This window comes from Adiantum capillus-veneris, chromosome 24, assembly GCF_014529385.1.
Source record: "Adiantum capillus-veneris isolate H3 chromosome 24, ASM1452938v2, whole genome shotgun sequence".
NCBI lineage: Eukaryota > Viridiplantae > Streptophyta > Polypodiopsida > Polypodiales > Pteridaceae > Adiantum > Adiantum capillus-veneris.
Window position 1 is genome coordinate 90,929,388 of NC_140954.1, and position 144,179 is coordinate 91,073,566.

The 144,179-nt window shown below is 42.3% G+C and overlaps 1 protein-coding gene across 2 annotated transcripts; it reads left to right on the top strand.

The window, feature by feature from the left end:
* Positions 1–18,357: 18,357 nt before the first annotated feature.
* Positions 18,358–91,240, top strand: LOC147426753 (uncharacterized). Of its 2 annotated transcripts, none has more exons than XM_086498121.1 (5): positions 18,358–19,311; positions 88,614–88,735; positions 88,852–89,170; positions 89,328–90,410; positions 90,486–91,240. In XM_086498121.1, exons 1-5 carry the CDS (start codon positions 18,485–18,487, stop codon positions 90,493–90,495), a joined length of 2,361 nt encoding a protein of 786 aa, XP_086354247.1. In that variant the 5' UTR covers positions 18,358–18,484; the 3' UTR covers positions 90,496–91,240. The 2 variants fall into 2 exon arrangements, with proteins under 2 accessions (XP_086354247.1, XP_086354246.1); XM_086498120.1 differs by having other exon boundaries at positions 88,614–88,731; positions 88,827–89,170; positions 90,486–91,238.
* The last annotated feature ends 52,939 nt before the right edge of the window (positions 91,241–144,179 follow it).

Here is a 144,179-nt window from a genome sequence, read left to right on the forward strand (position 1 = left end):
TTTGCAAATACATTCCTCATGATGCTGCATCTTATCTCGGTTTTCTTGTAGAGATGAGTTAGCTTTCGTTGCATCTCTTATTGGCTTAGCATATAAGATTCATTACATCAACAAAAATTCAAGGAGGGTTGTCTGGACAGAGGGGTTGGCTAGGGTGCTGCAGATTGGAGGGCTGCCGGGGCTTGAGAAGGAGAGTTGACCGCATGGGGTGGTGACGACGACATCGATTGGACTGAACATATGGAATCTGGTTGTATACAAAAAAGGGCTAAATTTCTTGCAGGCTTCATGCCGCCACCTCAATTGCATCATTAACAGAAGTACTAGTACCTCTGTCGTAAGCACTAGCTTCTACATCTTTTGGAGGGATTGCACCTTGATAACCTTCAAGTGGTATCTTTTGGAGGGATTGCACCTTGATAGCCTTCAAGTGGTATCTTTTGACTAGAGATATTAGTTTCTAATGGATGGTTGTTGTGCCCCTTGCACGCAGAAAGTGGTTACTGGAGGCCCAAAATCGATGAATCTTTAGAGTTGTTTTTTGCTCATTATTGCTCAAAGCACGGGACTCACAGAAGCTCATAAGCAGATGCTCAATGCAGAAAACAAATCTATTGCTCTTGAAAGTGAGAACTTTGTTAAAGGCATCAATAGAGATTTTATGGTTGTTGATGACGAGCTTAAGTATACCGTCTCTATGGCAAGAAGACATAATTGCTAACCGAAGCAGATTACAACACGCTCACACACACACACACACACACACACATACAGACACATACAAAATGTAATACTGATCAGAGGACATAGAACATAAAGTTACATCTACGTCATAAACGCTACGAGAGGCAGGGCACGGCTTTCGTTTCTTATAATTTTTTGGAGAGACCACAGTGCCAGCTCTCCACCATACTTTTGTATGGCACCTCTATATGACATGCACTATATACTTTGCACTAACGTTTCATTGCAAGACGATATGTTTAACTATTCACATTGCTTTTTTGTAGCTTGAGTCAAATATCGGCCTTTAGATTGGACAATCAAAAAGTAGCAGTACAACATTGCAAGTCAGTAAAGCACCTCATTTATTGTTGCGGCTCATTCATGCTTTATCTATTTGCTTGTTTTAGAATTTTTCACATTACTTCCTTTGCTTCGCTTTATTTAGATCTCATTTTCAAAACTATACACTCGATGTCGATCAACATATACACATGTTAGTTACACACACAACTCTTTGTATACGGTTGCTAGCCAATGCATGTGATGTATTATAGTAGTGAATACACAAGTAGTGAATGCATGTGGTGTATCACAATGGTAAATTCACCTTGTGCATATTTACTTTAGCTTTAAATAATTGATACCATACTAGGTGTCTAAATAATTGGTGCCATACTATATATGTCCTCGTTAGATCAAATGTACCTTGGGTGCATCCACTATAGATGAAGCACATGTGCACGTCTACATCAACAACTCTACTCCGATAATTAATAATCACATATCAGATGTCCAATACTATAACAACCTTGCCTTGAATAAGTTGTACAATCAAACTGGCATTACAAAAGTTGAAATAAAGACAAACGGGGGAAACACAAATGTCCTTCAGTAGTGGCTCCTAGACCCTAAGTTCAATGAACTAGATGCGATCGCAATTGGCGTGTGTTGCATGATCACTGAAAACATTGACTTGACAATCGGTGCGGCATTCATTGTCGATACCATAACACAGAACACAAAAGGTGAAGTTACATGTATCATTGTCCTAATTCATTGTACCAAGAATAACTAAAAAGAAGAAAGGCAAAACACACTCGACATTGATCTTCAAAAATGTGAGTTGATGTTCTACGCTACCAACCGTTTGATGAAAAAATTCTTTTTGAAATACTTATCGTTTGCAAGAAATTACATGTGGCACATATACTAGAAAAAACATTCATCGGTAGACAACCTCGTTCTGATATAATCTCAATTGTAACCATCCCTATAATCTCTAATAATTGATGCACTTAACTTTGTCTCCTCCCATAAACATTATAGTATTTTTCAAATGTATATCCCTTTCACGCAGTGCCTCCCTTGCCAAATTAGTCATGCTCTTGTTCCCTCAGTGCTAGATACTAAATGTCAATTTGCATATGTCATGTTATATTTTATAGATGTTATATAGCAAGGTCCACCAAGCAAGACTAGTTTAGGCGTTTAGAAGCTATTGTAAGATGATGCTTTTCAGCGTTCCTTTTAGTGATGCTTGATGCTTGTAATAAAAAGAGTATAATCGAACACCAAGCAAGTTTTTTCAGGAAAAGTAAATGTCGAGCAAATCTACCAAAGGAAATTTTGGCAAGCAAGTAGATTACAAGAAATGTTTCAGTAAAATAACTCTCAAATGTGGACAAAGTTGCAAGTATGCAAAAGAGCTGAAACAAGAGTATACCATGCACATGCACTACACTTTATCATCATTTCTCAATTAGGAGTATATACATGCTCGTTGAAAATATTTCAAGTGACTAGAGCAAGGTGTCATCTTTTTCAATGCCCAACTTGTATGGCTAGGTGGTTGGGTGCACTAAGACTTTGTTCAGATTGGAGAGCAATAAACTTGATTCCAGGTGAAAGAAGTGTTGGGATAAAGGCACTGTGCCTTTTGCCCAGGCCGGACATTCAGTGTCCGACTGCCCGCCCACCGTGTGTACATGCCCTTATTCATTATATACATATGAATAAGGAGCACCTCACTCTCACTTCCAGAGGTTGCTCCACCCACACCGTCTTGTGCTACTCCCCTTCCCCACACGCACGCATCCGTGCACACGTGCACTCCCTCTCTTTATTATTGCCAGCCATGCTAACTAAACTTATGTATATGCTACTTTGTGCTTTGGTACCCTCAAAAACCTTAGTTGCTACTCTTCTTTACCTTTGAAATTAGCTCTCAAGCAGCCACACCAGTGGTTTAGAGACTATTGATTGCAAAGAGTAGTGGAGCGGGTCTAACATTGCTGGGTTGATGATGGTTCCTATTGAGCTTGCTAGTAGCTCAATAATCAAGCCCCGAAAGACTCCATTATTAAGTCTATAGTTCCCAATAGTGTACCTCAAACTAAGTCCTTTTCAACCAAGTTAATAGATTCTTGCCCCACTTACCCTCTTGCAATGCATAGGTACAACCTTTCATGAACAACTTAAGGACCTCTCTTCTTAAGCAAGAAAAGAGAAACCAATAGCTCTGACATCAATGTAATGGAATATGGCTATAACATTGACTGTAGCAAAAATTGGAATTATAATAGTGAGCATTTCGTTTAAGAGAATTCTTAAGAGCATAAGAAGAGTAATTAATCAAAGGTAGCAAAATGAACATTACATCTAATTATCTTGGCATGAACACTACTTGTAAAAGAGAGAGAGAGAGAGAGTGAGAGAGATTTGAAAACATTTGAGGATCGGATTTACTTGGAGCCGGTCTTCCCTCCAAAAGTCTTTTGTATTATAGATTCTCCCATGTAGAGAGACTTGGTACAATACAAGATTGGTGCTCCTTGAGACCTCATTGGTGCAATGAAGATGGAAATATTCATGCACCAAGATTATGCCATTTACTATCTTACCAAAGCATTAACTTATCCCCAACCTCAGTCCCATGACCTCTCGAAGGTGGAGAGAGCTAGCAGGGAATGAGGGTAGGGAAGAGGAAGAAGTAACATACGAGAAAGAAGTAGACTCCTCACTTGTATTACTCTTGTAGCTTAGCATAGCATAGTAGCATAGTAATGGAGATGAAGAATATGGCTAGCTAGCATTGAAGCATGGCTCTTGGTTGAATTTGCGTTCCATATCCAAGACTGTTGGTGTAGGCTCGCAACTTCTTAAGCTTGGAGAAGGAGATGAATTCTTGCACTTTCACAAAGTGAGAATGAGAGAAAGTGAGTGTGTGTGAGAGGGAGTATACCCCCCAAGAACCCCCCTTGCTTGCTTTGGTCGACCCCTCCTTGTAGCTCAAGCTTGAAGCTCATTGGACCCTTCTAAGGCTAGCCAATCACATGCACAATGCATTTCAAGCAATAGAGGTAGTCTTTGGACAAGTGTCCTCCTTACCCCTTTGAGAGAGAGGGCTTGTAAAATGCTTAAACAATTAATTAAATAAACTAAATTCTCATTGGATCCCTTTAGAGGTCAACCAATAGGCTTTAGGCACTACATGAGGGCAACATGTGTAGGTGTTTGACATGTGTCCTTGTTGCCTCTTGGGCTTGCCTTGAGTGTGTGTGTGTGTGTGTGTGTGTTCTCTCTCATGTCCCTAGCTTTAGGGCTCACCCCCCTTCTTGTAGGGATCATGGTTGACTTGCACACCTCAAGCACCTTAGTCAGTTCAAGCACAACAAGCACCTCAAGCACATGCCTAGCTTGTCTAAGGTCTAAAGTACCTAAAGGTCCTAGGTCTAAGGACTTTTAACACTAACTTTGGAGGTCTTTAATGAAGCTAACCCTAAGGTCTTTTAATGCTCCGTTTTAACTGGCATTTCTCTTTGCTAGACCATCTCCCATTTGGACCCATTGCCTTCAGTCCCGTGCTGAGATAAATCTAGAAAGCACATGTATATATTCTAACTCTTATTCTCGTTTATTCTCCCACATTAAATGATCAGTTCAATATGAAAAAATCATTTGGGTTAGTTAGAAGTAAGATTTTATGACACATCAATATCGATAACAACAAAAGCAAATGTGTAGCAGAAGGAGGAGGAGACAAAGGAAAGAACAATGACAAAATCATCTACCAATAGTGAGGAGTATAAAAGGCACCAAATCTATGTGATTTTGCTTTATCTATTTCAGAAGCCATTTTCACGGTAACATTTGAGTTTAGTAGCCCTTGTGTTTGACTACCTTGTTTTTTTCTTTTGAGGGTTGGGGGGGGTATTTCTTCCTAAGTGGATTATCCTTGTGTAGGATTCTCAAAAGTTTCATAGTTCATAGACATGGTCTAAAGCCCAAGGAGAGGGTTGCTAGGGATGGGCTATGGCCTATGGTTCTTTATATGAAGTCTTACTTGGAACATGCACCCTTAATATTTATGAGAATATTCATTACTTATATCATGCGCTAGAGTTCAAAGCATCCGTTAAGAGAAGGTGGAAGCAAAGTTTTCCACTTTGCAGGTTTATGTCACTGTGTGTCTCTACCCAAGACACCTACACTTCTCCTATATAAGGACCTTAGTGTACTCTCTTTTTCAATAATGCAAGTTATGGTTTTCTATATACATTTTTAATGGCTCACTCTCTTATCCCCCCTAATCACAATGATCTCCTCTTATAAACCTTCGTTTATAGACACTCCATGGCCAAATCTTAATCCAAAAAGGCGCACCTAAATTGGTTACATGTCCCTTCATGCTACAATATTGTGATGTACACACAAGTAGACCCAAACTAAGTGTGCCTCTCCTCCTAGTTGGGTGGGAAACTCTTTATATTTAGAGCAAGTGGTTACAAGGTGTTCACACCAAGGCGTGTCCAACCACACACAGTGCTTCCCCCCTTAGGGAGACAAAAAGACCGACATCTTTTTTAGACTTTGGGTTAGACACGACCCTACTAAATAGATTGCATCAACCCCAATGCCTCATGTTGGGAAGTGAGCTTACAATGTGTTAACTGCTACTAGGTTTTGTGAGGACTCGACTAGATAAAAGCAACAGCCCGTCGACATAGACAACACACTAGGTCGCTATTCCAATGCAAGTGGCTACACGAGGAAGAGCTATACTAGATGGATTATGAGGTTGAAGATGCAACTTTATTTTTGTGATGTCAATCCATCCCGAAGGAGCTTAGTGGGTGAATGGTTTGCTGCAGTCAAAACTCAACTTAGAAAAAAGATAACCTAGAGAAAGCTTGAACTTTGAACTCCTAAAATCATGGATGCTACCATCGTGGCGAGTCTTACTTGCATGAAGAGAATAAATGTATGAAGGTTATTTTTTGCCAAGGTGACACCTCTATCACGAAGACTTTCATTAAAGCCAACATCACACCAATGTAGATGCTAGCGGTGTCAAAATGTGCGTTCCTGAAATTCTTCTTCCACTTCTTCAACTTCAACTAGAGCTTCATTCACCTGTGATATTGTCTCCCCGCCTTTCAAATTTACCGGCTCCTTGGTTGCTCTTCGTCGAAGAATCTAATACTTACTTTTAGATTCAACAAAAATTAACTATGAAAGGAGAGAGTTTTCCTTAAGAGAGAGATAGCAAGGAAAACATAGGTTGTGCCGGGCTGATTTCTTTACACAAATACACATTAAAAACATTTTAACCATGTACATAGCTCAAAGAGAATAACCAATTATGATTGACAACTCAATGAGGATCGAATTTGCTTGCAGTCGGTCCCCCCTCCCAAAGGACTTGTACTATAATCCTCTCAAAAGAGAGATTTGTTACAATACATGTTTGTGCTCTTGTGAAGCCTTACTTGAATCAATAAGGTGTTGTCTTCAAGATTCCATGGTATAACTCTCCTTTCCAAACCCTAAACACCCCGTTGGGAGAAAGGAAATGTGCATGGGCAAACTCTTAGCATAGCTTAATAATAGAATAGTGGAGATGAAGAAACTTTCATTGGCTTGAATTTGCATCCATAGCCAAGAGCTTGAGCATAGAGTTTGTCTCTGGAGCTCCCATGAGAGAGAGAGAGAGAGAGAGAGAGAGAGAGAGAGAGAGAGAGAGAGAGAGAGAGAGAGAGAGAGAGATTGATTGAATTATTGTCCACGGAGGTCAGATATGACCCATGGGACCAAAAACAAGCATTATAGTGGTTTCGTCTAAGCACAAGATGACGATACATATCAGTTAAGGATTGAGGGTCCATTGGGAGGGTAAAAAGAAAGGAAAATGGGGAAAACAAAAACCTAGGGAGGGTCAGTTGTGGAGAGAGCTAATTTGGGGTTTTGAAACTCTTGGATGATGGCTTTACCACCTCGGTAGATTGCCCATTTACCTTGTTTGTGGGCTTCATGTACCTTCTTGAGCTCACTTGCTTTGGTTTTGAGTTGGTTTGTGGTTACGTTAGCACTTAATTAATTTCACTTGTTCTCTTTTTATTTTCCTTGGACTTAAGTGGCCAATTTAAGCTGGAAAATATTTTTAGTTAGAAAAATCAATATTCATATCATTACGTCTCCCTTGAAATCATAGTCGTCCTTGACTATGAGGTAGGGAAAATAAATTCATAGCTACTCTTGTTGCTTTGGGTAGAGGATCCCTTTTTACCCGTCGACACTCTTCCATGGTGGTGAGACTGATTCCACTTGGTGCTTGGAAGTCTTAGTTTTTGCAAGCATGTCTTTACTTAGCCCTAATCATCTTTGATAGTAGATTGGCAAGGTCTACTAGGTGCTTGAGAGACTAAGCCGTCGCAAGCTTGATTCATGGTATGCATATACTTAAAACTTATGAGCATTTAAAAGAAATCTTAGAGTCAAAACAAGACAAAATTCTTTATAAAATATACTTTGTTCATACCTGATTCTTACCTTTGACAGGAGTCACTGGTAAAGTATTTACAAGGTTTACATTATCATTTAGCTGGATCTCTTGCATCCACCTCGCATCTTCAAAAGAATAAGTCTTAAATTTGACAAGACATTGTCGGATAGTCTTACCGCTTCTTAAAACCTTATCTTCATGTCGTAGGATGCTCTTTGATGCAAAACCTCTTCTTGACCCTCAAACTTAGGTGGTTCTTCAATCACTAGTTTCTTGGGAGGCTCGCCCTTATAAGGTTTCAAGAGGCTCACATGAAAAGCATTATGAATGAGCCTGATACTTGGTAACTTAAGCTTATAAGTTGTTTCATTGGTAGGCATAAGAATTTGAAATGGGCCATAATATCTTTTTGCTAACTTAACATAATATTTTTGGTGACCCATTGGGCGTCCTTGTGTTCCCTTGCTCGTAGTGTGACTTAAGCGTGCTTTTGAAACTTGAGCTATACCCAATCATTTTCTTTGAATGTCAAAGCTCGTCTATGTTTATCAGCAGTAGCCTTTTGCTTCTATTGCGTGATAGATATATCTTCTTTGATATTTCTTTACGATCTTTGCTAAACTCATCAGCAACAAATATGTTCCCAAGTGTCTTGACTATCAATGAGAGCTTGGGTCTTCCTTCAATTACCTTGAAGGATGCCTTTCCTGTAGAGGTATGGACAATGTTATTGTACGTATACTCTTCTAAGGGTAAATACTTTGATCTCTCTGATCTACTTCCGTAACATAGGCTTTAAGTAGATCAATGATACTTGAATTTGCTATCTCACTTTAGTTGTCCATTTGTGAGTGATAGGCCGACGAGAAATTCAACTTAGTACCCAAATTCTCAAAGAGACCCTTCCAAAAATTATTAGTCGTTCTTGGATCTCTATCAGATATTATAGATGTTGGTAAGCCATGGTACTTAAAGACCTATGAGATAAAGTTGGTTGCCATATGGTGTGCTCTAATAGTCTTTTTGATCGATATAAAATGCGCTTTCGTGCTAAACCGATCTATGATTGTCCATATTCATGTGTTCCCATGTATGGACTTGGGTGATCCAAAGATGAAATCCATGGATATACTTTCGCATGGGGAACCAGGTATAGGCAATGGCTGAAGCAAGCGAGCATGCTTCCCTCTATCATACTTTGTCTTTTGACATACAATGCATTTGACAACATAGTCCGATATGTATGCCTTCATTGTTGGCCAATAAAAGTACATCTCTACTCCCTTGAGAGTAGCTTGAATCCCTCTATGTTGCACATAAGGTGGAACATGAGATTCACACATAACCTTTTCATGTAAATTTTGTGTAGTGCATAATTTGTTGCCATAGAGAAAATAACCATCTTGCACATTGTATGGTTCGTCTTTCTTCCCTAGTGCAATATATGACATTACATCTTTGAAGTCTGGATCCGTCGTGTACTCATCTATCATAGAGGATAGATCATTGTGAGTAGCTATTGATACAACATTCACTCTTGGCCTTCGTGAAGTGCATCGGCCACTTGGTTGTGCTTACAAGCTATGTGAGCAATATGAAAATTAGATTGTGAGAGAGTGTTAGTCCACTTATCACTTAATTTAGTTTGCGTCAAAATTTATTTAATGCTTTGATGATCTGTGTGCAAAATAAATGGAGTGCCTAGGAGATAATGCTTCCAAGCATGTAGGACACGTAAGACAGCTAAAAGCTCTTTTTCATATATACCTAGATTCTTTCTTGGTCATCCAATCTCTTAATTTCGTATGCTATGGCATGCCCTTCTTGAAGCAAAACAATTCTAAGGCATCCACAAGCATCACACTAGACCTCAAAAGGCTTTGAAAGGTCTGGTAATATTAGAATGGGTTGAGAGATAAGCTTGCCTTTAAATTTTCAAAAGCTTCATGATCTTTTGCAGCCCATACAAATTTAACATTATTTTTAGTCAAATCATACAATGGGCCTTCTATGAACGAGGTTTTTCTTTGAAGCGTCTATAGTATATACACATTCCTATAATGCTTCTTAATTCATGTAGATTCATTGGTATAGGCCATTCTTTTATTACCTCTAATTTTGCAGGGTCCATTCGGATCCCTGCTTGAGAGAAATATGACCTAAATACTGAATTTCTTTTAAGAAAAAAATCACATTTCTTTTTTATTAATGTAAAGCTTATTGTCTGTCAAAACTTGAAATATTACATGTAGATGTTGCTAATGCTCCTCAATTAATGTTGTCCATTCCTTTTTCCACAAGCTCGTTCACTTGCCTCATAGTCTCCTCTTGCTGAGCCTATGAAGCTCAATAAGGAGGCTTATCATGAAGTGAGCTACCTGGTAGAATCTCTATGAAATGTCCATCTTGTCCCTTTTGGGAGGTAGCTCTCTGGGAATGTCATCCATAAATACATCTTGAAACTCATTAAAAAAAACTAGAAATTTCTAACTCTTCTTTTGTTTCATCTTTAATTTCATTAGGAACACATGCATCTTTCTTAGACTCTTTGACAAAAACCATGTAACAAGAAAGAGAGCTTTTCATTACTTTGTCTAAAGTTTGAGACTGTATAAGAGGTATAACATTGCCTACACTATTAACATCCAGTGAAACATCCTTGCCTCGATAGGAAAAGAGAACTTTTCTCTCTGGAAACTTCATAGTGGCAACCATGTGATCAAACCATGGTGCCCCTAGGATAACATCTTCATGTTGGAGTGGAGAGATGAATAAATCTTCTTTATCAACATCGCATTGCACATTGAGCCTTAGCTTCCCAATCAACGTATTGACTGAGACCTCTTGCCCTTTTAAAACTCCCATCTTCTTGTACCACATCTGCCATCTCAAATTCATGAGCTACCTCATCAAACATAAAGTTGTGGGTAGAGCCAAGGTGAAGCTATATGAAAGAATCATGCTCTCTTACTTTCCCCAAATATAAGAGAGTGGTGCTTCTTTGCGATGGCCTTCCTCTTTTAGAGCTTCCACCAAGATGGATCTAGGAGGGTCATTACGTTTACTTCTCTTAGGACATGCCCGGGAAACATGACCTTGCTCTCCACACTTGAAATACTTGTTATCTTTACAATAATGTTCAACCTCTTTAGGAGAAAGTTTATTTTTACCTTTATAGCCCTTTTCTTTTGCCTTTTCTTTGTTGTTGTTGTTGATGTTAGCCTTGGGAGAAGGGAGAATTCTGCGTCGCATTGTTCTTCCCCTTTGGCTCACTTGATTCTTTGGCTTCCATTAGATATGAGCCTTTCTTGGTCCCTTGTTGGAAATGAATCCTTGAAGAGACCATAGTATGTTTGTAAGAGTTTTCAGTCTTTGTGAGTTGGCATACTCACTCATCGCCTCAGACAGGCCATCACAAAATTGTTGCTTTTGTTTTGCAAATTCTATCTTTTTGTAGATTGTGGATTTGAGATGTAACTCTCAAAACTTATCCACATACTTTTGGACATATTCATGTGGGGCCATCTTCAAGCTTCACCATTTTGTGAGGACTTTGTCCTTAGCATCACTTGGAAGGAATTGCTTTGTAATAGCAATCCTCAAAGCTTTTCAAGTCTTTGGAGTGCCACCTTGACTACATACGCTTTCCCACCATTGATGGGATGAATTTTGGAAATGCATAGAAATATTTTGGAGCTTTGAAGATTCCGAGAAAATTTCATCGCTGCGTCAACTTGTTGGATAAAGGCCAGTACTTTGTCAATTGGTCCAAAGGTTCCATCATAGGTAAGAAAGTTGATGTTCTTTCCTCCCTCTTTGAATTCCTTCAACTTATGTGACCTCTTCCATGCTGCATAGATCCTCCATTTACCCCTTCTCTTCTCTCTCTCTTAGGTGGCACGTCGCTATCCTCCATGTTAGAAGATGGTGATGATGATGAAGAGGAAGAAGGCAAAGATGGTAAGCGCTTTCTTCGCTTCCTCTTACTTGGATTTCTTTCTCCCTTCTTTGGTTTAGCATGTGAAGGAGTGCTTGATGACTTCCTCTTCTTTTTGGGATGAGTAGTTGATCATTGTGCCCGCCATCTTCTTGGAGCAGCATCACTTCAAAGGTAGGTGGAGTGTCACTTTCATACCTCTTCCTTGAAAGTTCAAGGTTTTCTTCTTCTTTTTGAACAGTTTGTGTTGGAGGTCCTTCCAGTATTCATTACCCAAAAATATTCCTCTTTGGGGATCTCACTAGGAGGCCTTTCTGGAATTCTCTCTTCTTGGGTACTTGAGAGAACTTGACCTTGGAGAGCTTGCATTTGTTGGCTTTGAACCTCCACTTGCCAAATAGGGTTTTTCGTTGCTTCTTGTAGCTTGTCAACAAGGTACTTGACAACTGCAACCATCGCCAAAAGCTATACCATGAGCCAAATGTAAGTTGTCAATATTAATTACATTTTCTTAGTTATGTTGGGCCATGATTAAATTTTCTTATATGTGTATGCTAACTCTTTCCTTGGCACTTCCAAAACTTTGGCTACCACTTCTCTTATCCCTTGAAAATTAGCACTCAAGTAACTACACCCGTGGTTTAGAATATTGTTAATTGCAAAGAGTACTAGAGTGGGTTTAACAGTGTGAGGTTGACACTGACTTCTATCAAGCTTGCTAATAGCTCAATAATGATTAAGTCGTAGGCAAGTCTTGGAAGACTTCATCATTAAGACCATAGTTTCCAATGGTGTCCCCCATATCCTGTAAACAGGTATACCCAATTGCAATGAACAACTCCAACCTTTCATCAATTACTCAAGGACCTCTCTTCTTAAGAAAAGAGAAACCTCAACTTTGATACCAATGTCAAAGAATCTAATACTTACTTTTAGATTCAATGAAAATTAACTATTAAAGGAGAGGTTTTTTCTTAAGAGAGAGATAGCCAGGAGAACATAGGTTGTTTTGGGCTAATTTCTTTACAAAAATACACATTAAAAACACTTTAACCATGCACATAGTTCAAAGAGAATAACCAATTAAGATTGACAAGTCCATGAGGATTGGATTTGCTTGGAACCGGTCCCCCCTCCAAAGGGACTTGTATTATAATCCTCTTTCATAAAATCTAATATCTAACTAACCCAAATGATTTTCTCATATTTAACCAATCATTTAATGTGGGAGAATAAACAAGAACAAGAGTAAGAATATAGACATCTGCTTATGGATCTATCTCAGCACGTGACCAAAGTCAATGGGTCCCAAATGAGAGATGGTATGTCAAAGAGCAATGCTAGCTAATGAAGCTTGAAGGACATGAGGGTTAGCTTCATTAAATACCTCCAAAGGTTAGTGTTATAGGTCCTTAGACCTAGGATCTTAGGCAAACTAGGACTGAGCTTCAGGTGCGAACCTGGACCAAGCTTGAGGTGCTTGTCGTGCTTGCTGATTAAGGTGCTTGAGGTGCTTGTCATGTGTAACATTTAATGGCCTAAAAAATTGTGTGTAGCGGAAATTAGCATGAACATAGTGGGCATTTCATTAGAATAGATTCCTAATGAGAATTACAAGAGTGCTTGGGTGGAGAGAGCAACAAAAAGCATAACATCTAGTTAGATAGCATCAACAATACTTTCAAAAGAGAGAGAAATTAAGCTATTGACAACAGTTGAGGACCGGATTTGCATGGAGCCGTTCCCCCCTCCAAAAGGCTTTGTATTATGGTTTCTCCCATCAAGAGAGACATTGTACAATACAATTCTTTGTGTTCCTTCAAGACTAGCTAGTGCAATGAAGATGAAAGCTTCATGCACTAAGCAAAACACTTAGTAAACACAACTTTAATTATCCCCGTTCTCAGACCCAAGACCTCACACACCTTCAAAGATGGTGAGAGCTAGCAGGGTATGAGAGTAGATTGAGAGAAAGGAGTATCTTACGAGAAAGATGTACATCTCCTCACATAATCACTCATATTAGCATAGATTTAGCTTAGTAATTAGCTTGGTAGAGGAGATGAGCATGCATTGAAGCTTGGCTCTTGGTTGGATTTTCATCCACAAGCCAAGAGTGTGTCGATGTAGGCTTCTATCTCACAAGCTTGGAGTAGGTGATGAGCTCTCCATTAAAGCTTGGGAAGAGATAGTCTTCTCTTTCTTCACACATGAGATTGTGTGAGTGTGTGTGTGATAATGCCTTGCAAAAATCAGCCCCCTCTCTCTCTTGGGCGAGCCCTCTTGCTATTTGCTCTTGCTCAGCCCTCATTGGACCTCCCCAAGTCAAGCCTATCACAATTAAGCAGCATAAGTGATAGCCTTCTGACATGTGTCCCCCTTTCCCCTTTTGTGAGAGCTTTAGGTTAATTAATAATTCAATTAAACTCTCATTGGACCCCTTTGCCTCCTGGCCAATAGGAATCAGCCAAGCCATTGGGCTCCTGAATGCTCATTGGACCCCTTGGGAGACTGTCCAATAGTCTTCTAGGAGACTTAATTCTCATTGGTTCTTTTATTAAGTGTTTTTTAAATTAATTAAACTAGAATTACTCTAGCCTAATTCTCATTGGTCCACCTCCAAGGCCATCCAATAGGAATTGGGCACACCTTGTGGGCATCTGGGCTAGGGAGCTGACATGTGTCCCTAATTCCCTTTGTGTAAAGGGAGCCTGTGTGTGTGTGTGTGTGTGACTTTCTCTCTCATCCCCTAGAAGAAGGGATCGCCCCCTCCCATGTAGGGATATGCAAAGACTTTTTAGTTACACACAAAGCATCCAATTTCCCCTAGGGTTGACCTTTGGACACAACCTTTGAATTTTGGAACCTTAGCATTTTGGAAGTCTTAATGGGCTGAACCTTAGGGTCTTTTTAGCCCATTGTTGCACATGGCTCTTTTGCAGATGCCCCCCCCCTTTGGATCCCTATTTTCCCTCCTTTGGATCCCTATTGTGGCCGGTCTGCTAGCTTAACCAATATTCTAGCTTTTTCTCCCCTGTCACTTCCCCACATTAAATGATCAGTTTAATCTGAGAAAATCATTTAGGAGAATTAGATATTGATTATTATGACATCATGCTTGATGATTAAAGTGCTTTATGACTAAGGTGCTCAAGGGGTGAGGTGTTCCAAAGTCAACATGATTCCTACAAGAAGGGGGTGAGCCGTAAAGCTAGGGGCATCAGAGATAACACAAACACACTCACTCAAGGCAAGGCCAAAACCTAAGAGGCAGAAAGGACACATGTCAAGCACCTACACATGCTGCCCTCATGTAGTGCATAAAGCCTATTGGTTGACCTCTAAAGGGGCCTATGAGAATTTAGTTTATTTAATTGATTGCAATTTTCAAGCCCTCTCTTTCAAAGGAAAAGGAGGACACTTGTCTAAATGCTACCATGGTTGCTTGATATGTCTAATGCATGTGATTGGCTAGTCTAGAGAAGGTCCAATCAACTTCAAGCTTGAGCTAGGAAGAGGGGTCGATCCAAGCAAGGAGGGGGGTAGCTTGACCATATAGTCTCTCTCTCACACTCACACACACACACACACACTCATTCTCATGGTGTTTTGAGCAAGAACTCGATCTCCTTCTCCAAGCTTGAGAAGTTGAGAGCCTACATCAACAAGTCTTGGCTATGGAATGCAAATACAACCAAGAGCCATGATCCAAAGTGCAAGCTTGCCATCTTCTTCATCTCCATTACTATGCTACTATGCTATGCTAAGATACAAGAGTAATACAAGTGAGGAGGATTATTTCTTTCTTATAAGTTACGTCTTCTTCCTCTTCCCTACCCTCATTCCCTTCTAGCTCTCTCCACCTTCGAAGGTGTTTGAGGTCTTGGGACTGAGGCCAAGGACAAGTTAATGCTTTCATTTAGCTAAGTTATGGGCATAATTGTGGTGTATGAAGCTCTCTATCTTCATTGCACCATCAAGCTCTCAAGGAACACAAAGCTTGTATTGTACCAAGTCTCTCTTTATGGGAGAAGCTATAATACAAAAGCCTTTTGGAGGGGGAACCAGCTCCACATAAACCGGTCCTCAACTGTTGTCAAGTTCTCTTATTCTCTCTTTCTGCAAAGTATTGTTCATGCCAAGTTAATTAAGTATAATGGTTATGTTTCTACCTCTAATCAAGTTCACCCTCTATTTTCTCAAAGTATTCTCATAAAAATGCTCATTGCAGTTTTCTTAATTCCATTATTCTCAATTTTCATAGTCCATTTCCATTACATCCTCTAGAGAGCTTTGTTACAATACATGTGTGTGCTCTTACAAAGCCTTGCTTGAATCAAGAAGATGGTGTCTTCAAGATTCCATGGTATAACCCTCCTTTCCAAACCCCAAACACCCCAAACGAGGAGAAAGGAACTGTGGGGAAAGAGGAAGATGAAGGTGGAGAGATGTATTTTTCAAGCAAGAGAATTGATATTCCATGTACACTTGCTCATGGACAAGCTCTTAGCATAGCTTAGTAATAGAATAGTAGAGATGAAGAAGAAGAAACTTTCTTTGGCTTGAATTTGCATCCATAGCCAAGAGTTTGAGCATAGAGTCTTTCTCTAGAGCTCCCATGAGAGAGGAAAAGAGTTTGATTTGCCAACTTGGGAACTTGAGAGTGTGTGTGAGAGGAGCAAGAGCCTCAAAAATGAAGCAAGACCTCTCTTTTATAGCTATGCAAGTACGCAACTAGACTCGAATTAAAATGTTTCACCCGTGATCAATGAGGTGGGAACACCTCCTAATGAAACTCAAGCATGTTCCAACACTTGTCCCTCTTGCCTTGCATGCTAGAGTCCCCCCCCCCCCCCCGCGCCTCTTTCTTCTTGGGACTCATCTTGGCAAGTGGAGACACCACACAAAATCACACACACTTGTTTAAGTTCACGTAAAGCAAGCATGTGCTACCTTGGACATGTGGCCTAGTCAAGCTTAGTAAACAAAGACTAAATTCAACTTACTAAATGAGGAATGACTGATCTAACCTTAGTCTTTAGCTTTTCCCTTTCATTTAATAAAAACCATAAACTTACCTTTTAATTAATTAGCTCGAGTGCAAGACCTTTGTACAAACCTTATAGGCTTATGAAGGTGACCTAGGGCTACATCCTACCTGCTAATTTAAGACCTCCTAAATTAGGATAAACTTTGGTAAAAATAAAACTCACCCTTTGGGCTTTAGAATTTCCACCTCTTGTGCAAAACCTTAGCACAATGCTTTAGAGGTGCCGCCAAGCTACTCCCCAAACTTGCTAAATTTAGACATTTTGTGGCAAGTTAAAATTTCACTCTTAAGACTTCCCATACTTCATATTTTGGAGTCTAAAGAATTATTCTAATGACTTGAGCTTAGCACAATCACTTTCTACTTTTATAAGTCTTTGCCTACATCATCATGGATGGAAGCAAGAAATTTGGATCCTTGCAGGTTCTTTTTCTATCACTTCCCCATAAGAGGACGTCTTGGGAAGCTCTTCATGAGTATGGCTAGCTGACTGGTGTTGCAAGAAGATCATCACTAGGTCGTCCCTATCTAGGTGGGGTGTTGTGTAAGTTGTCTTTGCAGCAGTACTAGGGTAGGATGATAGAAATAAAAGGAGTGAGAAAGGACCCGTGGCAGCAAGAAAACACTTCAATGGTTGTAGCCATGGCCATAAATTACAAAGGAATCTTGATGCCAAGAAAGCAGAAATAGCAAGACCAACATCGGGCCATAAAAAGGGGAGAAACAACGACAACTATTATGACAAAGTCCAACAAAGGACCAACAACGGGCCATAAAAAGGGGAGAAGCAACGACAACTACTATGACAAAGACCAACAAAGGCATCAATGTAGCCAAGAATGGCATAGACACTCACGAGCTTGGTGGCAATTGCACTTCTTGAGCAATAGGCCAATATGAGTCTCTACTAGTAGACCAATACCACACAAGATAGGAGTGTATAAGAATTGACTGCAATTGGCCTTCCACCCTATTTATGAGGAGATGGTTGATGAAGAAATTGGCCAAGAAATGGCTGGCGAGAACATTATGCTCTACTGCAGAATCACGTGTGGCCATGAAGGGGTCCGCATTGAGAACAATTGGCTAGTTTGCCTTTAGGAAAATCGTGCTTGGTTGTTGAAGAGCTCAATGGTGACCTCCAAGAAGCGCTCAAAGGGATGGGTCACAAAGCATTCCAAAAAGCCCAAGTGCATCTATCCCCTTCTCTCCCCCCAACTCTCACCGAATATTGAAGGCAAAAGTGCCCATAAGCTTAAAATCAAGATCAAGCAAAACAAGGAAAGGTGGCTAATTGCCTGCCTCCTTTACTAATGTGATGTGCACACAAGTAGACCCAAACTAAGTGTGTCCAGTTGGGCACCTAATCGGTTACAAGGGTGTTCACACCAAGGCCCGTCCGACCACACACCACAATATGTTGTGCTAATTAGGCTGAATTCAGACGGAGCGGCGGCAGCTGTAGAAATGCGCAAGCAACCAATCATGCAGGGGCAGCTGGCCTGGAGCGTTCACATGGCGCGGCGGAAGAGCAGAACACTGTTGCCACGTCGCGATAGAGATCATGGAGTTTTTCTTCCGGACCCCCCCTCCCCCAATACCAACTTCCACCCTCCACGTTGGCGATTAGCGTATGCGTGGCAGCTTTTCTAAAGCCATCTGCAGTTTTTTTAATGATTTATAGGGCCTTTATAAAATGTTTTTTTGAGTTTTACCTTAGATTGCCGCCGGGCCAGTCTGAACACAAGGTTGGAGGTAGAGCACCTTCCACACGTCTTTCGGCTGGAAGTTGCACTTTTAGCGTACTACTTCCGCCGCCCCCGTCTGAACCCCCCCTTAGATTGTCGAGAACAACCATTCAGTGGTAGCCATGTAGGAGAGTGCATGTCCACGGTGGAGGAACCATTCGCTGCAGGCTTTTGAGCTTACAGATTATACATAGTTCATTAGTGGTGCTTTAGCTGAGGTTTTAGGGAGATTTTTACTGAAGATGCAGAATGGCAACGCTACCCATGCAGCGTTGCGAACTCTCCGAAGAAAATTTTCGTCTACTGTGGCCACAGGTTTGTCCCGCCATAGCCCGAGCTCTTGTACGGAAGACGCATTTGCTCGTGGCAAGGGGCTGCGCCCAATTTTGCGCATACCCATCCATAAGCAGTTTTGCAAGAGAGGACCACTGGGGTTGCACTTTGAATCATTAAGCAGCGGCATGCAAGCATTAGTGGCTGTTGATATTCCTTTAACAAATAGTTCTGAAGCTAATGTGCCTGCAGAGGAAGGTTGTACTTCAGTCAGCCTAGAAGAGAAGAATATGAACCAGATGCCTCAACATTCTGAGTCAGAGCCCAACAAAGGAACTCTTGATTTGGGACAAAGCTGTAATTCAAATTCTGTACAGCTTCCGGTCGACAAGGTGCATGAAAGGCTAAACCATCTTGAGAGCATGGTGGAACAGCATAGTCGGTCCCTCGTGCTTCTATCTTCACAGTTGGAATCACAGAGGCAGTCTTTGAACTCGGTTCTGGAAGAGTTGAAGCACCTCAAAATGGACCGTAGATGCAAAGTTCAACAGTCTTCTGTTACTCCCGACAACGATTCTACCTCAGACATTATTGATGTCTCTGCAAGCGGCTTTATAGACCTGGTTACACATCCATGGCCTGAATGGACTCATTTTATAAAGCATCTAAAAACCCTGCCCTTCTTCAAGGAGTTGGTCCAAGTACCTGAAGTGGTAGGAGTTTCTACTACTGATGACTCAACAAGTATCAAGCGGGTGCTTGCCAAGTTCTCCAAAGCTTATGACTATATTTTCAGGTAAGAAGTCCCTAACACACACACACACACACACACACACACACACACACACACACAGAGAGAGAGAGAGAGAGAGAGAGAGAGAGAGAGAGAGAGAGAGAGAGAGATGAGGAAATGAAATGTTATATATGTCTTCAAAAGGCCAAAATGACTGATGAGACCAAAAAGTTACAACGCGGTCAATCTGATACAATGTTTGAGTACCAAAAATGGAAAAGGGACTGAAAAAAGGGGTACAATAGAATCCTAACTGCTAGATGTGAACTAAGCATCTAGTTGGAACTGTGTAGGATATGAGAGAGAGAGAGAGAGAGAGAGAGAGAGAGAGAGAGAGAGAGAGAGTGTTACGATTGTGACTATGTTACATTATTACATCTACTTCTAGTTGCAGATACGTAAAGTGCCATGCCAAGGAGGACCTCTACGCTTGGATGGTCACGACCTTTCGCTCAAGAGAATGCCTCTTCGTCAAAAGCCATACTCCTTCGACGATTGGTCACACCCCTTCGCTCTACGGTTGTGACTCTTCGTCCAATGGTTGTAGCCCTTCGCCGAAAGGATGCGTCTTTACATCTAAAGTCATGTCTCTCCACCATGAGATGCGTCTTTTTATTTGTGTCTCTACGTCTCCTATATAAGGAGCCTATCGTACTCAGTTTTCAAGCATTCATTCAAGCAATCAAATATTCATTCAGTCTTTTGAGTTTTAGTTTGATCTTAAGTATGAAGTTTTAAGCCTTAATTATAGAATTAGCACCACTAATTCTCACAGTGGTATCAAAGCAAATTTTTTTCCGGGACCCGAAGGTTGTGAGCTCCTCACCCTCGCCGCTAACCTCTTCCCCCCTTCTTCCCGGAGTTGCATGGAAGCAGAAGAAAGATGGTACGTACACAGCTACACGTATGAGGTAACTTAAACCTTCTTTCTCAATGCTGTATACAGAAAACAAAACTCAGATGTGTGTGCATAGCGTATCCTGAGAACCTCGTGCACCTTTGCTCGGGTGACACGCTTTCAAACCTGCCCTCGCACCCCTTCCCGCGAACAAGCACACGACAGGAAACATACATGTGTGTGTTGAGAATTATTGCAGGAGCTCTCGAGCCGCATCTCTTCATTGGCACCTTTCTATCGGGTCGTGTATCTTCATAGTCGGATGATACCTCTCCACAGTGACTCTTCACCTGTTGCCCTGCCCCTTTCTTAAGGTACCCCTCTATCGTGCCTCTTCATTGCTTCCCTACCTCTTCACCTTGTTAAAGTTTAGGCATCTCAAGTGAACTACCCAATGTGATCCCATTATTTAGTTTGGCTTTTAGGTATTTATTTTACTTATTTGTCAAAGTCTTGGGTAGGGCAATTTACTAGGATTGCTAAGTAAGCAACCCCTTGCCTCCATTGTATACACATTCAGTTATTCATTGCCAAGGTTGATTGGTTCAGGAGACTCTCTCTCTCTCTCTCTCTCTCTCTCTCTCTCTCTCTCTCTCTCTCGTGCTCACTCCCCTTGGTCTCTACGCTTCCGCATCGTCGACTTTCACACACCTATCAGTTGGCACTCCTTCGGGGGCTAGACTTTTCCTCACATGACGAGGTGCACACCCCTTCGCTTAAAAAGCTACTTGCTGGCTTCTAAAACCATCCACGTTGAAATTTTGAAATCACTGAGCTGAAGCGCTGGTTGGTTGAATCGTTGGAAACTCTTCGATGGAGTTTTTTTTAATGTAAGCTGAAGTAGCGCAAGGCATTTTCAGCTCATATAACTTAATTTTAATAGTGGCCGGCCAGTCGGTCAACCCTGTATTTTTTAAAGACTATGTGAAAGCTCCTTTTCACGTGAACCTTTCAATTAAACTTACATAAAAAAAAGCGGCAAAAAAAGCTAGCGATGCGCCATTTTATTTGAAGGTTCTTCTCCAGCTTCTCCTCTCAGAGCTTCTCCTCTTAGTGCTGACTTGGTGTGCAGACTTTGCGGGCATTATCCTTCGCCGATGAGAACAGTTGGATAACCTGTCAGAAAAATAAAAAAAAATTCCGAACAAAATCTTGCCGGAAAATTTCACTCCACATGTAGTGATTGTGATTTTGGATTCTCCTGCTCAGAGCCGGACATGATAATTGTTCCCAATTCCCCAACTCCTGAGCGCAAATCTATTCCAGAAGGACTTTTTGCTCTTGGAGGACCTGTCACAGAACCTGTTCTCGAACCAGAACATGCACCATGCCGACTTCTCAGGACGGAGAAGATCAATTTGAAGACGTCCTTACTCTTATCAAGGAACAGATAGTAACACTTTCCACAAGCCTCGCATCACTTCACACTCGCTTGGATCAGATTAAGACGCAAAACACTTCTCGGAGTCGTCTTACTGCTTCTTGGACGACTGATGCTGCTTCTTCCACACCTATGAAGCTTCAGTGGTTGAACAAAACGAACCTGATCCAACTGATGAGGTAGACAATCGTGAACTTCAATTACTTCATAAAATTTTTAATGCTGCATAGATGAAGAATTGGATGTTAAACTGCCCGAGCCCTATAATGGTCGCCACGACAAGCGCGTGCTGGACCAATGGCTATTCAAAATGGAGGTCTACTTGTTCAACACGGACTTAGAAGAGAGTAAAAAAGTTTCACTTCCTAGTTCTCTGCTCAAGGACACATCATTTCTTTGGTGGCAACAACGGGTTGCTTATGGTAACACACCTTCTTGGGATAAATTCCGGCGGGCTATTCGCAAGGCGTTCGAACCTGCCAATGCGGATTTTCATACCCGGTCCTCTCTTCGCCGCCTGAGCCAAACAGGTTCCTTGGTCGCGTACATCAAAGAGTTTCAGAGATTAACTATGGAGATAGAGGATCTCACAATTTCATTGACGGGCTTGAACCAACCCTAAAGGACGATGTGCACAAATACAACCCTACCACCTTGGATGTTGCAATAGTCTATGTGGAGCGTCTTGGCGATAAATGGAACCATACGTGGAATGGTGCCAAATCTTCAAACAGCGCTTGCTTTTCACAACACGATCGCAGAGAAAGCTATAGCCAAAGTCAATAGCAACAATCTCAGTTCAGACAGCAAGCAACGGAGCCTTATTCAACTTCAAGGTTCTATTCTCAAGATCGACAATCTCAAAGCTGATCTCCTTCAAATGCTCCACTTGATCGTGGTAAAGGACGTGATTTTTCTCAAGATCGGTGTTCCAATACTCGGCAAGGCTCTTCTCAAAAACTTATTGGACTTCAAAGAAGGATGGATTATGTACAATTTGCGGTGGTGACCATAGATGGTATCAATGTCTAAAAAGACCAAATCCGTCTAATCTAAAAAATAAATTCTAACGCAGAAACATCATCCAATTCTGAACAACCAGCTTTTGCTCAAGATAAAGGAAACTCTGTGGTCAATACAGTTCATGTCTCAGCGGATACGACTATCCTTATGAAGCATGCTCAATGTGATTCTTCAATTTTGGAGCCTCTTTCATAGCAAGTTTTGAGCCTTCTTGGAATGCTCAATGGTCGCTCCATCAATGTTTTGGTGGACAGTGGATGCTCGAATAATTTCGTCAGCACTCAGATAGTTCGACAGCTTTGCTTACCAACTCAGAAGACATCTCATTTATATGATGTAGAATTAGCAGATGGATCAATTTTAACTTGTGATGAGACAATTCGACAGTTTTAGTTCGATATTCAAAATTCTGCGGATCAATTGGATTTCAAAGTCATGCCTTTATCTTACTATGACTTGATTCTTGGTCAGCATTGGTTATTTCATTATTATCCATCAATTAGCTTTCGAGGACATACTACTAATTTGTTCAAAGATGGACGTGAACTGGTTTTACACGGGCTTTATCATGGGGAACGAGTGATTCACGCCTCACATGTACAAGTCAAATAGCATGATACAATGGAGTATGAAACGAATATGATATATGATGCAGATGCATAAATTATAATTGATGAATTTTTGAATTCATTAACTTTTCCTGAATCAATTGATGAAGACAAAGATGATTTTAAGAAAGAAGTTTTTCCAAGTGATGCTTCGTTACCAGACAAAGATAAGAATATGGTTGCAAATTCGGAGTCAGAAGATGATTATGCTTTCTTTGATTCTTTGCTGGATGATGATATGCCAACTGCAAGTCATGAAGTGGCAGTTTGTGAAGACGATTCTGAAGAATCTTAGGATTCATTATTGGAAGATGATTACAGTCTCAATTCAAAATCCTCTCCAGTGATTAGTAACATTGAAGTTATCCCCTTCGAAGAATGTTTTGAGAAGATTTCCTTTTCACCAACTATTTTGTAGTTAGTGGAAGATTTTGAACCAGAAGTCCTACATCACATGATGACTTTTGAAGATCAACCTCTTGTTGCAGTCAACCAGATTATGCCTGATTCCTCTAAAAAGTCTTTGAATAAATGCAATGACATTGGATTTAGCAGTCAAAGCAAAAAAGTTTCGAAAGAAGCAAAGGTTTAAGACAAAGGTTTCAGATAACTCAAAGACTAAAGATTTTCAAAGATTCAATGCTTTTCCAGAGTTCTATCAATATTAGAAGTCATTCCTTTAATTGGGGCTCTCATTTTAAATGGGAGGGAATGTCACGATTGTGACTATGTTACAGTATTACATCTACTCCTAGTTGCAGATACGCAAAGTGCCATGCCAAGAAGGACCCCTACGCTTGGATGGTCACGACCTTTCGCTCAAGAGACATGCCTCATCGCCAAAAGCCACACTCCTTCGACGACTGGTCACACCCCTTTACATGGGCTTTATCATGGGGAACGAGTGATTCAAGCCTCACATGTACAAGTCAAATAGCATGATAGAATGGAGTATGAAACGAATATGATCTATGATGCAAATGCATAAATTATGATCGATGAATTTTTGAGTTCATTAACTTTTTTTGAATCAATTGATGACGACAAAGATGATTTTAAGAAAGAAGTTTTTTCAAGTGATGCTTGTTACCAGATAAAGATAAGAATATGGTTGCAAATTCGGAGTCAGAAGATGATTATGCTTTCTTTGATTCTTTGCTGGATGATGATATGCCAACTGCAAGTCATAAAGTGGCAGTTTCTGAAGACGATTATGAAGAATCTTGGGATTCATTATTGGAAGATGATTACAGTCTCAATTCAAAATCCTCTCCAGTGATTAGTAACATTGAAGTTATCCCCTCCGAAGAATGTTTTGAGAAGATTTCCTTTTCACCAACTGTTTCGCAGTTAGTGGAAGATTTTGAACCAGAAGTCTTACATCACATGAAGAATTTTGAAGATCAACCTCTTGTTGCAGTCAACCTGATTATGCCAGATTCCTTCAAAAAGTCTTTGAATTATGCAATGACATGGGATTTAGCAGTGTGTTAGGTGCAGCGGATTGAATGTTGTACTTTCTCAAGATCAGTGATCTTTATTGCTCAAGGTTCCTTTTAGTTCTTAGGGAAAGAGAGAGCTTTCCGTCTTGTAGAGTGCTGTGGTCACGAACAAAGTGAGTGGATTGTACATGCAAGTGAATGAGACTGAGAGAAGGAGAGAGAAGAGATACGACACCAAGGGGTTGTAAAACCCTCCTCCGAAGGCCCCACTCTCGTCGGCGAGAGTGGTCTATTTGATTGTGCAAATGCGTACAGATGCTAATGCAATGGACTATGCCGATGACGATGAAGACGGCGGCAACTTAGGCTGAATCTGGGATCTTTCTTGTGGCTGAAGTTGGACTGTTCTTGTCGGGCTGAATCCTGGATAAAAACGCTGAAGGGGATCTGGGTTTTTGCTGCGGGTTCAGGGCTGAAATTCTGAGAATAAAACGCTGTCCTTTCACTGCACTTAGGTTGTGTTGTGGGTGTCGACAGGATGCTGAAAACGCTGCCACACAGCAGGTTTGTAAGGGCTGCAATTCGCTGTAAAGGCTGCTCCAGAAAACGCTGCAAAAACTTGGACTTGCTGGCGTTAGTGGCTGCAAAAACGCTGGCCTGAACTGTGACAAAAAAACACTGATCTGGTCTCTTTGATGGCGATCCTAGCAATGATGGAAACGCTAGGCAGCACCAAGTATGGCGATGGCTATCTGGTAAACACCGGCGAGGAGAAGATGCTCTATGCTGAATCGCTATGCTTGATGCTCTGGCCTCGCCAAGGGGATGTGGAGGTTCTTGTTGAGAGGGAGGGAACACCTGCTGCTTGGGGAAGCCTGTTGTGCTCTCTGCTCATCTGCCAATTTGTGCTAACTTGGGTTTGCTTATAAATTAACTTACCCAATTTGCCCTACTGACTACCCAACAAAAGTAACTTAATAAATAAGTGAAAAATGTCAAAATTACGGAATGATGGGATAAAGTCATCTGAAAAATCCCCAAACTGCCTTTGATGGAAATGCTTATGCTTGTGCTTATGCAACCAGAGGATATGCATCTACAATGAGTGACTGGGCATGCACGGTCTACGAATGGACTCACAAAAGTGCCAGATCACTCCTAATCTAACTTGACTGGACTTGGACGGAAACCCTGTTATGGTGTAGCTTGTCCACGGACTCATAGGGTTGGGATGTGTCATGTGACACAGTGAAAGCAAAAAGGTTTCGAAAGAAGCAAAGGTTTCAGATAACTCAAAGACTCATGATTTTCAAAGATTCAATGCTTTTCTAGAGTTCTATCACTATCAGAAGTCATTCCTTTAATTGAGGGTCTCATTTTAAATGGGAGGGAATGTCACGATTGTGACTACGTTACAGTATTACATCTACTCCTAGTTGCAGATTTGCAAAGTGCCATGCCAAGGAGGACCCCTACGCTTGGATGGTCACGAACTTTCGCTCAAGAGACATGCCTCTTCGCCAAAAGCCACACTCCTTCGACGAGTGGTCACACCCCCTTACACGGGCTTTATCACGGGGAACGAGTGATTCAAGCCTCACATGTACAAGTCAAATAGCATGATACAATGGAGTATGAAACGAATATGATCTATGATGCAGATGCATAAATTATAATTCATGAATTTTTGAATTCATTAACTTTTCCTGAATCAATTGATGAAGACAAAGATGATTTTAAGAAAGAAGTTTTTCCAAGTGATGCTTCGTTACCACACAAAGATAAGAATATGGTTGCAAATTCGGAGTCAGAAGATGATTATGCTTTCTTTGATTCTTTGCTGGATGATGATATGCCAACTGCAAGTCATGAAGTGACAGTTTCTGAAGACGATTTTGAAGAATCTTGGGATTCATTATTGGAAGATGATTACAGTCTCAATTCAAAATCCTCTCCAGTGATTAGTAACATTGAAGTTATCCCCTTCGAAGAATGTTTTGAGAAGATTTCCTTTTCACCAACTATTTCGCAGTTAGTGGAAGATTTTGAACCAAAAGTCTTACATCACATGAAGAATTTTGAAGATCAACCTCTTGTTGCAGTCAACCTGATTATGCCAGATTCGTCTAAAAACTCTTTGAATAATGCAATGACATGGGATTTAGTAGTCAAAGCAAAAAGGTTTCGAAAGAAGCAAAGGTTTAAGACAAAGGATAACTCAAAGACTGAAGATATTCAAAGATTCAATGCTTTTCCAGAGTTCTATCAATATTAGAAGTCATTCCTTTAATTGAGGCTCTCATTTTAAATGGGAGGGAATATCAAGATTGTGACTATGTTACAGTATTACATGTACTCCTAGTTGCAGATACGCAAAGTGCCATGCCAAGGAGGAGCTCTACGCTTGGATGGTCATGACCTTTCGCTCAAGAGACATGCCTCTTCGTCAAAAGCCACACTCCTTCGACGACTGGTCACACCCATTTACACGGGCTTTATCATGGGGAACGAGTAATTCAAGCCTCGCATGTACAAGTCAAATAGCATGATACAATCGAGTATGAAACGAATATGATCTATGATGCAGATGCATAAATTATAATTGATGAATTTTTGAATTCATTAACTTTTCCTGAATCAATTGATGAAGACAAAGATGATTTTAAGAAAGAAGTTTTTGCAAGTGATGCTTCGTTACCAGACAAAGATAAGAATATGGTTGCAAATTCGGAGTCCGAAGATGATTATGCTTTCTTTGATTCTTTGCTGGATGATGATATGCCAACTGCAAGTCATGAAGTGGCAGTTTGTGAAGACGATTCTGAAGAATCTTGGGATTCATTATTAGAAGATGATTACAGTCTCAATTCAAAATCCTCTCCAGTGATTAGTAACATTGAAGTTATCCCCTCCGAGCAATGTTTTGAGAAGATTTCCTTTTCACCAACTATTTCGCAGTTAGTGGAAGATTTTGAACCAGAAGTCTTACATCACATGAAGAATTTTGAAGATCAACCTCTTATTGCAGTCAACCTCAGTATGCTAGATTTCTCTAAAAAGTCTTTGAATAATGCAATGACATGGGATTTAGTAGTCAAAGCAAAAAGGTTTCGAAAGAAGCAAAGGTTTAAAACAAAGGTTTGAGATAACTCAAAGATTGAAAATTTTCAAGGATTCAATGCTTTTCCAGGGTTCTATCAATATTAGAAGTCATTCCTTTAATTGAGGCTCTCATTTTAAATGGGAGGGAATGTCACGATTGTGACGATGTTACAATATTTCATCTACTCCTAGTTGCAGATACGCAAAGTGCCATGCCAAGGAGGACCCCTACACTTGGATGGTCACGATCTTTCGCTCACGAAACATGCCTTTTCTCCAAAAGCCACACTCCTTCCACGACTGGCCACACCCCTTTACACGGGCTTTATCATGGGGAACGAGTGATTCAAGCCTCACAGGTACAAGTCAAATAGCATGATACAATGGAGTATGAAACGAATATGATCTATGATGCAGATGCATAAATTATAATTGATGAATTTTTGAATTCATTAACTTTTCCTGAATCAATTGAAGATGATTTTAAGAAAGAAGTTTTTCCAAGTGATGCTTTGTTACCAGACAAAGATAAGAATATGGTTGCAAATTCGGAGTGAGAAATGATTATGCTTTCTTTGATTCTTTGCTGGATAATGATATGCCAACTGCAAGTCATGAAGTGGCAGTTTGTGAAGAGGATTCTGAAGAATCTTAGGATTCATTATTGGAAGATGATTACAGTCTCAATTCAAAATCCTCTCCAGTGAGTAGTAACATTGAAGTTATCCCCTTCGAAGAATGTTTTGAGAAGATTTCCTTTTCACCAACTATTTCGTAGTTAGTGGAAGATTTTGAACCAGAAGTCTTACATCACATGAAGAATTTTGAAGATCAACCTCTTGTTGCAGTCAACCAGATTATGCCTGATTCCTCTAAAAAGTCTTTGAATAATGCAATGACATGGGATTTAACACTCAAAGCAAGAAGGTTTCGAAAGAAGCAAAGGTTTAAGACAAAGGTTTCAGATAACTCAAAGACTAAAGATTTTCAAAGATTCAATGCTTTTCCAGAGTTCTATCAATATTAGAAGTCATTCCTTTAATTGGGGCTCTCATTTTAAATGGGAGGGAATGTCACGATTGTGACTATGTTACAGTATTACATGTACTCCTAGTTGCAGATACGCAAAGTGCCATGCCAAGGAGGACCCCTACGCTTGGATGGTCACGACCTTTCGCTCAAGAGACATGCCTCATCGCCAAAAGCCACACTCCTTTGACGAGTGGTCACACCCCTTTACACGGGCTTTATCATGGGGAACGAGTGATTCAAGCCTCACAGGTACAAGTCAAATAGCATGATACAATGGAGTATGAAACGAATATGATCTATGATGCAGATGCATAAATTATAATTGATCAATTTTTGAATTCATTAACTTTTCCTGAATCAATTGATCAAGACAAAGATGATTTTAAGAAAGAAGTTTTTCCAAGTGATGCTTCGTTACTAGACAAAGATAAGAATATGGTTGCAAATTCGGAGTCAGAAGATGATTATGCTTTCTTTGATTCTTTGCTGGATGATGATATGCCAACTGCAAGTCATGAAGTGGCAGTTTGTGAAGACGATTATGAAGAATCTTGGGATTCATTATTGGAAGATGATTACAGTCTCAATTCAAAATCCTCTCCAGTGATTAGTAACATTGAAGTTATCCCCTCCGAAGAATGTTTTGAGAAGATTTCCTTTTCACCAACTATTTCGTAGTTAGTGGAAGATTTTGAACCAGAAGTCTTACATCACATGAAGAATTTTGAAGATCAACCTCTTATTGCAGTCAACTTGATTATGTCAGATTCCTCTAAAAAGTCTTTGAATAAATGCAATGACATTGGATTTAGCAGTCAAAGCAAAAAAGTTTCGAAAGAAGTGAAGGTTTAAAACAAAGGTTTTAGATAACTCAAAGACTGAAGATTTTTAAAGATTCAATGCTTTTCCAGAGTTCTATCAATATGAGAAGTCATTTCTTTAATTGAGGCTCTCATTTTAAATGGGTGGGAATGTCACGATTGTTACTATGTTACAGTATTACATCTACTCCTAGTTGCAGATACGCAAAGTGCCATGCCAAGGAGGACCCCCACGCTTGGATGGTCACGACCTTTCGCTCAAGAGACATGCCTCATCGCCAAAAGCCACACTCCTTCCACGACTGGTCACACCCCTTTGCTCTACGGTTGCGACTCTTCGTCCAATGGTTGCAGCCCTTCGCTGAAAGGATGTGTCTTTACATCTAAAGTCATGTTTCTTCACCATGAGACGTGGCTTTTCATTTGTGTCTTTTCGTCTCTTATATAAGGAGCGTATTGTACGCAGGTTTCAAGCGTTCATTCAGGAATCGAACACACATTAAGTCTCTCGAGTCTCATTTTGATCTTAAGTGTGAAGTTTTAAGTCTTAATTACAAGATTAGCACCATTAATCTTGAGAGAGAGAGAGAGAGAGAGAGAGAGAGAGAGAGAGAGAGAGAGAGAGAGAGAGAGAGAGAGAGAGAGAGAGAGAGATCTTGGACCCGATTACAAGAGTTTGAGCGCTGAACTGAAGACTTTTATGTGGATGCGTTTGATCAATAGCAGTGGTTTTTGAATTTCCAGTCACCGTATCTGTCACAAAGTGATGATGTGGCATTGTTGCACCGGACTGGAGTAGTGTAATGCCGACATGGAGCATGCGCGCTCAATCAGCATATAGCTGCTCACAAATTGTGGTGCAAATCATGAGATACTGACGTGGCAGCATACCAACAAGACTGATATGGCGGGCCCCAGCTCGGATGGAGTAAGTGTTGACCTATAGGTTGCTCTGCTACTACCAAGTGTCCAATTTGCCCCTTTGGTTTAATTCCCTAGTTCCCACTAACTTGTAAGTGACTTGCCGAGTGGCCCGAATTCTCTTATGGCGCGCACAGGCTTCCATACTCGTCAGAATTCAGTGCTAACTAGCCCGACCGGTCCCAGATTAACCGACCTAGACTCCTGATGTGAGACACTTGTTTGGCTGCAGCCGTTTCACATTGGCCATGCAATGTCCGCTTGCACCTTTTCAAGGGTTCTGGGAAAAACAAGTAAAAATAAAATAAATAAAAATATGTAGTACATATATAAAGAATGCAACAGGAAAAATACACCTCCTGGTGGCATACCCGACCCTTGAAATACTGCAAGCGACCTCGCTTGCATGCCAATAATACATTTTGATATCTCTTGATATCACATATATTCTATGATGGAAATCCAAGATATACATGCTTTTGAAAATGTAACGTTGGACGATTAGACAATTTCACCAACCTGGCTACCACACATATATCAAGCATAGAAGTCTTCTGGTGTACTCTCAAGCATAAACTTCTCTAGCCAAATTCTGTATAGAAAGAGTAGATACAATTGCTAAACTAATCCTTTAAGCATCATGAAGCATACTCTCACCTAGCTCCAAAGAGCTACATCAAGTCACTGTGGGCTCCATCTGAAAGGCTTCAAGATATAGTTGCAATAGCTGAGGTGAATCAACCAGTTCAGACTCTTCCATCCATTTAGCATCCAATGATGGATAGTTCTTGAACTTCACCAAATAGTGTCTTGCAACCTTTCCTCTAACCTTCCTTTCTTTATGTGGCAATATCTGTTCAAAAACAAGAATCTCATCCAATTCTTCCACTTCAGACTGTTCCTCATTAAGCATATTTTGTGGCACATCACCAACAAAGGGCCTTAGAAGGCTGACATGAAAATCATTATGTATTATCCATCCTTCTGGTAGCTTCAACCTGTAAGCTACATCGCTGATCTTTTTTGAAATCTGAAAAGGATCATAATATCGCATACTGAGCTTAGAAAACAAACATTTCTTGCCTTTCCTTTTCCTTAACCTGGCCTATTCAAAGCGCAAAAGTACCCAGTCACCAAGTGAAAATACAAGTTCACGATGGTGATGATCAACAGTTTTCTTTTGATTAGCCCGAGTCTTCTCAAGAGCAATCTTTATCTTCCTGTATGTTTCATCCATATCTTGTACATATTTGTTTGCCTCAAATATCTTGTCCTTAGTTTGCAAAATGGGTGGGACTTTCTTCCCTCCTTTTATTGTTTCAAATGGTGTCTTGCTTGATGACATGCACAATGTTATTTGTGAGGGTGCGCGTGCGAAAGCGTGAGAGAGGAGACAGAGAGATAGAGAACACAAATGCTAGATGTGGTGAAGGGAGCCGATCAACCCCCCACTGACTACCAGAACTGAAGACCCGTACAATGATCATATGATAATAAAATGTGTACTTCCTTGGCCCCATATATATGAGCGCCCAAGGTGGGCACCAAACTCACGTGGACGGCCGGCCCTAAACTTGGGGGGCTGAACAAGGTACAACCTCTATGGGTGGCCAGCTCGGAGACACTAGCCATACAAGGAAGTGCCCTAGGCCTGTGTGAAGCAGCAAAGTGGTGTAAATCTAACACCCCCTCTCAACACCTGATGCTGAACAAACCGCGTGAAGCCGAAGATGTGAGGCAAATGATGAAGATGCTTGCTGCAATCTGGGGTGTCCCAACCTCCAAGAGATCTCCATGGTAAAGTGCTATCACGAGCAAGTGGCTAAGCTTTGAAAACTCCAGGAAGGCCAGATGAAGCAACTGCGTCGTAAACGTTCTTCGAAACAAGGAAAGCCAGACTAAGCAGTCTGCACATAGTTTCTGATAAAGAGTAGATGGAAGGATTGTCGTTGGCTTGTTGTCTTCTCAGACGCGAGATAGATGACGTCACAAGTTTGTGACATGGCATGCCGCATGGTGTATGTGTCCGAGGGCTTGTCACGTCACTAGTTTTTGACATACCCCTCTCTTGAAAGAATTGTAATCGCCCTCGATTACGCCTGCAAAATAGATAGAGGCCATAACTGTCTTAGTAGACACTGACTGTTAGTACTGACGCACTAAACACGACACATCTAGCACTTGTACAAGACGACAGTTGTCACAAACTGCTGACATGTCAAAGCCTTGAAGAATGGAGGCATCGTACAGATGCCGGCCGAGGGGCCTAAACCCTAAGAAGAACAAGTAACAGAAGAAGAAGTCCTACCAACTTATGGGGACCCCGTTCGATGGGGCCCCAAGTGATGTAAAGGATTCAAATAAAGCTGGACCCTCACACACACACACACACACACACACACACACACACACACACACACACAAAAGACTTGCACAAACTGAGGACGTGGCAGATTTTCAAAAATTACGTTGGCAGTGCTGACGTGGCAGGTTGTACGGATTTTCGTGTTTTGCGCTCATTGATGATGTGGCAGTTGTACGGAATTTTTGCAAATCGCGCTGGAAGCTTTTTGGCATTGCTCTTGGGACCAAAAGCTTTTGAGTTTAGGCTTTTCATGTAAACTGCTTCTGGGGCCTAGGGCCTTTAAATATGTGCCAAGGGCTCATTCTCTGGGATGCTTCCTGGAGAAGATGCAGAGTCTGGAGTATCAGCTACAATGTTGATGCAATATAAAGAAATACTGAAAGGGGCGCCAAGGTTTGGGGCCAATACTCTCTGGGGTGGAATTCCGCCACTCCGTGTCGCGTGTCATCTCTCTTCTCAGTTCAGTTGTTATTGAAGTGCTAAAAGTTTGCTCAGTTTGTTCTTTTCTATTGGCATGTGGTGCCCGTCTTGTGACAGTGGTATCAAAGCATCAGGCGTGTGCTTTTCTGAAAGCACATCGGTCCTACAAAGGAGCAGATAGAGCTATTGGAATTTTTACTTGAAGTATCTTCGGGTCCCGACCCCGGACTTATTAGTCACTCCCACCCTTACTTCATCGCGCATTGGGCGCGCTCCCGTCTTCATCGCTTTGTCTTATAGGGCATAAACCATAAAGAAGCCAATACATAGAATTCATGGCTTCAACATAATATTTGCAGTTTTTGCTCAACGAGCTTCATGACATTCTTTCGCGGCATCCTTAGTAGTATCTTCCGATGCTGCAAAGTTTTCAACAATTTTTGAACTACATGTTACCCCCTCTGATGCCCCAGGTGGTACCTCCTCCTCCGGCATCAGAAAGTACAAGAGATTCCAATCGGCAACCTTCTCAGCCGTTTGTTCCGATCGGGGGAGTCTTCAGGAATATTGTCACGTGACACATCCAACCTATGTGTCCGTGGACAAGCTACACCATAATAGGGTTTTCGTCTAGTCCAGTCAGTCTAGATTAGAAGTGATCTGGCACTTTTTGTGAGTCTATTCGTAGACTGTGCATGCCCAGTCACTTAGTATAGATGCATATCCTCTGGTTGCACACAACATGATCATAAGCATTCCCATCAGAATCCATCAGAATCAGTTAGGGGAATTTTCCAGTGATTTTAGCCTATTTTTGACATTTTTCACTTATTAATTTAAGTGACTTTCCAACAAAAGTAGGTAGGGCAAATTGGGTAAGAAAATATATAAGCAAACCAAAGCTAGCATTCTTTGGCAGATGAGCAAGGAGCACAACAGGCCCCAAGCAGCAGGTACTCCCCTCTCTCAGCAAGAACCCCTCAAGCACTTGGCGTTTTGGTTCCACCCTCATTGCGGCATTTCAGCCCTAGCGTTTGTAGCATCGCTATCCTCCCTTGCAAGCTGGCGTTTTTAGCATTCCCCTCATCGCCAACATCCCCCTAGCCCTAGCGTTTTCACTAACGCCAGCAAGGCTGCAAGCACTTGCGTTTTCAGCCCTCTTTGCAGAAGATGTACTAGCGTTTTCAGCATTAAGGACAGCAGCAAATTCAGCTCTAGACACTTGCAGAAGAACACCATTTTCAGCCTCCCAAAACGCAGCCAAATCAGCCCCAGATTTTCAGCCATAGCGTTTTTATGGACAGCAGATAGAAGATCGCAGATTTCAGCCTTAAGTCATCGTCGTCGTCGTCCCCGTCGTCGTCACCGACAGAGTCCCAAGTTGCATCAGTTTCCATGCATCGTCATTGTACCACTTTGTGCAATCAATAGTAGACCACTCTCGTCGACGAGAGTGGGGCCTTCGGAGGAGGGTTTTAGAACGTCTCTGGTGTCGTATCTCTCTTCTCTCTTTCTCTCAGTCTCATACACTTGCACGCACAATATCCATTCACTTTGTTCGTGATCACAACACTCTCCATAAAGAACGGATGGCTCTCCCTTCCATAAGAATTAAAAGGAACCTTGAGCAAATATGGATCACTCATCTTGAGAAAATACAACATTCATTCTGCTGCACCTCACAAATGTGGTGCAGTGCAACCGCCTTTGCCACTGCCATTGCCTCCACAGTCCCACCACCATTGCCACAAGGCTACAATGGTTGGAGCCCATATGGATACCCTTATTATCCATACCCAGGATGTATCCATATTATCCATACCCAGGATATGCGCCTAACCAACCCAAAGATTTCAAAGATGGCGGCACGACAATCAATTTTTTCACTTTTTCCGGGGTGAAAGATCGCAAGAAAGCATTGTAGTTTGTACAACAATTCGACAACATCTATGCTTTGGGGAACTATACAGAAGAATCCAAGAGTTCTCGAGCAGCGGGATTTCTTAAAGATAATGCTATGTAATGGTGGAGTTCAATCGCAACACAACCGCATGCTCCAAGGACCTGGCAAGCTGTCAAGACAGTTTTTGCACGTAGTTACATGAATTCGATCTTTGAAGTCCGGATTTTGGCAGAGTGGGGCAACTTGAAAATGCTTGCCACCGAAACCATGGACGACTATAACCAAAGGTTTCTCGACGTGTACCTTCAGGTGTCCTTTAAGTTCATTTCCTTGGAGGACGAGTGCGAGTGCTACACCATCGGACTACCATCACCATCGCAGTAATATTGTCTCTCCAAGCAAGTCTCTACCATGCAAGAGCTTATGGACCATGCCGCGGTCGGCTACAAGCTCATGGAAAGAAAGTTGGAGTTTACCACAGAAGAACCTCTGGCTGTAACAGACTTGGACACTCCAAGTCGAGAATCTACCGTGACACCATAATAAATCACTTCAAAACAGTTCACAGTTCACAATTGATTCGACACTGGCGCGGCTGAGTTCCGTGCCTAGAGATGTTGGCCCCAACGATTGGTGTCCCTTTCGGTATTTCTTTTTGTATTAATCTATTGCAAAGTACAAGCGAGTGGGAGGCTCTCACTCTCAGACTTTGCGTCCAGATTCTCTGCAGAGTGGGAGGCCTGCGCACTTATTTAAAGAGTTTACAAGGGATGCCAAAAGTAGAGCCCAAAAGCTTTAAAAATCAAAAGCTGTAAATTTTTAAAAGCTGGCCTCTCACAAGGCTTAATAAATTAAAGCAAAGGCTCTCTCTCTACTGCCTTGCGTGAAATAAAGCAGTTGTTTTGGGTAGCTTTCAGCCTTCCATTTTGCGTAGCCAAAAGCTGTCCCAAGTCTGCCATCCGTACACCTTGCCACGTGGCTGCCTGCCCGCGAATGGCGTTGTGTTTTCCGGAGCTATCCGTACAGCAGGCCATGTCAGCATTTCGGTACAGCAGGCTAGGTCAGCATACAAGGACCATTCCAGGCCAAAGGGAATGTGTGTGTGTACTGGGCAGCCACGTCACCAGTTTGTGACATACCCCCCTCTTGAAAGCATTGTAATCGCCCTCGATTACGCCTGCAAAACAGATAGAGGCCATAAACTGTTTTAGACACGGACTGTTAGTACCGAGGCACTAGGAACACACATCTAGCACAAGTACCAATCGACAGTCACATCACAGGACATTGCTAGACATCACATGACAAATCACATTCAACATTCATTCGGATCTTAGACCATGATTTATCGGCAATGCAATTAGCAATCGCATCTAGATCCACTCAGGACCTCATAGATGCCCGATTGTCTAATCCCTATTGCAACCATGTCTATCGAGATCATTCAGACCAAAATGCTGCAGTCATTTCGTGCACTTAAACAAGTCAAGAACAAATCATTTTCTTCTGGAATTCCATTTCATAAAGTCATACAGCAAAATACTGTTAGCTCTCAGTATCCCTGAAGCTCAAAGAGACATCAATGACTCTAGCATTCAAAGATTGAGGCATCTATTGACAAAGAAGCGAAGTAACGCCCCTCTTGTGCAAACCCATTGCACTAGATATCCGGCCAAGCTGAATTCGGGGTTCCATTTGGAATAGACTATGCTAAACCAAAACCTTCAAGGTAAAGTTTCACAATTTGAGGAGTATCTGCTAGGTCCTCCTCCTCCATCCGCTTCGCATCCAATGCAAGATAGTTCTTGAATTTAACTAAGAACCGCCTTCTCACTTTACCCTTAATCTTTCTGTCCTTATGTGCCAAAATCTGTTCTGGAACAAGAATCTCCTCGTTTTCTTCCACTTTGGGTTGCTCATCAGGCTCCCCATCTTTGGACACATCACCTTTAAAAGGTTTCAAGGGACTCACATGAAATGCATTGTGAATCCTCCAAGTGTCAGGTAGCTTTGCCGGAAGGAGACATCATTGATCTTTTTGGAGATTTGGAAAGGTCGGTAGTATCGCATACTAAGCTTTGGAAAAAGCCTCTCCTTTCCCTTTTTCTTTCTTAGGCGTGCCTTCTTAAAATGTAAGAGCACCCAATCCTTCTCCTTCAATTTCAAATCGCGACGATGGCGATTTGCTGCCTTTTTCTGTCTTTCTTGAGATTTTTGCAAAGCCTCGCAGACCTTGGCAAAAGCCGTGTCCAAGTCGCGCGTGTACTCATCGGCTTCAAAAATCTTATCTTTCGTGCGTAGGAAGGGTGGAACCTCCGCAGCACCTTCAATAATCTCAAATGGCGCCTTCCCCGTCGAAGAGTGTATCGTGTTATTGTAGGCAAATTCCTCCAAAGGTAGATACTTTTCCCATTGAGTCTTCTGATCCGAGATGTAAGACTTCATTAAATCTAAAACCACTGAATTAGCAATTTCAGATAGCCGGTCAGTTTGCGGGTGGAAAGATGACAAGAACTGCAACCGCGTGCCAATGTTCTCCCAAATTGCCTTCCAAAACAAACTCGTGAATCTAGGGTTCTGTCAGAGACAATCGTCTCGGGCATGCCATGTAATCTAAAGATCTGGGCCACAAACAGTCTCGCTAAGTGATCCGGCTTGACTGTTTTCTTCACTGGAATGAAATGAGCCTGTTTGCTAAATCTGTCAATAACAGTCCAGATACCATCGTGACCACTCTGTGTTCTCGAGAGATAAAAAATGAAATCCATTGCAATACTTTCCCAGGGGCGGGTGGGTATGGGTAAAGGCTGTAACAATCCCTGTGCTTTATGCCTGTCAAACTTGACCTTCTGGCATACTAAGCAACTGCGCACAAACTCTTCCACATCCTTCTTGAGTCTCGGCCAAAAGAAGTATCTCTCTACCCCTTTCAAGGTGGTAGCAATGCCGTGGTGACCCGTAAAAGGTGGACAGTGGCATTTGTCATAACCTTTTCCCTCAACGGCTATGTAACGCACAACTTGTTTTTCGTCATCAAGTAGCCATCCCGAATGGAATACCCCGCTACTGTCTTCCCATTCCGTATCCGTGTGAAAATGTTTGCAAAATCTGTATCCGTGGCATACTGACCGACCATATCTTCGAAGCTCCTATGATGTATCGCGGAAATAGCCAGAACCAACGGCTTCCGAGACAAAGCATGCCCCGCCAAATTTTTCTGTCCTTGCACATAGACAATCTGGAAGTGAAACGGTGACAAGATGTTCGCCCATCGCATTTGCTTTTCCGATAGCTGCTTCTGTGACAAGAAGTAGCGTAAACTCTGATGGTCTGTAAAGACTGTAAAATCTGCTCCGAGTAGGTAATGTCGGCACTGAGTAAGAGCATGGATAACTGCCAAAAGCTCTTTCTCATTAACCTGTGTTGTCAATTCCGGCCTTGAGAACAATCGGCTCTTGTAGGCAATGACATGGCCTTCTTGCATTAAGACCGCACCCAGACTACTACCAGAAGCATCACAATATACTTCAAATGACTTCTGCAAGTTAGGCAAAGTCAAAACTGGTCCTGTAGTCAATTTCTCTTTCAATGTCTGAAAGGTAGCCACCTCTGTGGGTCCCCACGAGAAAGGGACTCCTTTTTGTGTCAAGATATGCAAAGGGAAGCAACCTCTGCAAACTTTCGAATGAACCGCCTGTAGTACAAACACAATCTCAAGAAGCTTCTAACTTCATGGACATTCTTCAAATCGGGCCAATCACGGATAGTCTCTATCTTGGTCGGATCCATTTGCACTCCCGCTGCTGAGACGATGTGTCCCAAAAACTGTATCTCTGGTAGGAAAAGTTCACTCTTCTTTGCATTAATCACCAACTTGTGATCTGGTCATGCCTGAAAGACTTGAAGCAGATGTACTCTATGTTCTGCCTGATCCTTGGAGAAAACAATGATGTCGTCAAAGAAAGTGCCAACAAATAGTTTGTACTCGAAAAATCTTGTCCATCATCCGGTTAAATGTCGCAAGAAGCATTGGTTAGGCCAAAAGGCATCACCAAAAACTCAAATAACCCAAAAGTCGTTTGAAAGGCTGTCTTGTAGACATCTCTCGGTGCAATCCGGATCTGATGATATCCACTTTTCAAGTGGATCCTGCTAAAGCACGAGGATCCCTGAAGTTGGTCAAGTATATCATCAATTCTAGGAATCGGAAATCTGTTCTTGATGGTGATTTTGTTGAGAGCTCTATAATCGATGCACATTCTCCAAGGTCCGTCTTTCTTCAAAACCAACAACATTGGAGAGCAGTACGGTGAAGTACTAGGCTTGACAAGACCCTTTTCCAAGAGGTCTTTCACTTGGTTCATAATTTCTTCGTTCTGGGCTTGGCTCACGGTAAGGTGGCTAGTTCGGTGGTGTGCTTCCAGGTATCAGATCAATGGTGTGATCTTCAGGACAAGCGGGTGGTGGCAACTCGCTTGGCAGGCCCTCTAAGAAGCAATCGGCATGAGTGTGGAGAAAATCTTGGCGTTCTTTATCAAGTTCAGACATATTTGTCCTATTCTCATCATTCATCTCTCTCAAAAAGATTGAGTAAACAAACAGACTGGATTTCATTAATTTTGAAATGGCCGAAGTCGATACAATAGGGACAGATTCGCCCTTAAGTTTTACATCTAGTACAATGGTTCTGCTTCATAGAGAGTATGAACGCGACATACGAATTGCTTGGAGCCGATACAATAGGGACCGATACAATAGGGAGAGATCTTGCAGGAGTTTCACGACGACCTGCAAGATCTCTCTATGAGGATCTTTATTTTGGGTGGTGAGATAGTTGAGGTGGGTGAAACGTACAAGTACCTTGGCATCGACGTAGACTCGGCTTTTTCCATTGAACGCATCGTTAAAGAGCGAGCGAACAAGGGGAGGAAAAGTCTCTTCGCATGTCAGCACCTACTGGCGAACCGAGCCATCCCTATTTGGTCTCGACTGACTGTTTTTAAGGCATGCGTGTATCCAGTGATTTGTTACGGCGCGGAAATTATGGGGGCCCACGACCAGCGTGTCCTTCACTCTCTGCAGCTCCTCGTCGCCATCGGGATGCGAATGTTACTCGGAAAGGGAGCAGGGTCAACTGTGTAGGGACGGCAACTCTCCATCATGAGTTCAACATACCACCCGTACTTGCCTTTTGTGGGGGACAATGAGCAAGGTCTTTCGACAAGTACCACTCAGTTTCATCTACTTGGATAGGCTCCTTGGTAAACAAGAAGCCTAAGAACCAACCGTTCAAGAAGTGGACTTGGACGACAAGAATCAAGAACTGGATGAATAAGTATATCCCAGCGGGTGACTTTAGCTTAGTCCGCTACCACGCATGGGACAAGTGGGACGGGAGGCATTCGTGCCTGGCGTTGGAGCCCTATAAGGAGGCCGGCTATGAACAAACACGTGGATACCTGCTGCAGCTCAATAGGAGCACTATAGTGAATAGAAAGGAGGAGAGAATGCTGGCTCTTGTGAGAGTAGGGGGGCTTAAACTGGTGGATATTTACATGCGCGGACACAGCATTTGCACGCTGTGCTCCCAGTTAGAGGGTCGTTCGCTTTTGCATTTGTTGATGAGTTGTCCGGCGGTAGATGAATCTAAGGGGAGATGGCTAAACCGATTCAACTCCACCTTCAACGCACTCGACCCTTCGTTGGACCCTGAAGAAAGGACCGTTATCCTCCTTGGTGGGGAGGCTCGCGAGAAGCGGCTGCCCTTCTGGGTACGCCGTGATCTGCACTCGAGGGACGGAACCGCAGGGCACGTGCATGTGGCAAAGTTCCTCGGTGAAGTTGTACCTCGGTATTTGGGTGCTCTACATAGGCGGATGGGGAGATAATACTCCCCTTCCTATGCTGTTATTTCGAATCCGATCCCTTCTGGGGGAAATGACGTAATTCTCCCCAAGCGAAGCGAGATGAGCTACAAGAATACCCAAGTGCCATCCCCCCCGCCCCCCCTCCCCGGGGGTCAACTTCACTTAAAAAGGGGTTGGGAGATGCAAAAGGGAGACATCACCAACCTCAGCGGACGCCACCTGTGAGCCGACGCCCTTCCAAGTGGGTATGGCATTTCCTAGGGGAAAACCGTCGGGTTTCAAAGGCAGTTTAGTGAGGTGAGCGATAAGTTACCTAGAGGAGGCAACTCCAAAGGGAAGACCGAAGCAAGTCCCGCAGTACCTGGGCCTTTGAACAGAGGTACTTGGTCGCTGTCACGCCCTAATCCAAGTGGCGAGTGGGTCTCTCAAGGGAGTAGTCATGGCCCTAAGAGTGTAGATAATTCTGAACTCTCGTAGTCCAGAGGAAACTAGTGACAAAAGCGTCTCCCTTCGGTTTCTGGGTGCATAGTCCTGGTCGTTCTTCTTGTATTCTTTTTTGGTGTATGAGGGGAGCGGCCGGGCGTGCCCTACCTGACTCCGAAAACAAAACAAAACAAAGCACTTCCCCTCCTTGATGAAGAGAGCTCTCTCGTGAGGAGCGAGTTTGGGTCGTGCATCTTTTCTTTCTTTTTTGGGTTGCTCTTCCTCTTTCTACTTTCATTTTTCGAAGTCTGTTCCGTGGACCACTGAGTTCGAGCATTTCCCTTGAAGTAAGAGACAGTCCTCGGAATCTTGGAGTGCTTTGAGTAACGCCCTCGTGAGAAAGCTATGTTAAACTGCTGTATAAAAGACAAAGCTTTCGAAGCATCTCTATAACTAGAAAACATGTCAAATTAATTGACTGTCCACCTTCCTTAAACTCTCTGACTTTCTTGCTTTTATCTTCCAGAAAGTCATACTGGTTGGTTTTATAAAAATTCTTCTTCTTTGCGTAAAAGCTGCTGTCATTAGACTCCGAACTATTTGAAGACGAGTCCTCTGTAGAACTGTTAACCACGGGGCGAGATTTAGGCTTCTTTGCCTTTTTCTTGCCCTTTTCGAAGCTTTGCTTTTTGCTTCGCTTTTTGCATTTTCTGTCTTCTTAGCTCGAGTCAGAGGAGCTAGAAGAATTGTAAGAAGAAGAAGAAGAAGAAGAAGAAGAAGAAGAAGAACTGGGTACTCCTTCAAATCGAACACGCTTCTTCTGCCTTCTTGCGGATTCAAATATAGACTGACGACCCAAATAACCCGGGAAGTGTCACAAAACGGGAGCGTACACGAGCACTTAGAAAATCTGAAAATTATAATACTTTGCAAACATGAGAGAAGGGAGAAGATCGACACAGTATTGGGGACCAGAAGATGGGCTGGTCCCCCCCCCCCCCCTTAAGAGTATTCTTTTATTCAGGGATAATTCTTATACAAGCACGAGAACCCGAGGAAACCCCTCCGTTCTGTAATCTTAGACCCGAAGGTCGTGCTTTCCCGTAAAGGGCTTGGGCACAAGGCCGTTCCTTCCCGTAAGGGACTTAGGCGCGAGGCCGTACTTTCCCGTAAGGGACTTAGGCGTAAAGCCATACTTTCCCGTAAGGGACTTAGGCGCGAGGCCGTACTTTCCCGTAAGGGACTTAGGCGTAAAGCCATACTTTCCCGTAAGATGGGAGGTTCCTGCAAAACAAACCACACAAAGCAACAATTCTCAATGCGTATCAACACTGTATACTTGTCGCTCCTTACTCGGAAAAGCGACCTCCGTACTCAGTCGTCACACGAACACTTGCAGTTTCTGTCGCTAGTCTCTGCTCCAGAATCCCAGCGCTAGCACTTTCTGATACTTCCGGCATGTTGGAAACTGAACGCTTGCTGCCCTTTTATAGGCTCTGGTACCCGGCGGGAATAGCAGCCGAAAAAGTAGAGCCCCGGCGCCCTAGAGAGAGGAGAGAGAGAGATCGTTGGTGCTGGCATTGTTTAGAGAGAGGAGAGAGAGAGATCGTTGGTGCTGGCATTGTTTAGAGAGAGGAGAGAGAGAGATCGCAGATTTCAGCCTGCGTAGCCTATTAGCGCTGGCTTTTTAGAGGGACTTGCTTTATTTTATTAATAAAGGGCTGGTCACTTAAAAGTGACCGGCCACTTAATAAAATAAAGTGTGAACCTGTTCAAACATTAAAAACTCACTCAGTTAGTGAAAACCATGCTACACGAACACATTCCAGGCGTCCCCGGGTGCAGAACACGGCACAGATGCAATGCAGACACAGACTCCTCGCGGGAAAGCATCTGCCTTCCCGCGAATGTTCCTGCTTTTCATAAAAAGCTTCATTGAACCCATCTTTATTCTTGTGCTTGCGTTCTTACGCGTATTTTTTTACTCAGTTCGGATTTCCTCCTTAGCCTACGGGATGCCCCCTTAGTGATGCACCCGTCACCCATCATGTGACGCATCAGGGGTACTCGTAACCCGGCCCTTTCCACCAAACTTACGGAAACTCCTTCGCGATGTTTACCGTCACCCATCAAATGACACATCAGAGTTTGTCCGTTCTTGATGGCAGTTCCTATAGCTACAATCTTTTAACAGTTCTTAGTGCACATAATAAAATATCCTAAAAAGAGATTAATCATTAAAAAAAATAAGAACATAGTCCAATTAGCAACATCCCTCTGGCTTCTAAACAGTTGACCTCAACTGTAGTGCTTGGACGTATACCTCCAGTATCTCGGGATAAGCTGCTAATTCCTCCTGCGTCATCCACTGAGCATCTAGATTCGAATAGTTCTTAAACTTGACCAAATACTTCTGTGTTATCTTTCCGGATTTGAGAGACCGCTCGTGATGATTTACTATCTGCTCTTGTTGGAGTATTTCTTCTGTTTCCTCAACCTCAAGAGGTTCCTAAGCACTAGGCTGGCTTGGAGGTGGTCCCACATACGGCCGGAGTAAACTGACATGGAAAGCATTATGGATCCTCCAATTAGGCGGTAGCTCTAATCGGAGAGTGACATCATTCACTCGCTCAGTGATCTTAAATGGCCCATAATAACGGGTAGAAAGTTTTCCACTTTCCCCTTATGAGATGCTTGTTTCTTAAGTCTTGCCTTCTCAAACTTGAGTAAGACTAACTGTCCGACTGTTAAGTCGAGATTCCTCCTGTGCTTGTCTGCAGCTTTCTTATGCTTTTCCTGAGAGCGTAGAATAGCTCTCCTAACTTGCCCGTAGGCGGTGTCCAAATCCCGGACAAATTCATCTGCTGCAAAGATCTTATCCTTAGTTAAAAGGATCTGTGGAAGCAAAGGCTTACCATAGAGAATCTCAAATGGTGCTTTCCCTGTCGATGAGTGTATGGTATTGTTATACGCATACTCGACAAGAGGCAAATATTTCTCCCAATCAGATTGCCGGTCTGACACATAAGCTTTTAACATATCCAATACTGTGGAATTGGCTACCTCACTTTGCCCGTCCGTTTGAGGATGGTAGGCAGATGAAAAATTCAGCGTTGTACCAAGATTATCCATCAAGGCACGCCAAAAATTTCCTGTCATGCAAGGATCTCGATCGCTCACAATAGACTTAGGCATTCCGTGATGCTCACAGATCTGTGCTAGAAAGACCCTAGCCATATGATCTGCTTTGATCGTTTTCTTGACTGCTATAAAGTGTGCTTGCTTGCTAAACCTGTCCACAACGGTCTAGATCGCGTCATTTCCAGTCTGAGTTCTAGGGAGGTCCATGATAAAGTCCATGGCAATACTTTCCCAAGGTTCATTAGGCACAAGCAATGGTTGTAGCAACCCAGGCGTCTTATGCCGATCATACTTTACTTTTTGGCAAACCAAGCATTCCCTGACGTACTTATCAATGTCTGCTTTAAGGTTAGGCCAAAAGAAGTATCTTTCCATTGCTAAGGTCGTAGGGAGAATACCCTGATGACCCGCATAAGGCGAAGCGTGTGCTTCATCCACGATCTTCTTTCTTAATGGTTCCGCCACACATATGGCTTGATGGTGGTAGAGATAACCGTCCCGAATGGAATAGGGAAACTCATTCTCTCCACGATGTAGCTTTCCCCAAATGGTGGAGATATCTGGATCATTCGGATACAAATCCGGTAGTGCTTCTAATTCTTGGTGATACACCGAAGTGATAGCGTTCACCCTTGGCCGCCTAGACAATGCGTCCGCGACCACATTCTTACTCCCAGCCGTGTGAAGGATCTGGAAGTGGAACATAGACAAAAAGTTTGCCCATCTCATCTGCTTTTCAGATAGTTTCCTTTGCGTAAGAAAATACCGCAAACTCTGGTGATCAGTCTTGATCACAAAATCCGCTCCTAGAAGATAGTGCTTCTAGTTGGATAAGGCGTGAATCACAGCCGTGAGTTCCTTTTCGTAGATTGATGCATGCAACTCTGCATCCTTAAGCCGTCTGCTTTAGTAGGCCACTGCATGGCCTTCTTGGTTTAACACTGCTCCGATGCAATCGCCTGAAGCATCGCAGTGAACCTCAAATGGTTTCCTTAAGTCAGACACTATCAAAATAGGTCCATGGCTTAGCAAGTACTTGAGCCGATCAAAAGCTCCTTGTTGTCTCGATCCCCATTTGAAAGGAATCTTCTTCTTTGTCAAATCATGAAGTGGTCCTGCTACATGAGCAAATCCTCGGACAAACCTTCGATAATATGAACATAATCCCAGAAAGCTACGTACATCATGTACCGTAGTGGGAATAGGCCAATCTTCTACCACTCGGATCTTGGCAGGATCCATACTCACTTGATTGTGGGAGACTATATGGCCGAGATAGTGTATCTCTGAGAGAAAGAACTCGCTCTTCTTTGCATTCACATGCAACTCATGCTTTCGCAATTCTTGAAACACTAAGTCCAAGTGCTTCCGATGTTCCTCTTCTGTCTTAGAGAAGATGAGTATGTCGTCAAAGAATACTCCCGTAAGAGCTCGATAGGGGCTGAAAATGCGGTCCATCATGCGATTGAACGTCGCAGGAGCATTGGTCAAGCCGAAAGGCATTACCAAAAATTCATATAGTCCAAAGGTTGTGTGGAAAGCAGTCTTATGGATATCCTCAGGGGCGATCCGTATCTGATGATACCCACTCTTTAAGTCTATGCGACTAAAGACACTTGCATCCTGCAACTTATCAAGTATATCATCAATCCGAGGGATTGGAAAGCGATTCTTGATCGTGATCTTGTTTAAAGACCTGTAGTCTATGCACATTCGAAACGTGCCATCTTTCTTCTGCACCAGTAAAAGTGGAGAGCACTAGGGTAAAGCACTTGGCTGTACTAACCCTTTCTCTAGAAGCTCGTTGACTTGCTTCAAAATTTCCTCTTGCTGAGCAAGACTCACCCGATAAGGGGGTTGATTGGGAGGCGAGCTACCCGGTATGAGATCTATGCGGTGATCTTCCGGGCGTACCGGAGGGAGTTCATCAGGAAGTGTTTCCGTGAAACAATCTTTGTACTTTTCAATAAATTGAAGACGCTTAATTTCCAGACTAGAGAGAGAGTCCCAACTAGTTTTATCCTTTTCACGTGCAAAAATCAAGTAAGCAGAAACACACTTCTTCATTTCTTTCTTAATGGAGATATGGCTTACAATTGGGAACTGCCAATCTCCTGCATCAGCTTGAATCTTTATTTTCTTACCCCCATGATCAAAAGTGAGGGTCTTTTCCACATAATCGGGAATAGGTGTCATGTGGAAGTGCCATGGCATACCCAAGATGATATCACATCCCTCGATGGGTGCCATCAAAAATGATTCGCGGTCCTTGTACTCGCCAATCCGAAGATTGAGCTGTCCTTGCACGGGAGTTGCATTGGTTGTCAACCCCTCGAATGCCGATCCGGATGTAACCGATGTGCCAAGCTGAGCCGGTGTGAGGCACAATCGTTCCGCAGTATCCAGGGAGATGAAGTTATCCGTGGATCCTGGATCATAAAGAATCAGTACTCGTTGGTTGTTCAAAGACCCCCAGCCCTTCAGAAGTTGACGCTTTCCTTTCTCAGATTCTGTGTTTCCTTGAACATCTGGGATTGAGTTCGAGCTTGGCGGTGCGGGTTCCTTCCTTGCTTTCTCTTGCCTCGTAGAGGCTTGTTCTTGCCGTTGCTGCTTTAGCGGGCAATCCGGTTTCATATGTCCTTTCTCGCCACAGTAGAAGCATCTTCCTTCCTCTCTGAAAGTTTGAAGTTGAGTAGGAGAAAGATACTTAGTTCGCTTGCCATTGCCCTCTGGCTTCTTAGAGTGGTTATCGTCCCTAGATGGAGGATGTTTTCTTCCTTGGCCCCCTTGGTCATCGTAGACCCCTCTTTGTCTTGCACGGTAAGTGCTATGCTCCATTTTTCTGGGCGTCCCAGTTGAGTGCAAATCCTCAGCAATGATTGCTGATTCCATCATCCTCTGAAGAGTGTCATGCGGATACACTTTCATACTCTTTCGAAGCTGCGGTTGGAGACCCGCTTCGAACTTTCTTTTCTTTTCCTCGTCAGCAATCTTCATGAAGGGAGTGACCTTCAGAAGAACCGACCAATACTTGTCCACATAAGTCGTTACTCTTTCATGTTCCTTCTGGGCAAGCCAGTCCCATTCCTTCCGTATGTCCTGCTGGAAGTCAGGTGGAAGAAATTGTTCATAAAATTCAGATTTGAAGCTCTCCCAAGTTCCGGCCTGAGAACCTTCCAGAATCTTGGCTAACCACCAATTACTTGCCGTTTCCTTGAGGTGCATCCCCACATGGCGTAATTTGGATCTTTCTGTGAAGTGCCCATTGGTAAGGCGACCTCAAACTGTCTGATGAAGGACAGTGCTTTGGAGATGTCTCTCCGTCCGTTGTAGGTTTCGAACTTGATGTCCTTGTCGCCCGATTTGAAGACTCTCATGCGATGTTGAGACTTGCGACCATGCTTCTTGAATCGAGGCTTATCTTTAGGTTGATGTAGGGTAGTGGCAGTAGTAGCGGCTTCCTTCTTCTGACGAGATGATCGAGAAGTAGAAGTATAATCAGGAGAGTAAGATGGAGATGAGATAGAGATGTCCTTGCTCTCGTCTAGCAAAGAGAGCGCTTTTTCCTGGCCTTTCCTTGAAGTAGGCCGTTCATTCCGATCCGAAGATCCTTTGTGCACCTCGGCACGTTCTTCTTCTCTTGCCTCCTATGGTCTCACGCCAACAGTGTTGTCTGGATGCTTGGCTGCATCAGTTCCATTCGTTTTCTTCATTCCGTCCAAAAGCTTGTTGTCTGGATGCTTGGTTGCATCAGTTCCATTCGTTTTCTTCATTCCATCCAAAAGCTTTTGGACGTCTGGCAACAGTAAGATTTGTTGCAACTCCGCAAGCTGAGCTTGCACTTGTTGAAGCTCCTCTTCAACGCTTCTCCCTTGGCTCGACATGGTTCTTCCCGTTCTTCCCGGAATTGTCCTTCTTTGCAGAGAAAGAGAGGAGTCCGAGCTTTGATACCACTGTCACAAAACGGGAGCGTACATGAGCACTTAGAAAATCTGAAAATTATAATACTTTGCAAACATGAGAGAAGGGAGAAGATCGACACAGTATTGGGGACTAGAAGATGGCTGGTCCCCCCCCCCGTTAAGAGTATTCTTTTATTCAGGGAGAATTCTTATACAAGCACGAGAACCCGAGGAAACCCCTCCGTTCTGTAATCTTAGACCCGAAGGTCGTGCTTTCCCGTAAAGGGCTTGGGCACAAGGCCGTTCCTTCCCGTAAGGGACTTAGGCGCGAGGCCGTACTTTCCCGTAAGGGACTTAGGCGTAAAGCCGTACTTTCCCGTAAGATGGGAGGTTCCTGCAAAACAAACCACACAAAGCAACAATTCTCAATGCGTATCAACACTGTATACCTGTCGATCCTTACTCGGAAAAGCGACCTCCGTACTCAGTCGTCACACGAACACTTGCAGTTTCCGTCGCCAGTCTCTGCTCCAGAATCCTAGCGCTAGCACTTTCTGATACTTCCGGCATGTTGGAAACTGAACGCTTGCTGCCCTTTTATAGGCTCTGGTATCCGGCGGGAATAGCAGCCGAAAAAGCAGAGCCCCGGCGCCCTAGAGAGAGGAGAGAGAGAGATCGTTGGTGCTGGCGTTTTTTAGAGAGAGGAGAGAGAGAGATCGCAGATTTCAGCCTGCGTAGCCTATTAGCACTGGCTTTTTAGAGGGACTTGCTTTATTTTATTAATAAAGGGCTGGTCACTTAAAAGTGACCGGTCACTTAATAACATAAAGTGTGAACCTGTTCAAACATTAAAAACACACTCAGTTAGTGAAAACCATGCTACACGAACACATTCCAGGCGTCCCCGGGTGCAGAACACGGCACAGATGCAATGCAGACACAGACTCCTCGCGGGAAAGCATCTGCCTTCCCGCGAATGTTCCTGCTTTTCATAAAAAGCTTCATTGAACCCATCTTTATTCTTGTGCTTGCGTTCTTACGCGTATTTTCTTACTCAGTTCGGATTTCCTCCTTAGCCTACGGGATGCCCCCTTAGTGATGCACCCGTCACCCATCATGTGACGCATCAGGGGCACTCGTAACCCGGCCCTTTCCACCAAACTTACGGAAACTCCTTCGCGATGTTTACCGTCACCCATCAAATGACACATCAGAGTTTGTCCGTTCTTGATGGCAGTTCCTATAGCTACAATCTTATAACAGTTCTTAGTGCACATTGTCACCAGCGTGTGACTACTATCTATCCTTTTTGTTGATTTCTTTCTTATTATCTATTTACTTTCACTTTTTGGAAACACCCCTCGGGAAATCTAATTGCCCTGCATTGCATAGCTAGTGTGGAACTGTCCAGAGGGAGTCCAGGCCTGAGGGCAAGACAGCACTAAGGTTGGACAAGGACTATGGTTAGCCAAGTGGGGTCATTGACTAGCCAAAGTGGAATCCTTTGCTACAGAGGCTACATTTCAGTTCTGGATGTGGCCACAGTGTACAAAGAGGGTCGGATGACCCAGAAAGATACAATGGCAGCATCTCCTAAAATTTAGGGAACTGCTATTTTGGGATGTGAAAATGTGTTGACGTCATTACCTCCGGAATGACAAAGGGAACATTTTCTTACTCTGCCGTGAAGTCAACTGGGCAACCGGTTGGGAGATTTTTAGGCGGCAACCCGGAAACGGGAAAATGCTTGTAAATGTGCCAAGTGGCACATTCTAGTGCAGTTTCTAATGCAAGAGAGAGTTGGCGCTGAATTTTAAGCTGGGAGAGGCTCATTTGCAGCTTTTGTCACAGGTTAAGAGCTATGGAGTGCTTGCTTTCCCTCTTATGCACAGTGCGGTGCCAGGAGTGATGCCCTGCACGCTACGCACTGCCCTCTCTCTCCCCTTTGGCAGTATGTTATGCCCCTCTAGTGGGCTCTTCATTTGACCAATGTACAGTTGTGTGGGTTCATGCGCGATTGCCGAGGCAAGAGCCTCTTGCACAGGTACTGGATTAGCTAGCGGCTAATCCCCCCGCAGGTACAGGTGAATTCGGAGAGGTTTCACGCCAGAAATCTCGTCCGATTCAAAGGGCAAGTAGCCCTACAGGTGCGGGAGCTTGAGGACTTGCTAAGGATGCGACCGGCACGCGAAATGGAGCCCGAGACAGTAAATTACAGCCTGCTGTGTATTTTTGCAGGTTTAGGGTTTTGGCCCTAAACGGTCCCTAATACCCCCAGGAGGTTCGGGGACGCAAGGGGACCGCTGTACAGGTGATCTGGCGCATTTTCAGGGCTGAAAACAGAGAATTCAGCGTGCTGCAGATTCTCGCCAGGTTTTGCAAAGTGCCCGTAAGCGTCGGGAAGGTCGGCCAATGCGTGGGAATACTGACTGTGAAGGGTTGTAGTACAGTTATGTTGCCGAAATCGGGCTGGAACAGTGGAAATTCAGCCGAGTTTGTGCGGGGCAGCTTGTAGGGATCCATAGCGTTTATTCCCTCTTTTGAACAATAAAGAAATACCGAATGGGGCGCCTAAGTTAGGGGCCAATCTGGCGTCGGTCTTCTCATACAGGTGCATTCTAGCATCTGTATCCCATTCCCCTCTCTTGTGTCACTATAGCGCAGGTAAAATAGACGACTAATAATGGGTGAAAGCTAAATCAAGGTTTGAAGTAAAGTCTACCGCCCTTTTTGGATTCAACAGGCCGGTTTCATGGTTCCATCGACGGGATTAAATCACTTTTTCCCATAGAAGTGAGCCTTGGTCAGTTTTGGTCTTGAAGACACAGGGGATCATAGACCAGACACAGGGAATTGCAATTATGGCTGACAGACCAGATGATGTGACTGAAGAGGTTTCCTCTTCACAGGGTCAACAGACACATGAAGTGGGTGAGTCCTCAAGACCACCACAGACAGATGACGATATATTCAGGACCCAGGTGGCTACTGCTGTGGCTATGTTCACACAAGTAATGCAGAACCCGAGGTTTTTAGCCTTTCTGCAACCTCCTGTTCCGTCTCAGCAAGTTGGGTCACTGGATCATATTCAAAAGCCTGTTAAGGCTCGAGCACAGGTGATTCATACCGCACAGTCAATAGAAACACCTGTACACTTGACGGAGAACATGCAGTCTCCACAACCTATGCCTAAAGTGCAAGAACAGGTGGCTGAGATGCCAGTCTTTCAAGCTGTACCAGTTCAGCCCGCCACCTTTCAGCAGCCTATAGCTGGTTCTAATGGGCAGGGAAGCAACCTACAGGCTATGCAACAAGTCTTCCCACCACCTTCAGTACACCCTGGCTATTTTGGAGGTGGATCCGTATTCCAGAGCATGGCTGGTCATGCACCTGGAAATCAGTTTTATGCGCCAGGAACAGTGTTTGGGGGTGCTCAAACGATGATGCCTAACCCCATGTACAGTGTCATGGGTATGCAACCAGGGTTTCAGAGCACACAGGGCCAATTTGGGATGCCACAAGCAAATTTTGGTATGGCTGGAATTACAAATCAGCAGCCAAATATGGCATTTTCAGGTCAAGTTAATAGCGGCCAAGGAACACAGATGAACCCTAATAGTGTTCCCATGTTTCAGTCACTTCCATATGACAATTTAACGCGCTGGAGAGGCCAACTCCGTACAAAGAAGGTGGCAAAGGTGTGTCTTTCACGACCTTTACAGGATTTGATGACAGGAAGAAGGCTCTCTCATTCCTCCAGCAGTTTGACAAGGCCTATGCAGGGGGAAACTTTACAGAGGCTTCAAAGGTCCGCAAGGCAGCCACTTTCTTGACAGGGAATGCGAGACAATGGTGGACAACTTTATTGCTTCAAGGGCAAGCTCCGTCCACATGGATTTACTTCAAGCAGATTTTTGCAGCAGCATGGTTATCTGATGACTTTGAAGCAGATGTCATGACAGAATGGCACCAGCTTAATGCTGCTACTTGTAGAAATCTGGATGATTACAATCGGAAGTTTTGGAAAGCTCTACTTCCAGTAACTTCCTATAGGTTTGTGCCATTGACAGAACAGATTGAAAAATACTGTTGTGGCCTACCTAAAGGATTGAGAAAGTACTGTACGAAGACAAAAGTCACTATTTTGACGCAGCTCATCGAGGTAGCAAACACTGGCAATGGTTTGCTCAAGGGAGAAGATTGTGAATTTAACACTGGCGTCAAGGCAGGATCAGGCAAGAAAAATTCAGCCAAGCAGCACGTTCCCAATGAGGCTCCTAAAGGGACTCAGGAGTCAGCCAACGCAGGGAAAGATAAAGCTACGGCTGAATCAGAAAAAGGACCAGCAAGGAAATGGAAAAGACGTTTTCCTCGCAAGTTAGAAGAGCAAAAGAAGGTCCTGAGGACAGAGAACAAATGCTTTATATGTGAGCAGCCTGGCCACATTGCTTACAACTGTCCTACAAAGAAAAGGCCAGCTGATTCTGAAGACAAGGAGGACAAGAAAGGAAAGAAGCCCATGGCCGGTCTAGTGCCAGATATGGTGGGCGACAAGCCAAATTCAGATGCAAGTGAGCTTTGCAGAGCATGGGGAAAGGTCAGGGATCAAACAGTGCTTATCTTCTTTGATCCAGGTGCCAAAGCCAACTTTATTTCCCCAGAATTGGCTTCAAAGTTGGGAATCAGACCTGAAGAGATGGGGTATACAGCAGAGGTAGGTTTGGCATGTCCTGGCCATACAGAGGCTGTGACACCCATCATTGGAAAGTTGCGTCTACATATCCAGTCCTATGTAGATGCTGAAGAATTTTACATCATGCCACTGGACGGATGTGATGTGTTGTTAGGTATTCCTTGGTTGTTTCGTGTACAGGGAATCATGGATGCCTACAACAAAAAGATCACTGTACAGAGCAGGGGAAAGACTCACATTCTGGATGTAAAGCTTAAAGGGGAGTCTATTCCTACTGTATCAGCTTCTGCTATTACTTCTGTAATGAAAAAACATCTTTCTGCGTACTTGGTTTTTGCACGTGAAGTGTCAGATTGTGATGAATCAAATTTATCTGTGCTAGATAAAGAAAGGTCAATGTTTTTACAACAGTATAGTGACTGTTTTTCCGATTCATTACCGTCTCAATTACCGCCAGAGAGACCCGAGGACCATGCGATAGATTTGGTGCCAGGCAGTAGTCCACCAAATAAGCCTCCGTACAGGGTTAGTGCGGCTCAGCAGAAAGAGATAATGGGCCAAGTACAGGAGTTGTTAGAAAAGGGGCTGATTCAGCCCAGTTCATCTCCATTCTGTTCTCCAGTGTTGTTGGTGCAAAAAAAGGATTGCTCATGGCGTATGTGCATTGACTACCGTGCACTGAACAAGAATACCATCAAGAATAGGTTTCCTATACCTAGAATTGATGATATTATGGACAAATTAGGAGCAGCAGCTATGTTTAGCAGGATAGATCTAAAGAGTGGGTACCATCAGATCCGCATTAGATCAGAGGATGTGCACAAGACTGCTTTTAGAACAACGTTTGGCCTTTACGAATTTTTAGTGATGCCCTTTGGTCTCACAAATGCTCCTGCTACGTTCAATAGGATGATGGACAGAATTTTCCGTCCACACCAGCAGTTTGTTGGTACATTCTTTGATGACATGATAGTCTACTCAAAGAATGAAGAGGAGCATAGGCATCACTTGGCCATTGTGTTCAAAGAGCTACGCAGTCATAGGTTGCTCATCAATGCAAAGAAAAGTGAGTTTTTTTTGGAAGAGATTCACTTTCTGGGACACATTGTCTCAAAGGATGGTGTCTGAATGGATCCTGCAAAAGTTGAAGCGATCAAGTCATGGCCAAATTTGAAGACGGTGCATGATGTCTGAAGCATTTTGGGACTATGCTCCTATTACAGAAGGTTTATCCGAAATTTCGCTGAGATTGCTTCACCTTTACATGCTCTTCAAAAGAAGGCAGTCACCTTTAGATGGACACAAAAAGAGATTTCAGCTTTTAATCTCTTAAAGGAAAAGATGACTTCGGATCCAGTCATTGTGTTGCCAGATCTTAGGAAGTCATTTGTGGTCCAGTGTGACGCCTGCGGTAGTAGCATTGGTGCAGTGCTAATGCAAGATGGCAGGGTAGTAGCCTATGAGAGCAGAATTTTGCAAGGGCCAGAGATGACCATGCAGGTCTATGAGAAAGAGTTACTGGCTGTGATTCATGCGCTCTTAAGTTGGAAACACTACCTGCTAGGTGCAGATTTCGTTGTCCAAACGGATCATCAGACCTTGCGATACTTCTTGACACAAACAAAGTTATTTGAGAAGCATATGCGATGGGCAAATATCTTGTCCATGTTCCATTTTCAGATTGTGCATGTGGAAGGCAAGAAGAACGTTGTGGCTGATGCCTTGTCGAGGAAGCCACAAATTTCAGCTGTGTCGATTCCTTATCATCATGCACTTGATGATATGAGAGAATAGTATGAAAATGATGAAGATTTTGCAAGGGTCTTTGAGCAGCTAATGCAAGGACAACGTCATGAACACTATCTTCTTAAAGACGGGTTCATGATGATGCATGGCAGATTGTGTCACAAAGCCATTGCGACGCAAAGTTATGGAAGAGAGTCATGTCCCACCGTATGCAGGGCATTGTGGTATTGATGCTACAGTTAAAGCGGTTGAGACATTCTTCTACTGGCCTACATTGAGAAGAGATGTGGATGCCTTTGTGCGAGAATGCCTAATATGCCAAAAGGTCAAGTTTGACAGGCAAAAGGCACCAGGGTTATTGCAACCACTACCTATTCCAGATAAACCATGGGAAAGTATTGCTATGGATTTTATCTTTGATCTTCCGAGAACGCAGACAGGAAACGATGGTATTTGGACCATTATTTGCAGATTCAGCAAACAGGCTCATTTTATTCCTGTCAGGAAGAAGATAAAGCCAGATCAGATGGCACACTTGTTTATGAGCAATATTTTCAAGTATCATGGCATGCCACAGTCGATTGTTAGCCACCGTGATCCACGCATGACAAGTTTGTTCTGGAGAGGTTTGTTTGAGAATATGGGCACCACGCTCAAATTCTCTTCGTCATTTCATCCTCAAACAGATGGGCAGTCAGAAGAGGCAAATTCTACTGTCCTAGATCTGCTGAAGTGTTATGTGTCAGAGCATAAAGGAAAGTGGGAGCAGTATTTGCCATTGGTGGAGTATGCATACAATAGTACAGTGCATTCATCAACTGGCAAGGCACCCTTTGAGATAGTTGAAGGTGGCAAGAAAGTTCCTCCCATACTGCATACAAAGGACAAGATATTTGAAGCAGATAAGTATGTTCAGGACATGGATGAAATGTACAAGAAGGTCAAAGTGGCCTTGGAAAAGACTCGGGCAAAGCAAAAGAAAGCAGCTGATCGTCACCGTCGTGAAGTGGTATATTCACTTGGTGATTGGGTGCTTTTACGCTTTGAAAAGGCAAGGTTAAAGAAGATGAAGGGCAAGGAAAGACTGTTTCCAAAGCTCAGCATGCGTTACTATGGGCCTTTTCAAGTGTGCGACATAATCAGTGATGTTGCATATAGGCTGAAATTGCCTGACAGTAGGAAGATTCACAATGCGTTTCATGTGAGTCTTCTCAGACCCTATGTGGGTGATGTGCCAGAAGATATGCCAGCTGAAGATCAGCCGGAAGTCGAGGAACTTGACGAGATCTTGGTCCCTGAACAGATTTTGGCACACAAAGAAAGGAAAGTGAAAGGCAAGGTTGCTAGGCGTTACTTGGTAAAGTTCAGAAACTATCCACCAATGGATGCTAAGTGGATGGAAGAAGGTGAACTTGCAGAGTCACCAACTGTGCTATCCCTTTACCTTGAAGCCTTCGGTTTGCAACCTACCTTGACCCCATGAGTTTCAAAGCTAAATGGATTGTCAGTGTGACAATGGCTTCTGAAACAAATGATGTACATGGTATTTAAAGTGAGCTCAAATCAAATACCTGTTACATGAATGTTAGAGTTGTACAGATTGTCAGTTTGGCAATTGCTCTTATGGAATGTCCAAAAGTTTGGTTAGTGCTATAGAAGTGAGTATTTCTTGTCAGTTTGTCAAGGATACAGTGATTGCTTCTATTGAAGAGTACATGTGTAACTGCATTCTTAAACTGTCGGTTTGGGTATGCTCGAAAGTGTTACGGGATCCAACGTGTACTATAAGACAGTGGCAAAATGTGCAGCTACCATTTTGTCATTGGAAAGTTAGTGACTCAAAGCAATGGCAGAGTGCGCAACTACCACTATGTCATTGGGACAGGGTTCACACGCAGGCAATACATGAGTCGACGAGGTGTTGAGTACACCAGGGTTGACAATGATCATGTATGTGTCGTATATGTGTCGACAAGTGTTGAATACATCAGTGTTGACAGTAAGCATGTACGACATAGATGCAAACGAGGATGTTTGAGATTTCAAGAGGGGGGTATGTCACCAGCGTGTGACTACTATCTATCCTTTTTGTTGATTTCTTTCTTATTATCTATTTACTTTCACTTTTTGGAAACACCCCTCGGGAAATCTAACTGCCCTGCATTGCATAGCTAGTGTGGAACTGTCCAGAGGGAGTCCAGGCCTGAGGGCAAGACAACACTAAGGTTGGACAAGGACTATGGTTAGCCAAGTGGAGTCATTGACTAGCCAAAGTGGAATCCTTTGCTACAGAGGCTACATTTCAGTTCTGGATGTGGCCACAGTGTACAAAGACGGTCGGATGACCTAGAAAGATACAATGGCAGCATCTCCTAAAATTTAGGGAACTGCTATTTTGGGACGTGAAAATGTGTTGACGTCATTACCTCCAGAATGACAAAGGGAACATTTTCTTACTCTGCCGTGAAGTCAACTGGGCAACCGGTTGGGAGATTTTTAGGCGGCAACCCCGGAACGGGAAAATGCTTGTAAATGTGCCAAGTGGCACATTCTGGTGCAGTTTCTAATGCAAGAGAAAGTTGGCGCTGAATTTTAAGCTAGGAGAGGCTCATTTGCAGCTTTTGTCGCAGGTTAAGAGCTATGGAGTGCTTGCTTTCCCTCTTATGCACAGTGCGGTGCCAGGAGTGATGCCCTGCACGCTACGCACTGCCCTCTCTGTCCCCTTTGGCAGTATGTTATGCCCCTCTAGTGGGCTCTTCATTTGACCAATGTACAGTTGTGTGGGTTCATGCGCGATTGCCGAGGCAAGAGCCTCTTGCACAGGTACTGGATTAGCTAGCGGCTAATCCCCCCGGCAGGTACAGGTGAATTTGGAGAGGTTTCACGCCAGAAATCTCGTCCGATTCAAAGGGCAAGTAGCCCTACAGGTGCGGGAGCTCGAGGACTTGCTAAGGATGCGACCGGCACGCGAAATGGAGCCCGAGACAAAAAATTACAGCCTGCTGTGTATTTTTGCAGGTTTAGGGTTTTGGCCCTAAACGGTCCCTAATACCCCCAGGAGGTTCGGGGACGCAAGGGGACCGCTGTACAGGTGATCTGGCGCATTTTCAGGGCTGAAAACAGAGAATTCAGCGTGCTGCAGATTCTCGCCAGGTTTTGCAAAGTGCCCGTATGTGTCGGGAAGGTCGGCCAATGCGTGGGAATACTGACTGTGAAGGGTTCTAGTACAGTTATGCTGCCGAAATCGGGCTGGAACAGTGGAAATTCAGCCGAGTTTGTGCGGGGCAGCTTGTAGGGATCCATAGCGTTTATTCCCTCTTTTGAACAATAAAGAAATACCGAAAGGGGCGCCTAAGTTAGGGGCCAATCTGGTGTCGGTCTTCTCATACAGGTGCATTCTAGCATCTGTATCCCATTCCCCTCTCTTGTGTCACTATAGCGCAGGTAAAATAGACGACTAATAATGGGTGAAAGCTAAATCAAGGTTTGAAGTAAAGTCTACCGCCCTTTTTGGATTGAACAGGCCGGTTTCACACATTATAAAATATCCTAAAAAGAGATTAATCATTAAAAAAAATAAGGACATAGTCCAATTAGCAACAGGAAGTCAGTGCCTTTCTTTTGCTTTTTGTCGTGCTGTTAAGCTTTGTTCTGCGCGTCAAAAAGCTGAGCAATTCGTGCATCAACCACCACTTCTAATTCTTGCTCTGGGTACATCCTGGGAGTAGGAGGTTTCTTGAGAGCCGGTTTGAGGGGTGGCTCTGTGGTCTGTCGCCACTGTGAGTGCACCTCGTCGAAGGAGGTCTGGCTCATAAATTTTGCAAACTTCGGGTCCTTTGCAAAATTTTACATCACCTTTGTTGCATCGCCGATCAAACGTCGACGCTCCATCTCTTCGATCTCCGTCTGAGTAGACCTAGGCGGGCCATACTCGTCACGTGAATCTTCGTTGTGATCTCTTCCCGCATCTCCGGATGCAGAGGAAGTCGACTGATCTCTGTCTGAAGCCATAAGGGCCGCGTAAAAATGATCGGATTTCTCGTAGAAGAGAAATCGGCCATGCTCTGATACCACTGTAACAGACTTGGACACTCCAAGTCGAGAGTCTACCGCGACACCACAATAAATCACTTCAAAACAGTTTACAGTTCACAATTGATTCGACACTGGTGCGCTGGAGTTCCGTGCCTAGAGATGTTGGCCCCAAAAACTGGCGCCCCTTTCGGTATTTCTTTTGTATTAATCCGTTGCAAAGTACAAGCGAGTGGGAGGCTCTCACTCTCAAACTCTACGTCCAGATGCTCTGCAGGGTGGGAGGCCTGCCCACTTATTTAAAGAGTTTACAAGGGATGCCAAAAGCAGAGCCCAAAAGCTTGAAAATCAAAAGCTGTAAATTTTTAAAAGCTGGCCTCTCACAGGGCTTAATAAATTAAACCAAAGGCTCTCTCTCTACTACCTTGCGTGAAATAAAGCAGTTGTTTTGCGTAGCTTTCAGCCTTCCATTTTGCGTAGCCAAAAGCTGTCCCAAGTCTACCGTCCGTACTCCCTGCGACGTAGCTGCCTGTCCGCGAATGGCGTTGCGTTTTCCGGAGCTATCCGTACAACAGGTCACGTCAACAGTTCAGTACAGCAGGCCATGTCAGCATACAGGGACCATTCCAGGCCAAAGGCAATGTGCGTGTGTGTGTACTTGGGCAGCCACGTCACCAGTTTGTGACATCGGCCACTAACCAAAACTCCTGGCAACAACGAACAAATTCTCGGGAATCCTGTGAAACCAATCTCAACGGCCTCGTTTGACACAACGTCAACGAGACGCCTTGTTACAAGAAGGCCGATGCTTCGAATGTTTCCAAAGAGGGCATACGTTCAATACATGTCCTGAGCGAGCCTCGTCGTCCTCAGTGCAACTTTCTGCTCCGCTCCCACGTCAGACAGATCCCCGGGGCCACCTCCGGCCAAGAAGGCTAGACGTGCTATTGGACTAGTACCCGATTTTTATGGTGTACACCTCGAGAGTTTTAATGAATTATGCAGAGTTTATGGAAAAGTCAACGGCTTGAAAGCCCTTATTTCTTTGACCCCGGAGCTATGGAGAACTTTATCCATCCAGAATTCGTGAAGCAGATGCACTTTGATTATGATGCAGAGGGTGGAGAAATTGAAGCTGAGCTAACCACAGGGCAAACTCAGAAAGTGGTACCGCTCATTGGTGCACTTCCAGTGACTATACAAGATTATCATGGAAAAGCCGATTTCCACATTATGAAGTTGGGCAATTGCGACGTTCTCTTGGGCATGCCCTGGCACAACAAGAATGATGCAACTCTCCAAGTTCGGAACCGAACCATCACCGTGATGCAGAAGGGCAAGCCAAGCTAGTTGTCCTCAAAGTTGAGTTGTCCGAACAAAGCCCTGAATGACCTCTCTAGTTGTTTTCTAGTTAGATACTTTTAAACATTGTTTGAGAAGTATTGTTTGAAATTTGTTTGAAATGGATGCTATCTGTTTTAAACCTGTCTTGGTGCCGATTTGAATTGTTTGACTCTGGTCTTAAATACTGGTTTCAATGATTGGTGATTTTACTCGCGTGTGGAGAAGTGAGAAATACTGTTTTGGTATTGTTTGAACCTCGGAACGACGTAGGCCGATGCCTAGGGAGCGTTTTGTTGTATGCTAGAAAACCTTTGAATGACGCAGGCCGATGCCTGGGGAGCATTTGGTTGTCTGCTTGAATCTCCAAGCTAGACTGCGGTTTGGGGAGCGTTTGGTTGTACAGTCCTCTGAGCTCATGGCCCAGACCTTTTTAGGTCATTTGTAGGGGGAGTGACGAGGTAGTCGTTGAGTAGCTTCATACCGCAGACCGTTTGTCTCGGGAGAGTTCGCAACGGCGCTGTTTGTTGTGTCTTGTAACATGCATATGTAAGCATTTGTGTTGCATTGTGATGTGCCAACTATTGAATATTTCTAATTGGATGAGAGAGATTGCTTGGGTATGTAATTTTAGTGCATCAAGACACCCGTGGAAGATCAATGCGGTCTGGGTGTGATGGCTAATTTTACTATGCCAGCATATCAACAGTTCCGATCTGGACGAAAGGAGAAGCCAACTCCTTGATCAAAAGAGCCGAAAGGAGAAGTCAACTCCTTCATCAAAAGAGCCGAAAGGAGAAGCTAACTCCTTAACGGAAAGAGCAAAGTGATTGTCCCTCGGAATGACCCTTGGAAATTTTTGAGCTAACTTGAGTTGTTTTGCAGATATGCTGTAATCGCGGACGATTACTTTCTTTCAAGAAGGGGAGATGTCACAAATTGCTGACGTGTCAAAGCCTTGAAGAATGGAGCCAACTTACAGATGCCGGTCGAGGGGCCTAAATCCTAAGAAGAACAAGTAACAAAAGAAGAAGTCCTACCAACTTTTGGGGACCCTGTCCGATGGGGCCCCAAGTGACGTAAAGGATCCAAATAAAGCTGGACCCTCACACACACACACACACACACACACACACACACAAAAGACTTGCGCAAACTGACGACGTGGTAGATTTCTGAAAATTACGTTGACAATGCTGACGTGGCAGGCTGTACGGATTTCCACATTTTGCGCTGACTGATGACGTGAAAGTTGTATGGAATCCCACAAATCGTGCTGGTAGCTTTTGGGCATTGCTTTTGGGACGAAAAGCTATTGAGTTTTGAAGGCTTTTCATGTAAACTGCTTTTGGGACCTAGGGCCTTTAAATATGTGCTAAGGGCTCATTCTCTGGGATGCTTCTTGGAGAAGGTGCAGAGTCTGGAGTATCGGCTTGTACAGTGTTGATGCAATATAAAGAAATACCGAAAGGGGCGCCAAGGTTTGGGGCCAATACTCTGTGGGGTGGAATTTCGCCACTCCGTGTCGCGTGTCGTCTCTCTATCTCTCAGTTAAGTTGTTATTGAAGTGCTAAAAGTTTGCTCAGTCTATTCTTTTCTATTGGCACGTGGTGCCCGTCTTGTGACAACAGTCACATCACCGAACATCACTTGACATCACAAGACATCACATGACAAATCACATACAAATTCATTCCCAATCTCAGACCATGACCAATCGGCAGCGTATTTAGTAATCGCATCTAGATCCATTCGGATCTCACGGATGCCCGATTAACTAATCCTTATTGCAATCATGTCTATAGAGATTTATGAGACCGAAATGCTGCAGTCATTTCGTCTTTCAGTTCCTGCACTCAAACAAGTCAAGTACAAATTAATCATTTTCATTTTCGGGAATTCTAGTTATAAAGTCATACAACAGAATACTACTCAGCCCTTTAGTAACCCTGAAACCCAAAGGGGACATCAGTGGCTATTCAAAATGAGCGTAATCCGTTGACAAAGGAGTGGAGTGACTCCCCTCTTGTGCAAACCCGCTGCACTAGATTTACCCTTGCTGAAGTCGGGGTTCTATCGGAGTAGACTATGCTAAACCGACTGCTTCAAGGTAAAGTTTCAAAATCTAAGGAGTATCTGCTAAGTCCTCCTCCTCCATCCACTTCGCATCCAATGCAGGATAGTTCTTGAACTTAATCAAGAACCACCTAATCACTTTACCTTTTATCTTTCTGTCCTTGTGTGCCAAAATCTGTTTTGGAAAGTATCTCCTCGCTTTCCTCCACTTCCGGTTGCTCATCAGGCTCCCCATTTTCGGGCCTATCGCCTTTAAAAGGCTTCAATAGACTCACATGAAAAGCATTGTGAATCTTCCAAGTATCGGGCAGCTTCAGTCTAAAGGAAACATCATTTATCTTTTCTTTTATCTGGAAAGGGCGATTATACCTCATGCTAAGCTTTGGGAAAAGCCGCTCCTTTCCCTTTTTCTTTCTTAGGCGTGCCTTCTCAAAACGTAAGAGCACCCAATCGTCTTCCTTTAATTTCAAATCGCGATGGTGTCGATCTGCTGCCTTCTTGTGTCGTTCCTGAGATTCCGCTAAAGCCTCCCAGACCTTGGCAAATGCAGTGTCTAAGTCCCCCGTGTACGGTCGGCTTTAAAATTTTTATCTTTCGTGCTAAGGAAGGGTGGAACCTTCGGAGCACCTTCAATGATCTCAAATGGCGCCTTCCCCGTCAAAGAGTGGATTGTGTTATTATAGGCAAATTCCACCAAGGGCAAAATTTTTCCCCATTGAGTTTTCTGATCAGAAATGTAAGACTTCAATAAGTCCAGTACAACTGAATTTGCAATCTTAGATTGCCGATCTGTCTGCGGGTGGAAAGATGACGAGAACTGCAACCGTGTGCGAATATTCTCCGAAATAGCCCTCCAAAACAAACTCGTGAATCGGGGATCTCTATCGAAGATTATTGTCTCAGGCATGCCATGTAGTCAGAAAATTTGTGCAATGAACAGTCTCGCTAAATGATCTGGCTTGACTGTTTTCTTCACTACAATAAAGTGAGCTTGCTTGCTAAATTTGTCGATGACAGTCCAAATGCCATCATACCCACTTTGTGTCTTCGAGAGATAAAAAATGAAATCCATTGCAATACTTTCCCAGGGGCGAGTGGGAATGGGTAAAGGCTGTAATAATCCATGTGCCTAATGCCTGTCAAACTTGACCTTTTGGCATACCCATCTGCGTACATAGTCATCCACATCTTTCTTGAGTCTCGGCCAAAAGAAGTAACGCTCCACACCTTTCAAGGTGGTGTCGATGCCGCGGTGACCCGTAAAAGGTGGACAGTGGTACTCAGTCAAAACCTTTTCCTCAATGGTTGTGTAACGCACAACATCGTTTTCTTCATCACATGGCCATCCCGTATGGAATATCCCGCTACTACCTCCCTATTCTGTATTTGAGTGAATACATCTGAAAAATCCGGATCTGTGGTGCACTGATCAACCATGTCCTCGAAGCTTCTATGATGAATCGCGGAAATAGCCAAGACTAGCGGCTTCCGAGACAAAGCATCTGCCACCAAGTTCTTCTGTCCCTGAACATTGACAATCTGGAAGTGAAACTGTGACAAGATGTTAGCCCACCGCATCTGCTTTTCCGAAAGCTGCTTCTGTGACAAGAAGTAGCGTAAACTCTGATGATCAGTAAAGACTGTGAAGTCGGCTCCAAGTAGGTAATGTCGCCACTGAGTAAGCATGGATCACTGCCAAAATCTCTTTCTCATAAATCAATGCTGTCAATTCCGGCCTTGAAAACAATCGGCTTTCGTAGGCAAAGACATGGCCTTCTTGCATTAAGTCCGCTCCCAGACTACTACCACAAGCATTACAATATACATCAAATGACTTTTGCAAATCCGGCAAAGTCAATACTGGTCCAGTAGTCTGTTTCTCTTTCAGTGTCTGAAAGGCAGTCGCCTCTGTGGGTCCCCACGAGAAAGGGACTCCTTTCTGTGTCAGAATGTGCAAAGGGGAAGCTACCTCTGCAAACTTTTGAATGAACTGCCGGTAGTAAGAACACAAACCCAAGAAGCTTCGAACTTCATGAACATTCTTCAAATCGGACCAATCACGTATAGTCTTGTCACGTGCACATCTAACCCTGTGTGTACGTGGACAAGCTACTTCATGACTGTGCATGTCCAGACACTTAGAGTAGATGCATATCCTCTAGTTGCAAACAACATGATCATCAGATTATTATCAGAACCCATCAGGAGCATTTTTACAGTGCATAGACCTATTTTCCCCATTTTAGCCAATTTTCACTTATTATTTTTAAGTGACTTTTGTTGGGAACTAGGTAGGGCAATTTTGATAAGCAAGTACATAAGAAACCTAGCACTAGCACTTTTTGGCAGAAGAGGCAGCAGGACCTGACATCCAACAGTGCATCTTCTCAGCAAGACCCCCCAGCAGTTTACCTAGCGTTTTCTGCAAGGAGACCCCAGATCCAGCCTAGCGTTTTTATATGAAGACAGCCAGCGTTTTGCATTACAAATCAGCCCCGATAGTAGCAGAATAGCAGAAGCCTAGCGTTTTTGCAGCAGACCCCAATTCAGCCCTAGCGTTTTGCAGATTCATCGCGACAAGATTATCAGCGTTTTCAGTTTTCAGCATAGACACACCGCAGTAGAAGTCCCAAACCTCGCAGATCTCACCTTCTCTCAGTAGATCCTCGCCGCACGGTCAGATCCATCGAAGTTTGCAGTTTCAGCCCATCTGCGTTTTCAGCGCGTCGTCGTCACCGACATAGAGTCGGAATTCAACAAACAAAGATTTGCAGATTTTAGCCATTATCGTTTTCAGATTTCATCCCGTCTCGTCATCCTCCTCATCGTCGTCGACATCATCGGCAAGTCCAAAGCATTGTAGAGATTTGTGCAATCAATAGTAGACCGCTCTCGCCATAGAGAGTGGGGCCTTCGGAGGAGGGTTTGACAACCTTCTGGTGTCGTATTCTTCTCGTATTCTTCTCTCTCTATCTCTCAGTCTCATGCACTTTCATTCACAATGTTCATCACTTTGTTTGTGTCCATTGCACTCTCTCACTAAAGGAATGGAAGGGTCTTCCTTCCGTAAGTAAAAGGAACAGTGAGCACAGTTCGGAGCACTCATCTTGAGCAAAGTTCAACATTCACTTCCGCTGCACCTTACATTGGTATTAGAGCTTTGGCAGTGTTCTGTATCACTTAAGGAAAGAACCACAAGAGCCACATAAATTTTTTTGCTTTTTGCGGTCGCATGTAACCCAAGTCCACTTGGGCATGACGATTCCTAATCGTGTTATTGAAGAGTTGACAGGAAACCCAAGAAAGAAGGTCTTGTCGAGCCTCCCCTTGTTTCTCTTTTCACTCATTGAGAGCGGACCGTGCACTTAGCGGCCGGCCAATCGACGTGAGGTGGGAAAAAGCAACCTTGGTGTGAGCGCAAGGCCGCCAAGGGGTGCGCCCGTGGAAAAGACAAGAGCTCGGGTGAAGACATGATCCTTCTCTAACACAGATTGTAAGCGAAAGAAGAACCTCAAGAACTCAAGAACCTCAAGACCCTCAAGCACCCAAGCACCAAGAACCACAAGAACCCAAGTTCCTCGTGAACTTAAGAACCCACGACTTCAGTGTATGGTCATTACCCGAAGCGGAATGGATACTTCGCATGGAGGTGATGAGCATGGCAGTGGCGAAGAAGAATTTTCTCCACCAAGAGGTTTTTCTGACCCTTCCCCTTTTCCATCTACGCCAAGGATTGTACCAAATCCTATGGAGGCTTTGGTCAAATCGATGATGGACATGATGCTACAACAAGAAGCGCGATGCCAAGAAAGACAGGACTCCATGGAACGGGTCAGCCAAGAAAGACAGGTATCCTTGGATCGCGAGCGTGAGCAAGCGCGCTTAGCGGTCGAGGAACAAAAAGAAAGAAAAGCAGAGAGAAAGGCAGCTATCGAGCGTGAGCGTGAGTAAGCGCGCTTGGCGGCCGAAGCAAGAAAAGAGGCGGCCGAAGAAAGACAGGCAGCTATTAAGCGTGAGCGTGAGCGTGAGCAAGCGCGCTTGGCTGTCGAAGAAAGACGAGCGACCTTGGAGGCAGAGTGTGAGGTATAGAGAGACCTATGCATGTAAGAGTTGGTCCCACAGGTTCTCATCTCGAAACCCGAGCCGGCCAAAGACGTTGGTAGTTCATCACGTGGCGCAAGCCGAGATTCGGACTCCAACAACCCCGTCAGAGAGAAGATCACGTTCAGTAAGTATGATGGTAAGATGGATGCTATGATTATTCATTCTTGGTTGCATCAATTTAATGCTTATTTTGCCACAACTAAGAAGACAGGAAATAGCAAGGTTTTGACGGCAGCTATGTACCTTGCCGATGATGCCATTAATTGGTACCACGCATGGCAAGAAGCATAGTTGACCGTGCACCTAGAGGAAGCCGAGGAAGGCACGCCCCTTTCCTTCAATTGGGCCGACTTCCAAGACAAGCTCAAGGCGCACCACAGTACCTAGCACGGTTGAAAGACGATTGACGCAGTCTCAAGCAAAATGGTATGCCAGTTATGTTTTTCTCTAATCGTGTTTTGCAGCTCGGCACCCAATTACGCAAATCGGATGATGAGCGCAAGGAGGCTTTCATTTTTGGGTTGGACGACTATATTAGGTTTGATGTTGAAGTCCTCGACCCAATCGATCTCAACAAGAAGGCGGTAGCGATTGCTCTCGCATAAGAGATGGAGCACAACAAGGGAAAGCCCAAGGAAAACAAGACTTCCACAAGTACCTCTCAAACTTCTCAGAACCCTCAGAACGGTAAGAATGGTAATCACGGTAATCTTCTAACCAATCTTCCAATAGTCTCTCAGAAAAGAACTCTCCAAATGAACCTAAGGGTAAAGCTAACACAATTGCTAAACCTAAGCTCACTCCAGATAAAGAAGCAGAACAAGGAGGATACATCACGTCGGAAGAACAAAGCATTTATTCTAAAGAAGGTCACATAAAAAGAACATGTCCTAAGCTTGAATCTAATCACTCTAAAGAACCCACAGAACCCACTTCCTGTCAATGCAATAAATGAGAACACGAGTGTGGCCCAAGTCTCTCATGATCCTCCCATTGATGAGTCTCTCATTAAGTGTTACGGTCATGTGAAGGGTCAGCGTTTTGTCGTATTGTTTGACCCAGGCAGTATGCATGATTTGATTAGTGACTCTCTTGTCGAAAGAGCTCGCTTGGAGGTTCGCAAGACATCTCCTTTCGAGGTGTCAGGCTTCTCTCTCGGTATGGACTCTCTCATTACGTACGACTTCCTTGATGTTTTGTTTACTGTTCAACAAGCGTCCTTTCGCAGAAAATTTGTAGTCTCTCCTCGTTCAGGATGTGATATGCTTTTGGGCAGTCGATGGTTTTGTGAGCATAACCCTCTCATTGATTGGGCGGAAAATACGTTCACTTTCAATGCCAAGAGTGACTCTTCCATTGTCATTCGTGGAGAGCAATTTGTTTATTCTTCATCTCTCATTTCTAATGTGCAGGCGAAGATTGAAAAGAATCCGGAGAAGGAGGACGCCCTTTCAACAACGTTTCCACAAAGATTCCATTAAGATTCCTCAAAGATTCTAAAGATTCCACATGAAGATGGTGATGAAGTAATGAAGATGAAGATGGATGCTGCAACATGAAGATACGAGTTCATGGACGTCATCGAATATCCCGTTATTATTATTTTGAGCCATTACGGTCACTTTTGTAATGTTTACGGGAACCTCATATTTTAAATCGGCACTTGTATTTTGGCAACAGATGCTTGTATAATGAGTAAAGCCAACTCAGTTTTTTGTAATTAAGCTCTGTAGAAGCCTAGGGACAATTTAGGTCATTTGACCGGACATTAGGTTTGAAGGCTTTGTATATAAGCTGAAACCTAAGGCTTTGTAAAGAACACATTACGTTATCTCAATTAATATACAGTCGTGGGTTCTGCAGCACACAGTAGTGAGCTTCACGCACACACACCGTCGCGCACACTAATCACATTGTAGATATGAGAGTAGGAGCGTGTTAGCATCGAGGAGCTCTCCGCGTCGACGCAAGCAATGCAAGCCGAGGACCACATCGCGAGCCCGCCTGCTACGAGCTATATTTGGTTGTAAGTACCTCAAACGACATCCGTTCTGAATGATCGAGTAGTCGTTAGAATCAGGGCGAGAAGCTCTTCGTGTTGATGTCTTTGTAGATCAGTTTCGGACACTTTCAAAATTGCTGTTTTGAGTCTATCGCGAGAGCGATTAGAGATCTTACAGTTATGGTTTTCAGGGTTTAGGTGTTTGGCCATATAGGATATATCCTTGTGAGTCTTGCCTTCCGATTTCGAGCCATTCTGATATGATTTGAGACTGTTTCGAGCTTGTAGTGTTTCGTAGGATGCGTTGTCTGTTTCTTTGCTTTATGGTAGTGTTGTGGTACGATTAGTGACTGTAGAGTGTTGTTCGTGTCTAGCTCAGGGTTGACAACCCAGAGATTGCCTCCATGTCCTAGTCGGGTCAGCTACGTCCTCGGATTGACAGTTTGTTGGTCTGTGTTCTCGCTGTGCTCCATCGTCCTTCGCGGCGTACCCGCTAACATTGGCGCTGTTGTCGGGGACGAAGCGCCTAAACTAGCGTAGACCACATTACTCGTGTTTGACAGTATAGCGTTTCTCTAGAGTTTTCTAGAGTATTGTCACCATTTGCCTTCTTAGTGGGAAGTCAGAGAGCGGATCTCTTGACTGAGGGATAGCCAGGGAGCCTGCGTCTCGCCGAGGTGGTCCACCATGAGGTTGAGGTATGGTTATATTATTTTGTTGTGTGTTTGGATTAGGTTTTATGGTTTGTGTGTTTGGTTGTGACTTATGGTTGTGAAGAACTTAAAAAAAAAAAGAACGCAAAGAAAAACGCAAAAGGTAAGCAGGAGGCTGTTTGCTTGCTAGGAAGAAAAAACAACCATTCAACCATCCAAAGTAGGACTTTAGGTAGTGTAGGACATCTGATGTTGATCTAGAGCAATTTTTACATGAAAATTTGCTTGAAAACTCAAAAGACGAAATTGTGCTGATTATGGTAAAAGTGCTCTAAAATGGTCGTTTGAAAGCCGATTTGAGTGCTTGTTTTTGCATTGGAGACCTTAAGGTAGGGATAAAACACAGATTTGGTCCAATCCAAAAAAAAAGAAAAACCTCAAAAAAAAAAACCCAAAAAACAAAAATCTGAAACCAAATCTGCAATTAAAAAAAAAAAAAAAGTTTGACCTCAAGACCTTGTTTTGCATATGCTCTAGAGCTTGTATGTGAAATTTCAATGCATTTGCATTAGTGCTTGTGCATCTAAGTGGGAATTTGCTTTTTCTGAGTGTAAGGAAGTGAATTGTGAAATGCTTGAATCCAAAGGAAAAGAAGTCCAAATTGAATGAAACTTTGGGGATAGGCTTCTAAGGGCATTGGGAACCAAACTGTCCAAAAACAGAGAAAAAAATCACTTCCTAGTGGCTCTCTGCCGAGTCTATCGCGATAGACTGATGAATTGGAGATAGAATCACAATTAGGCAAAACCTCTCATACCACAGGTAAAACACATCAATACAAGGCTGCTCCCAAAAATTGAGTGTACTTGGACACCTGCTTGACCACTAAACCTCAAGTCTGGTGTTTAGAGTCAGACTTTAGAGACAAATTGGGTAAAGGGACTTGACCAAATTTCCAAACCTTGTGAAACTTGGTATACATGATCTACAGAGGGTAGGGAACACATATGTGAAGAGAAAATTTGAAAAAAGTGTCATTTTGGCATACTTGGTGAGTCTATCGCGATAGACTAAGAACCCAGTGATAGAAACCAAATTTTTCAAAAACCTCTGTGGCATAGCTTGAAAAGGTGCTATCAAGGACACATAAAAATTTTGAAGTCATTTGGACATCAGAAAGTGGGTCTAAGACCATTTGAGAGGATCAACTTTTAGAAAACACCAGATCTGGTCTAACGGACAAAGTAAAAGTCCAAACCACTTGAAAATTGGTAGGAGGACTAAGGAGAGGTGTTGGAACACAGTGGTATAGTCAAAGTTCAAGTTTGACCTATAAAAGGGGTACTTGCTGAGTCTATCGCGATAGACTCAAAGCAGGGCCAAAGAAATTGCAATTTTCAAAACCCTCTAGAGCATAGCTTGTTTAGCCTCTCAGGAGGTTACACACAAAATTTGGTGGATTTTGGACATTGGGAAGTCATCCTAAGTCTATTTTCTAGTGATCAGATAGACTAAGAATTCTAGAGTTGGAGTTAGAGACCTAAGAAAAAGTCCAAAACAAGTGAAAATTGGTGAGCAAGGTGTACAGAGCATAGGGAACACAGTGGTGAAGAGAAATCTGGAAAATTTTTAAAATTGAAGAATCTGCTAAGTCTATCGCGATAGACTAGGGCTTTTTCACAAAAATTGAAATTTTTGAAAACTGACCTTAGAGCCTTGTTCTACATGTTGTTGTGAGCCTATGGTTAAATTTTGAGTAAATTTGGAGCATTGGAAGTGCATTTAAGTGGATTACTTCACAAGATCAGAAAAGAGACTGTTGTTTGATGCAAGTTACAAAGGAAAAGTATTCCAAATTGGTTGAAACTTGGTGAGTAGTATCTCAAGAGAAGGGGGAACTCAAATATGTGAAAATAGTTGAAAAACTGTATCCCAGTAACACTCTGGTGAGTCTATCGCGATAGACTTAGGAATTCACTGTAGAAAATTCAAAATTCAAATCTGACTTCATATTTGGGTTCAGAAGGTCCATTATACCCTGTACACAAAGTTTGAGTGCATTTGGACATCTGCAAGGGGTACTTGGTGAGTCTATCGCGATAGACAACTGAGGAAAAAATTTTGAGAAATTTTTTGAAACCAAGTATACCACTGGGTTTATCATTGCCTAAGGAGTGCACACACCAGTTTTGGGCTCAAAATGACCACTTGCAAAAACATTAGATAGTGCAACTTTCCAAATTACATCTCACTGTTTTGGTCATAACTTTCACATACGGACTCCGATTCCAAAACTTTTTTTATCAAAACGTAGCTTGAGAGCAGCACTACAGATCTTAGAGCAAATTGACCAAAATGGTTGCCAATGGCATACATTTTGGTCAGTTTTGAAAAAAACGCTGTTTAAGGCCTCAAAATGCATCCGGAATTTAGGGATGTCTAAAACCGACAATTTGAGAGAATTGTGAGAAAACGCTCATGGTTTTGGACATAGTTTTGGATTTTCCCTGACCAAAACACTTGAACACACTGAGAGAGGTATTACTACAGCAAGCTAGAGCTATTAAGCCTAGAAGTCATGTCTACATCAGATTCAGACTCAGCTTATACAAGCATATGGATTGTAGGGATAGATAAGCACCCGCCCAGAATAGATCTTCCAAACCTACAATACATAAAGACCAATTTTGTGGAGAGAGTTTGGACATATAACCATGAAAGTGAAGGAATTCAACCTTTACAGTTGCTTAGAGCCTTACCCAGATGAGCTGACAGAGTACAAGCTCTTATATGTCTATACATACGAGGTCGACCGACAATGGACATCTTTATTTGTTGACAAGTATGGACGAGAATATAGAGCTGTAGAAAGCACAAATCCGCGAACCAAATTAGAGATGAGTGGATATTTGGTCAATGAAGGACCTCAGATACATCCACCAAACACAGGAACCTCTAAGAGAATTCCAAAGAGGGGACCACCACCTGGATTTCCTCCTAGAGCGATAACGAGAGATGAAACGATACCAGAGAGGAGTATGGTTCCATACTTTGCACCCCAAAGTATAAGACCATCTCAGCTAAGAAAATGGGTAAATAGAAAGTACAATGGCATAGGAGACCCATACGCCCATGTCTCGGCTTTCAAGCAAGTCCTACGAGCAGAACGAGTAGAGGACTTCCACACGCAGTATGAGGGTTTTGGACTTACATTGGAGGACAATGCACAAGCATGGTTTGAACTATTGAACAGGAGAGAGTTCACAACCATTGAGCAAATGTTGGATGAATTTGTTCAAGAATTCACCAAGAGAGGCATAAAACATAACACCCTTCCTAAGATTCAAGAATTTAAACAAGGGGAAACAGAAACATTGCGACATGCAATACTGCGTTTCAAGCAATATGTTGCTAGATGTCCTACCCAAGAGTTACCCATGTCAGAACGTCAGATCCTATGCTTCTTCAGAGGGCTTGGGAATGAGAATCTCCAAAAGGACCTATAAGTGAAAAGATACCAAACCTTAGAGGAGGTGACCAAAGCGGCAGTTGACCTAGTTGACAATTTCGAATTCTATGAAGATGGTCAGAAGAAGCTGAATGATGCGAGTGAGAAAAAGAAAACCGCTGATCTTGAGGATCAAAGAGGGAATCTAGGACAAAACCAAGTAAATGTTGAGGAGCAAATCATAGAGAATGTGATGCAACGCATCAACCACTCTGACAGAGTACCAGCCTATAGAATTCCTCAACAACGAAGGTGCATGACATGTGGAGGGGACCAACCGACGCAACATTGTCCTGACTATAGACCTAAGACTCCACCAGGGTTTGAGCATGTTATGTCTCAACCGCCTAGATATCATCCTTTAGTGGAACAAGTGTTCTTAAGTGAAAGACCCATAGCTGCCAGAAATGCATATGTGAGTCATGAGCTTCAAATAGAAAGAAATATGGTAGATCAGAGGCCACTTCAAGGTCAATATCAAGTATGGCCACAACAACCAATACGTCCATTTGACAGATGTGGTAGTAGTGATCACTTGATTAAGGATTGTCCACACCATGATATCATGATAAATGTATATTGTAATGAGTGTGCAGTCACACATATGATTTTGGATTGTCCTAAGCATCCAAGAAAGAAAGGTAAAATGCAACCACATGTTACCTTTCCTTCTACCAGCAAATCAGAGAAAGAACGAGCCGCAGCAAAAGGAGAGACGACAACAACAACAGAGCAAGAAACAATTGCAAAAGAACAGGTGCTTAAACAACAAGAAGATGAAAGTAAGCAAGTTGCTCCAGTAAACGTTGTCACAAGAGCACAAGCAAAAGTGCAAGAGCAGAAGCCTACAGATGGAGAGACTAGTAAGAGTTCCAAAAGCCGTAGAAACTCTAGACGAGCAAGAAGGACTAGAATGAAAGCGAGACTAGAAAGGGAAAAAGGAGAAGAAAAGGCTGTTACAGCTGAGTTGGAAACAACTCAAGAGCAACAGACACAGCAAAGGGAATTTGAAATCCTTAAACCAGCTGAAGCACCCAAGAGTGCTAGTTCAGGAGGATCTGTCCTAGTGGACAAAGTGAATGAGCCTTTAGACGCGATTTTACAGGCTTATGAGGCTAGATTGGCAAATAGACAGACCTTAGAACAAAGATGGATGGCCCATCCTTATCCCGAACTAGAGAATCAGAGGCTAGAAATGTGTAAGCAGCTCATTAAAACTGCTCAAGCATTGCTAGAACCACCTCCACCAGAATTGAAGGATAGGATAGTCACCCCAGTGCACAAAGATGAGAGCATTAAAGTAGACGAACTGCCTAGAGAAGAAGTGGATCATAGGGAAGAACCACTGCCAAGGTCGCAAGACTCGAGGGTAGTCCAAAATACAACAGATGAATCAATGAGGGATTTCCCACCCTATGTTCCTATAGTTGAGGAGCAGTGGCCAGAGGAGTTATGGAAGGCTGTCCGAGATGCCCAAAAAAGAGAAGAGGATGCTGAACCAGCACCATTTCTTGAAATCACATTAAATAGACCACAAATGAGTGTTGATGTGAGGTCATATTATGGTGACGTACGATCGGTAGCCTCCGAAGACAGTAGACCTGCATTGTTAAGAACTTTGCCACAGTACATGGGAGATTTTGAGGCAAAGTCTGAGATTGTGAGAGTTCCATCACAGAGGCTAGGGGGGACAAAAGAACTGGACACAAAAATTTTGATTGACTTGCTATCCACGCCAGTGAAGTGCACAATTACGTTGGCAGAACTTTTGAAAATCAGGCCAAGTATGTCGACAGATATAAGAAAATGCTTGGAATAAATTGGGATCAAAAGCCCGTTAAGGTTCCTGGAAAAAGAGCTAGATGAGATCGAGAAGCCTAGATCAAATGTAAGACCGGTACCTCTGAACAAAGTAGGAGAGTACTGTGAAGGAGAAGATGGTAATGCCACTTTTCCTGTCGAGTACAATGGGATTGAAACGAGACCTATACTTGACAGCGGAGCAGGAATTGCCATAGCAACAAAACGAATATGGGAGAAATGGGGTAGGCCCGCCTTTAGAACAACCAGAATAAAATTAAAGTTAGCGGATGGGCAGGTGGAAAGACCCATGGGATTGCTAGAAGCGATAGTGGTGTCTTCTTGTGGTATAGAGTATGCGCATACTTTTGCCATAGTTGACTTTGGAAAGAAAAATAACTATGAAATCATCCTTGGAAGACCATTCATGAGACAACTCAAGATGGTACAAGATTGGGGTTATGATTATCTATACTTGAGACATGCTGAAACCACAACATGTGTAAATATGAGAAATCATAGTTACCAAGATGTAACTAGAACGCCCGTGGAAGATTTTGATTCTGCAACACAAAGTGGATCAACAGACCATCCGTGGATGGGCAAAAAGAAAGAAATCTGGATGTGCGGAGCATCGGAGTGTAGTGACTTTGGGAGAAATGAGAATGCCTTAGAGAGGGTCTTAGAAGATGATGCTTACATAAGAGAACCTTTTCCGGAAGAGGCGTTAGAACCGCTAGAGTGGACTCAGATATTGGCTACTTTGGATGTCTGTGTTAATGAGACCACACCAACAAAATTTTGCGATGAGAATGGGTATGACATAGTCCCCTACTACATGCTAAGGGTTATGGGTGAGACAGATGATGAATCTGAGTATGAGTTCGAAAGAGGGTTATCAGCTATGGGGATAACACAAAACCAGATACCTAGCCCGAATACTGGTCATATAGAAATAGGTGCTCTTTGCGATCAGTGTGCGATAACACACTTGATTACAAACTGTCCAACTCGAATGCATAGTACAAAGAAGGAGCCGCAAGTCAACGAAGCAAAGTTGCAGGAAGAAGGGCTAAGATCCAAAGAAGATGCCTCAGGTCCAGCGCCTACAAACGAGCAATATGAAGACTTGGAATCAATCAAAGAAGAGGTGCAGCAAGTGACAGGAAGTTCAGACACTATTGGTGACATTTCAACAGCTGAAGTCGAGGAAGAAGAGCCTATGACTCTACAGGAACCAAATGCTGATTTTGTCTCTCCAAAAGACATATCAGAGGAAATGGTGGTCAAGTAGGAGCTAGAACACACAGATGAACTCAGAAGTGTGAACAATGAAGAAGAAGACGATAAGGAGTCCAGGCCAAAAATTGCTCAAGTCACTCAAGAGAACACAGGCAATCTAGTACCAAAGAAGATCAACATTTTGCTAAGTGCACAAGACGGAGTCAAGATGAATTTTATGGTAGAAATTGATACAAAATTCCACGACTAATGTCATGTCATATGGCATGTGGTTACTTCTAGGTAAGCCACAACTTTATGATATTCAGATAAAGGTAAATCTCTCACCTGAAGTGGATGTTATAAGTATGGGGATTGCAGAAGCTACTCTCCAGCTACACTCACAGAATGTCAAAGAAAAATTCTTGGTGGTAGATTCTTGACAAATGGGAACACACTTGATTTTGTCCAAGCCATGGGCACAAGTCTTTGAAAACGAGCCTGAATCTTCAACAATGGTCATCACGACAAGCTATCAAGTGGCAACAGAGGTCAAGCCTACAACAGTTCAAAGATTCTTGGCTATTGAAAAAGGCAAAGCTAAAGTAAGCCCACAGTCTCTAGCCCAGCCAATGCAAGTGCAAGACAAAGCCTCTACCTCAAAAGCTAAACCATCAACAAAACAATGGAAACCCAAGCAAAAAGTCTATCAACCGAAGTTTCCATCGCCCGAAAGTCTCCAAAGGAAGTCAAAACAGGTCAACCAAGTGCTAGTATCCAAGGCACATATTAAAGTTAATGATCCAATTTGGATACAATCACAGGAACAACCTCAACAAGCACAGGTAACAGGATGGATCACATCAAGCGCGTCAATTATTGCACAAGGCTACAAGAAAGGAAATTCAGATGTTTGGGTCAACAAGCCCAAGATGATAGCCTGGCGATATCCATCCCATGACAACCACTCAGTCAGGAATCAACAAAGCCGTCAACGTCAATCACATAACTCAACCAAGAGAAAGGACAGGTATAAAAAGCAAAAGAGAAGGTCTTCCATTGGACAAACCATACGACAAGTTTGGGTAATGAAATCAGAATTCTACCAGACTACCCAACAAAGTCAAGTGAAGATCACCTCCAAGCAAGTCCAAAGATTCATTCCAGTCGAGTTACTCGAAGCACAAGGATTCTATGAGGGTAACTTTCAAATCTGGTTACCTAAGGTAGTAGCTTATCAAGAAATCACCCAGGAAAAGCAAGAAACATTAAGAAATCAAGAGCAGCCACCCGCTACACCCAAGAGTACTACAACCTATAGATGGATCCCTCGTCAATTACTACAAGAGCACGGCTTTTACAAAAGTAACAGCCATATTTGGAAATTAAAGACAAGATACCATCAAGTCAAAGAAGAAACAAGGCAAGTGGCAAAGGAGATCACACCAGGCAAAAGAACAATGTGGGCTCCAAAATCTGCGATTGAGGCTCAACAACAAGAAAGATACACAACTCCTTTACAGCCTCTTAACAACAAAAAGAAAGCAACAGTAAATGCAGAGGTCACAGTTTTGAAGAACACTATCTGGAAGAAGAAGACTTCATCAACCATTGCTTCAACATCAATACCTGTCTCATCAAGCGACCACAATTTGCTATCAAGGAATGAAGAGCAGATATATGCCAATGTATTGGACAACATGGCATCTCAAACAGAAACTAACTAGAAAGGCCTAAACATCAAAAGCATATGGAATTGGATTTCAGGCCGCGATAAGGTAAGTCCAAGTCGCCATTAAACTTACATGGCATAAGAGTCTAGAGTCGGGCAGCTAAGCCACTAAATGAGCAAAGTGTCAGACCTAAGCTTCAAGTTAATATTTTTCTGTGGTCTATGAGTCTAGCTAATAGGTATAAGCTCAAGCTGGAGAGTTGAGCATACATAAAGTCATGTCGCTCATGCTGGAAGAGGTGAGCATAAGAGTCAAAGTCTATATAATATATAAGGTGGAGAAGGCGGAGTAGTCAATACAAAACACTCACGCACTTGACACAGTGAGGAAGAGTGAAAAACCTCGACAACGAAAACCCTTCTTGTGAGTAGTGAAAGCTTTTGAAGCACTCATGCTATATGTTTTGCTTGCTACACTACCTCCATGAAGAACCCATCAATACTCTTCTCTCGCACCGCATCTTGTTTAACATGCATAACTTTGTGCAAGCAAAGCCAATGTTAGCGGGTACGCCGCGACGGACGATGGAGCACAGCGAGAACACTGACCAACAAACTGTCAATCCGAAAACGTAGCTGACCCGACTAGGGCATGGAGGCAATCTCTGGGTTGTCAACCCTGAGCTAGACACGAACAACACTCTATAGTCACTAATCCTACCACAACACTACCATAAAGCAAAGAAACAGACAACGCATCCTACGAAACACTACAAGATCGAAACAGTCTCAAATCATATCAGAATGACTCGAAATCGGAGGGCAAGATTCACAAGGATATATCCTATATGGCCAAACACCTAAACCCTGAAAACCATAACTGTAAGATCTCTAATTGCTCTCGCGATAGACTCAAAACAGCAATTTCCAAAGTGTCCGAAAATGATCTACAAAGACATCAACACGAAGAGCTTCTCGCCCTGATTCTAACGACTACTCAATCATTCAGAACGGATGTCGTTTGAGGTACTTACGACCAAATATAGCTCATAGCAGGCGGGCTCGCGATGTGGTCCTCGGCTTGCATTGCTTGCGTCGACGCGGAGAGCTCCTCGATGCTAACACGCTTCTACTCTCATATCTGCAATGTGATTAGTGTGTGCGACGGTGTGTGTGCGTGAAGCTCACTACTGTGTGCTGCAGAACCCACGACTGTATATTAATTGAGATAACGTAATGTGTTCTTTACAAAGCCTTAGGTTTTAGCTTATATACAAAGCCTTCAAACCTAATGTCCGGTCAAATGACCTAAATTGTCCCTAAGCTTCTACAGAGCTTAATTACAAGAAACTGAGTTGGCTTTACTCATTATACAAGCATTTGTGGCCAAAATACAAGTGCCGATTTAAAATATGAGGTTCCCGTAAACATTACAAAAGTGCCCGTAATGGCTCAAAATAATAATAACGAGATATTCGATGACGTCCATGAACTCGTATCTTCATGTTGCAGCATCCATCTTCATCTTCATTACTTCATCACCATCTTCATGTGGAATCTTTAGAATCTTTGAGGAATCTTAATGGAATCTTTGTGGAAACGTTGTTGAAAGGGCGTCCTTTCAACACTCTCCCCCTCCGAATTCTTGTCGTCCCCGACAAGACCCTATGTCTTTGTTGGCCTTGACGAGTTCTTGATGTCTTGGTGTTGGTTGAAGTTGTCGTGGCAGCCTCTTCTGCAGTTGGTTGCTTTGCGTGATATTAAAGCTGCCTTGAAGTTGTACCCGTAGTGTATCTGAAGCCTGGAACTCTCCCCCTCCGATTGGTTGTTGTATCTTGAATTGCATGAGGTTGTATCGACTTGTTGGTGCAGCAGGTCGTTGTCATTGTAGCTCTAGTTTGCTTTTCCTGTGGTTGTTATCTGGAAGTCGTACCTGTAAGTTGACTTGAAGCTTTGTCAAACTGTTTTTTGGCCTCTCCCTTTTGATTTGTCTGTAGATTTTCAATTAGTAGTGTGGGGATATCGTGGTTCTTCTTGTTTTCGTTGTTTTAAAAAATAAAAGAGTAAAAGTAAAATGTAGCGTATGTACAAAATGAAGGTCTTGGATACCTGGATAAGACTAAAGGGAAAAACCCAGTGGGAAAAAATGTCTTTAGTTATAATTAAATGCGAGGCTATATGTACTTAGGTTCTGATGTTATAGAGTTATGCTGAGTTAAAGTACATATGGCCATATGGCTACTAGTATGGGCTTGATATACATGGATAAGTGTTAGTAGCTTGAAGTCAGAGTCATTGTTGTTGAGCAAAGGCTTATAAAACCTGTTTCCGCTTGGTCATCGTCATTTGGTTGTGTAAGTGCATGGGTGGAATACAAAAGAGTGCCTAATACATATGTCCAATGATGGGACATCTGTATGCTTGCACAGAGCTATGCATGTTAAACAAGATGCGGTGCGAGAGGAGAGTATTGATGGGTTCTTCATGGATTTAGTGTAGCAAGCAAAACATATAGCATGAGTGCTTCAAAAGCTTTCACTACTCACAAGAAGGGTTTTCGTTGTCGAGGTTTTTCACTCTTCCTCATTGTGTCAAGTGTATGAGTGTTTTGTATTGACTACTCCGTCTTCTCCACCTTATATATTATATGGACTTTGACTCTTATGCTCACCTCTTCCAGCATGAGCGACATGACTTTATGTATGCTCAACTCTCCAGCTTGAGCTTATACCTATTAGCTAGACTCATAGACCATAGAAAAATATTAACTTGAAGCTTGGGTCTGACCTCCAGGTATCCAAGATCTTTATTTTGTACATACGCTACATTTTACTTTTACTCTTTTATTTTTTATAACAACAAAAACAAGAAGAACCACGATATCCCCACACTACTAATTGCAAATCTACAGACAAATCAAAAGGGAGAGACCAAAAAACAGTTTGACAAAGTTTCAAGTCAACTTACAGGTACAACTTCTAGATAACAACCACATGAAAAGCAAACTAGAGCTACAATGACAACGACTTGCTGCACCAACAAGTCGATACAACCTCATGCAATTCAAGATACAACAACCAATCGAAGGGGGAGAGTTCCAGGTTTCAGATACACTACGGGTACAACTTCAAGGCAGCTTTAATATCACGCAAGCAACCAACTGCAGAAGAGGCTGCCACGACAACTTCAACCAACACCAAGACATCAAGAACTCGTCAAGGCCAGCAAAGACATAGGGTCTTGTCGGGGACGACAAGAATTCGGAGGGGGAGAGTGTTGAAAGGACGCCCTTTCAACAACGTTTCCACAAAGATTCCATTAAGATTCCTCAAAGATTCTAAAGATTCCACATGAAGATGGTGATGAAGTAATGAAGATGAAGATGGATGCTGCAACATGAAGATACGAGTTCATGGACGTCATCGAATATCCCGTTATTATTATTTTGAGCTATTACGGCCACTTTTGTAATGTTTACGGGAACCTCATATTTTAAATCGGCACTTGTATTTTGGCCACAAATGCTTGTATAATGAGTAAAGCCAACTCAGTTTCTTGTAATTAAGCTCTGTAGAAGCCTAGGGACAATTTAGGTCATTTGACGGGACATTAGCTTTGAAGGCTTTGTATATAAGTTGAAACCTAAGGCTTTGTAAAGAACACATTACGTTATCTCAATTAATATACAGTCATGGGTTCTGCAGCACACAGTAGTGAGCTTCATGCACACACACCGTCGCGCACACTAATCACATTGCAGATATGAGAGTAGGAGCGTGTTAGCATCGAGGAGCTCTCCGCGTCGACGCAAGCAATGCAAGCCGAGGACCACATCGCGAGCTCGCCTGCTACGAGCTATATTTGGTCGTAAGTACCTCAAACGACATCCGTTCTGAATGATCGAGTAGTTGTTAGAATCAGGGCGAGAAGCTCTTCGTGTTGATGTCTATGTAGATCAGTTTCGGACACTTTGGAAAGTGCTGTTTTGAGTCTATCGCGACAGCGATTAGAGATCTTACAGTTATGGTTTTAAGGGTTTAGGTGTTTGGCCATATAGGATATATCCTTGTGAGTCTTGCCCTCCGATTTCGAGTCATTCTGATATGATTTGAGACTGTTTCGAGCTTTTAGTGTTTCGTAGGATGCGTTGTCTGTTTCTTTGCTTTATGGTAGTGTTGTGGTAGGATTAGTGACTGTAGAGTGTTGTTCGTGTCTAGCTCAGGGTTGACAACCCAGAGATTGCCTCCATGTCCTAGTCGGGTCAGCTACGTCCTCGGATTGACAGTTTGTTGGTCTGTGTTCTCGCTGTGCTCCATCGTCCGTTGCGGCGTACCCGCTAACAGAGATTCTCTCAGTCTCTTCTTTTCCAAAGCACGACACCCATGATTTGCATGATCTGGATGTGATTATTCACGAGCATGATGATTTGCAGGAAGCAACTGTGATTGTTCACAAGGATGATGGTTTAGTTGATACTTTGTCTAGTGAAGCGAGCCTCGTTGCAGATTCGATAGATCATGAAGAACCGATCTTGGCTCTCGAGTCGAGGTCCAAAGAACCCCCACAGCAAGTATTATGTGTTCGAATGATTAGTCAGCACGCATTGTTCGAGTGTTTCATTCGTGATGCTTTCTTGTATTTTAGTCACCGTCCTTATGTGATCCCTTTTCATAGGCATGACATATTGCACGATGAACACGATTCACTCATGAATGAGTACGGATGTATAAAGGATTACTCATGAAAAGATGAAATGTTTGCACCCAAGGAATTCACATTCCATGTCTCTTCCTTGGCATGACATAGTATCTGAAAGAGCACAAGAAGGATTGAGTATCAAGCATCGGCATTTCCATTGGGTTTTGCCATAGTTGATTGATTTAGATCAGAAAGTCAAGATTCGACCCCATTGTTTGCGTGTGTTTGATGAATGGTTTGGCACTCCATCTATATGTTCATCTACATTGCATGCACAGTCTTTCAAGACAACTAGAATTTTTCCAGTCACTTTACATGGAATGGGTATGTTCATGGTTTTGTGTTGGATCCTCGGAAAGGTAGACGCATGACTATAGACGAAGTTGAAGCATTGAAGGAGCCACAGATGACTTTGTGTCACTTTCGGCGCGGCCCAAAGAAGCAAGCGTTGCAGACCTTTATGAAGTTCAAGTATCGCATGACCCACGCATCAGAGTGGGCCGACGAAGAGTCCTTTCTAGGATTCCAGACACTGTTGGCGATCTCCCTCGACGCCGTACAGTTCGTTACCAGTACTTCGCTTTGAAAAGGAGGGGATGTCACGTTCACATCTAACCCTATGTGTACCTGGACAAGCTACTTCATGACAGGGGTTCAGTTAGCCTAGCTTAGGAAGTGTTCTAGCACTTTTGTGAGTCTGTTCGCAGACCGTGCATGTCCAGACACTTAGAGTAGATGCATATCCTCTGGTTGCACACAACATGATCATCAGATTACCATCAAAACCCATCTAGTGCATTTTTACAGTGCATAGACCTATTTTCCCCATTTTAGTCAATTTTCAGTCATTATTTTTAAGTGACTTTTGTTGGGAACTAGGTAGGGTAATTTTGATAAGCAAGTACATAAGAAACCTAGCGCTAGCACTTTCTGGCAAAAGAGGCAGTAGGACCTGACATCCAACAGTGCATCTTCTCAGCAAGAAACCCCCCCCCCCCCCCCCCCCCCCCCCCCCCCCCAGCAGTTTACCTAGCGTTTTCTGCAAGGAGATCCGAGATCCAGCCTAGCGTTTTTATATGAAGACAGCTAGCGTTTTGCATACAGATCAGCCCCGGCAGTAGCAGAACAGTAGAAGCCTAGCGTTTTTATAGCAAACCCCAATTCAGCCCTAACGTTTTTTATTTGCAGATCAGCCCCTAGCGTTTTGCAGATTCATCGCGACAAGATCATCAGCGTTTTCAGTTTTCAGCATAGACACACCGCAGTAGAAGTCCCAAACCTCGTAGATATCACCTTCCCGCAGCAGATCCTCGGTGCACGGTCAGATCCATCGAAGTTTGCAGTTTCAGCCCAGAAAACGCTGATTTCAGCATTTGCGTTTTCGGTGCGTCGTCGTCGCATCGCTTCAACCGAATGATGGGTAGGATTTTTTTGAGAGTATAGATCATTTGTCGGCACCTTCTTTGATGACATTATAGTCTTCTCCAAGAATGAAGCAGAACATAGACACCATCTGCTACAGGTCTTTCAGACATTGCGAGATCACAAGTTAGTTATCAATGCCAAAAAGAGTAAATTTTTATTGCCGGAGATACACTTTTTGGGACACATCGTCTCAGCAGCAGGAGTACAAATGGCCCCAGCCAAGATTGAGACTTGTAAGGTGCAACGGAAGTGAATGTTGAACTTTGCTCAAGATGAGTGCTCCGAACTGTGCTCAAGGTTCCTTTTACTTACGGAAGGGAGAGCCTTCTGTTCCTTTAGTGAGAGAGTGCAATGGACACAAACAAAGTGGTGAACATTGTGAATGAAAGTGCATGAGATTGAGAGATAGAGAGAGAAGAATACGACACCTGAATGTTGTCAAACCCTCCTCCAAAGGCCCCACTCTCTATGGCGAGAGTGGTCTACTACTGATTGCACAAATCTCTACAATGCTTTGGACTTGCCTACAATGTCGACGACGATGAGGACGACGATGAGACGGGCTAAAATCTGAAAACGGTAATGGTTGAAATTTCCAAATCTTTATCTGCTGAATTCTGACTCTATGTCGGTGACGATGGCGATGAATGTCGTTGGAGCATTGGTAAGGCCAAAAGGCATCACCAAAAAATTCATACAAACCGAAGCTCGTCCGAAAGGTTGTCTTGCAGACATCTCTCGACGCAATTCGGATATGACGATATCGACTTTTCAAATCAATTCTGCTGAAACAAGAAGATCCCTGAAGTCGGTCAAGAATATCATCGATCCTTGGAATTGGAAATCTGTTCTTGATGGTGATTTTATTGAGAGCTCTGTAATCAATGCACATTCTCCAAGATCCATCTTTCTTTAATACCAACAACATTGGAGAACAGTAGAGTGAAGTACTCGGTTGGATAAGACCCTTTTCGAGAAGGTCTTTCACTTGGTTCATGATCTCTTCATTTTGGGCTCGGCTAACACGGTAAGGTGGCTGGTTCAGTGGTGTGCTTCCAAGAATAAGATCAATGGTGTGATGTCGAGATGGGGGCAACTCGCTAGGTAGGTTCTCAGAGAAGCAATCGGCATGAGAGTGGAGAAAATCTAGGCGTTCTCAAGGAAGTTCAGACATGTTCGTTCTGTGTTCATCATTTAACTCTTTCAAGTAGATCGAGTAAACAAAGAGACTGTATTTCATTAATTTGGAAATGGCCAAAGCCGATACAATAGGGACGGACTTGTCCTTCAGTTTTACATCAAGTACAATTTTTTGGCCCTTTTCGTTCGTCAAAGTTGCTGTCTTTGCCCGATAATGGACCACGGTGTTGTTCTTATGGTACCAAGGGACTCCTAGGAGGACGTCACAACCTTCCAAGGGCATTATGTAAAAGTCCTCGTGCCCTAAATACCCCTGACAATGCAACCGAAGTTTGCCAATGACAGGTGTAATGGCTATGTCCCGTCTGGGTGCTGCTAGAACTGTCTCTGTTGGTGGTCCCATCCTGTCTGGTGTAATCTTGAGCCGCACCGCCAATTCAGGTGAAATGAAGTTGGCCTTGGCTCCTCCATCGAAGAAAATCAGGGCTTCTTGATCTTTCACTTTGCCCCAAGCTCGGCAAAGTTCTGTACTTTCATCAATAAGGCTTTGGTCAGTACCCTACAATCTGGTACCAGTCCTGCTTTCATCTTGCCTTTTCTGCCATGTTCCTCTGTTGCTCTCGAGCTCTCTGGCCCATCTTCAGTTTGTTCTTGTTGTGCCTTTATGGGGTACTTTGCGGAGATGTGCACATGTTCCTCGCAACCAAAACACTTCCCCTCTCTAATGTAATTGGCCCTCTCTCGAAGAGTGAGCCGGGGTCGTGTATCCTCATCTGTCTTTTCTTGGAAACTCTTTCTCTTTCTACTTTCATTATTGGAGGTCTGTCGAGTTCTCTGAGCCAAGATCTCATCAATGGGGTAAGTCAAATTTCCTAAATGTATCGAGAAACCCCGTTTCGCATGACCCATCACTTTTTGAATAGAATTTGACTTTTGTTCAAGGTAGTAGTCTCGGATCTCTGTAGGGAGTCTGCAGCAAAACCGCTCAATCTGTTCCTTAAAAGAGACTTTCTTAAATGAAGAGGTTGGTAGAAAAGATTCCCAAAACCTCTTGCAATAAGCGTCCAGAGAATCTCCCTTGGTCATTCGAAGATGGTTCCAAGCGGTTCGTATATCCCGTTCATACTCGTGGGTTAGCCAAGAAGAAATAAAGAGCCTTTTGAATTTCAACCACTAGATTGGAGCTTCCTTCCTCAGAAGAAGAGTGGACCACCATGTTTGAGCATTGCCTTTAAGAAAAGATGCAGCTCTCCTAATCTTGGAGTGTTCTGAGTAGTGCCCTCTAGAGTCTAGAGAAGGCTGTATCAAACTGTTGAATGAAGGCCAAAGCTCTCAGAGCATCTCAGAATACAGAAAAGGATTCAAATTTTATCGATTGTCCACCTTCTTTGAATTCTTTTGCTTTCTTGCTTTTGTCTTCGAGGAAGTCATATTGGTTGGCTTTGTAGAAATGCTTTTTCTTTGCATAAAACATATGGTCATCCGAGTCCGAACTGTCAGAGGATGACTCCTCTGTAGCGTTATCAGAAATTGGGCAGAATCTGGGTTTCTTTGCCTTTTTCTTGCCCTTTCCGAAGCTTTGCTTTTTTGCTTCGCTTCTTGCCTTTTCTGTCCTCCTCGCTTGTGTTAGAAGAGCTAGAAGAACTGTCAGAAGAAGAGGAAGAAGAAGAATTGGGTAGTCCTTCAAAGCGTACACGCTTCTTCTGCTTTCTTGCAGATGCAAAAGAAGATTGACGGCCCAAATAACCAGGGTAGTCAGTCCGCTTCTTGTGCTTTTTCACTTGCTTGTTGGATTGATTGTTTGTGTCCAAAAGCCGACTGATCTGAGTCTAAACCACTTCCTGTAGTTCTTGTTCTGTAAACATCCTCGGAGAAGGAGGTTTCTTGATTGCCAGTTTGATTGGTGGTTGTGTGGCTTTTTGCCACTGAGTGTACACTTTTGCGATGGATTGCTGAGACAAAAATTTTGCAAACTGAGGGTCCTTCACAAATATAATCATTTGCTTCGTGCATTAGTCAACCTGCTGTCGACGTTCCATCTCTTGAAGTTCGTACTGAGTACGCCGAGGTGGCCCGTACTCTTCTTGTGTTAATTCAATTGAATCTTCTTCGTGATCTCCTCCCGCATCAACAGATGCAGAAGAAGTCGACTGATTCTTTTTGGAATCTATAAGTGTCGCGATTGGATTTCCCCGTAGAAGAGAAATCGGCCGCGCTCTTATACCACTGTAACAAACTTGGACACCCCAAGTTAAGATTCTATCGCGACACAACATAGATTCACTTCAAAACAGCTCACAAAAGACGACACGGCCCGACATAGTTCCGTGCCAAGAGGTATTGGCCCTAAAGATTGGCGCCCCTTTCGGTAATTCTTTTTATATTAATTTGTGTGCAAAGTACAAGAGCCCGCAGGTGCTCACTCTCAGTCTTTGCGTCCAGATGCCTAGGGAAGTGAGCCCCTGAGACTTATTTATTCTTACAAGGGATGCCCCAAAAGCAGAGCCCCAAAAATTAACTCAAAAGCTTCCAAAATTAAAGCAAACTGTCCCAAAAGCTTGCCAGCGCTAATTCAGCCAGCCCAAAAGCAGCAGCGTAATTTCTGGAAATCCGTACACTGCCACGTCAGCATGTTGGCGGAAATTGCGGAGGTCGGTACATATTGCCATGTTAGCCTGTCGGCGCATTTTTTGGCGCGTTTTCTGGGGCCTCCTGCCACGTGGTATTTCCTGCTGCATGGTGTATGTGTCCGGGGGTCTGCCATGTCACCAGTTTGTGATAGACCTAAAAACCTAAAGACCTAGAAAACTCCGCAGATTGCGTAAGATGCTGATTGGCAGCATGTAGTGCAAATTGCAGATTTTGCTGATGACGTGGCAATCTGACCGCGAAATGTGGAAATTGTTGGCGTGGCAGTAGAGTATGGACAAGAGATTTGTGGCGCCAGCTTTCTGGGTCAGACCTTTTAGATCTCATGCTTTTGGGGCTCTGCGTTTGGGAATTCCTTATACTGTTTATAAGAGTCCTTTCTCTCGGAGAGCATTTGGATGCAGAGTCTCAGATAATTGGACCCTCGGGAGTTGTACCTTTGAAATCGGCAATCTATAAAGAAATATCGAAAGGGACGCCAGTCTTTGAGGCCAGTGCATATGGGGACAGAACTCTTTCTGGCTTGATTCTCTCTCTCTCTCTCTCTCTCTCTCTCTCTCTCTCTATTCAAGTGCAGTTCAGTTATTTGTAGTTTCTATTCGTGTGTTTTTATTTATTTCTTGCTTGGAGTGTCCAAGCCTGTAATAGTTGTATCAGAGCCCAGACGATTCTTCTTCTAGGGAGGATCCAACCCTTTTTAGTAGCGCACATGGGTTCTAGTAGTGAATCCGATAGAGACTACATCCCTCTGACTACTCGTCTGCAGAAAACCCTAATCCTAGCGGGGAAATAGAAGAAACCAATGGATACATAATCAGCCGTGGGCTGGTCCTCCTCTCTGCCCTGGAAATTTGGGTTGCTCTACCCATCTCTAAATCTCAAGGCAGTGTGAAGATAGTCTAAGTTGACTAATCACCACCCTGGCTCGTGTGATAAAAACCTCTCCATATATCTGGGTCTTCGTATAAAACCATCCTTCGAGATGCTCATAAATTGATCTATGTAGTACTGCATCTTTGGATTGCTGGCCTGGTGAGATCCATGTCTCTCGTGTAAAGCTGCCATTGGTCCTGCTTAACGACTCTGTTCCGCTCACTATGTGAGAGGTCACAGGGGAAAATGGGGGAATCACTGTCATGTTGGTCCATTCTTGCATTGCGTAGTCTCTTATCTTTCTATATTTTGATCTTTGTCGTATGTAGCTGTTTTTTGATTTTTTGGAGGCTGCATTGAAGCTTCATATTTAGTAAAGTGTTACGTTTTGTGTTTAAAATGTTGAGACCATATGTATTGCAGTGCTTTATCAGTAAAGGATCTACGAACTCTTGCTGAGTATGGATGTCCAAGTGATGACAGGCGAACAGTTGCATCTTATAAGAGGCTAAAGGATCATTTTCAGATAGAGAAGAAAAGTGTAGGTATTGTCACGGTTTCTAAATTTTTCTAGTTTGCATAAGCATTCACTGTCCACTTGTGGTTTTTATTGTTTTGTGTGGTTTGGTTTAAAAGGCATCTGATGGAGTTGCTTCATCAGAGCTTGGCAGTCCAAACTTAAGACTCTTGGATGTCATGCGATTACTATTCATGATTGCTGAGCTTGCCAAGAAGGATGGAGCACCTGACAATGTGAAGAAGTCTATATTGCACCTTTTGGAAGAAATAATTAAGCTGACTTCAATCTGCAAGCATGGCCACATTGGTCGCTCAGAGACATTTTCAAATTCAAGAGCAGTATTGCCCACCTCATCGAGAGAAAAGAGTTGGACTGTACAGGCAAAACTTGGAGTGCAAGGTTCTAACTCCTCCACAGATGCAGAAAGTTTGTCAGGTTCCAATAACTGGGAGTGTCCGAGGTTTGTGCATCCATGCTATACTCGTGTTTAATATACAAGACTTAACTTACTTTCTGCTTGCGGTTTCCTCTCTTGCTGATCGGATATGACTTCCACTTTCTGTAGAGGATCAGTTACCTTTGCAATGCTGTCCTGATAAGTGTGGTGCCAAATACAGATGTTCTTACTTCAACCATGAAGGCAAGAATGCATGTGTGAAATGCAACTTTCAACGACCTGAAAAGAGCGATCTCAACTTTGAGATGGCAATGCCAAAGAGCAGCTTTCCAGCAGTAAACCGGTTTCAAACAAATGTCTGTGAGGAAGGCGCAAAACCCTCATTCTTGGCCTCTAAGAGGCACATGGGAATGCCCATTTTGGATGATAACACGCAAGCTTTATCCGCAGAGGGATCACCACAAGAAAATAAGTTGTTAGGCACTCAAGAGGAGGTGTTTCAAGCGCCCATCTTGTCTGAAAAAGAGGAAAAAGTTCTCGGTGGCGGTGGAGCTACAGATGATAGTGATGCAGACGATCAAGATCTATTGACGGAGGGATCACCACAAGAAAATAGGTTGTTAGGCACTCAAGAGGAGGTGTTTCAAATGCCCATCTTGTCTGAACAAGAGGAAAAGGTTCTTGGTGACGCTGGACCTAGAGATAATAGCAATGCTGATGATCATGCTGACATTTTTGATGATATATTAGATAAAGGTGACGCAATGCCATCAAGAGCAGGACCAAAGTGCTCTCTTTCTGAACTGATTAGGGAAAATAAAAAAGCATTTTCTTTGACTAGAAAAGAGAGGGAACAGGGTATGGCAGATGACTATGGAACAAAGGGAATTGAGGCCTTCACTGATAGAGGACATAAGTATGATGGTAATTATGCTAATCAAAGGGCTGCGGCTCAAAGGGCTCACATGCAAGATGACTCAGATCTGGAATCGGAGGGCAAGTACATGCGACGAAGGAGTGCAGGGCGTGCTACAGAGAACGGCTTAGCCAGTTCAGTTGGAAAAATTTTAGCTGATCGAGTTCATAATGAAGATACACGGCGGAGGACCAAGAGCACGCAATGGTATGACACAGACGGGGATGCTGACTCTGAGACTGAGAGTTTCGGTTCTAGTAGAACTTATGGCAATGAGAGATCTAAATCTAACAAGAACAAGCACCTTGGTGGTACACAAAGATATTCAGATAGCGAATCCCGCTCAAAGGGACATTGGGAAAGGAGGACGAGAGAAGACAGTTCAAGGTACTTATCGTCTGTTTTCAATCAGGTGATATCCCTTAGTATACCACTACTTTAATAAGTCTCATCTTGTGACAGGGTGTGGTAAGAATGCGGTTAATGCATTCCTTGTTCAGAAGACAATGACTATCTGAATTGGCAGAGGAGTTTAAGTGTCAATTGGCTTTTCTTGAAGAAGCCCTATGGGTGGAGGCCTCAGCAACCTCTTTTGGAAGTCCATGCCTATTGGATTTAATTCAGGTATGTCACCTGATTTTTGCGACATTGGTTGCCCGAGCTTTTTTGCAGCTGTTGAGAAAGTTACTGCATGCTGTGCCTGGAGGACAAAAGGTATTTTAGCAAGCTCCTTGAGGACTCTGTGTAAGAACTTTTTAAGCAACACAAATTTCTAGGACATCGAAGGTTATCTTTGCGTTGTGTCGATGGAAGCTGGCCCCAGTTATTATCCCAAATGGGTGGACTGTGGGAGGGTGTTGATAGCTTAGGTGGAGCAAAGCACAATATCCAAGTTTTACCAAATATCTGCTCTAGAGTTTTATCTGAACTGGAGTGTGCCTCCGTTTTTCTTTATTCTAGGTTTAAGAATTGGGAACATTGTGTAAAAAAAAGCTTGTTCCTATATGCAGATTGGGCATGTTCTCAAATTGTCACATTTTTATTTACAGAGGGTATCATTCAAGGAGGTTCAATTTCTTTTTAACTGACTGGTGTGTCATAATCATGAAAAAATGACAAATGAGGGACTTTGATAATACACCTTGAATGCAAGTGATGTATTAGGTTTCTATATAGTGACCTCCCCGAGTTGTGTCTCCAGAGTATTAGTGTGTTGGTGCTGCCAAATGTGTCAAGGTGATCTTACTTGCAACAGCGCAAAACTTTAGCTATAGAAGTTGTCTTTGCTGCAAGTGTTCTTGACAAAGGGAATGACTGAGGCATTGTTCACTAAGAATTGAGAGCGGTGAATCACTACTCTTGAGTGGGCTTATGGGCTTGAATTTTCTTCATAAAACTTCAGTCATTGCATATGGTTGCTCATGATGTAGGCTTTTGTTTCAACTCCTCTTCCTAGCAAATGACTATTTGTTGTTCCTTTTTTAATAGCTGTAGCTGTTAAGCAAGAGCATGAAGCAGGACCTCCTTATGTCTTGCTACTCAATAAATCCAGCTAATATGAACTCAACATTGTCAATTTTGTAGAGTAGCAGCTCACAATGTTTGTTGAGTTCATATTGGCTGGATTTATTAGTGTCAAATAGCCAGCACTCATGAGAGGCTCTTAGAATTGTGTTTGGTGGCACTGTCTCTTTTTGGAAGGGATCCATGTATCATAATTTCGCTCAAGTTTCTTGGCTCTTAGAGAAACTTCCTTGGAGTTGGAGAGAGAGAGAGAGAGAGAGAGAGAGAGAGAGAGAGAGATCAATGTCACTAGAGGTTGAAGCCTACCTATGAGAACAATCAATGCACATGAGCGTTTAGCTATCTTGAAAAAAGGAGATAGATAACAATTAAAATATTGCAAGTTGGCTAAGAGCTAGAAAGACTTCATTGGATACATAAGTAGGTTTTAATTCGGGGGGGGGGGGGGGGGGGGGGGGGGGGGAACCATTACATAAGCATGAGAAGAAACTGAGAGAGAGAGAGAGAGAGAGAGAGAGAGAGAGAGAGGGAGAGGTCTGAATGACAGAAGCTTACAATGAAGATGAATAGAATTCATGATACATTATGTTGTCAAGAATGTGGCCTTTTTATTGTGCCAACATAATGGCCTTCTCTTATCAAGCCAACTATTTTGGCATTCTTTGACCAGAAACGTAGACTTGTAGAGTCTTCTCCTTATAGAAGCATCGTCTTCTTCCTTCTTCCACATCTCTTTTTCCTTCTGTAGAAGCATTACAAAAACATACAAAGCTCTTAAATACATACACATGCTTCTCTTTAGAAGAGTTTTGTTAGGGTTAGGGTTAGGGTGGCATATTTAGAGTAGCATTCATAATGAGAAACTAGAGATAGCAACTAAACATTGCACAAAGCATGAAATCAATTACATTAATTTGATCGTAAAATGAATTAGCAGTGTGTGCACAAGATGTGGCTACTTATATAGAAGTAGCAAGGCTAGCACAAGTGGTAGTACAATGGTTAAGTACACCTTTCAAGGGCCAAGAGACATCTTTCCAAAGGGCAAAGGTCAACCTCTCAATGTAGGCTCCAAATGGCACTGTTTTAACCCTTTGTGCAGCTCACTTAAGCCCACATGCTATCGCATGTTGATTGGATTAGAGATAGTACATACCAAGATGTGGCATAGGCCAAAGGCCACATACCTAGCAATTCTTGGACTATTGAAAAAAATGCATAAAGACACTGTCACACAGGCTAATGAAAGCCATACAGACTGGTAGTCACATAGACTAATGCCACACAGGCTACAATAGGTAGTGTCATCAAGATATGGTGTCACACATACTGAAGTATCCTCTCTCAAGCAAAGAATCACTATAGACTTGATAAGTAGGTTGAAGACCAACCATATCCTCTACATCACGTCATTGTAATCACTGGAAGGTCTAGATGTAGTACAAACATGGAGACATCTCTACTCGTTCTTGTCTTCTTTTTCATCCTCGTTCGTTGCTATGTTGACTCTAGATTTTTCCTTGCTACTGTTGCTACTATTGTGACACTTTGATGGTGGACGACCTTTAATGCCGCAATTGTTACAATACTAGTTCCTGTAATAGTCCTTGGAAAAGTGAACGACCCCGTACCACCTTGAATGCCACAATTGTAACAATACTAGTTCTTGTAATAGTCCTTGGAAAAGTGGCAAGACTTTCCACTATCATAACACTTCTTCTTACTATTATTTGACCTAGATGATGATGCAAGATACGATTCTCCATTTGGTGTAGTCTTCTTTGTTCGCTTCTTTTCTTCTTCGTGGATTGCACTTCTGACTTATTTCTTAAGGTGTGGGATATGTTTGCTCTAAAGCTGTGACTATGTTGTCATAGGTGTCGGATAGAGCCCTCAAAAGCACAACTACTTTGTCTTCTTTTGGAATCTAGTTCTCAACATAATTGGATTGTGTAATTATACTCATTAACCTATTTACTAAGCTACATATGTCCTCCCTTGAAGCATGATTAGCTTGTAAAGGTTCTTCTTTAAGCCTATTACTATGCTTTTACTTAACACCGACATTTTCCTCTATGGTTTTTCATGCTTGAAGTGTTTTGGTGCACTCATCTATGAAGTGCACATAATTATCATGTAAGGAAGTGATAATTATACTTAGAGCTTGTTCATCTTTTATATGTGTGCGCAACTTGGGCTCTAGTGAGTGTGCCTTCGGAGGTGGATCCTCATAGCTTTGTCTACTACGTGTGATCGCCCCCCTCATTGAACTTCTCCAGTCCTTTGTCCCCCATAGGCCAACATAGAGGGGTCTTAACACTCAGCAGTGCGCCAAGTTCAGTGATTGCCTCTTTACAAAAGCACTATTATGATATTATCTCCATAAATGAGAAATATGACATGCATTTCAAAACTTGTGCCTTGGGATGCAAATATTTTAGCCTTTTTCATTTTAGGAGAGGAGAGAGAGAATGTGTGTGCGAGAGAGAGAGAGAGAGAGAGAGAGAGAGAGAGAGAGAGGGTAAATTTCCCTTTGGTGGCCGATCCTTGAAGTGCTTTGAAGCTTTGAAGATAATGGCCCGCTTTAGCTCATCTTTGAAGTTTCTTGAAAGCCTTTTGCTGTTTGAGAAAAAAATCTTCTTCAAAGCTTTCTCGATCCCTTGTGGATACTATGCCCTAACCCTTGAGGGAAAAAAGTTGGTTGTCGCTTCCTCTCTATGGGAATGACCTCTTTTATGGGGAGATAGTGGAGATGGCGCGCCCACGAGAAGCATCCCTGAAGGGGTTTCCGACCTTGGATGGCTTGAGAGCATTGGGGTAGTGGAGTCCTATATGTGGGGAAAGCTTGTTTACGCAGCTAAAAAGGTGCAAAAAGGAGGATTGTATGTTTGTTCATGTCCAGATGCAAGCCAAGAAGTGTTGGTGTACGTTGGCGTGTGATCAGGCCTGTGCAGTGTCATGACGCTCTGCGTCCACTAGGAGAAAGAAGAAAGATGGTCGCATTTTTTTAAGTTTTTGGCAAAAGAATGTCGTTATCAGTGCTTGCTATGCTATAGTAAACATGGATGCCATTTGCTGTGCACGACAATGTGTTGTATACTTTAAGGAGGTTATTGTTCAGGGGACGGTGTTCTTTGGAGTATATTGGATGCAAGAATGGCGGTGGCAAGAAAGCTTTTAATGGGATTTGATTTTTATGTCGTATCTTGTGCTTGGCGACGCCTATCGATATGTATACCGAATGTGGTTCATTTCAGAGATGAGAATAAATGTTTGAGGAGCTTGGTGCTCTCAAGATCAATTTGGCGGCATGGCTTAGCAAAGCTTGGAGCTATCACAAGAAGTTTTGGACAAATTCCCACATTGTGACTTTCCTCAACATCATGAGCTTGTGTGAGGGAGGCATCACATACCTAGCTAGGTACGATTGGAGGCAGAGGACCGCCGGCCCGGTGGGGGGGCTGGAGTCCCCCTGCCCCCAATCGTACCTAGCTAGGTATGCGGTGCCTCTCGAGCAAAAGCTCATGATGTTATTCATTGTATGAAAAACATTGGAAAAGACTCCGTTTTCCTACATGAGAAAATTTCTAAATATTCACCAAGGTTATTTATAAAAATAATGGGGAGCAGCTAATTATAAGGGCGAACTGCAGAATGTAAGAGGACAGGGGCCAATAATTGACAAACTGCAGAGAGGTTGGAGAGGAGGCACTGGCAATTGCAGAGGAGTCGACGGGCATACTCGACAAAACCAAAAGGGTAGAGAGCCCTCAATCTGAGCGTGAAGAAGAGAAGGTGGGAGGAGACAAACTGCAGGACAAGGGAGCAGCAACATGGACCTGCAGAAAAGATACATAGCGATCATCAAGAGGAGCCACAAAGCAACGTGCTGGCTATAATTGGAGGCAACACAGAGAGAGAGAGAGAGAGAGAGAGAGAGAGAGAGAGAGAGAGAAGGAACTATTTGGAAGGCAAAACAAGGTCAAGCTGGTGCTTTTGGAAGGAAGCGACGAGATTAAAAGAAAGAGAATTGACGAGCAGCAAGAAAAAAATGGACTACCCACTAGCGATTGAGCACACTTCGGACGAGGGCGACCAGGAGGGGATCGTGATCACAGGGTGAGAGTTACCTAGCACAGTAAGAGTTTCACAAGAAGTTTTCGAAATTTTCTCATGTAGGAAAACGGAGTCTTTTCCAGTGTTTTTCATACGATGAACAACTTCTGTGAGGGAGGCACCGCATACCTAGCTAGGTACGATTGGGGGCAGGGGACCCGTGGGGGGCCGGCGGTCCCCTGCCCCCAATCGTACCTAGCTAAGTATGCGTGCCTCCCTCCACGGGGGGACCGGCGATCCCGTGCCCTCAATCGTACCTAGCTAGGTATGCGGTGCCTCCCTCACAGAAGCTCATGATGTTGAGGTAAGTCACAATGTGGGAATTATTCCAAAACTTCTAATTTGAAGCTTAAAATAGAAACGAACCTTGTTAACTTCTTGACTTGAAAGTTAGAAAGGGTTTGTTCTCACACTTGAGCCTCAGCACAATGAAGAAATATCTTACAAAACGTTTGGACAAAGAATCTTAATAGTCATCTAAGGTCGAATTGAACATCTTGGAATTAAGTCCCGTTCACTCCATTATGAAGGCATTTGAAATGGTTGTTAAGCAAGAGCGAGCTGAGTAAGAGCTTGCAGAGCTAGGGTTGACGAGCCTGCAGAGGAAAAATGACAAGCAGTGGCAAAGCTTTCAAGGGATTGTGAGATTCAAAGGTAGTTGGGTGGAACTTATCTTCTCTCCATGCCTCAACGAATCTCGAGACTAAACATCCTCACGTTTAGCTTAGATAACCAGCTTTGGAAATGTGGAAATATGGTGGAGCGTTTCTTCACACCATGTTTTGGACAAGTGGTGGATCTTTAAACAAAACTCTCCGTGTACAATATATATATATATTTGTACATATGATTTTTTCTTGTTTCAATAGAGCTTAGCTTGGACAAATGGTGGACCTTGAAACAAAACTCCCCATGACATACAACATATTTATGGTTTTTCCATGTTTTGATAGAGATTAACTTTGAGAAGTGGTGGAGCTTTATGTTGTCGATGTTTCAATGGATCTTAGCTGCTCTCCATTCTTCAATGGAGCCTAGCTTGGACAAGTGGTTGAGCTTGCTTCGCTATATGTTTCATCCATGTTTCAATGGATCTAAGTAAAAAAAACAGAAAGTGCCCTGATGTACGAGAAAACTTGGATTTTCCATGTTTCAATAAATCTTAACTTGTATAAATAATTGAGCTTGCTTCTCTCCTTGTTTCACTTGATCAAAGCTTGGACAAGTGGTGGAGCTTTGATTCTCTCCATGTTTCAATAAATCTTTAGACCAAGTCTCCCCACACCTAGCTTAGACAACCAACTTAACTTTCACCTCTGTCATAGGGTTGGGTATTGGACCTTTGAACTAAAGGAACTACTATCTATGAAGCCTAAGTTGGACAAGTGGTGGAGCTTTGCTTCACACCATGGTTCAATAGAGCTTAGCTTGGAAAAGTGGTGGACCTTAAACAAAACTCCCCACGTACAACATATATATGGGGTTTTCATGTTTCAGTGGAGCTTAGCTTGGAAAAATGGTGAAGCTTTCTTCTCTTCGTGTTTCAATGGAGCTTAGCTTGGACAAGTGGTGGTTCTTAGATGCTCTGCATGCTTCAATTGAGCTTGAGCTATCTTGGACAATTGCTAGACCTTGAAAAATATCCCTAATTAATAATATACCATGGGTTTTTCAAGTGGTTGAAAAAATACTACCCAAGATATAACCTTACAAGGTAGACAGGTGGACGACCTTAGAACCAAGTTTATTATAACATAATGACATACAGGTCAGACAATAGTGAATCTTGAGAGGAAATCACCCATGCTATTAGGGATGATAGGTTGAAAAAGTGATGAAAGTATCATTTTTCTATGCGTAGCTTAGACAACTGGTATACCTTGCATTCTAAAGGTTGGACAATTGGTGGACCTTCAAATTTAACTACCTACTATCTATGTATCATAGCTTGGAAAAATTATGAAGCCTAGATTGGTGGACTAGTGGTGTACCTTGAAACAAAACCCTCTTTACCAACACATCATGTGATTTCCATATTTCAAGAGATACTAGCTTGGACAAGTGGTGAAGCTTGCTTCTCTCCATGTTTCAATCCTAGTTTGGACAAGTGGATTCTTATCATACAATGGTGTATAGGTTGGGACACATAGCTAATTGTAAGAACACACGTTTCATTTTATTTAAAAAGATAGGTTGGGGAAATGTTAATCTTCTATGATTTCCACATGCCTACATTAAACAACTAGTGCACTCCCAACTCTCTATGTTGTTTAGAGTTGAGCATGGACAAGTGGTGCACCTTACTCTTGAACTACTGGTGGAATATGTGTTATAATAAGAATTGAATTTTTTTTGTTTCCGAAAGAGATAGCTCCAAAAAGAAATGTTATAAGGGTTGTTGTTTCAATTGACTATACTTGCAATGATCTTAGGAATTGGTATTTGGATATCTATGGTCTAGAGGGTGAACAATTTCATAAGGTGTACCTTTTTATTGTAAAAAAGGAGAATGAAAGTCTATTTGAAGATGTTGGATAAGTAGTGGAAGCATCCGTCTCTGCAGTCGTCGATAGTCATCCAGAGATAGAGTGCAAAGAAATTCTAGTTCCAATGAATCAAGAATCTCAACTATCTACACGATCATATGCGTTTGCACGGTCTCAAAATAAAGAAGAGATCATGTACTCTCGAGGATGGAAGATTGAAGAATCAAAGCTCCATCATTGCCACACTACAAGGAAAAAAGGTGAAAGCTTCATGACCACTTGCAAAAAAGAAAGCCAAAGTGTAGAAAGTAGCACCTAAGGGAACCAGTTCCATTATGGATGTAGACAATGCATCTTTGACATCCTCAAAACAAGGTTCAACATCAAAGACTCAAAGGACAAGAAAAAGACACAGGTGGAACGAATAAGTACATAAACTATTTTTCTTTCCAATACAAGGAGTTGTGGGTGACCAAAGATCATCACAACAATGTCATGCTACAGGCTGACACCAATGTCGACTGTTGGGTGGATGACATTTGTACTTATGTGACCGCCACTCCCATCCTAGTTTGAGTAGTCTCTTGATATGTTGAGAGAGGGAAGGCATGTATGTTGGGATAATGTATGCAATAGTCTATACACTCTAATTCATTTTCTATTGTCTTTCTTTCTCTTAAAATGTTCAATTCAAATTTTGAACCATTTTTCATTAAAATGTCCTCTATGTGTGTATATGTATACTCAGTGCACACACACACACACACACACACACACACACACACACACACACACACACACACACACACACACACACACATCTGCACTCACTCGTCTCCTTCTCTTTCATTGTAGAGCTTGCATAACCTTGTAATCTTTGACTTCTTTGTTATATCTTGTAGGTAGGTGCTTCAACTCCATGCGTTTTAGAGGTGGGTAATCTCATCATAATGTATATTTCAAGGTTGTTTAGTCCAAGTTGGATGGAAATACTTGCACATTTGTACAACATAAACTTAGCCATTTTTTATTATACAACTTCTAAATGTTGAACTGATGCATGTTTTTGTTTGAGTAGACCTCTAAAGCGTCATGGCACAAGGTGACCTCTTACTATGTTAGTTGAGTGGTGGTCATTGTGACAATGGCTCAAGCTACTAACTCTCTTATGGCAGCACAAAGCTCTCCTCAAGCAACTTCATTGTATAATTGAATGCAGCTCCCACCACAAAATTTGTTATGCTAACATGGAAGGATCCTTAGCAGGAAAATAAAAAGCATTTCATGAGCAAGACATTCTTTCCTAACATGCAACACCCCCACCAGAGATAGTTTTATGTAATAGATTACCATTAGCACACTATGTCATGGAATGGATGCAAGAACTACGACTACAATGGGCTGAAAGAAAAGGTTGGCGGTACAAAAAAAGGCCAATTTTTGTTCCACTTATTTAGTACTTTGGAGGGAAAGTTTGGAGGCAAATAGTGTTTGTATTTCTATTGTTTTTAGATATAATGGTATTTCCATAAGAATGCTTTGTACAATTTCATTATGGGCCACCCCATGTGAGAGTAATGGTGTCATGAGTGGATTTAGTGGTTCCAAAGTTTTTGCCCTATGTTTGAACTTGATCTGCATAGAATTCTCTCTCACTCGTCGCCTTGCGTAATCGTGAGCTCTCTCTCTCCTCAGCATCGCACGCACTTGCAGCATCTCAACTCTCTCGTGTCAGTTCTCCAACCATGAGGACCCCAAAGGCCAAGGAAGCTGCTGTCAGCAGAGCCTCACCTTCAACATGCAAATTGAAATCGAAGGCCAAGGAGGGAATGTCCTCCCCTAGCAGAAGCAATAACAAAGGTGTTTCCACCTCATCCGCCCAAGCAACAGAGCTGCAACACAAAACGAGTCTCAACACAAGGGCTAGTGCAAAACAGTGCAAGGTTAGTGATATCGACTTCGAATGGACCTCACTCCTCTTTGATGAAGATGAATCAAAATCTGCCAACAAGTCAAGATGTGGTATGCTATTCATTGGCATCAAGCTTATGTTAATTAAATAGTGCATGTTCACTCCCTGTGCTTGATATGACATTTGAAGCTAGATGTACAATACCAAATTTTGTACTCTGGAGTACCCCATTTGGTACTGTAGGGCATCACATCACATTTAGTCTATATCTCAGCAATTTTCTATGATGTTTTTACATTTCAAGTAAGAATAAAGTGGAGGAGAACCCTCAACAAACCAAGTTTTGTTACACAGCACACAAGACTTGCATGAGGAGTAGAACCTCACTAGAAGGAAAAATCCCTAAGGACCTGATTGATGAAGACTTGCCACCCAAGAAATGGTTAACTATTTTCAAGTACAAGTACCAAAAGAACAACAAGAACTAGTTAAACCATTTGCAGCCACATCTGGTGGAAGACTACATATTTCTATTCTTTAAAGTTTATCAAGGGCCCCCTACATGTGGTGAATTGACCAACAAATTTGCTAGGTGCTACACTTTTGAGAAATTCCATGCAGCAAAAAAAGACCCAGCAGGGTATAGAGTAGCATGTGTCCGATTTGGGGAAGGAGTGTTGCAGAAGATAACATCTAGGAATGGTGAGCTTGACTGTAAAATTGAGGCATAGAGGAGGACAAATGGTTCCTCCCCTGGAAGTGTCCTACATTCAGGTAAGAAGGCCCGAAGGACTCAAAGTGGTAGCAACATCTGCACAGAACTAGAGCAAGCTAGCAGAGGGGCAGTGGCTGATTACCTACCTGATTTAGAGGCATTGCAGCAAAGACTTCTAAAACCGGTGTCACATCCAGGATCGTCAAACCTAATAGACCTGGATACCTTTATTCAAGCAAGTAAGGACCAACTCTACTGGTATATGAAGGTAAAGAGGGAGTGGCCCCAAAAGTTTGATGGAGGACATTAATACCCTGGAAGCAAATCCATGTCCTTCATGAAGAGATCAGAGAGGTTGAGGCCAAGCTAGGAGCAGGTCAATGCTTGTTATACGATGACATAGAGTTTTCAAACATATCCAGAAGCTCCAAGCTGAGGTTCAACAACAGGAGCTATTATATTTCTAGCTTATTGCATTGTGTATAATTGTTGAAAGTGTTTCTTTTGCACATGGTTTGGTGATTTGGCATGTTTTACTTCTTGACTGGTTTATTTGCTGACATTTTTAGGTGTTTTTGATAATTTCTTGAACTGTTTTTGTACTTTTTTAAATACTTATTATTGTCCAAGTACTTTTCTGGGTACTTTATGGTGATTCTTTATTTATTTTGGTACTTTCTTGAACTATTTTGGTACTTTCTTGTTACTAAATTTTGAGTCTTATACAGTACTGATAGTTTTGTATTGGGTGCTATGTTGGCACAATCCATGGTACTTTTGCTGCATGTTTTTTCATTTGGTACTATTAAGGACTATTTTGAAACTGTTTTGGTACTTTTTTGAAATATTTTTATAGTGCTTTTTTTCATTCGGTACTATTAAGGACTCTTTTGAAATGTATTCCTACTTTATATAACTGTTTGGGTAATTTTTTGAACACTAGGTGCTATGTCGGTACTTTCTTTGACACATTTTAGTGCTTCTTTATACCATTTGGTACTCCATTGGACTATTTTGATACTGGTTTGGTACTCGTATATTGTACATTTTGGTTTGGTACTTTTTGGTACTCATATATTGTACTTAAAAAAAAAAATGGATGCTATGTTGGCACAATCCTTGATACTTTGGGTGCTTTTTTGTTCATTTGGTGTTGTTTTCACCTTCTTTAGTATTGCTTTGGTAGTTTCTAGTTACAAATTTTTTGGTCTTATAGGGTACCACTGGGTTTGACTTGGGTACTATGTTGTTATCGTCTTTGGTACTTTTGGTGCTTCCTTGTTTCTTTTGGTGCTATTTGGAAATGTTTTGGTAGTGCATTGGTACTATTTGGGCACTAGTAAATATGTCTTGGGTGCTATATTGGTTCTGTCGTTGGTTTTTTTTGTGTTTACTATGCTTCATTTGGTACTATTTTGAACTATTTTGGTAAATAGGTATTGGTTTGGAATATTTTTGTTACAAGTTATTGGGTCCATTACAAGTTACTGAGCCTCATTAGTTCTTTTTGGGTGCTATTTAGAACTGCTTTGGTTCAATTTGACTTGTTTTGGTACTGTTTTGCTACATATTTGATACTATATTGTTATTGTTTTGAAATTGTTTTGGTACTGCATTGTTACCTATTTACTACTGCTTTAGTATTGCTTGGGTTTGTCTTGGAAGTTTTTGGTACTTAATTATACTAATAAAGTGCTGTTTAGAACTGTTTTGGTACAATTTTACCTGTTTTGATACTGTCTTGGTCCCTATTTGGTACTAGTTTGAATTTCATTTGCTACTATTTTGGTAGTATTTTGGTACTGTTTTGGTTCTATTTTGGCACTATTTTAATATTTTTTTGATACTGCTTGAATTCTTCTTTGCTAATTGTTTTTTCTGGTAGATAAGTTAATAGAGTATGTCTATTTTGTAGATGGAGTATGCCAAGCTCTACAATGAGTGCCTGGAAAACCAAGACCATTACATTTTTGTAAGCAAGAGGTGTGTTAATGTGAAGAGGGGGATGCCATACACATTGACTCCAAGGCTTCATGTTGTGGACACTAAAAACACAATTCATGTGTTTGGTACTTGTGCTGCATGTGGGGAGGCTTTGAAGGCTTCTTATGTGGTTGTTGGTACCTTCATGCTTCCCTACCGACATTAGTATCATCCACTGTGTTTTGCAGCTGTGTTGAGAACAAAAGATATCTGCGTGAAGGCACATTGCAACACCGCAATCCCTTTGGAGGCAAAGTCCTGGGTGTCGGGGAGGCCATTATTGAAGAGTAAGTGGTGTGGTGTGTTGGACACTATGCTTATATCATTTGAATTGATGATCTAATCTCATCTTTCATCTTCGTTATATATAGGTAGAGGATCTTTTGGTGCGGACACCCATGACAACACCCCAGTGGATCGGAAGGATCTTCGTGGTCATAGAAAGTCAAATACGACTCACATGTTCCAAGAAGATCCTCACAAGTCAGTGTTGGAAATACTGCAAGACCTTGATGCCAGCATAGTGGAAGGGAAAGGGGTTGAGCCTACTGTAGACTTGAGCTTGGGAGAAGATCAACTGAAATCTGAAGTGCAGGAAACACTGCAAGACCTTGATGCTAGCATAGTGGAAGGGAACGAGGCTAAGCCTAATATAGAATTAAGCTTGAGAGAAGATCAGCTACAGGTTGAAGTGCAGGATATACTACAAGACATTGATGCGAGCATAGTGGAAGGGAAAGGGGATGAGGGTATTGTGGAATCAAGCTTGGGAGAAGATCAACTGAAAGCCAAATTGCACTAGAGGAGGTTAAACATGGTAAAGAGGAATGGAGACAATAGGAGAACCAATAGGGGGGAAGTGATCCAATTGAGGAAGTTGTTGAAATGGAGATTGACCAAGGCAATAAGATCAATGAAGATATGCCGACTGAAGAGGTGGCAGCTGAAGTTTTCTCGGTGGTAGAGTTTTTAGATGCGACATCAAAATTTGTAGAGGAGAAGGTGGGTAGAAAGAGGAGGAAGAAGGCAAAGTGGACGGTGGAACCTGCTTAAAGTGCACAGGAGGTTGTAGGTGCCAAGGAGCTCAAAGGCATGGAGGAGGCTCAAGGCACCGAGGAGGCCAAAAGGGCTAAAAGTGCAGAGACGGCTAAAGGCACGGAGGAGGTCAAAGGTTCGGAGGAGGGATCTTTGGTCAACTCATGATTGAAGATGTTCAGTAACTTTAGGGTATTTAGATTAAAGGGCAGTGAAACTGGTATGGACCTTGAATAATACACTTTTCTCCCATTGTTAGTGCTGACTCAAAAGTTTGAATCATAAAGGAGACTTATGACTCGGGGTTACTTTAATTACTGAGTGTGATCTTACTCAACTAGGTATTTTTTCCTTTGGTGTGACTGGATTGTGTTTCTCTTGTGAGGTCTGAAGATCATTTCTTCACTTTGCTCTCTATCTAGCCTCAATATGCTTTGTAAAAAATCTTACCATTCTTACCTAGACTTTAACTTTTTCCGTTTTGAGCGTTGACTCATTTCTCTATTAATATCGTCCAACTGATACCATGTTCGCAGAGGAGACACCTAATACGATGCCCTTAGAAATAGGTGATAGCATTGACTCAGTCACCCTCTCCCAACTCTTCCTTATGAAATCTAGAAAGCGACCCGTTGGTCTGGCCTCAAGCCACAATCCTCCAAGAATTAGCTATTGTGACAACGTTTTTACTTGCTTCTGGCATAATATAAAATAACATTCCATTTTGCTTATGTCAATGCGTTTGGTGTCATGTCACTCTACTCTTGAAAGATGTCAATGTGTTTGTAAACTGTCATGTTCTACTTTCAAAAATTGGTAAAATTTTATGATGCCTAATGTCCAACTTTGTTATTGCAAAAATGTTGTGTTCTTCTACTCATATAGTTTAGTGGTACTACAGGACATTTGGTGGCTAAATGAAGAACGACCGGATACATCAATGTCGACAGATATAATGGCAAGCAATAGGTGCCTTGTTATGTTGGATGTCAATGGAGTGCTACCAAAGGAGATGAAGAACCGAACTAATGAGGGGATTAGAGTCACAGAGTACAACTCTGGGAAATGAGAATAGCTCACATCATATCCACTTATCAAGATCCAAGTTCAATCGATCTTGCCATGTCTCTTTTATGTTCTCTACCCTTTCAGGTTTTGCGAGAAAAGCTTTATTTGATGAATTATACTTCTATCACTTGAAGAAAGGAATACATTTTTAGTTGAGCTTGAACCACTTTGTTGCGTCCTAGTTTATGCAAAAATAAAAAAGTATTTGTGTTATTGTTGGATCCTCTTTATCTGTAGTAAACAAGAGACCTCTAGTTTATCACAACAAAAGGAGTAGCATCTTCAACTACATGACCATAAAAAAAGTGGGAATCCTACTATCATGTCCATCAAAACCTACCATTAGGAAAAGTTTGGACTCAAATTTGGGCCTTGTAAGAACTGCCATGTCAGCGTAGAGAGAGATAATAGAAAATTCATTTTAACCCTTTTTTATACCTGTTTTCTAAAATCTGGATATCTTATTCATGCAAGTACGTTTATTAAAAATCCCAAAAAGTATTCCAGTCATGATAACACTTCATTGTGCGCGGTGGCTACTGAATTCAATGCCGAATATCTCAATCTTTTGCATTTTTAAAAATTAAGCTCTATTTCCTCGCCTCCTTCTTCTCATTCCCTCCTGCGTTCTCTCTCGCACGCACGATATTCAAATTGCCATTCTTCAATCACCCCCACCTGCTTCTGCACAAAGCTTTGATCAGTCAGCCGACACTTGTAGCTTCTCCACGAAGAACTTCTACGAGGAATAGAAGAGATGTATATCACATGCACATAGAGCTCTCACGAGAGTATGAACCTCTCTGCAAGAAAAACAAACACCAAACGCTTTTTGAAGCTTCGAAGGAGAACTTAAGATCACAGGACATGAAAAATATGGACCTTTGGTTGGACGACAAAATGTATCCAAAGCATCTCGTCACAAACTCCACTCCACCTTTTAAGGATATTACATCCTTAGTGAACTATGTCGGAGATGGCCACCATGGCTTGTATGGCTACACTTAAGCAGTTGGCTACAAGAAATGACGTTCTGCAACAAGAGAGAGATATTGTATACAGCAAGAATGTCCGCTTACACCAGAAAGTCATGCAATGTGCTCAACAGGTTGAAGGCAGCAAGGAGACCATCAAGGAGCTTACACAACAACTCTGAGAAAAAAAAAATAGCGCTAGGTCTTCGCCAAAGAGAAAGAAAACTAAGAGACATCGAGGACTTGAAGGTTTGCTCGGGAGGAATTAGGGAAAGAGTGCAAGTCATCAAGTGAGTGCATCTATCCTTTTTAGGTTTACATTCATAAACTGTCACATCTCTTACTGCTAACATTCTTGCGCAGATCTTTGCTTCACCCTAACAAGGAAGTGGAGCATAGCACAACCACCTCCTCGGTCCATTACGGGCTCATATTGAATCACAAAAACGTAGCTGGCCTCTTGGATGATAAGCGCTATGGTAAGATCGTTGCTAAACAGCTTGACAACCTTTTAAAGGAGAACCAACTCCTTGCACGGGACGTTCAATCAAGTTTGGATGAAGCTAGTATATCCAATAAGGGATATGCTGTCATTTTCAAGTATGTAGCATCATTTGCAGTGTTGTTCCACTAGAAAAGGGTTTTGATTCTTAACTCCTCTTACTCAAATGCGTGCAAAGACAGGCCAAAAAGTTCCACATCAAGCACACGCTTCTTCCAAACCCTTTCTCTCTTCAAAAACCAAGACGGGAAGTCAATGAGGAGGTGCTTCAAAAGCTAGGAAGTCCATTCCACATTGAATCGACATACATATCGCCAAAAGGAGAAGAAATGGTCTATGACAATTATAACAATATTTTGTATGATATCATCGCCCTGCAGTCATACATTGTGCAATTATTCGATGTCACTGCTGAATAGTGCAACGCCGTCCTGAAGTTTTTCATCAAGCTAGATGAGTGCAAGATTGTAAAGGAGAGTGAGTCACAATCACACTTATGAATAGATCTCCGGATGCAAGCATTGAACTAGATGATCCTCAAAACTTTAGTGTGCAATTTGAGCACAACATTTTCCTTCTTGCGATGTTCAAGGTTCCTAGAAGTTATATTTAAGATAATTTACCGTTATGTCTCAGTTGAATGCTTTCGAATGTGCATTGTAAAAAGTTTAAAATTATCCTTTCAAGTGCCCACTGAGAACTTGATATATTGAATTGGGTTTTTCATCAAACAAACATTCCAGAAACAATAAGCAAACATAGAAATGGAACGAAATTGGATGTGGAGGGCATGGGATCCTACAATGTTGAGTGGCACATGGCTGGAGACCTAAAAACCTTGAACTGCATGTACAACATTTCCAAAGGAGCAACAAGCAAAGCCCTTGCTTGTATTGCATGGGAGGGGTTCACATCCTTGACAAACCATTTTGGAGGAGAGTTTCGGATAGGCATCTGCGCGACCCTAACTTTCGACCCATTTTGGATATCCCACTATCTGAAGTACACATATGCACAATGCATGCACTTTGTAGAATAATAGAAAAACTAATGTTGCTCTATATCTGTTTTGCCTGGACCACTCGACCTCTCTCTGCAAAGCAAAGGGCAATCTCAGCCTTAGAGACGGCCTTCTCAGAAATGGGTTTGCACGGAGGACATGTTAAGATAGAGGAGGATGAGAAGAGATCAAAAAAGGGCCGAGATGTTCAAAAGAAGCTATCCATTGGTGGTGTGAAAGCCCGGCTCTTCCTTTCAATGCTCACAATTGGACGACAACGCAAAAGCCAAAGTGCACAAGAAAGACAAGCATTAAGATACAACAGGTGGAAAAATCTGCACAATGCTGTAGTTGACCATGTAGACAATGGTGCAACAAGGACTTGCAAAGCAAAGGTATGGAAAACTTTGGACACAATATTCAGGTTTTGCGAATTGAATTCACGGACTGATGGCAACTATACAAATTTCCAAGAACCCATGGAGACCTACCACAAAACATTCATAAGTGCATGGACAAATCAACATATTACTCACTACATGATACTATAATTTGTTTGAAGACATGATAATCTTTTGAAATGTGAATACTCATCCTTATAATGTGTGCATGCTTTGTGTGCAACACATTATCTGTAACCACATGCCTTGGTTTGCAAGGCAATATGCAGCTTGGGTGTTTGGTCTACACAGGGCATGGAAAAAGCCCACTACCAAGCTCGTACTAGTTATTTCAGTCACACTCGACATGGACGTGGTGCGGACAAAGAAAATAGCTTAGAGGAGCTACACCAATGGATGTATAAAAAACTAATACACAGGTCACATCGCAAGGAACAAGTCAAACAAAGTCAGATTGGCCATGCTGAGATTAGCCAAAAACGACGAAGAAAGGAGATATGGGAGTTATTGTCTGCAGCTAGGCAACATGCGAATTGGCGGCTACAAAAACAACACGTCGGAAGGGTTTCAAGTTATGCCATAACTCTCAGCCATAGAAAGATCCAAACAACAAACTTAATGTATCCAGAAGAATCGATGTAATTTCAAACTTTTTATATTGTGAATGATGATTACAACAAAAAAAATACATTGCAAGACATTGTTATATAATCAATCTAACTTTGATGCATAAAACAAATACATTCTATTTATTTCTAGTCATTTGGAAATTATACATAATATTCTAGTCTCTTGCCCTTATTTGAAGGACCCTCTTCCTTGTGCCTTGGTCTCTTTGAATGAGCGTTTCGTCATCAGCATCCGTCGCAAGCACGTTGAGGTCGAGCAATTGGGTCTCCTCATTGCTCAACCTATGGGGCCTCTTCTATAAGTTGAATGATTGGCTGCTTTTGTTTCAACAGATCATGTTTTCCATATTGTGGCAACTAGCATGGGTATGTGATTCCACAAGCTAGACCATATGTAGCATGTGTCAAAAAGTAGCGACTACGCAAGCCATACATGCAAGGCCCTACACTAAAAATTGAGACCGCTGCTTGCTTGTCTAGCAGCATCACCTTGTCTGCGTTCCATCTGATGGCCACACCTCCTAGATATCTTGAGAGTGTTTTCAATACAAAAAGGGGAAATTCATCCTTGTCTTTGGAGAAGCTGGAATAGAAGCATAGGAAATTTGGAGCGTTCAAATTCTCCAAGTACTGACCAAGAGAGGAATTCTTTTCCAAGTCTCCTTTACCTCGTCCACGGGTGTCATTAAATATCTAATATCTAACCAACCCAAATTATTTTCTCATATTAAACTGATCATTTAATGTGGGATAATAAATGGGAACAAGGGTTAGAATATAGACATGTGCTTATAGATCTATCTCAACACGGGGCCAATGGTAAAGGGGCCCAAATGAGAGATGGTATGTCAAAGATCAAGGTTAACTAATGTAGCTTAAAAGACCTTAGAGTTAGCTTCATTGAAGACCTCCAATGGTTAGTGTTAAAATTCCTTTGACCTTAAGCAAGCTAGGGCTGAGCTTGAGGTGGGAACCTGACCTAAACTTGTATTTGACCTTAAGCAAGCTAGGGCTGTGCTTGAGGTGGGAACCCGACCTAAAATTTCCTTTGACCTTAGGCAAAGGAAAGAACTTGAGGTGGGAACTCCACCTAAGGTGCTTGTCATGCTTGATGACTAAGGTACTTGAGGTACTTGTCATATTTAATGAGGAAGTTGCTTGAGAAGCTTCCTATGCATGGGGGGTAAGATGCTTGAGTCAAAAAGAGACCCTACACACTTAATGAGGAAGTTGCTTGAGAAGCTTCCTATGCATGGGGGGTAAGATGCTTGAGTAAAAAAGAGACCCTACACACTTAATGAGGAAGTTGCTTGAGAAGCTTCCTATGCATAAAAGCCCCAAAGTTAGGGGAATCTTTGACCTAACCTTCCACTCACCCAAGGGGCACTCCTTTTGGGACACATGTTAGACTCTCACTAAGATTAACCACATGGGGTGCTTGAATGCTATTGGTTGGGCTAAAGAGGGGTCAAAAGAGCTTCTACTTCCATCCAAAAAATATCTGGATATTTTCAAGCTCTCTCTCTCTCTAAGGGGTAAGGAGGACACTTGTCAAAATAGTACCCATGTACTTGACTGCATGCTACATGTGATTGGCTAGGGGGAGAGGGGTCCAATGAGATTGAAGCATGTGGAAAAGCTACCCAAAGCAAGGAGGGGGGGTGCTAGGGGCATATACTCCACATACACACTCATTTGGAAGGGTATTCTCACTTGGTGAAAGTTGAGGAACACAACCTCCTTCTCCAAGCTTGTGAGAAGTGAGAGCCTACATCAACCCTCTTGGCTATCGAATGCAAATCCAACCAAGAGCCATGCTTCAATGCTTAAGCTTGCCATCTTCTCCATCTCCATTACTATGCTATTATGTATGCTAGTAAGAAGAGTAATGATAAGTGAGGAACTATTTATTTCTCCTAGGGAATGTTTCTTCTTCATCTTCCCTACCCTCATTCCCCGCTAGCTCTCTCCACCTTCAAAGGTGTTTGAGGCCTTGGGACTGAAGCTTGGGATAGTTAATGCTTTCTACAAGTTTATGTTATGCTTGTGATACATGAAGCTTTCCATCTTCATTGCATTACGTAGGTCACAAGGAACACAAAGATTGTATTGTACCGAGTCTCTCTTGATGGGAGAAACTATAATACAAATGCCTATTGGAGGGGAGACCGGCTCCATATGAATCCGGTCCTCAACTATTGTCATGTTCTCTAAACTCTCTCTTGCAAAAGTATTGTTTATGCCAAGTTAACTAAGTACCATGTTTATGTTGCTACCATCGATTAAGTTCACCCACTATGCTCACAAAGTAATCTCTAAAAAATGCTTCACCTAATTTCCTAATTCCGCTTCGCTCAATGTTCATAGGCCATTTTCATTACATTGGTATCGAAGCATTTGGTTTCTCTTTTCTTCCTTAAGAAGAGAGGTCCTTAAGTAGCCTATTGATGGTTGTTTTTGTTAGTTATATTAGGGTAAGTGGGTCTGGGATCGAATATCAGTTTTGTTGAGCCCACTATGTGGGATATGGTGCACACCTCGGGAGCTTTGGTCTTAATAATGGAGTCTTTTTAGACTTGCCTACGGCTTTACCATTATTGAGCCATAAGAAGTTCGAAAAGAGCTATCCCTCGATAACTTTGCTATGTTAGACTCACTCCACTACTCTCTATAATTAACCAATTTGATCCGTGGGTGTAGATACTTAAGTGCCTATTTTGAAAGGCTAAGAGGAGTAGCAACTAAGGTTTTGAATTGCCAAAGCATACACTAAGTAAACATATAAGTTTAATTGACATGGCTGACTATAACCAAGAGAGTAGAATGGACATTGATAACTTTGATTTTGCACATGAAAGTGCCAATGATGATGCCCCCATGTTTGTTGATTATCTTGTCACTAGGTTGCAACAAGCTATGGGCAACCCCACTTTGCAAGCCGAAGTTACTCAACAACTTCGTGCTTATGGGATTTCCTTTCCTCTCCAAGAGGAGAGAGAGCTTATGAGGCCTCTTGAAGAGACCCCCAAAAGAAGACTCTCTCCCATACGAGAGGAGGAATCCAAAGATCAAGAAAGCAATGAATCCCTAAATTCCTCCGAAGATGTGGCTCCACGAAGAAGGCGGACTAAAAGATCGCCAACTCCTCCCAAGAGGAAACGGTTAACCCATAGTCCTTCTCCTCGTCACTCCAAAAGGGAAGAGAGGAAACCAAGGAAGAAAATGGCAAGAAAGAGGTCACCCTCTTCTCCTTCTTCTTCACCTTCCTCCTCTACCGATGAAAGCTATGGCTATTCTCCTAGATAATATAAGAGGGGGGGACATCGCAAATCTTACCCTGCATGGCGAAGGTCACAAAAGCTCAAGAAGTTCAAAGAGGGATGAAAGAGTATCTCTTTTCTCACCTATGATGGCACCTTTGGTGCTATCGACAAAGTATTGGCCTTCATCCAACAATTTGATGCGGCCTTTGGAGACGAGGGCTTCACGGAGTCCTCCAAGCTACACCATGTAGCTATGCACTTCCAAAAATCAGATCGTCAATGGTGGGCTAGCCTTCGTGGCAATGGTGAATCCCCAAAGACATGGAAAACTCTACGAGTTTCCATCATTGAAGCAATTCCTTGCAAGCAATCCAAAGGACAAAGTGCTCACCGAATGGCGGAGTTTAAGGATTCTCTCTCATGAGTCTATCCAAAAATATGTGGACAAGTTTTGGGATTTAGATCTCAAGGCTATTGTCTTTCAAAAGATAGACTTTGCTGAGCAAAAACAACAATTTTGTGCTGGATTATTTGAAGAGATGTCCGAGTATGTCAACTCTCAACGGCCTGACTCTATCAGCGAAGTAATCCACCATACCATGGTTGCTTCACGCATCAATTTCCAACAAGGGGTTAGATGGAATGTCAAACCCATGGAAAATAAAGACAAAAGTGATGCAAAGGGAAAAATTAATGCGCAAAATTTTTCTCACAGCCATTCCGACAACAACAACAACGATTGGTCCAAGGAGAAAGGAGTTTACAAAGGTAAAGATAAACTCTCTCCTGAAGAGCTTGAAACTTTTCGCAAGGATCACAAATGTTTTAAGTGTGGGGAGCAAGGACATGGCTATCGTTTCAAGAAAGGCTCACAATGAGACTCCTAGAGCTTCCACTATCGAAGCTCCAAAAGAGGATACTCATTGCAAAGGATCACCTCTCTCCTATGCTTGGGGAAAGGTATGGGAGGCATGATGCTTTCATCTTGTTTGACCCTGGTTCTACTCTCAACTTCATATCAATGGAGTTGGCCACCAAGTTGGGCATTCAAGATTTTGAGATGGGAGATGCCATAACTGTCGATGCCGCTTTCAAGGGACAGCAAGCCTCCATTACTCCCTTGATTGGGAAGTTGAGGCTTCATGTCCAAAGTTATGTCGACAAAGAAGACTTCTTTATCTCTCCTCTCCAACATGAGGATGCTATCCTAGGGATACCATGGTTCAACCACATGGCTACCAACATGAAGTGCCCTGAAAGGAGAATCTACTTCACCTACAGGGGAAAGAATATGTATATAGATGCTAATGAGTGTGGTCGTACTATACAACTTGTAAATCCTCTCGCCCTTGATAAATCAATGAAAAGCTCAGTTTCTGCGTACATGATTTTTGTCAAAGAATCCCTAAAAGGTCCTAATGTTTCATCAAAGGTGAATGGTAGGAATCAAGAAGAGTTAGACTTGTCTAACTTTCTAAAAGGATTCCAAGATGTGTTCACTGATGATATCCCTATGGACTTACCTTCAAAATGAGGGGAGAGTGACCATCAAATTGAGCTCCTATTAGGAAGCTCACCACCTAACAAACCTCCCTATCGAGTTTCACAAGATCAACAAGAGGAGATCATGAGGCAAGTACAAGAATTGGTAGACAAAGGAATGGTGAGGCCTAGCTCCTCTCCCTTTTGCTCTCCAGTCCTTTAGTGCAAAAGAAAGATGGTACATACTGCATGTGTGTGGACTATCGCGCACTAGACCATATCATTATCAAAAACAGATTTCCCGTACCTCGGGTAGAAGATCTGTTTGATAAGCTACAAGGCTCTACCTATTTCAGTAGGATTGACCTTAAAAGTGGCTACCATCAAGTAAAAATAGTGAATGAAGATATCTTAAAGACCGCGTTTCGTACAACGTTTGGCCTTTATGAATATCTAGTCATGCCTTTTGGCTTGACTAATGCACCAGCTACATTCAATCGATTAATGGAGAAATGTTTTAGACCCTACCGCAAATTCACTGGAGTTTTCTTTGATGATATCATCATCTACTTGAATTCCTTGGAGAAACATGAGAAACATCTCCAAGTGATTTTTCAAGCATTAAGGGAGAATAAGCTTTTTCTCAATCAAAAGAAAAGTGAATTTTTCATTCAAGAGATTCAATACTTAGGTCATATTATCTCTCGAGATGGTATCCGTATGGATCCATCAAAGTTGGAGGTAATAAAAGCATGGTCTAATCCAAGGAATCTACATGAGCTAAGAAGCTTTATTGGTATGTGTGTATACTATAGACGCTTCATAGCAAAATTCTCTCAAATATTAGGACCATTACATGACTTAACAAAGAAAAATGTTAAGTATTCATGGACTGCTAAGGAGCAAAGTGCTTTTGACAAGCTCAAAGAGAAGATTATCTCCCAACCAGTCCGTATGCTTCCGGATCTCTCAAAGCTATTTAAGGTCCAATGTGATGCTTGTGGTGATTGCCTTGGAGCAGTTTTGCTTCAAGAAGGGCATGCCATAGCATATGAGAGCCGAAGGCTCAACATGGATGAACGGGTCTTAGGCATTTATGAGAAAGAGCTGTTAGCTGTTCTACATGCCCTAGACACATGGAAGCACTATCTATTGGGGACTCCATTCATCTTATGAACAGACCATCAAAGTCTCACGTACTTCATGACGCAAACAAAGATTTTTGACAAACAAATGAGGTGGGAAAATTTTCTTTCACAATTTAATTTCCACATTGCTGGTAAGCACAATCAAGTGGTTGATGCACTTTCACGACGACGAAAAGTTAATGCTGTGACAATAGCAACTCACAACAATGATCTATCTTCTATGATAGATGAGTATGCTACTGACCCTACTTTAAAGTCAGCCCTTGCTTTGGGGAAGAAAGAGGAACCATTCACCTTGAAGGATGGTTATCTTCTCCATGGAAATAGGCTATGTGTTACCCACTGCCTTCGTGAGAAAGTCATGTACGAATCCCAAGCTCCTCCCTATGCGGGGCATAGAGGCATTCAACCTACTCTTTGAAGAGTAGAGACATACTTTTATTGGCCTACCATGAAAGTGGACATACAAGAGTATGTTTCAAAATGGGTAGTATGCCAAAAGACCAAGTATGATAGAGGAAAGCAACCTGGATTACTCCAGCCATTGCCAATTCCTAATTCACCATGGGAGAGTATATCCATGGATTTTTTCTTTGGATTACCAAAATCTATCCATGGGAATACGGGAATATGGACAATAGTCAACAGGTTTAGCAAGCAAGCACACTTTATCCCTGTCAAGAAGACTATTAAGGCAGGGCCAAATGGCAACTCTCTTCATATCACATATTTTCAAACACCATGGATTGCCAACATCCATCGTGTCAGATAGAGATCCTAGAATGACCAGTAATTTTTGGAAAGGTCCCTTCGAAAATCTAGGTACAAGATTGAATTTCTGTTCGGCCTATCACCCACAAACGGATGGCCAAAGTGAGATAGCCAATCTTACGATTCTTGTTCTACTAAAGACCTATGTTACAGAAGTAGATCAACGCTCACAATGGGAAAAGTACTTACCTCTTGTAGAGTATGCGTATAATAATACTATCCGTACTTCTGCGAGAAAAGCACCTTTTGAAATCATACAGGGAAGACCTAAAAGTCCCTTGCTACTTAAAGTACATGGGAAGATCTTCGTTGCCGATAAGTATAGTCGTGACCTGCAAGCATCTTTTCAAAAGATTGAGGCTATATCCATCTCCCAACTAAGGCAAAAAGATAATGCTGACAAGCACAAAAGGGCCTTAGCGTTCAAAGAAAATGATTGGGTCTTACTTAAATTTCCTAAGGCTCGATTGAGGCTAACGATGGGCAAAAATCCTACGGGCCATCAAAAGTATTATGCTAAACTAGCAAAAAGATACTATGGTCCTTTTAGAATTTTGAAGCCAATCAATGAAGTGGCTTATCAACTCAAGTTGCTTAACCATTGGATCATACACAATGCTATTCATGTGAGCCTACTCAAGCCCTACAAAGGAGAGCCTCCAAATGAACCCATTATTGAAGACCCTCCCAAAATCGAAGATCAAGAAGAGGTACTACAACCGGAAGCTATCCTTCGGCATGAAGACAAGGTACTACGACATAGTAAGATTATCCGGACGGTATCTTATTAAGTTCAAAAATTATCCTTTTGAAGATGCTAGATGAATGCAAGGAATCCAGCTTGAGGATAGTATGAACCTTGTCAACGATTACAATGCTACATTACAACAAGAAAATGTACATGTTTCTTTTAATGATTAATGTTTTGTCTTTAAAGACTAATTCTCTCTTTATTATGCACAGATTTAAGTAATATGCATACTAAGAATCATGTTTGGTATGACGACGTCTCTCAAACACCATGTAGAATTTGTCACTCTACTTGGGAAGATGAAATGGACTAAAGAGCAGACATGCTTGCGGCAGCTATATCTCCCAAGCACCAAATGGATTAGTCATCCATCTTGGAATGATGTCGTAGGGTAAAAAGGGATCCTCTACCCGCTATGACAAATTGACTAATGACTATGAATTTATCTCTTTTACCTCATAGTCGAGGACGACTATGATTTCAAGAGAGAGGTAATTTCATTAAGTATCTAATATCTAACCAACCCAAATTATTTTCTCATATTAAACTGATCATTTAATGTGGGATAATAAACGGGAACAAGGGTTAGAATATAGACATGTGCTTACGGATTTATTTCAACACGGGGCCAATGGTAAAGGGGCCCAAATGAGAGATGGTCTGTCAAAGAGCAAGGTTAACTAATGGGGCTTAGAAGACCTTAGGATTAGCTTCATTAAGGACCTCCAATGGTTAGTGTTAAAATTCCTGTGACCTTAAGCAAGCTAGGGCTGAGCTTGAGGTGGGAACCCGACCTAAACTTGTATTTGACCTTAAGCAAGCTAGGGATGTGCTTGAGGTGGGAACCCGACCTAAACTTGCATCTGACCTTAGGCAAGCTAGGGCTGATCTTGAGGTGGGAACTCCACCTAAGGTGCTTGTCATGCTTGATGACTAAGGTACTTGAGGTACTTGTCATATTTAATGAGGAAGTTGCTTGAGAAGCTTCCTATGCATAGGGGTAAAGATGCTTGAGTCAAAAAGAGACCCTACTCACTTAATGAGGAAGTTGCTTGAGAAGCTTCCTATGCATGGGGGGTAAGATGCTTGAGTCAAAAAGAGACCCTACACACTTAATGAGGAAGTTTCTTGCGAAGCTTCCTATACATAAAAGCCCCAAAGTTAGGGAAATCTTTGACCTAACCTTCCACTCACCCAAGGGGCACCCCTTTTCTAAAAGGGCATATGGGAAACATGTCAGACTCTCACTAAGCTTAACCACATGGGGTGCTTGAATGCTATTGGTTGGGCTAAAGAGGGGTCCAATGAGCTTCTAAATCCATCCAAGAAATATCTAGATATTTTCAAGCGCGCTCTCTCTCTCTCTCTCTAAGGGGTAAGGAGGACACTTGTCAAAATACTACCTATGTACTTGACTTCATGCTGCATGTGATTGGCTAGGAGGAGAGGGGTCCAATGAGATTGAAGCATGTGAAAAAGCTACCACTCACCCAAATCAAGGAGGGGGGGTGCTAGGGAGATATACTCCACACACACACACTCATTTGGAAGGGTATTCTCACTTGGTGAAAGTTGAGGAACACCACCTCCTTCTCCAAGCTTGTGGGAAGTGAGAGCCTACATCAACACTCTTGGCTATCGAATGCAAATCCAACCAAGAGCCATGCTTCAATGCTTAAGCTTGCCATCTTCTCCATCTCCATTACTATGCTATTATGTATGCTAGCAAGAAGAGTAATGATAAGTGAGGAACTATTTCTTTCTCCTATGGAATGTTTCTTCTTCCTCTTCCCTACCCTCATTCCCCGCTAGCTCTCTCCACCTTCGAAGGTGTTTGAGGCCCTGGGACTGAAGCTTGGGATAGTTAATGCTTTCTACAAGTTTATGTTATGCTTGTGATGCATGAAGCTTTCCATCTTCATTGCATCACGTAGGTCACAAGGAACACAAAGATTATATTGTACCGAGTCTCTCTTGATGGGAGAAACTATAATACAAATGCCTATTGGAGGGGGGACCAGCTCCATATGAATCCGGTCCTCAAGTATTGTCATGTTCTCTAAACTCTCTCTCTTGCAAAAGTATTGTTCATGCCAAGTTAACTAAGTACCATGTTTATGTTGCTACCATCAATTAAGTTCACCCGCTATGCTCACAAAGAAATCTCTAAAAAATGCTTCACCTAATTTCCTAATTCCGCTACTCTCAAGGTTCATCGGCCATTTTCATTACAACGGGGATGATGAATGAACTTATCATCATAAACTACGAGCTACGAGAAATAAAAGCCAAGTGTTGGTATATACACATGAAACTCTCATACAAGGAAGCAAAAAAATATTTATACAGGAGTATACCTTCTTATTTTTGTCTTCTTCGAGTAATGTAGCATTCTATAAGTCAAGTGTACTCTTGTTTGTAGAGGATGAAGATGGCGTCAATGTTGTTGATGGAGCACTTATTCCCATCTCTGTGATTCCAAGATTTTCCTGTACCACCTTGAACTCCAACTCCATTGGAAGCGTCATGGCACATGCAGCTGCATCCTTGTATATCATTGCTAGTGCCTCTGTTGGTTCGATAAACTCACTTGCTGTTACGTGAGCATTCATGACAGAATACTTGTCATCGGCAGGGTTGATTATACTGCCATCCTCTTGTAGATTTTGAGCGACTATAGAAAGGCAGTAGTTCTCTCTCAAGTCAAAAAGTTCCATAATGTCATTGAGCATTACATAATGATGATCACGATGGGGACAATAGGGAGCACATTTGTTGGCAAATCTCCCTCTGGCAGCTGAATACCTTCTAAAACACACAAAGCACCACTAGGTGGTTGCACCAACTTATCACCATGACTGAACGGTGACTGCTCTCAGCCTCCTCTGCTGTGTCCCGGTGATCGTCCAGATTAACATTCAAAAAGAGTATGAACCCAACATATTATTTCGCAACTCGACACTTTCGATTATGTACGGGGTATATGATGTCATTCCTGCGAGACTGCAGTGGCAACTTGAGGCTGCTTCTGTAGAAAATATATTTCTTTAAACAATCAGAACTAGTATCGTTTATATGAACATATCAACAATCCCCAAACTCAAATGTGACCCTAATCGTCTGTTGATCGTATATCTGATAAAACTCTACAAGAGAATGTGATGCACAAGCCAAAAACTCTTGCAATGAGAAGACATGATTGAAAATAGGCTTGAGTTCTTGCTCTCGTTGCTAAAGCCCAATTCTATAGAGAAAATAGTACAGCTTGTCTTTGGGTGCCTTGTTAGAGCAAGGTAGCTCCTCCTCTATCTCGATCTGAATGGGATCCATTTATGGAGAGAGGTAAGAAAACTTGGGTTGGCTGTTAGGGTGAAGGTAGGAAGGCACTGGCTAACACTAAAGAGTACAAAGGGGGGACTGACTGGCCTCCTATATATAGACTCCTCAGAAACTCGACCACGTCATTTCAGCCACCCTTATGATTGCATTAAAAATGGTGCAATGAATGCAGTACAAAGACCGAGGCAAGCTCCACCATCCCTATGACACACGTCCTTCATGCGGTGAGTACCGTAGCTATATAAAGCACCTTGACTGCACACTCCAGAACTCGCTCACATCTACACAACGTAGGTATGGAGGACAAGAAGAGAGGAAAGGCGAAGCTTTTCCAAAAGATGATAGCGGAAATGAAGGAGGTAGAGAAGATGATAGTTGAGGCAAAAGCTCTTTGAAAGGAGCTGAAGAAGAAAAACCAAAAGGCAAAGGCTGAGAAAAACAGCACCATAAAGATCGAGGACAAGAAACCACCAACAATAAAGGAGGAAAAAGAATAATTGAAATGGACAAACAAGATTGTGCTTTCTTGAAGTTGTAATGGAGTCCTTGAAGATAATGCAAATGTCTTCATATATTGTTTCTTTGTCTCTGCCTCTTTGTTTCTTTTTTTCATTAATGATTATGAAGGAAGAGCTTTTATCAAAATGTATCGCACCACAATGCGAGTGGTAGGTTTATGTCACACAGCCGTTGACTTGCTTGCACTGTGCATCGACAGAAAAATATCGCGACACAATGTGATAGGGAGCTCTCTCCATGATATGGGTGGTCCCTATCGCATTGTGACGCGACATCCAAATGTCATGCCACAATGTGATAGGAAGGCGTGTCCACAATATGGGTGGTCCCTATCGCATTGTGACATGACATCCAAATGTCGCGCTACAATGCGATAGGGAGGCATGCCCACGATATGGGTGGTCCCTATTGCGTTGTGATGCGACATCCAAATGTTACGCCACAACGTGATAAAAAGGCATCACCACAATATGGTTAGTCCCTATCGCGCTATGGCACACCTTTAAGAGTGTCGCACCACAACGCGATAAGGAGGTCTGACCGTGGTACACTCCCCCTACTCGCATTGTGCCGTGACATTTTTCCTTGTCGCAACACAACGCGAGGAAGGGGTTTGGTCAAACAAGGCACATCCCATATCGCATGTGTCGTGACAAGCACATTGTTGACCTTGTGCTCCAATCAACATGCAGTATGCCATGTGTCGTTCATGCGGTGACACACTCTTCCCAATGATGATGAGCGACTCAATTAGTTGTGGCCGCCACACGTTTGGTAATGATGATGTCCTTGACGATTATATAACATTTCTATTTTTGAATATCTCACTGCTGTTTGACGACTGTTCTCACCTTTCATAATCAGCTTTGCGATGTAACATTCTCATTGCTCAATCTTCTTCTTATTCTTCCCCACAACGCTTTCCAGGGTAAACACTTGTTTCCATGGCTCGCACGAAGCAGACCACAAGGAAGGTTTACCTGCAAGACAACCAACCTTCATCCTCAAGAGTTGTAGGCAAAACCCTGCCTAATTTTAGGGCAACAATGCGTAGTTGGAGGTACGAGTAGAACCGAAGCGTTTTGCTTGAGCTACGCAAACTCCAAAGCCATGTTTCTCTTGCTATTCCTAAATTAACCTTTCAAAGAGTAGTTCGCCAAATTTGTGAGAGCGCAAATTTGGATTCTCGATGGGTCAGAAGTGCAATGGGTTGCCTCCACCAGGTAGCTGAGGACTTTCTGATCGTGTTGTTCCAAGACAGCTACGTCCTCACAGCTCATGTCCACAGAGTGACAGTGATGACCCGGGATATCATTCTCTGGGGCTGTTACGATTTAGGTACGACAAGACACTTGCATCGGTCCATCTATCTGATAGGAGAATAGACAAAATTTTGGCAATCCCTCCAATAACCAAAGTAAAGGTGACGGATGTGAGCACCACACAGCACACATAAAACACACGTTTGAATGTGGAGCAGACCCAAGAGTCACTTGTGGAAGAGCCTTCGGAGGAGTCAAATGAAAGGGAGATGTTGTTAGAAATTGACCAAGCTAACAATGACACCCTACGTGTCCTCGGCCCAGCTTTCGGCGTAGCACTTCTTGTATGGGGCCAAATTTTGTACTTTCATTTCGGCCCTCACGAGATAGGTGTTTTTCGAAATAGTGGAAGGGAGCTTACAGACCAAATTATCAACTTCAGCCTCTAGTATGTTAAATTATTTTTGCAAAGGTATTTATTTGATTTCGGCTTATAAGAGATCCTCATCAATTAATTTTCTCAATTCGGAGCATGATGGTTTCAAACCTTGCATGGAATCTACAATCCGAGGTAGCCGTTTTGGACGCACAACTGTCAGTCGTGCTTATCTCGGAGGACATTTCCATGATTGAAGTCGTTGATTGGTTTCAATGAGTGAACATGGACATGGCAAAAGTTTTACTTTTAGCTTAGAACAAAAAGTAAGTATTTTTTTAACCTCTAGTCTTCAATATTTTGTATACTACAAATAGAAAACTAATTCCTTTTTTTGTGGAATCAGTTTACATTGGAGCCTTGTAGGCTTAAACATTGAGCACAAGAATTGCTATCTTGCAAACTATGCGCATGGTTTTCATGGGAATGTTCGAAGGTACGTAGTTACTTGTTTCTTGATTCTGCAATTTTGATGCAGCGTGTGGTCACCATATGCTATTATGTATTGCAGGTCTGTGCAGAAGCTTGTTGCTGCATGGAAAGCATTGACCCAAGACAGTGTTTGGGAAGATATATTGATTTTGAGTATCAAGGTTCCAAAGCGAGACGACGCGTATCCTTGTGGATGGAGAGTTCTTGCAAATGTGGAGCTTCTTTTGGAACGCACTTATGTTGAGGAGCGTGAAGTGTAAGTGCAATGTTTTTCTTTGTAATCCTTGCACACATGATTTCTTTCAATTACATATAAAAGCTACGGAATTCATTTGCAGGCAAGGAATCTGTCAGATTATTCAAACTTACATGTGGAGGCATTCAGGACGACGATCATTCAAAATATGATCAATCTTGTGGAGACTCGTCCTGAAGGAGTCGCCAATGTATTTGTCATGCCACCGCCATGATCACAAACTCGACCTCCACCTTGGAGGTACGAAGCAACACCTCAACCAACGACAGACCAAGCGCCTGGACCTGTCTCCCCTCGTGTTTCTAGCCACTCAACCTCTAGTCTTTTTGTAATCCCCGATTTTACTGAGGAAGACGAGGCCACTTCACAATGTTGTCCTCAACCCCAAGCCCGTGACCCAAGCCCATGACCCAACCCCCAGACCATCTAATGAGCCTTTACATCCTAATCATGATAATCAAGCCAGGGGGAGCCGGAGCTCCCTTCAATTGTAAATGAGAGCTACTAAGATTTAATTGGACATTATTACAGTGTACATTATTAAACGCAATGTAAACACAACTTGAGTCAATTTTGAAAAGATAATTGTTCTTAGAATTTATTTGGAAGAAACTCCTTAACAATTCATTTTCGCATGAATGTAGATTGCAAGCTTGCTGTCAACAACTTTTTATAATATTCGTAGTACAGAGCAATGTGATATATTGTGTGAGCCGCCTTCTTCAATGAAGAGTTGCATTGCACTAGTAACAGTCGATCATCCTTTATCTCTGCGCACAATGTCTTCTTCTCCTTCCTTTGAGGCACATGCACGACATTTAATCAAACAGTTAGATTAGACAAATATTTTGTGATGATAACCAACAGGAAAATAATTAACGCAGCAATAATGTTTACATATAAAACATACTACCTTTCGCATGTTGCAATGGAAAAGAAATTTTGGAGGCAAGCTGAGGTCAATCTCATTCTCCAAATCCTCATGCACTTATCATAATGTCACATTGTCTCGAATGCTAAGAACAGTTAGCAGATCAAGTCCACACCATACCTCAAGCATTCTCAAAGGATTTTTAAGGTCATCAGTTAAATCTTGGTCCAAAGCTATCAGATGATTATTCACTCAATGCGACCTTATGTAGTGGAAGGAAGCTATGAAATTTTGAGAAGCTATCATGCACTTACACACAATAGACTTTTTATTTACCTTGCATAAGACGCCATTAGAATCATGGACATCCCAAGATTCATCTAGAAAATCGAGGCATTTCTCTATCTTGCAGAGTAGCATAGTTCCTGTCTTCCTAATGTCTTCAGCATGAAAAAAGTCGATGAACACATGCATGGGCATGAAGATTGAAATGCGTACCAGCCGTCTAGCAATATTTGGTCTTAAATTTTGTATTTCCTAATGGAGCTTTAGTCTGAAACACTCAGAGGTTTCAGATGAAGGGACTGGCCACTCTGGACTGTCCTTCGAAGGAACCGAGAGATATTCTACAGTGCCAAACCTAAGCGCATAATGCGAAGCATTATAAAAGTGGTCAAAGAAAAAAACCGCCCTTTAAGCCAACACTCTTCGCGTGCTGGTGTTATAGAGTAGCTCTCCCATAGCTGCATGGAATGCATCAAAAATGCCAATAATGCAATCCACCGACTGCTAGTCTTCTTTGTCAAAAGGATAAATATCTGCAACTGGCAGGTTAAACACACAATATACGAGTGGCCATTGTGGATGTAAGAAAACTTAGAATTTGGTCGGTTTGTTGGAAATCCTGTTGGCGTTGTTTGTAGACGCAAGTCTAAGTGCATATATGCGTTTTCAATGAGAACCACTTTGACTGTTTTGCCCGTTTGTGACAAGCGAAAGTTTTTTACCCTACCTTTATAACTGTTCACAAACTCATTGCCCATGCGCTTTCTCTTCCTTGTCTACAAGAGAACCTAGCTTCCAGCTTTAATGGTGGTGGAAAGCCATCGACCGTTGTCCAAATCGAAGCTATTGAAAATTTTGACAGACTTAATACTTGCGGATGGTCGTCGAGGTCTTGAGTTCTCCACAGTAATTCATCTATGTATGACAAGATGCACAACACATATGTGAGAGGGGGAGTGAAGGGGAGTGTTTTTGAGTGCAAACACAATACAGTCAAATGCCAGCAGAATAGTTAGTTGAGTGCAAATAAATGAGAATGAGCGGGAATACTATGAAGTCTCTCCTATCGAAAACGTGCGCATAACTGCATTGAGTGTGAGTTATGGTACATTTGTCCTATATTCGGTCCTAACAAGAATAATTCGAGCAAATCAGTATGTATGTTATTGTTAAGGTTTTTTATGCAACTAAAAATTGTTTTTTGAAAATGCCAAAATTTGAGAGAAAAACAAGGAAAATCCGAGCTACCGTTACGGTAGCCCGCCATCCATTGGTTGTGTTGCATTCTCTCTCTAGTGCTAAAAGGACCAAATTTGAGTCCAAACTTTCCCTAATGCAAATAGCATCACTTGAAACATTTTTTCAATGGGTGTACAATAACATTGTTGGTGGTAGCAAGAAACCTCCATAGCAATGGTAGCAAGAGTGTTCAAACTTTAACTCCAACCCCACAAAGACGAGCTCAATGCTCCTCAGGTGACCACAACACTTGTCACATATATACTCCCTTGGGAATTTATATGTTGATGGACATCCAAAGGACCATAATCAGAGAAAAGAGAAAACGTTGAAGGATGAACTCACACCACCTACAAATAGGTTCCCACTTTAAAAATCTAAAGCAAGAAAGCCATAATATCACTATGACTAATCCAATTTGTAAAAGCACCATGGCCAAATGTATCTAGATGTAATCTATCTCACCAATACCACTAAAATAAGGTGCATGTACCCTACAAACTGCTCCTCCAATTGAGAGACTTAAAATCTTGAGAAAATACCTTAAAAACTATGGGAATGTTGACTAGATCAAAATTGACTCCACACAACTGTGTAAAATTTCATAATTTGCCATATAGACAAGTAGCTCTCAAACAAAACATGTATGAGTAATTAAAATAACCAACTAACTGGCACTTTTTTCAAGTGGCTTGCCTTGTATAAACCACAAGGAGTTGAATAAGGACATTAAATAAACATGCACACACAAATGATGTATACATTTTTTTGCAAATAACATACAAAAGCATAGGAGGAGTAATTGCCTTTGGTACATATCCCTTACAAACTCCCATTCCATCTAGGTGATTTGTTGGTCCTCAACTTTGGCCTTGCATATACATGCATGTATCTATTCTACATTGATGAGGTCGGGAATTTTAGGAATCTATTGAGGAAAAAATGGTGCACAAGACTATATGTCTCTTTCTCTACCTCCTATTATGTCTTCCTTATTGCCTATTGGAGTAAAGGCGGTGTGCCTCTCACCCTGGTCGGACACGCCAGAGGCATTCAATTTTCCATCACTTGTACACACATTATTGTTTACTAGATAGAAGAATAAGGGGCTCTCTCTCACATATTGTGGTGAGTTTCTCCACCCACATCTTGTTTCCCTTCTCTCTCTCTCTCTCTCTCTCTCTCTCTCTCACACACACACACACACACACACACACACACACACACACACACACACACACACACACACACACACACACACACACACACACACACAAATGCACCGCATTTGTGCACTCACAATTGGTATCAAAGCATACAGTCATCACGCGGAGCACATTGATATCAAGAGCTCTGAGGTGATAGATTGCTTGCTTTTGGTGGTGGAGAGATCAAGAAAGCTTAGAAGATTTGTGAGAACATAATGGGAGCTTGTGAGCTCAGTTGAGAGTGATGTATGCTCTTGTGGAAACTCAGAAGACAATGTGGAAGATAGTCTATAAGTGAGGGTGCTGCCTTCAAAAATGTGTGGCTATTTTGGCTTTGAGTAGTGGCTTTGGTTTAGGGTCTTTCGAGTCATCTTTTGGTGACTTTAGTGGTGAGGTTTACTCATGCTTTTCCATATCTTTTGTTGACGGATTTTGGTTGGTTTATAGTCCAAAGGGGGGGGAGGGGGGTTCGCACAAAATTATGTGTGCCTATCACATGCATTCAATTGAATGGATTATTTAATTATATTTTTTTCACATTTTTACATACAGAAGGGGGTTGTTAAAAGGATCTTAGAAAAAAAATTACAAAATATATAGAAAAAGGGTCCCTTTTATTTGTTATAAATTCATAGATAAGGGGTTTTATAATCACGTGATATATAGGTTTTACATATAGTGATCCCCTCGAATTAATAGTGATCAAGAGCTTCTCCCACTTTGACATCTTTGATGTGGTTTATGGTTGAGATTTTGCTCATTTTGCATGGAAGACCCTGTCTGATTTTTCCTACATTTCTCGCCATAGTTTTGGCTTGATTGCCATACACTCTTTTTATGTATTTGTGGTCATTGTATCGAGATGGTGATTCCCTCTTGTTGTGGTTAACACGTGTTCATGTAACCCAATCCAGGTGTTCATGTACCCCACTCCAGAAGTGTGTATGAGACGTATGCTCATGTGGCTACAAGTTACAAGTAGCTGGATTTGAGCTTTGATAGTGGCTGAGTTGTTCTCCCACTTGCTCTTCAAGTTTCCAAGCATATGTACCATGTACTTTTGGAAATTGAGACTTGTATTAGTGTGATGATTGCAGAGCAGAGTGTGGCTACACTACTACACGAGATTTTATTCATTGATGCATTTAAGCACTACGAGTGTTAGTGAGCTCTTTTGAGAGCATCTTCTCATCGTAGGGAGCTCCTTTTGTTCGAGGTTTTGGTGCACTTCTCTTCAGCATTGGTTTATACACATTGCCCTTTTACATGTTGTAGAGCCATAGCTCTTGTTTATCCCATTTTGACGGCCATGTTATGGTGACAATGGTCAAGTTATAGAGCGTTGTGGCTAAGGGTATGGGGTATGCATTCTTTCTGATATATTTTGATCGTGAGTCTAATGCTTTTGTAGAGCTATGTTGAGTTACATGTTGCATATGCATTGATCATAGTTATGATTACGTAGTGGTTGAGTTGATCTTCCACTTTAACACTCAATTATGGCAGTTGATATGTGTGATAGTTTTGAGTCCACTACAATGACTCATGTGAGGCAGCGGTCTCATTCATGTCCACATTTAAGATGTTGGCATTGTGGTCAGACAGGGCACATTAGACAACATTTCTCTAGATGCATGAGGCAGTGGTACAGATGCATGCGTGATATAAAGATGGTTTCGACACAGACTAGAGAGGTGGCTTTGTATGCTAGTGACGATGATTTCAGGTTTACCTATAGTGTTCCTCTTGCTTTTATGTCTAATAGAGATGCCACTTGCTCTCGTGGCTATTAGATGAGTATGTAGTGTTCCACGTCACATCATATCGTGAGTGCTTTAGCACTTTTGCTAGTGGGAGATTTGTTCATGTGCATCTAGCTGATAGATCAACATATGACATAGAGGGTGCAGGAGATGTATGCTTGTCATTACTCAGTGGTGCATCTTATATACTACAACATGTGTGGTATGTTCCTAAGATTGCACAGAGCTTGATCTCAATAAGATGCTTGAGAGACAATGGATGTCAGGTACTAGTTAGAGAGTAGTTCTTCGAGATGCATTGCGGCTCGCTAGTCATTGCAAGAGGAGCTAGGATTGGCTTGGTCTACCCTATACATGTATTTGAGGTGCGAGACAGCATAGTCTCAATTGCATTACAGTCATGTCAGCAAGAGACTAGACACATATCTTTCATGGATGGGCTCCAAAGTGCTTTGCACGACATATTTGTAGATGCAAACTTAGAGCAGTCATGTTCTAGCAAGACACAGTAGATCGATCCTCTTATGACAGAGAGGCCTCTTACCACATGGATATGAGTGATATAGAGTTCTTTGATATGCTCATGCTAGAGGTTGACCTAGTGATGTCGAGACATGTGGATACAATCCCTATGGATGATGAGATACCCCAAAGTCAGGATTGACTAGGTTTGGTGGTGATGCAGTGAGCGTTGACATACATACTACAGGATACTTGGAGAATATGCTAGTAGAGATTACTCATTTTTTTTCAACATTTGGGACTCTCGTGTACGACCTCTTAATGTCGAAACCCAACATAGCAGTTGTAGTAGAAGCATTTGCAATTAGGATTGTCAATTGAGTGATGACTAACACTAGCATGATGCATCATAAAGCAGTGCAGGATATTATAGGATACTTGGAGAATATGCATGTTGATTCTAGTAGGGATATGTGCTTTTGCACACTGTTAGAGTCTATACGGACGCATGCATCGACTACAAGAGAGCCAATGGATATAGGTTGAGACAAGATCCCTTCCTATGCCTCTTGTACATACTACTAGAGCCAGTGGGTATAGGTTGAGCCTATAGTGCCACATGCATCGAGAGCCAGTGGATATAGATTGAGGTGATATCCATCCCTATACCTCTTGTACATGCTACTATTTCCTATAGTAGTACCACTTATTGACACATTCTGCTTTAAGTGGGAGATTGTTGGGGTAAAGGCAACGTTCCTCTCATCCCGAGCAGACGAGCCATAGGCATCCGACCGCCCATCACTTATACATACCTTATTGTTTACTAGATAGAAGAATAAAGGGCTCTCTCTCACACATTGTGGTGAGTTTCTCCATCCACATCCTATGTTCTTCTCTCTCTCATTCTCCCTCTCTGCACACTCATCGCATTTGTGCACTCACATTGCCTATGAATCCACCCATCTCTTCCAAGTTTGTATACACTTTACCCCCCTACTCTCCACCCCCCCCCCAATTTAACCATAAATTAGTAGCCTCTTATTGGGAAGTAATTATTTTAAGAATCATAGATAATTATGGGATTTATTTTGGGCCAAATTTTCATGCAACCAGTGCATGCATGTGTCCACATTGCACTCACATGGGTGCTTACTTTAACGATTGCATTCATAATGCACACATTACATACATACTCGAGGAGTGCACCTTTAAGAAACTATTTATATAACGTGCATTCAAAGGGTATTAAAAGAACCCCTTTACTTACATGCTTAAGGTAATAAAATGACCTCTTTTTCTTCAAAAACTTACGGGTTTTTCTCTAAAATCAATTTAAAAACCCTTTTTGTTAATATAATCTTGTTAAAATTTTAAAATTTTGATAATTAAAAAATCCATTCATTTCAACTCACGTTGTAACTTATATATCCAAGAGGTGAACCCCCCGAGCGCACACAACATAGTCACATCCACACACAATCAACACATTTATATACATACATAAATAACAAGCAAATCCACACTTAGAGACTGCATTATTAGCACGTATGTAGACACACACATAGTCCATCCACTTCCACACACATGTGCAAGTGTGCATGCACACATAACAGATACACATGCACTCACCACACACATTGAGTGCACATGCATGCACAAACGATAATGCACACTAAATGACCACACATGAAAAGAAACATGCACATGCATGCATAATGTGCACACATGCATACAACACACACTGAATAGTCACACACGCATGGATGCACACATGCACACACAACACATATAATAAAGAAAAGCATTCGCATGTATAGATAATGCACATGCATGCATATGTAACATACACATAATGAGAACATGCCCACATGCGAATGCATAGCACACACTAGACACATATACTTGTAAATGGATGCATTGAACTCATAATATGGTACATATCAACACATGTTGTGCACATTTAGACAAGTGGTGAGCACAAGCCTTCCCTATTCTAACTAATTATAGGAGGAAAAGGGGCTCAAGGAAGAGATGACACGTAAATACTGGAGATGACACATAATGGAGACGCGATCATATCAGTAGTTTTGGGAGAAAGGGGCTCAAGGGAGAGAGAACACAATTATATGCATAATGCACACACATGGGCACACGTATACATGATGGTATGGTGGTGAGAGAGAGAGAGAGAGAGAGAGAGAGAGAGAGAGAGAGAGAGAGAGAGAGAGAGAGAGAGAGAGAGAGAGAGAGAGAGAGAGAGAAATAGAGGGAAAATTGTGCATTAGAGGACAGAAACATGATAGAGTGGGCTAGGGATAGACAATGAAAGAGAGATTGTTGTAGGGATAAAATGATGATGAGTGGGATAGAGATACCAATGAGGGAGGTGGGGAGAGATAGAGATAGATATGATATGAATATAGGGAGATGATGAAAGGGATAGAGAGGAAGAAATTTGATTTAAGAGACTTTGGACAAGTCTAGAGAAATTGAGAAAATGGGAGAGATGGGAAGTAAGATACAGATAAGGAATCTCATATCTTGTCAGTGATTAAATTAAATATATGGTCATAAAAGCATGATAGAAGTCTAACATCTTATTGTACATGTGTGTCATTGAGTACCCATTGACTTCATGCATAGAATGTGGCTCCTTGATGTCCTTGCATTCCTTACACTCGTCACCTACCTAGATCTTTTTAAACAACCTATGCCCATCATTGGAAAGCCTCCAATTCGAGAAAGCAACACAACCACATGCACATTTCAAGAGGTACCTATTTAATTTGAGTTGTTTGTGCATCAAATCTTGTTTGATGCAATCCCACTTGATCCATTTTACATTGTGCCATGAACACTGAAAGCTCTACAATGTCCCCAAACCAATCGTTGAAATGCTTTCAACAAAATAGTATGGCGGCCTTGAGCTATGATAGACAACCAAATGTACTGCTCCTTGAAGGAGAATTTCATGTTGGCTAAAATTTTTATCATATGTTTGGCACTGATTGTTTGGGGACCAATCTCACAAACTTTATGTCAGAAACTACTTTATTTTTTAACTTCTATCTAAAAAATTAGCTTTTAAGGCATGGTTAAGGTTTGGGCATACAAGAATAGTTCTTCTTGGAGCAATGGGACATACCAAATTGAAGTCTAAAACCACATCAATAAACACTAATTTTTCTATTTTCATAATTCTTCTTGGGTTATTGGGCATCAAAGCTTTATGAACCTCTTTCAAAAAACTTGCAACATAGTGATTCATGAACATTCAAGCTAGGCAATGGAGAATATGGCCAAAGGAAGTTGGGCAAGGGAAGGGTCTCTAGATGGCTAGAGGTCATACCATCATGGACATGATAAAAGTGATCATATAAATATATTCTCGACTTTGCTAGATCATCGTGCAACATTCTATGATTGTTGTTTGCCTATCGTTGCCTAGATCCCATTAATAACACCAACTATACTATGAATCGGTTGCCATTCCTTATATAATGATGGATAAATATCTAGCCAGATATTAGAGAAGTTAGTTAAGAAAGAGCTAATGATAAAATGTAGGGAAAAGTATCAGTTTATTAATCTAAAATTTACAATTTAGTCGATGCATGGGAAAGCTTTGATACCATTCATACAAATAGAGCTCGTTGAACATATACACATGTTGCATAAGAACTTTCTTGATTGTTCTTTGACTTCCCATGGTTGTAGATATGATGAGTCTTGCCTTCCAACTGTCAAGAAATTTGTTAAAGTTGTTTCCTTCTTTTTCTTGCCTGAATTTTCCCTAGCAATCGTTAATTGTATCTAAAATTATTCTCATCTATGGTATTTAAAACCTTCAATATGGGCAAAGGGTTGCCTAGATCATTTTAGTGTGGCTATATCAAAGGTTTTCTTAAACAATGTAAGACCAAATGTCTTCCTCTAAAAGAAGGTGTAGAGAGGCATGTTCAAGAGAAGTCAATCAAACATATCAAAGATTGTAAACCTCAATCTTCATGATGGTGCCTTTCATGTGAATCTTTTTCTAATCAATGCAACCATTATAATATGTATAAAACTATATTATATGGTAGAAATATGGTCTATCTGAGGTCTCTAGTTCACTTTTTTGTAAATCAGGATTAGATTTTTCATATTGGGTCGATCATAGGCTTTGAAGTGACATGGTAGAGCACCTCAGTAGCCCATCCAAATATTGTTTATGTACATGTATTGAATTGTGATTTTACACAAAGTGTTGAGCCATTTAGAACCAAAAACCTTATGGTGTTAGGGACCTCGAATTTTACAAGCCTCATAGTTAAGCATCACTTATAGGTCACAAGTTGAGCTTACTCCCAACACTCCCCCCTTGGGCTAAACTTGGACTTTCTTCATCATTATCTTTCTTTATTGTCCCCCTCTTGACATCAAATCCTTCACTTAAGTTTTTGTTTACTCTAAACCATGAGTTTTTGGTAGACTCATCAATCATGAGTTTTAAGTTTAGTCCGCAACAAAGGATTTTATGTTTCCCCACAACCTAGTGCTACATGTAGAGAACATTTCTTCAAACTAAGACGTAGTCATTAACTTCATGAGGTTTTCGGTTTACACTCAAAACTTAGGTTTATGAGGTTTACCCAACAATTTTGGTTGTTATACGGATTGACATGGCATGCCCATCCTAATTAATTGTGAGGTTTTCACAAACTGGTCTAGCCATCTTTATCCCAAAACCTTGAGGTGCTAGGGACCTCAGGGCTAGCCAATTGACGCACATTTTGGCATGCCCATCCTAATTAATTGTGAGGTTTCCACAAACTGGTCCAGACATCTTTATCCCAAAACCTTGAGGTGTTAGGGACATCAAGGCTAGCCAACTGACGCACATTTTGGCACAGTTGGAGCAGGTTCAAGCTACACAACAAGAGAGACTTGAGAGGGGCAAGCACCCTCAAGGCCTCCACGTATTCGTTGAAGAAAGGAGGTGTTCTTTCTTTCTGGACTCACCACCAAGGTGGGCGGCACTCGCACACTCGCACCTTGTAGGGTTGGGAGAGATTGTGAAGAGAGCATCAAGCGTGTGAACTTGAGCATGCAATCAATTAGCCTTGAAAGGGCGGCTCAATGGAGAAATGGAAGACGAGGTGGCATTATCGTGGGGTTTGCAACTTTCGATATTTTTTATCATGTCAACGCTGAAGTGAAGGTATCCGCAGAGTCAAGGCCCGCTTTGGAAATGCATTTTTTTGTCTAGCCTAAAACAGGCTCGCCACCACTTAGGCAGTCATGCTCCACAACAGCCTTGATTCATGGGCTGCCTCCAAGCGCCAGGGTTTATAAGAATGAGGAGTGCAAAGAGAGCAACAACCCTGAAGATCAATAGCTCACTCACACACACACACACACACACACACACTCTCTCTCTCTCTCTCTCTCTCTCTCACACACACACACACACACACACACACACACACACATTCATCACACTATATAGCATATAAGCACCACACCTGAGATAGATTGGTTAACCCATTGCTCTCACAAATCCCGCCCTCAAGGTCTCGAGTCCAACACTGTCCAGCGGACTTTGCTATGGCTACTCTCACCAGAGGCGTTTCTTTCCGACGACAAGGATCCTCCGGCATCAGCTGGGCAGAGAATTGGGTCATCTCCGAGGACACAGTGGTGGTGGTGAGGGCCAAGAGCGGCCCGCTCTTGAAGGCCAACGTAAGCACCCTCACGGGCCGCAGCGGCGCCGGTTGTCCGAAAGCAATGACACCACCTCAGACGCAGCAGCGAATGCAACGCAGCCGAAGCACTCATGAGAGCTGCTCTATCAACTACAAGAGCTGCATCATGATCAAGACACCCATCAACTCACCCAAATCTAGTAGTATCTCATCTAATTCTAGCACTTTGGTGGGGTGGCTTAAAAAGGCCTTTACTGCCAAATCTGAGTACTAAAATCAACTCATGGCTTTGCCTCCCCTGTATTCATCCCCCCCTCTATCTCAAAAGTAGGGTTAAACAATATCGCCCCCATTTCTGAGCGCGGCCTTGTCCGCACCGAGATGGATTAATGCTTTTTTGGAAACCTATTAAAGCTTAATCTCTTTCTTTACAAATCTCTTTCGCAATGTGTGTGTGTGTGTGGTTATTTTGATGGGTGTCAGAGATGCTTTGTTTTTGGTACACCTTTCACCATGTTCAAATTTCCCAACAAGCAAGATTGTCTCATCCGATTTGGGATAACTTGGGCAATGTAGATCATGGCCCTGCGTGTAAAGCCGCAAGCAAACTAGGCTACAACCCCATTGGCTACAATGGTCATTTTGTGATTGCTCCAAAGGCTTTCTTCTACATCCCTTTCTTTCTTTCTTTATGCATGCAAATGCAATATGTGCACAGAGAATACCTGGTGGTGGGCATTCAGATCGATCGAGAAAACATAGTCGAATAGTGAGGCTCTTGACAAACAGGGCTTCTTTTGTATCATCTTTTGTTAGGGCTCTCTCTGTGAATGGCTTTCCATTGATACTTGGGGTTAACCACAAGATCTGGTCATGCATAATCAACTAATTGCTCTGATTGCAGCTATGTTTTCAAAATGCACATAGAGGCCATCACTCGCTATTTTAGGCCTCGAAACAGCATTTGTCGAAATTAGACCACAGCATGTCACAAGAAGTTGTCCAGCATGTCACAAGAAGTTTTGGACAAATTCTCACAATAATTCCCACATTGTGACTTACCTCAACATCATGAGCTTCTATGAGGGAGGCACCACATACCTAGCTAGGTACGATTGGGGGCAGGGGACCGCCGGCCCGGTGGAGGGGGCCCCCGGGCCGGGGGTCCCCTGCCCCCAATCGTACCTAGCTAGGTATGCAGTGCCTCTCGAGCAGAAGCTCATGATGTTATTCATTGTATGAAAAACACTAGAAAAGACTCCGTTTTCCTACATGAGAAAATTTCTAAATCTTCTTGTGTGTTACTTTTGCCTGTTTTGAGCAGATCTTGCAGTGAGCAAGAAGGGAGCTTCGCAGCAACACTTTGAGTCTGGCAAAGAGCACCTTGGTATATATGTCCAGGAGATCCGAGGAAGGATATTGCCCTCATACTGCATTTGATCAACACAATCCAAAGCCTGTTGGACTTGCATGTTTTATCCAATATCCAAGCTGTCTGCAGGGACGAGCCCCCATCTGAGCATACCCAGCAATCAAAGCCAACACAATGCGATGGTCCAAGAAGCAGTTGGCTATGGTTGAGAGCCTCATCACTTCCAACAAGCATTGTAGCGAAGGAGAGACGGTGCCACAAACGACAACAGAACTTCTTGTGTGTGAGTGTAAGCGTCTGCCCTACGATCCCACAAGAAGATTAACTTTTTCGAGTGTTTTTCATACAATGAATAACATCATGAGCTTCTGCTCGAGAGGCACCACATACCTAGCTAGGTACGATTGGGGGCAGCGGACCGCCGGCCGCACTGCATACCTAGCTAGGTATGATTGGGGGCAGCTGACCATCGGCCGGCAGTCCGCTGCCCCCAATCGTACCTAGCTAGATATGTGGTGCCTCCCTCACAGTAGCTCATGATGTTGAGGTAAGTCACAATGTGGGAACTATTGTGAGAATTTGTTCAAAACTTCTTGTGCGAGTATGGTCTCTTTCCCTTTTCTTTGTATATACATTTTTTTCTGCTTTCCAACTCCTAATTAAGGCAATGTTCATGCAAGGCACTCTTATCAGTTTGCCTCATCCATGGTCACAGGAGCACTACATGGATGGCACAGTAGAACTATGCCACGCAAGTATGCCGGGTTTGGCATAGTTGCACTACGGGGTGTTTGTAATACACTTAATGTCAGCAACTTTCAAAGGAATTTGCGTTCTCTTTCTATATCCTCTCTCTTCTCTACCTGCTAACGAAGGTAATATCCTCCATGTAGCTTTTGTTCATTGCCACATGCAATGTCACATGCAGGTAATCATTGATAATTGTGCTCGTGCAAAGACATGACCATGGCTCAGTTACACTCATTCAATGTGCAGGAGGCTTAATAGCATCAGTTACCCAAATGGATAACTATGCCCTCGCACGACCATAGCATTAGCATAGAGAAGAGAGATGTATATAACCATTAGCGTATGTGAATAAGAAGAGAGATGTATATAATCATTAGCGTCATAGATCTTTAGTTCAAAACTAGTGGGATAGATCTTTGAGGTTTGTTTGTTGGGATTGTTCCTATATGACCTTTTAGGTTACTTCCCACTCTAATTGGTGTACATGTCCACTACTCAATCCCTCCTCATTCCAGCACATTGAATATTTAATATACCCCAATAGGCTTTGCTTTGAGGTGTGGTACTAGACATTCTTTCCCTTGTCGATAATGGTAGCAACACAAGCACAGGAAAATATCCATAAGTGCAACTTTGATGGTTTCTTTTGTTGTCCCCCCCCCCTTCCCCCCCCCCCCCCCCCCCCCTCTCTCTCTCTCTCTCTCTCTCTCTCTCTCTCTCTCTCTCTCACACACACACACACACACACACACACACACACACACACACACACACACACACGCACGCACGCACGCACACAGATGCCTTGAACCCAAGACTCGGGGAATAGATCTTTGAAGTTGGTTCTATGACATTAAAACTTCTCTTCTTTCTTCTCTATGTCTCTCGAAACGCATATTATTAGTGTGCTTTGTCTACCTAAACATCATATAGAAAGTCATCCTAATATATTGATTGTCCATATCTAGGTTTTCATATAAGCATGACAAGCACTCAGGAGCATTGCAAAAAACTGAATGAACCAAGCACTCGCCCACTCATTGTTGCATCTAGGAATAAAATCAAGAAGGCACTCATCCTATCACCATCATTAACATAGAAAGATTCTACATGAGTAGCACATAGAGAAATCAAACTTTAGTTATATACTTCGAAGATTTGTGCCTCTAGTGTGTCATTTATTCACTAGGGGATATATATAAATGTCCTCTAGTGTGGGCCCTAATGTGGGCCCTTCTGTTGCATCCGTTGAAAATGATCCCAGGCTTCCTTTGCTAGCCCTTTGGCACATGCTACTCAAAGCGTAACCCATGTTAAGAGAAGTTCTTGCTACACATTTCATGTTAACAGTCCAAACCGTCCTTTACTATTCCGATTCCCTACAAGTGCAATCAAAGAACTACATCTATAGAGAAAATCTCACTCCACATTGCTAAAACTAGTACAAGTGTGTTTTGACTTGCATTATTCAAGCAACTACATTGTCACTACTTCCAATAAGAATTCTTTTAGTTCTCACATCCTTGATGGTTTTTCCTAATCTACTCATCAATAATATGCTTCCTCATTAGCTCAGTCAATTTGTCCTCATTTCACCATTTTTTTAACAAGCATTAGACGAGCAAACTAAAGTAGAGGATGATCAAATGATGAAGTCCTCCTAAAATTACCCTCATGCTTTGTCGAAAATCTTACATGTCTCAAAAGCTCGAGCAATATGGACCTATAATCCTCTTTGTCTGCTAAAATACTTTTTTTTTGCTCATGTTATTTAATCACACTTTGATCTCATTTCCTAAGCCCAAGAGTGGAAGCATGGCATTTGGGGAGATGCACTTCTAATGGAATTTAATACATTTTAGAGCTTCAAATGTCCGCTCTTGCTAGTGTAGTTTCCCTTCCTAAAGTGCAATCCAAGAGAACACATCTCAATAGAAATGTTCACAGTGATTTTTGTTGAGAACAACTTACAAGTTCCGGATTGTACCCTTGTTGCACATATCCAAAGAACATGCGACACAAAAAAAGGATGAAATAAAAAGTAAATTTAGTTAAGCCAATAAATTTGGACCCCTCTTAGACACCACGAGCCTCAAACCTTGGACTTCAAGCTTACAGTCCATGTGCCCTAGTGACTACACTCATATGCACTTCTTTGTGTGTATGGGGCTTTCAAGCATATTGTTGTGTATTCAATCAAGTTTTGTAAATTTAGCAAATTTAGTACATTTTGTCTTGCAAGATCCTTGTTCATGATTCTTTTTCACAATAAATTCTACCCTCCTAGTTGATCCCTTGCCCACATCCCATGTTATTTAAAGTCGAAGCATGGCAAAGAGTCACACAATACGATGCTTTAAGCCCATGCATCATCATGGACGTACTTAGGCTGATGTCACCAAGTTTTCCATGTTTGATTTGCTCGAGTAAGACATGTTGAGAGGATAGAAAACAAATAATAATTTTGAGAACAAGTTTTGCATTACTATGAAGGATTGAGCAATGCAATGGAATGCTAGGTAATTGTTGGACAAGGGGAGGGGTTGTCCACCCTTTCAAATGGTCATGTCATGCCGCTTCATTTCTATAGGGAGAAATTATGCCCAATGTCATGAAAAAGTGTGTATTTTAGTGTGATCTTAGCTTAGTCTTAAGCTGGTCAAACATTCAAGGCAGTCAATTGGAAGAAGGAAGAATTATGCTTGGATCATGCAAGAAAATAGGGTAAAATAAATCAAAATATTTTTGCTCAAGGGTTGTCTTAAGGGGATTATGCATGCTTGAGATCAAAGTTTTTTCCAGAGCAATGCTTTAAGGACATGAAGAACACAAGGATTTCAAGGTTTTGAAGAGCTTCCAAGCACCATCAGAGTATCATCACACAATATTGGTTGTAAGGTTTTTTTCACACCATTGCAATCAGTTGTGCTTTGAAAAGCTAGGTCTATGCATGTATACCATTGATTCCTTTTACGCTTCCCATAGCACCCTCTCTTTTTTTTGCTCATCGCCTTCTCTCACTCCTTCCATTAAACTTCCAAACAAAGTGAGAGGATGGGAAGATAAGTGCCAAGGCAAGGGGAGATGTTGTAGGACGAGCCCAATGAGGGAAAAGGGAGAAGAATTACCATACAACTTGATTGTGCAAGAAGAGAGCACCCCAGTATCTATAGCCTATCAATAGCTTATTGCAGCAAATAGGGACATATACATCAACAAAGTTTTGCATACTCAAGACTCCATAAATTCAAGATCAACATGGATAACGTTCCCTAATGTACCAGTGTGGTAGAATTTGGATGTAGCAAAGATCTGCAATGATAGCACCATGCGTAAAGCATTCAATATAAACACCACCCATATTCTTATATTGAAAGACTTGGCTCTAGATCGAATACCAAAATTCCCATGGCAACGCTGTAGCCATCCACAAACATAGAGTATCTATCCTAGAAATGACTTAGATAAAGTCTATTTACAATGTTTAACTCGCCCATATGATTCACATCCAATTTATCTATAGTAATTTCTAGAAATCCATTAATTTATGTAACTAGTCTATTGTGCACGTACACTAAAAATGAATGGATGTTGCTATTTTGGTAGAGCTAAAATTATAAAATGAATAGCACACTATAACCAAATAAATAATTTAAATGTGTCATGAAATGGATTGTTAGAACATCCCAACAAAATATCCATTTGTCATTTTAGAAATAGATAATCCTAGTGCATCGATATATGAATGATTGGAAGCACATTTTGCCTTTGTGTGCTATTTTCTAGAGAAAAGAAGCTTTTGCATTAAGTTTGTCAATGGCCATGGGTATAACAACCATGATGTTTTCTACATGTTGTCTACTAAGAAGTGAGGACATGTTGGAGGAGATAGCTATCTACTATACATCATGTTTGGAGTGCTAGGGCATTTAGAATAATGTGCATCACTTTTCCTGAGATAACTCCAGTATTCCATGTTTTCTATCCCTCTTGATACACATACCAAGAGAGTGACTTGCATCTCCCAAATCATTCACAGCAAATTGTGTGCTAAGTGATTTCTTCAAGATGGCAATCTCATCTTTGGATTTTGCAATATTGAGCATGTCATCAACATAGAGTATCAAGATGATACGTGAACCATCATTCAACTTCATGGTATACAAGCAATGATCTTCTTGACTCCTTGCATAGCCTTGGGACTACATCTACTTGTCAAACTTCATGTACCACTTCCTTGAGCCTTACTTTAGTCCATACAATGCCTTACGCAATCTGCACACCAGTTTTTTCCTTTTAGGCTTTTCAAGTTTGACTTTGAAGGAGGATGTTCCAAGAATAGCATTCGTATTATACAAAGCCCAAGCAGTCCAATTGTTATTGGGCTACCGTGGCTTGAATTACATAATCCTAACATCGATTGGAGGGCTCAAAGAATTGAACCACGAAAAGTCCAAAAGAAGAAGGGAAGGCATAATAGGCCCATATATCTTGGAGCCAATGTCTTCATGCGTGCAACCAAAAAGTATCCAACTTTCTTGATATTTGCACACCAATCGACACATCGACAAAAAAATCATGGAGGCATTGCCACGTCAATATCAAGATTACAATGATGTTTTTGAGAAGAAGAATGCAGACCTCTTACCGGGGTATCGACCCTATGATTGTGCTATAGAGCTTCAGGAGGGAACCTAACCCCCTTTTGGCCCAATATACAAGCTATCTCAAGATGAATTGGTAGAATTACAAAAAAAATATTGATGAGAATCTTGCTAAGGGGTTCATACATCATTCAAAGTCCCCAGCAGGAGCTCCAATACTCTTTGTAAAAAAGAAGGACGGAACTCTCTGGATGTGCGTGGATTATAGGGGCCTGAACAAGATCACTGTCAAGAATCGCTGTCCCCTTCCCTTGATCCTAGAGCTTCTTGAGCGCCTTGGCAAGGCAAGAATATTTACAAAAATATACCTTCGTGGTGCTTACAACCTAGTCAGAATCAAAGAAGGTGATGAATGGAAGACAGCCTTTTGGACAAGGTATGGCCACTTTGAATATACCGTCATGCCATTTGGTCTCACAAATGCCCAGCAGTTTTTCAACATTTAATGAACAATATCTTTTGGGAGTATTTGGATTATTTTGTGGTAGTATACTTGGATGATATCTTGATATTTTCCAAGGATCAAGAAGAGCATGAGCACCATGTACAATTAGTGTTTGAAAAGCTTCGTGCATTAGGGCTATATGCAAAGTTGGAGAAGTGCTCTTTTCATCAATCTAAGGTGGAATTTCTTGGTTATGTTATCTCTAAAAAGGGAATCTCCATGGATCCAAAGAAGGTTCAAACCATCCTTGATTGGGAGACACCCACCTCAGTAAGAGATGTTCAATTTTTCCTCAGATTTGCAAATTTCTATCGTATCTTTATACAGGGATACTCTAAGGTGGTTACAACACTCACAAGGTTGACATGCCATAATAAGTTTGTCTGGGACTCAGAGTCCGCGAAAGCTTTTTAGACTCTCAAGCAAGCTTTCACGACCGCACCCATTCTAATTCACGCAGATCCTACAAAGCCTTTCATCCTAGAAACAGACGCTTCAATTTTTTCCCTTGGCGCTATTCTAGCCCAAGTAGGAGAGAATGGTTGAGTACATCCAGTGGCTTTTCATTCCTGCAAGTTCTCAGTTGCAAAAATCAATTATGAAATCCATGACAAAGAGCTCTTAGCAATCATCGGCTCCTTCAACGCTTGGCGTCACCTAGTTGAAGGAGCTCCTCATAAGATCACTGTTTATATAGATCACAAGAATTTGGAATACTTCATGGCATCCCGCGTCTTGAATCGTCGCCAAGCCAGGTGGGGTGGTATCCTATTAAGGTTTGATTTTCTTCTCTCTTATAGACTTGGCCGTCAACAAGGTAAGCCAGATGCCTTATCAAGAAGATCCTGATGCATGGTTTTTAGGACCCCTTCTGAAGATGCAATAAAGGCATAGTCAGTTGTTGGGGAGATGAGGATACTCTAGTTCAAGGGATCTCGAAAGAGAAGAAAAATCTACTTCACAAGCACCAAAGAGTAAAAAGTGCCATGGACAGAAGATACGTGGGAACGAGCTCTTATGCATGCCTACAACCTATATCTTACAGAATAGCCCATTCTAGGTGTGAATTTCTAGTGAAATTTACTCGAGGATATTCGTGTGGACTCACAGCACAACATACTCCGTTTTCACTTTTTTACCGACAGTAAATATTTTTTACCTACAGTAAATATTTTTTACCTACATGGTAAATACAAATCACTTTTTACCTACAGTAACTTTTTTTACCCATGGTAAATATTTTTTACTACACCATAAGTATTTGGTAGGTAATAGTTCACTGTTACTAGAAGCAGTGATTGGGCATCAACAATGCAGTTACAGGAGGAGAAAAGGGAAAAATCTTATGGTAAAGGTGAGTCAACAGGGATAAAGACTTTTGAGTTGAAAAGAGACATGCTGATTTTTTCAAAGAACACATGTCAAAAGAAGCCATGGTTGAGGATTTTTTGAGAATTTGATATTCAGGAGGACCCAGCAGGTCCCCCCCTGACATGTGCAGAACCTCCAGTTTCAACAGCCACCTACCTGCTCTTAAATGCTGGTCAAGGCCTTATCCCCATGTGTCACAATTAGAAAAATCAACATTTACCCTCCCCTCTCACATCACTCTAGAGAATATCTTGAGGGTGACATATCAGGTGACCTCAATCTGTTGACCACCCTAAGCAAAAAGTAACCCCAATCAGCGGATTTAAGCATGTTTATCCCTAATCCTAAACCCTCTCAGAAACCTATATAAGGAGGCCTTCTCTCACTCAAAACCAACACTTTACCCACTTCACCAAGCAACGAAGCTATGACGACATTGCTCACAACGAGGAGCTATGGATGGAGCTCTACTCTCTCTCCCTCTCTCTCTCTCTCCCTCTAGTATGCTACATTACTAGCCCTAAAACCTAAATAAGGAGTCTTCTCTCATGCTCCATGGCCACCATCCTCGCCATCATTCTCTAAGGTATTGATGTGTTGCTAGTAGGATCATACCTACTTGCTGGGTTGATTGTTTTTGACAAGGGATTATGCCATCCTTGGCTTGCTTCTATATATCCTTGTTATGTATGATCAGATGCCGTTGTATTGTTAAGCTGATGTCTTGTGTATATATATGCTACATAAGGTCCCTAAGCTTCGTTTCTATGTGTTTTGCCATATGTTTTGATGCCATCATAATGCCAGAAGTCTCACTTGCCTATGTGCACTATGTGTGAGGTCCCTAAACCTCTTAATTTAGGGTGGTGCCCCCTTTGTTTTGTTCTTTGCTTGTTTGCATGAGGCGTGGTTTGTGGAGTGTGCACGAGTACAGAGGCCACCCGATTGCACTGCTCTTTTTCCCGCTATCATTTTGGTGCCCCCACGGAGGAGGGCTACACAGACCTTCAGTCCACAAGCAATGAAGATGTGCAATCTACAACATGGACGAATGGCGTGAGGATTTTGCAAATTGGAGAACAGAAGAGGAGGAGGCTTTAGAGGCCTTAAAAGCTTTCATCGAGGTCTTGTTACCAGGTTGCAGTGTCATTGAAATTCAAGAAGTAAGTTCTTCTACATGCCTTGTTCGTGATCGTCGCCAACGAAGGAGAGTGAGAAGAAGAGCTTGATATACCTCTCCTCTCAACCTATGAGTGCTCCAGAAACCTCCAACGCACACGAGCTTGAAATATTCTACATCAACATACACGAAGGTACTGTGACACACATTAAGGGAAGAGAAAGCATCACCAGGCCTCTCTTTCCTGAGGAGCCGACTAAGAGGAGGAAGATCACCTCTACACCTAAGTGGCCCAAGGCCGCAGCGCGTGCTCAAGCGTAAGGTAACATTTGGCTTAATCTCATTAATAAGGGATTACATGACCACTACAGGCAAGAAAAAGGCTAGTGAGCAACCAACTTCAACCTCCAACTTGCAACCACGACTCTCACCCCTAAATCCTCCTGAAGCAAAGAGGCGAAGGCTTGCCTACAAGATTGCCGCCCATCTGCGAGTGCTCCCAGTGCACTTTGTGAATCCAGACACTGCCAATCCCAAGCCAACCTCCTGTCCGCGTGAAGATCACTTTGGATATTGTCCAAAGTGCTTTGGAGACCGGGTGAAAAGCCTCCCTGCCCTACCTTTGCTACTAATTTTCAAGAAGTTATCTCAATCTAAGGAAACTATCTTAGTTGATGATGTGCTGCACATTAATGGTGTCACTTTCATTCGTCATGCTGATTATGGTAATAGCATCCAATTGTTGCTTGCTAAAAGGCTCAACATTGTACAAAGTGTTGCCATCACGCCTTATGTCTTCACAGATGCATCAGGAAGAGTCGAAGTGATCCGAGGTGCTGACCTTCTGTGGCTAATCAGGCTCATTGGTCCCAAGGTGGTGCAACTAAGCTAGGCTCTTGTGTGTAAGTATGG

Bases quoted from the DNA above. Each gene is read 5' to 3' on its own strand.
- LOC147426753 (XM_086498120.1), top strand. From the start codon at position 18,485: ATGCAGAATGGCAACGCTACCCATGCAGCGTTGCGAACTCTCCGAAGA. The intron at 19,312-88,613 runs GTAAGAAGTCCC...TATGTATTGCAG, and splicing joins GCTTATGACTATATTTTCAG to TGCTTTATCAGTAAAGGATC. The intron at 88,732-88,826 runs GTAGGTATTGTC...TTGGTTTAAAAG, and splicing joins TTCAGATAGAGAAGAAAAGT to GCATCTGATGGAGTTGCTTC.